General features: G+C 37.7%; 2 protein-coding genes and 3 pseudogenes across 2 annotated transcripts; all 5 read left to right on the plus strand.

Moving 5' to 3' along the window:
• Nucleotides 1-7456: 7456 nt before the first annotated feature.
• On the plus strand, nt 7457-66402 carry LOC133698627 (wall-associated receptor kinase 2-like). Its single transcript, XM_062121619.1, has 4 exons — nt 7457-7534; nt 62429-63315; nt 63630-63779; nt 65004-66402. Exons 2-4 carry the CDS (start codon nt 62439-62441, stop codon nt 66155-66157), a joined length of 2181 nt encoding a protein of 726 aa, XP_061977603.1. The 5' UTR covers nt 7457-7534; nt 62429-62438; the 3' UTR covers nt 66158-66402.
• Nucleotides 32099-39092, plus strand: LOC133699381 (uncharacterized). Its single transcript, XM_062122616.1, has 2 exons — nt 32099-35401; nt 35778-39092. Exons 1-2 carry the CDS (start codon nt 32099-32101, stop codon nt 39090-39092), a joined length of 6618 nt encoding a protein of 2205 aa, XP_061978600.1.
• Nucleotides 66403-67635: 1233 nt separating the features above from the next.
• On the plus strand, nt 67636-106097 carry LOC133699383 (structural maintenance of chromosomes protein 3-like; annotated as a pseudogene).
• On the plus strand, nt 92165-92275 carry LOC133700259 (small nucleolar RNA R71; annotated as a pseudogene).
• Nucleotides 106098-107368: 1271 nt separating the features above from the next.
• Nucleotides 107369-108423, plus strand: LOC133699384 (wall-associated receptor kinase-like 3; annotated as a pseudogene).
• Nucleotides 108424-144179: the final 35756 nt, after the last annotated feature.

Below are 144179 nucleotides of genomic sequence, written 5' to 3' on the forward strand. Positions count from 1 at the left end.
GGTTTTTTATCGGGTCAGAGGAGGTCGATTCATTTCTCTTTTTTTCTTCAGCCTGGACTGACATAGGGCTGGGATTAATTTTATTTGATATCAGGTTGTGAGATCGATTACCCTATTTGATGACTGATGTTGATGGGTTTAGTTCTTGTAACGAGTTAACTTTTCAACTTGGTAGCTGACATGCACTACATACTCACAACACAGATTAGATGGGCCTTGGAATTAATTACAGGTACGTATGTGACCTTGGAATTAATCTTATTATGATTTTCTCCGTTTTGAGGCGTTGCAGCCATTACTGGCATTGTCTATAATTCCAGAGTTGTAGCTTTATAAGCAATTATATACTAGACAGTAATATAAATTTATTTTTGAAAATTCTTTTAACAATTTGAGATTTTTAATTAAAATGGTTATATGATATAGTATATATCAAAGTTCTAACTAAACATTCACCAATTTCAATCTTCATTTATGGGTTATTCCTCAAATTCACTTTTTTCACTTTCAAAATAAAAATTAAAAAATAAAATAAAGATTGACAACATACAAAAAGCAAGGCGAGAAAGAATTCAAACATATAGAAAAATCAAAGTGCCATTTTGGATGAAATTTGAAGCTTAATTGTACCCCATTAAAAGGATTTAATTAGGTGCAAGGACTTAATTATACTTTAAAAGAATCAAATTAATTTTTTTAGGGGCTTAATTGGTGAAAAAATAAGTTTGGGAGACCAATTTAGACTTAATAGAGAAAATTAGAATTTTAAGAGACCAAATATGATTTTTACCAAGTCAATTGAATAAAATTAGAGGCAAAATCACAAAAAAAAAGAAAGAGAGTTTTGGATCAATTAGGGGTTAAATTAAAGAAATTTACAGCCAATGATCAATCTGCAAAAAACACCAAACTATAGGGACCCAATTGATGAAAATTAGGGGTAGAATTGAAGAAAATTAAAAGTTTAATGATCAATTCAGGGTCAAATTGCATAAATCTAAGACCAAGGACCAAACTTAAAAAAGCACTGAAATTAGGGGCTGATTTTGAAATTCAGTAGGAGCAAAATTGCATTAAATCAGAAGTTTGGAGTCAATTAGGAGTACAATTGACATAAATCAAAAGCCAAAGGATCAAATTGAACTTTAGCCAATTCAAGGTAAAAAACAATGTCGTCTTTTAATAGTAAGAAAAAAAAAAGAACCAGACAACGCGTCATCTGGTTGCTATTCATCATCCCCTACCTTTTTATCCAAAAAAGCTGCTCGAGTGGCTACATTTCAAGAGTATTTAATGCTTCATCTCTTAATCAAATCGGACAAACCATACACCACTATGATGGGGTGACAATTTACTACATCCTAGAGTAGGTCTCGTTAGCTATATGTCCCTAAAGCCTTCACGACGCCGCCCTAAAGTGGTTAACCCGACCAACCTTTCACAACCAACTTTTTCAGGCCAAGAGAACAACTTTGAACCAACATGATCCTTCCCGGCCAAACCAAGAGCCACGATTTGGCATCATTAAAGATAAAATATCTCTCTTCCACCCGCTATAAATGAGGGTGGATTTCATAGCCTTAGCATGAAGAAATCAGTGTGCAAATTTGGTAAAACAATCATTTTTTTTCCAAATTTTTTCCTTCTCCTCTGCCAGCCTCTCTTTCCCCCTCTTTTTCTCCACCTCTGGCAACACCATCACCTTCAGCATGATCTTCTCCTCTTTTTCTCCTCTGCATGATGTTCCCTGCACCACTAGGAACGCCTCCAACAACTGTCTCTAGACAAGCACGTTTGCTCTCCCTTTTCCGCCTCAAAACCCTCCCCCTTGATAGCCATTTATTTGCATGCAGAATTCCTTGTGCATGCAAATAGCGAAATGCCATTTTATTGGGCTTGGGTTGGACCAGTTATGGCTCAGCCCGTGATAGCTGGATCAAGTCCAACCCAAACCCAAAATTTTTTATAAAAGCCAGGTTTGTTGGGCCATTAGTGGTCCAGTTGGTTGGACCAGACCTAACCCTATATATAATAATAATATATTAATAAATAATATTATAATATTTAATATTTTACAACAAAAAATTTCAAAAATCCTTTCAAAAAAATTATTATTTACTTGCATGTTTTTTTATGAATTTTACATAATATTGAACTGTATATTTATACTATAAGATATATATCCGGTATTAAAATACCCAGTTTTTTCCAAAATATTTCAAAAAAAATAATTTTAAATTAATTTCCTCTTAAAAAAAATATTTTGTTTTTATGCACGTGGTCAAATCTTTCAAAGCTTATAAGAAAAGTTTTTAATATTTTTTTTTATTATTTTTTAAAATTTATTTTTGACATTAGAACAACAAAACTATATAAAAACATTTAAAAAAATTAATTTGAAGTAATGAAAAAAAAACTGTATAGTTTTTGAAAAACACTAAAATACAGAAATATACAAACTCTTAGATATAATTCATCGAATAAATTGACAAGTAAAATAACCAAATGAAGTCAATTAACAATTAACTAATTTAATTAATGAACAAAACCTAAAGTGAATGAATGTTTTAATTGATTACGGGATAAACTTATATAGCTAAAACATCTCTCTTCAGTTTCCAGTTGAGAAATTACGAAGGAAAGGTATACATCTGGGATGGAATTAACCAGGCAGATGCAGCCAAAGACTTTGCATGCCAACTAAGGTAGCAGATCTTCCAGGGGTCTTCTACATGTTTTTTTTTTTCTTGCTTTGAAAAATAAAAACTGAAAAGAAAGATCTAGGAAAGGACTTTTAGTGGTCTGTGTTTTTTTTTTTTTGATAATCATCGAGAGTATATTGAGAAGGCCATAAAGCGAATAGCCAAAGAAAAATACAAGGGATATAAAAAAGAAAAAAAGAAAAAAGAAAAAAAACTGATCAACTACAGCAAACAACAAGAAGATTACCTAAGATTTCTTATTACACCATAATTTGATGCCATCAGAAGATCTTAAGAGGTCATTTCCTGTATAATTGAAGTTTGAATCCTGAGTATACAACCAAATAGCAACCCGATGAAGGATGGTGGAGAAACAATCAAACAAGTTTATAGTTCCCTCCTCAAAAACAATTTTGTTCCTCAGCAACCATATACCCCAAATAGTACTACTTGAAATTAATCTCCAAGCTGATCTTTAGAATTTGCCATGTACCATTTTGGGCCACTGCAGAAGTAGCAAGTCAAGTGTTCTCGATAAACAATATTGGATACCCCACCAATCCAAAACTTTCATCCAAACACTCCTAGAAAAGTTACAATGTATAAAAAGATGCTCTGAGGTTTCCAAATTTGGGCTGCAAAAGACACATGAAGCTTATGTGGCAGACAAAACAGTCCGTTGATGGAGAAAAGCTCTTATACTAACTTTGTTCTGTATTGCCAACCAGAGAAACACCTGAACTTTCAGAGGGGCCCCTTTAATCCAAACATTGGCTTCGAAGACTCTATCAGTCGCAGAGGAGGTATTGTCAATTAGGGTGCAACACGATTTAACTGAGAAGCTTCCATCAGAATTGCATGGCCATATAAGTTTGTCATCTTTTCCTTGCCGAATTATCGTTGGCTCCAGCATTGAGAGCAAATGATGATATTGTTGATCTTCATAAGATAAGAGCTTCCTACGCCAAACCAAATTCCATCGCCATTGATCATTCACCCATTGACCCATCTCATTAACCAAACCATTCCGAAAAGTAGAAATTTGATAAAGCTTAGGGAAAATGCTACGTAAAGCATTTGATCCTATCCACACGTCAGACCAGAAAAGGATGGAGGATCCATCTCCAATCTTGAATTTAATGTTTTCACGCAATACTAAGCCGATGACACTGTTTGGATCCAAGATTGACAAAACATCTTTCCAAAATGGGAAAATATGACCATGCAATTTTGGGATTCCATTCTCAAAAGTTGGGGAGTAAAAATGGGTTGTTACCTGTTTCCATAAGGCATGGTCTGGTAAGCTTAGCCTCCATATCCATTTGAAAAGCATGGATATATTTTTTGACATTAAAGAACCCAACCCGAGGCCTCCTTCTTTTCTAGCTTTCACAACAATTCGCCATTGTACCTTGCAGATTTTCTTTTGCTTCGCCACTCCAGACCATAAGAATCTTCGTTGAATAGATGTTAGTATATTACAGACACCTTTCGGCATAAGAAAAGAAGACATATAATATACTGGCAATGAACTCAAGATACTTTTGATTAGGCAAATACGTCCTGCCATACTAAGCATACGACCTCTCCACATGCTCAACTTTCGTCTGAAATTCTCAATAATAGGTTTCCATGTAGACAATCTTTTAGGATTGGATCCTAAAGGCATGCCTAGATAAGAGCAAGGCAAGGAATCAAATCTGCAAAAGACTGAATATGCCATACTAGCACAAATATCTTCCCCAACATTTATGCCAATTAAAGAGCTTTTATGAAAGTTAATGTGCAAACCTGAACAAATAGCGAACCACAACAGGATCCTTTTAACTGTTTTGACCATATGAAGATTAGCAGGCATGAAGATCAAAGTGTCGTCTGCATATTGTAGGTGACTGAGGCAAAAGTTGTCTCCAAAAGGGATACCTTTGAAAAGATCATTTGAAGCTGCTCTTTGAAACAAAATAGATAATCCCTCTGCTGCTATTAGAAAAAGGAATGGAGAAAGGGGGTCACCTTGGCGAATCCCACGGCCCATCAAGAATTCCTTTGAAGGAGATCCATTAATCAACACTGATAATTTTGCAGTGGAGATGCAAGTGTTGATCCAATTAATCCATTTTTCACCAAAACTCATATGCCTCATAACCTGCTCTAAATAATCCCACTGCACACTATCGAAAGCTTTGTGAAAATCCACCTTAAAGATAAGGCTCGGCACTCTGTGTCTTTTCAAGGAATGAACTGCTTCATTGGCAACCAAAAACCCATCAATTATTTGCCTCCTTGCCAAGAAAGCTGTTTGATTCTCACTGATAAGGTCATGCATAACCGCTTTCAGACGGCTAGAAAGAACCTTAGCCATTATCTTGTAAATGCCATGAATCAAACTAAGAGGCCTGAAATCTTTGAAGCCAACTGGGGAAGCTATCTTCGGAATTAGATGAACATAAGCATCATTGACTCCTTTTGGAAGCCTACCTGTTTTGAAGAAATTCTTGGCCAGGTCTAACAGATCATCTGCAATGAAATTCCAAGTAAGCCTGTAGAATTTGAAATTGAAACCATCTGGACCCGGACTCTTGCTCCCATCACAATCCCAAACACTCTGCTTTAATTCTTCCAAAGTGATATCTCTCTCCAAGCTAGCTGAAGAAGAAGCCGAGAGTGTTTTAAAACCAACAGGCCCTAAACCAATTCGGAATCTATCAGGACATCTGAATAAGTTGGAGAAGAAGTTAACTGTCGCATCTTTTATGACCGGTAAACCTTCAACAACAGAACCATTATGAACCACTTTCAGGAGATGGTTTTTAGCCCTCCTAAAGTGCAACCCCTAGGATTAAAGGGCAATGATCAAAGAACCCTCTTGGAAGCCGTCAAAGAGACAAAAGGGGGAATTGCAAATGACAACAAGGACTAGAAAAAATACGGTCTAGTTTACTCATGGATCCCCCATGAAACCAGGTGTACAGACCCTCTGACATGTTGTACTCGATTAGGTTGCAATCATCAATAAAAAGTCTAAAAGCCGTCGAACCAACCTTGTTAATGAAGCCACTGCTTCTGTCACATCGCAACATAGTTTCATTGAAGTCACCTGCTAAAAACCAAGGACACTCAAAAGCAGCCTTCAGAATACGAAGGTCCTTCCAAAGAAGAAGTCTGTCAGCTTGATTGCAAGGGGCATAAACACCTACCACCGCCCCTGAGAAGCCTGTCAAGACATTCTGCCCAAATAACCCGATCCAACCATGACCATACTCCACTGATGATACTGCAAACTTAGAGTTATCCCACATAGCCAGAATGCCCCCTTTAGTACCTTCCGCCTCATTACCAAACCAAGAAACATTACTGACACTCCATAATTGAAAAACCAATCTGTCTAAGTAACTTTGTAACTTAGTTTCAAACAAAAAACAAACCTCTATATCAAAATCCCTAATTAACTTTGAAACTGTCCTCTTCTTTCTAGCTAACCCCAAACCATAAGAATTCCATGAAAGAATCTGCATAGGAAAAGAGATTTAAAATCCTTACAGAACAAAGAGGAACATCTGCTCATTGGGATGCTTCCCAATCAGCCTTCCCTTTACGCCTTTGCTGATTTATATAGGATGTGAAGTCATCTAAATTGTGAGGTTTTTCAATCTGCAAAGCCTCTCCTATTTCCAGCATTAAACAAACCTCATCACCCTCAGAAGGTTTATTGTTTTCGTCATGAGCTAGCAAGTTCCTCCTGTTACACCTCTGTATTGTTGAGTCCTCAGTATCCATCTCACTCATATTAACTGTTTCATTCAAACTTCCATCAGCTGTAATCATCTTTGTACATCGCAACTTTCTTCTTGTTTTTGCAGATAGAGCAATTGCACTCTCTTTTGTGTTTGCATCAGAGTGTAAAATAACTGGGTGATTCATGTGTTGCGGTTCCAGAATTACTATGGCTTGAGGATTGTATGTTGATTGAAGGGCTAAATCATTGTTTGATCCAAATGAAATAGAGAGAACGTCAGATGGGCTTTGAGATCCACTGCCATAAACTGGGCTTTCAATCTGGGCCAATACAAGGGAGTCAAGGTCCAAGGCAGCTGCAGGGTTTCTAGCATCTTCTCTCAAAATAAGAGTGTCCTGTCCCGTATATAGGGTAAGAGCATTGGGAATGAGACTGCTTTGTATATAGCTGCTGTCAGAACAAGAAAGATTGTATGCCATAATTTCTAGAAATCTCTCTAAAGATGAGGCAGCGTGTTGATCTTGCACCACATCCAGATGAAGAGCATTAAATATGATAAGAGAGCTATCGTCAGAAGTTGATAGCTTGTCTCCATCCTGTGCCAGATCTGAATTTTCCCACCTGCTGCTGCCGCCCCCAAGAGTCCTGGTGACTGATGGAGCCACACCTGCTCTGTCCTCATCTGTGTCTACGCCATCACCCACATCAACCGAGTCTTCCTCATCATCCTCATCCCCTTGCTCTAGGGATGTCTGAAAGTCATCCATGGTGTATGAAATAGAGCCTGCAATTGGGTAACTGGTCCATCTCCTCTATCTTAACCTGATATGTTTGATTTTTGAGTTGCAAAACAATCACCTTATTCACCTTATCCAGTTGTGTATCAATGAGGATCCGTAACTGTGATAGTTCAAAATGCTTGAGAGTAGTACCAATAAGGATCCGTAATTAGTGGTCTGTGTTAATTAGCTTATATATATGTAAGTCCTCTACAAGAAAAGAAGTTGCAGAAGTTAGTGGGGGCCGGGAGAGAGTTAGTTTGGAGCTTCTTTATACAAATCTTCTAGGGGTCAATTGCTACTTATTAAGTTGGGAGGTGCAGAGTAATGTGGGTGTTTTTGCTGATGATGTCGCTATTATTGTGTCCAGTTGCAGCATCAACAGCAAGGCCAGATGTAAAACCTGGCTGCCAAGTTAAGTGTGGGAATGTTAGTGTTCCTTACCCCTTTGGGATTTTGGAACGAAGCTGTGCCATGAACGACGACTTCTTCCTAAAATGCAGTTCAGGCGCTGATGAACTGTTGATTGGAAATGGCGCTGTTCACAATATATCTGTGCTGGAGGGCACAGTCACTGTAGGCATTGATGCAGCATTCGACTGCTATAACGAAACAGGGAGTGGAACAGGCAAATTCACTCAGCATATCGAATTACTTGGATCAGGCCCCTTCATGTTCTCAAGACACCCGAAATGTATTCACAGCTAGTGGTTGTGATACCTATGCTCAGGTGACCAACAAAGATCGTTATCATGGGTTTACTAATAGCTTGTTTGAATAAGTAGTAGCTTAAGCTACCAGTGATTGAGTCAAATTATTGTCCCCAAGATCCTGAAAGCTTAACATATTCGCGGATTTACCTTCTCTTTTTTTCCATATAGGTAAAAATTGTGGGTGTACATGATTAGAATTATAATTAACTGATCAAGTTCCGAAAGCTAATTGGCTACCTATTTAACCAAAGAGTTCTTCAAAGAATCTTAGTATTTGTGGTTTGGGACACAGAATCTAGAAGTGCTCTGAAAGGCTTAGATATTAACCATGTTCTGCTAAAACCTGAATTAACAAGTGTTCTTTGACATATACAGAACATTAACATAAAGAAGGTAACTTTTTGTAGAAGCTAGGAATCATGAGAATTTAATTCAAATATAATGAATATTGAACTCGATATGTAATGGATTGCATATAAATATTATCAAATTTAAATCAAAACCTAACCCAAAATATATACATTTGTATCATATAAATAATGTGTAAAACATTTATTTTTTTTTAATATATATAGCATGATAAGCGCACATATATAGCATTTTATACAACTCCATCTGCTTCCCATGCTGGTTTTACTTTGGAAGGTTTGTATTATTTGGTGAGAGGGTAACTCGTTTTAAAATTCTATGAGAAAGATTGTTTTCTGTAAATTGCACATCTGGCTGCCTCAGGGAGCACAACTGTGCATGAGATCATTGGTAGGCTATTGATATCTGAAAGCATGAACAGTTGATAAACACGATTAACATTAGTTCAATCGCACACTATTTTTCCCTGGTAGGTGAATTGATATTCTTGACTTGGCTAGCTGACTTTTACTGAAAAGGATTTTGCCTTTTCTTAACAGTGGCGTTACCCAGAGGCATTATCGATCGGCAACGCTGTGATAGTCTACTAGTCTGTAATAACCATTGCTCCTTTCCAGCAACCGAGGACGTTGATATTCTGTCATCATTGTGACATCAAGTATGGTTCATTTCTTTCCAGAGGTGCATTGCAAGCCAAAGAATGGATTCCAATTCCGAATGCATAAAAAGAGACATAAGCCAATTATTGGAGGGGATGGAAACCCTGCAACCGCGTTCATTCTGGTTTCTGGAATTCAGGATAGACAACAAACTACAGGCCCGAGTAAAAGAAAAGCCTATGAATGCCCGAGAAAGAAAAGAGGAATGGCATGCTGGAGACGAGATTAATTTCATCTACAGCAGAGTGAATCATCAACCCCTGCCCCTCTCCAATCATAGTGTCGAAGAAAGATTGTGGCGACGCTATACCCGAGGCAGTGGTGATATCATGCTGTCTCCTATAGTGCGTAACTATTGGTGATTTGATCAAGAACATAAAGGGTTTTATTTGTAGGTTTGCAAGTGATTGTTCTCAAGTAATATAAGCTAATAATCACGCCTTATTGAAACTTGGTCCCCCTTTTGTCCTGCTTCCTACTTTTGCAAGGGAGTGAGCATCATTTAGATAAACGAGGAACACGTTCATCGTAAGTGTTAGATTTTATATGAATATGGTTCACTTTAATCTCAAATGAGGCCATCTACCAAATTGCTCAAGAAAAATGACCAAGCTAGCTATTACAGCTCGAGAATAAATCAGATCAAGTATCTTGGGCCTGTCGGTCATCGAAGGCCCAAACACCTTGAAATATCCTAAATATTTAAACTACTCTTAAATCATTCTAAAAAAAAATTTTAATTATTTTTTTATAATTTTGTTTTTTATTTTAAAAAAACATTTAAACTACCATTTAAATATCCTAAACAGAAATTCTAATTAATGTTTTTTATAATTTATTTTTTATTATTTTATAAAAAAACATTTAGACTACCCTTGAAGTATCTTAAATAATTTTTTTATAATTGTTTTCTATTTTTTATATAAAAAATTAAATTATCCTTGAAGTTTTCTAAACAGAAATTCTAATTATTATTTTTATTTTTTATAAAAAAACATTTAAACTATCCTTGAAGTATCCTAAACAGAAATCTTAATTAATTTTTTCTATAATTTTTTTAGTTTTTTATAAAAAAAACATTTAAACTACACATTAAGTATCCTAAATAATTTTTTTATAAATGTTTTTCTATTTTTTTATATATAAAAAATAAATTATCCTTGAAGTTTCCTAAACAGAAATTCTAATTAATTTTTTTATAATTTTTTTTTATTTTTATAAAAAAAACATTTAAACTATCCTTGAAGTTTCTTAAAAAAAAATCCTACTTAATTTTTTTAATCCGCACCTGGGTCTGGTAACTATGTGAAACCCGCGCTTGGGTCTGGCATCACACATGGTTGCCAGACCCAAGGTTCTTAGGTCTGACAACTCATGTCAGACCCAAGCAAACAACAAACAAAAAGAGGACAATAGTGCATTTTAGTTGTTAAGAGAGCAAAAAGAAAGAAAAATTCAAATAATCGATCATCAGCGGCAATCCAACCATGATATGTCTACATGCGCCGCTCCATATGAAAGAGGGCACGACTGCGCATCTAGTGATATGATGGATCGACAGTTTGGAAATCAAAAAGTGTCTTACGTGCCTCCTTAATAGTGCGGGTGTCGCCCACTCGCTAGGGCATGTGGAACACGCTCCAGCAACGTTTTGATTAAAAAATTCAAAATACAACATGAAAATACTAAGACGACCACCATGGTCCTCTTAATTACACAAAATATCCATATAAAAATACCAAAATATCCTCAAAGGCAAAGCTTTTTTTTTGTCTTTTTAGGCTAAAATCATTATTTGGTTGTACTTGAAAATTGAAAAAACTTGATTGCCCTTGTGAAAAAAAGCCAAAGAAACTTTTATCTGTTCGCGAAAAGATGAGAAATTAAAAATGAAACTGCTATTAAATCCACAATGAAATATCTCTTCATTTACAGTGATTTTCCCACACTATTTAGCTTTTGTCATATTGTTCCACTTTGACAACAATAGTTTACAATTTTCTAGTATTTTTTTAATATATTAAAATAATATTTTTTAAAATTTTAAAATCAACATATTAAAACAATAAAAAAAACTTAAATTTTTAAAAACACGGTCAAACCACACCACAATGACAAAAATTCACTTTAACAAAGTCGATGCAATAAACCCTAAACTAATTAATTAGCTAGCTTCGTAGCTTTGTACCAAACGTTGTTTCCCAACTCCTCTTTATTTTGGTTGTGATGAATACTATGTGCCACGAACAAGGACGAATCACGGAGGAAACTGATTTATTAGCTAGATCAAATATGAAAATCAAGACGGATATCGGAAAACGTCTTATGGAAGAGGAGTCGATGCAAACAGTTTTATCGATAGAATATTATATCGGTATTTACTCTATTATTTTCTTGGTGTGTATTTTACTAATGGTTTCACGGATAAAAGACAATCATTAGAAAAAACCTTGTTGGTAATTTCTGGTATGTTGGAAAGTCCATCAATAAAAAAAAAACCCGATGGTTTTACAGACATACACTGCACGCCAAAAAATTACCCGCTAGAATATACCGACGAAATTATTCTATCAATGATTGCCAATGCAATTTGGAGTAATTTTCCAACTCTCTGTAAAGTACCGATATAATAGTTTCGTTGGTGATATAACAACTAAAGTGGCATTTGCAGTAATTTTTTTCAACTCTTTGGAATATACTGACAGACATATTACGTCGGTAACCCTGTTCGTAATAATTAAAAAATATACTTTTTTTAAAAATCTATTGAACATAAAAAGGAAAATAATTTTTAAAAAAATTGAATTTGTCTAAAGTTCAAGTATGAAAAAATAAATTATCTTAATATAAAAGCTCAATATTTATTACAAATTTATATGTTCAAATACAATGAAACTAGAACAAAGGCGGTGAAGGAGGAGGAGAGGGAGGAGGCTGGTCGTTCCTGAGACCATAGGGCTAATAAAAGGGCGTACATGTACTTCCCATCTGTGATATATTATCCATAACCATTTAGTGGAGTTCTTTATAGTCCGTAGAGAGTCGTTTGCATTTTTTATTTATGGGTCTTACGTTCTTGCACTCTTTGATCTAACAAGGTCACGAACTCTAGAGACTGAGTGCTTGATATCGATTGCGAGCTCTTAACGGTTTAAACACTACATGTTATTCACAAGTTCTCGATCATAGTAGAGAATCCATACACCCGATTTCTATCAGGTCCACCAGACGATCCTTGTAACACCTCGTAATTTAATACATTCTTAAAGGAACCTTGAGCCTAAACTTAAGAAATGAGTGTTTTTTTTTTTTTGCTGAACTTATCTAGGACTTGCTGAAATTTTGGTAGAGTTTTTCCTATACCGGGAGATCCCAAGTTATCGACAATTATCTTGTACACACCTTATACTCATCTCTCAATCATATCATAATCATGTTGAACCTCAAACACCACATCATTCATGGTACATAAATAACATTTCCCGTATTCATTTCTTTATTTTTTAATTTTTGGTTTGATTCTATTGGGTTAACCCTCTATAGTTTTTTTTTAATATCACCCCTCCCATTTTTCAATTTATAAATAATCTATCAAATTACATGTCGCACGTCATTAAATCCGCGCGGCGTCGGCTGGCGATTTTTCATTGTCGTTTGATTTGATTGGTTCGTTGGAGTCGCCACCTAGTAATTTATTCAAGGCTACTAGGAAACCGGATGTACTGGTCTTGTCAGAGATTCGCGGGTAAGGGACTGGTTGTGGTTAGGGAAGGTATTAGCACCCCTAACACACCCTACCTGAGGTAAGCTGCTTCGTGGCTTTGAGTGTTAAAGAAGTTTTAATAATTATCTTTTAATCAGATATTAAAAATACAACTTACATGTAAGTTAATAATTCTAGACCGTGATCCAATCAAAATATTAAATTCTTCTTTAATCTTTGTAATTTTATCATAATAATAAAAAGATCCATAAAAAAAACATACAAACACTCGCATACACTTTCACTATATTTTTTCTTTTTCTTCTATTCTTTTTTCTTTTTTGTTACATTCATACTACAAATAATACAAATTCAAAAACCTCTAAACAAAAATTACATTACACTTTGGAAATTACAAAAAAACAAACTCTAAACAAAATCCTAGAATGTGCTGGGAACGTGTCTGTGAAGCCATGGACGCCAGGAACAGTGGCGGCGCGTGGGCTCACGCGCCGCCGCGAGAATCGCTGGAAAATGGGTTAGCCTGGCTCTGTTTCTTCTCCCTTTCCCCTCCCTGCAAACGGTGAGGAGCTACATCATCTGTAACAACAACAAAAAACGCACAAACAGTCGATTTTAGATTTTATTTCCTTTGTTTTTGAAATCTGCTTCGGTTTTTTTCTTTTTAGATCTGCCCCGTTTCTCTGCCTTCTCCTTCTTCGGATCTGCTTCACTGCGGGTCAGTTTGTCATGGGTTTCGTCTTCTTCTCCTCTGCTTCAGGTGGCAGATCGGGCTGTGCTGCCGTGTGACGGTAAATCTATGGCCGGGTGTGGACGGCGCTGCTGGCTGACGGTGTGGACGGCGCTGTTCGGCCGAAGAAGGAGACCGTGGGTCTGAGGCGATGGAGAACGGCCCTGCCCGTTCTCTGGTCGGTGGAGATGAGGCTGTTCCGCTGTGTGGCTTGGTGGAGGCCGGCGTTGATGGAGACCGAAGGAGGAGGAAGATGCCCCAGAGGGGAAGCCTTCGGTGCTGCCAGGGGGGTTTCTTTCGGTTTGTGAAATGAGGGGATCGGGGACGATGAAGTGGCGGTGTGGGTTGTTGTTGCTTATGCAGGGGAGACGCTGGAGACCCGAAATGGTAGGGAGGGAGAAGAGGGGCTGTCTTGTGTGGGCAGAAACTGCCACTGCTGAGGTAGGTTGAAGGAGAAAAGGCCTGGTTGGCTCCTTTGGAAGGTCTGTGTGCAGAGGGTAACGGCTGTGGTTTGGAGATGAGAGGCTGTGAACAGGGAAGATGAAGGAGAGAGGTTTGTGGCGGAGTGGCTGCTCCGGTTAGAGGGGTCTGTGTGGGGGAGAAAGATTCCAGCCGGGGGGAGAGGAGGCTTGAGCGGCTGGTTTCTGGTTTGTGGGGAAGGAGGGTGAGCGGCTGAAGGGGAAGGAGCTGTGAGGAGAAGATCAAAAAACCAAAGGGGCTGTTTGGTTTGTTCTTGGCTGGGAGGAGGACCAACGAACGAGAGGGAGAAGGAAAATCAACGTTAGGGGGTAGGGGGGCTGGCGACTGCTCTTGAAAAAAATGGGTTTAGGGTTAGGTTTTTTTGGTATTTTTTTTCTGATGTTGTCAAAATTGCCCCCCTCCTTTGAAAATGCAGTGTAGCATGGTATTTATAGGAAAAGTTTTGCTAGGTCTTCAAATTAGTCCCTCAACTTTTCCTTTCCTTCTCTTTTCCTCTTTTTTTTGTAAATTTTGATTTTTCTTATTTTTTTTGTATTTTTGAAAGCGAGCAAATATCAACATCGACTCAATGTGGAAAATCAATGATTTTTAAAAATGATGCGTTAAAATTTGAACGGGTTCCAAATATCTTTGAAAATTTACATTCTTTTGAGACAATGCTAAAAATGATAAAAACGATGCAAATGTATTAAAAACGTATTTTTTTTTGGATTTTCAATGTTTTTCGCTATTTTTGAATTTTTCTGAAAATTTATCAAAACATGGGTCAAAAATTGGGTAGCAACAGATGCCCCCTCTTTACAATGCTTACGAAACAAAATTCCTCAATGTTTTGCATAGTAAGCTTTGTAAAGAATCTTTTTGTCTTCCTAACTTGCTGAATATTCACTCATCTAATGACCTTACTTCTTTTTTTTCTTTTTCTATTTCTCTCTGTTTTCCTTCTTTTTTTCTTTCTCTCTTTTCTCTCTCTCTTTTTTTTTCTTTTCCTTTTCTGTTAACTTGAGATCCCATCTGGCGATCCCCTTGAACCAAAAATCTGCGTGGTTGGGCTAACCTGAGATCCCATCTGGCGATCCCCTTTAACCAGAACCAAAATCTTGTGTGTGGTTGGGCTAACCTGAGATCCCGTCCGGCGATCCCCTTTAACCAGAACCAAAATCTTGTGTGTGGTTGGGCTAACCTGAGATCCCATCCGGCGATACCCTTTAACCAGAACCAATATCCTGTGTGTGGTTGGGCTAACCTGAGATTCCGTCCGGCGATCCCCTTTAACCAGAACCAATATCCTGTGTGGTTGGGCTAACCTGAGATCCCGTCCGGCGATCCCCTTTAACCAGAACCAATATCCTGTGTGTGGTTGGGCTAACCTGAGATCCCGTCCGGCGATCCCCTTTAACCAAAACCAACATGAGATCCCATCTGGCGACCTCATTAAACCAAAACTAAAAAAATATGTGTAGCTCGGTCAACCTGAAATCCCATCTGGCGATTCCCTTTAACCAAAGCTACATGAGATCCCATCTGGCGACCTCATTGAAGTGGAACTAAAAAACGTGTAGCTCGGTCAACCTGAAATCCCATCTGGCGATTCCCTTTAACCAAAGCTACATGAGATCCCATCTGGCGACCTCATTAAAGTGGAACTAAAAAATGTGTGTAGCTCGGTCAACCTGAAATCCCATCTGGCGATTCCCTTTAACCAAAGCTACATGAGATCCCATCTGGCGACCTCATTAAAGTGGAACTAACAAATGTGTGGTAGCTCGGTCAACCTGAAATCCCATCTGGCGATTCCCTTTAACCAAAGCTACATGAGATCCCATCTGGCGACCTCATTAAAGTGGAACTAAAAAATGTGTGTAGCTCGGTCAACCTGAAATCCCATCTGGCGATTCCCTTTAACCAAAGCTACATGAGATCCCATCTGGCGACCTCATTAAAGTGGAACTAACAAATGTGTGGTAGCTCGGTCAACCTGAAATCCCATCTGGCGATTCCCTTTAACCAAAGCTACATGAGATCCCATCTGGCGACCTCATTAAAGTGGAACTAAAAAAATGTGTGTAGCTCGGTCAACCTGAAATCCCATCTGGCGATTCCCTTTAACCAAAGCTACATGAGATCACATCTGGCGACCTCATTAAAGTGGAAAAAAAATGTGTGGTAGCTTGATTAACCTGAAATCCCATCTGACAATTTCCTTTAACCAAAGCTACATGAGATCCCATTTGGCGACCTCATTAAACCAAAATAAAGAATATGTGTAACAAAATGGTCTCATTGTAATGGGTGACCTACCCAGGTGGAAAGAATGTGGAAAACGGTCTCATTATGATGGGTGACCTACCCAAATGGAAAGAATGTGAGGTGCGGTCTCATTATAATGGGTAACCTACCCAGATGGAAGATAGAAAAAATATGAAGTGGTCTCATTGTTATGGGTGACCTACCCAGATGGAAAAAATGTGATGTGCGGTCTCATTATAATGGGTGACCTACCCAGATGGAAGATAGAAAAAATATGAAGTGGTCTCATTGTAATGGGTGACCTACCCAGATGGAGGATAGAAAAAATATGAAGTGGTCTCATTGTTATGGGTGACCTACCCAGGTGGAAGATGAGAAAAATGTGAAGTGGTCTCATTATTATGGGTGACCTACCCAGGTGGAGGATAGAAAAAATATGAAATGGTCTCATTGTTATGGGTGACCTTCCCAAATGAAAGATGTGATGTGACAAGTGTGAAAAATGGGACTTACCTGGCGAAGTCCTGAAGGGATGATAAAAGAAGGGCCAGAAAACTTGGTGCTTCTTGATAATTCTTGATCGCAGGGTTTGAAAACTCGATGCTTCCTGATTGCAAGGTTGATCTTTTCATTTCTTTGAGATTTTCCTAATAGTAAGGCTTATCTCATCTTCTTCCCGTTCCAAGGTCACAACCATGATTCTCTGTTATTATCAACTCAATGATTCTCCCTTTTTTTTTCTCTATTTTTTTTTGGTCCCCAATCTTGCTAAACTACATTGAGGATTTTTCCTGCAACAAAATAAAAAATATGTACAATGTTTTAACGTTAGCTGAGATGCATGCATCCTTACCTGATTCGAAATATAGGTCCCCCCTCTTCGATGTTCCATCATCACAGGGTGCCTTTGTTTGCATTCCAAAGCTTTATTTGTTATTTCGATGCATTGGCTCATTCATGTGCTGGCCATCCACTCAGTTGTAAGTGCAGTGCCCATCCTGGGCTGTCTTCGACGGTTACTGCTCTTGTTGTTTATCAAGCTTGACTCTGCCCCCAAGTGCGGTGTTGCTTGATTCATTATGAAGGATTTTCTCTCCTGGATTCTTCTGAAAATTATCTTTCGATTGGTTGTGTGCATCATGCTAACACCCATCAAGATTGTTAATCAGTCATGAACTTGCCCCCAGTTGAAACAATACTCTTCAAGTATATGTTATCATCAGTCTTCATTGAAACTATCCAATCATCCAGACATGCATCTCATAGCTTGCAGTACAAAGGCTCATTGTTGTATGCTCAGTGTTATTCTCAATAGATTCGCCTTAGCTCTTCTAATCAGATTGTGAAAAGAAATGCAGTGGCATCATCAATGATGTTCATTTTATCACCTATATTCATGCGATAAAGTGCGCCTTCGAGCTTCAAAGCAGATGGTCCCACAGTCAGTCTTGGTGGGTGCCTCTTTCCAACATTCATTCAAATGCAACTATGCGATAACATCATTCAAAAGTCATAGCCATGTTGGAGATGATAAACCAAGATAAAGATATGAAAATATCCTTCAAATGCAGTGTTGCTCATCAATTGCTGCTGAAATTCACTATATCACAGACTGTTTTTGAACAATATTGCCCTCAACAATGATTTGAATGCTCGTTCTCCTGTCTATAACCAAATGGCTTTTGTGATCGCCAGGAATGACTTTGATGGACTTCACCAACTCATCGTTCGATTCTTTCTTTGCCCCCAGCTGATCTGAATACTGCTTGTTTTCCTTCTCAGGATCCACTGTATTGCCCCCAGATGGTCAATTTTTCAAGGAGTCTCGATAAATGTTGATGTCATTTCTATCAGGGATTTTGCAAATTTGATCAATGTTCTTCCTGTTTGACAGTCTTGTTCTGGAGTCAACTCTCATATTTGAAAGATCATGTCTATTCAAAGTCCAGTTGTTGAAATGAAATTAGAGAGATGTCTGTTTTTGAAAGTATTTTTGGAAATCAAGCTTCTTTGGTCAAAGACCCAACACACACTATTCAATGTAATCTTTTGACTATATTGTATTTTGAAAACAGAAATGATCCGTTGTAAGATTAAAATGACTTTTTTCATGGTTCTTTGTATCAATTTTAATCTTTGATCTTGGGTATATCTTTTGATGGTCTGCGATGAGGTGACCTTCTGTGAATTTCAAGAAACAAAAGGCTCAAGTCAAAACTTGAGGATTCATCAAGAAAGATTGTTTTTTTTTTAACACCAATTTTATCAGCATGCATAATAACCAGTAGCTTAATCCATGAAGCTATGACTCTTATGGAAAACTCTTCAAGTTTTGAGATCGTCATTTATCAGTTTAGATTGCTTACTTGATTAAAAAGGGCTTTTTAAAGCACATAATGCAGGCTATGGTTCATGGCTTATGAAAGAAAGGAAAATTCAGGCTCAAAAGGTGTTTGAGGGTTTCAAAGACCTAGGATCAACATCAAACTATTCATTCACTCTTTTTCTATTGTTGTCTTTGTAGAGGAAATGACATATAACCTTATTAACCTTAAATATCAGAATTCTCTTAACATAGGTTATATGCAAATCCAACTTTTTCTTTGATGAATAACCAATCTCAATCATCTAATAACTTCAGGGGCTTTATCATGGATGCCAAAGGTCATGGCTTTCACATAGCATTTCTCATAGTTTTCTAACACGCCCCCAGTCCAGGTCTTCTTTCTTTTAACTCTCTCTCAAACGTTGGACTTTTGTTCTAAGCCTTCTCTTTCACTTTTGTCTTTTCTTATTTGCCCCTAGTGCGGGGTGTGATCCTAATCAGGGTTTTTTGAAAGAAAATATTTTATCATGCTCAAATGGGGACCACAAGGGATAATATTTCAAGAAATGTGAAAGGATAACAAAGATGGCCTTTTCTCATTTCAAGCAAGGTCGGTTAGAACCGATAAATTTTGACCTCGTCCAGTGTAATGATTCGGACTTGTAAGAATCATGATTCACGAGTCCATAACTATTGAATCCACTACATGTCATTATGCATACTGCTAAAACTAGCTATATGATGTGTGGTTTAGTTTCAGGAGGTATGAGTTCAAAATTGTTTGGTCACCTCATGTCATTTTCAAGCATCAAGTCATTTCTACAATCAAAACACTTTTAATGTTCATGATTAAACTTTGCATGTTGGAGCTTGATCAAAATATTTTGTAAAAATACCCTTTGAAAGAAGCATCTCTTGATTTCAAAACCACAGGAAGACAAAGGAAAGACATGTTTCGTTCAAGGATGAGATGTGACCCCAAAACAAAATGCAAGATGGCAAAATCCATAACAAAAATGATTGACAGTTCAACGCCTTCTTGGATCACCTACTCTGGCAATATCTGTGTTTCGCCGAGTCAATTTTGATCACTTGTTATTCTGAGGATGTTCTGGTGACAAAATGATCGATGACATCATCTTTCACAAACTGAGCTCGATTCTTGAAACTCTTGCATTTGTTCAACTGAAATGGCTGAGGACCCCACCATGACATCCCATCTCTTGTCTGGATTATACCACCTAGAAAATGATGGTTGCATGGGATTTGTCGGAGTCAGGCAAAAAGTCTGGAACCTGATAGGTGCTGGTAGGCCAACTTGAGCGGCAAAAGGATGTCAATCTTGGCAAAGACATTTGAGCAGTTGATGTTATGGCAAGACCTGACTAGGCAAGATGACTGAGGTTTCTCAATTGAGAGTCATCTTCTGATTCGACTCTCATCACTGTTATGGAATCCATGGTAGATCCTTCAATCTTTCCTCTCTTGATAGCTAGCTCAATTCTTTTGGCAATCCACACAACTTCATGTCAATATTCCAATGTTGTTGTGGTTGGTTGAGGGTTGTCGGAAACCTTTCAACAGCTTAGTAATCTTGGCAGTGCCCAGAAACATGTGGCATCGCCATTACCGACGTGTGGAATCACATATTGTCAAAACTGGAAGAGAACCTGATGAATCAAAACTCCTTTGTCTCCTCTTTGATTCGTCACTGACGGTGCATCAAATAGACACATAGAGAGGGAGTTCTGCTCTGTTGAAGTTTCAGTTTTTCTTCATGTATTTCAGTCTAGTCATGTCCCTTCTCTCTACTTGTGCATTTTCATGTTGACACTGGTAGGAGAAAATTGTAGATGATCCGAAACTACTGCATTCCTTCTTCGATTCTCCACTTGCAGAGCCACAAATAGATTTCTGCAGAGAGAGCTCTGCCATGGTGAAGTTCTATATTTGCTCCTGCTTTCTAGCTTAGGTCTGGCTTTTCTGCCTACTATAGTGTTTCGATGCTGAAATTGGTGGCGTAAATTTTCACATGGTCTGAAGCTACTACATCCCCTCTTGCATTCCCCACTTACAGAGCCATAAACGGGTTTTTGTGGAGTGAGCTCTGCCACGTCAAATTTTGATGACTGCTCATGTTTTCAGACTAGGTCTGACTCTTCGGCCTACTCCAGTGTTTCGGTGCTGAAACTAATGAGACAAAGTTTTGTAGCATATGAAAATACTGCATCCCCTCTTGCATTCCCCACTGGCAGATCCACAAACAAATCTCTATAGAGAGAGCTCTGCAATATAGAAGTTTAGTGTTTAATCATGGTTTTTTTTTCTTTGTTTGTTTGTTTTTTTTTTTTACTAACATCTTGTGCCGCTGAACTAGAATTGAGCTAACAGTTGGGGTAACGTCAAAGAAGGCTAACACACCATGCACAGAAGGCTAGCAGTTATTTGGTGCCATTGAAAGATGTGGAGGTGATGAACAATTAACAGGGCAGCTGACCAAGAACAAAACTTGTCATTAGTTAATGACTGAAGGCATTGCTGTGGTTATTCATGACTGAAAAGAAGAGGTGCAACTTCCATCGAACGTGGACAAACAGTGTTTCCACAAAAGACTGTGCAGACATTCTCTTTCCATTTGATGCTCTACACTTGTTCAGGCAGATCTGAGCCTAGCTACTTCCCCTTTGATGCTCTCAACTTTCTTTTGACTCTGTGCCTCTCTCTGACATCTTTCTTCATTTCCATCGTCTTTTTTTCAATCACGTGTAGCACAACTTGTGTGGGGGAACCTATCTTTTAACCCGGTACATGCATGATAAATGTATGAACATGTAAGCTATATGAAGAACTCGCCCTTCGAGGGGTGACAATATGGTCATAACTCTTGTATGATAAAACAAGAATCTTGATTCTTGCCCAAACTCTACAATGAAAATTTTCTGAGTGACGGTCATTGTGTCACCCACAAGTCTTGAGTTCAAGATGCTTCAAGAAGAGTGTCATAACCCAATTTTTGACCCTTTTATTTTAATTATTATTATTATTTTATTTACTGAAAAGGATAAAAAATTATGATAAAAAATAATAATTATGAAAAACAAGTGAAAATAAAATAAATGAAGAATGAATTAAAATTTGGGTTAAGGGCAACATGATTGGAAGTTTTGGGGTTTAATTAAACTTTGGAATTAATCTAATTAATCCAATTAGGGGTTTAATTGGAGAATTGATAAATTTTTAGACTTAATTAAGCTTGAAATTAATTTAATTCATCCAATTAAGGGTTTAATTGGAGAATTATTAAGTTTGGAGACTGAATTAAGCTTGAAAATTAATTTAATTAATCCAATTAGGGACTTAATCGAAGAAATATCAAAGTTTAGGGTTTAATTGGGGTCTAAATTGCAAAAATTAAAATCCAAGGACCAACTTGAAAATGGCGCAGAAATGTAAGGATCCAATTATATTTTAACCAGGGGTTTGATTGAAAAATTAAAAGAATTACAAGGACCAAATTTGACTGTTCACCATCTCTTTACTCTGCAACGGCTCTGCCATTAAAGGCAGAGACGTTTCGTCCGTTGGCAGCCAACACGGACGTTTTCTTCATTGATGGCGTCGGTTACGGAGCATTTAGGGTGGGGGGCAACCATTACCACCACCGAGGCTGTTGCTGGCTCTATAAAGGCTGAACAGAGGCGACCTCGCCAGGAAAAAAAAAGAAAAAAGGAAAAAAGGAAGAAGGCAAAACAGAGAGACGGAGAGACAGGGAACAAAAGAAAAACTAGGAGAGACAGAGGACAGAAACCCATAAAACAGAGACCAATACAAGCAGTAAACCCAGAAAACCAACACTAATATCATTGTCTTCAATCGCCCCCTCCTGCAAACCAAAAAAACGAAGGACCCAAGCAGCAAGCCGTGACCTTCATCATCACCGAAACAAAAGGAAAACAGAAAGGGGAAGGTCATACACAGACGATAGCAAAATCACTGTGCCGCAAGCCTCCTCGCAATCTCCACAAGCAGGTAGGCCATTCTCATCTTCTTTTCATTCTTGTTTGAAATTGTGCAATTGTGAAAATAAGTAGGTGTATAACTTACTGCCTTGAAATGCACAAACGATAAACAACTGTTAAGGCAGCACCTCTAATTGCACGCGTGAATTTGTTTCACGCGTGCACCTTAATTAACCCAGCCGGGTCACTGTCTTGGGCCAGTGACCGGGCCGGGCTGGCTGGGTCCAGCCCAGCCCCCAAAATAATAAAAAATAAAAAAATAGAAAAAAAAAATAAAAAAATAGGAGAAATAGAAAAATAAATGTATGCATGAATAAAAATAATATAAATTTACCGGTTTATTCACCAACGCCAGAGTCGGGAGTAAAATACTGGTTTAAGTTTATATTATTTTTATTCGCTATATTTTATTTTATTTAGCAAGAAAAAAATATATGTGCATGTATGAAAAATAAATTTATTTATTTATTCACTGACGCCAGAGTCAGGAATAAAAACATTGATTTAATTTTATTTTTTTTAACTACATAAGAAAAATAAAAAAATATGTGAATGCGTAATAAAATGAATTTAGTTTATTTGTTTATTCACTAGCGTTAGAGTTAGGAATATAAAAATATTAATCTAAATTTATTTTATAGCTACGTAATAATTACCAACGCCAGAGTTGGAATTATCCGTAGTCGAATATTCACGACAAAACCAACAATGCAGTCTGTGATCAATCTCTTAATCTCCCATCAATGTCCAAGAATATATGCATTATAAACAAGAATACAATCTAGAAAGATAAAGAGTATAAATTTTCATGAATTCATTTACATGCAAACTTCAAAACTCAATCAATCGTCGGGATTTAAATGAAATCTATGCCATGCCAAAGTAATAGGTCCTCTCATTGATATACACTCCAACAATCACGTGTTTAGGGTTTATGTGTTTAAATCTCTCAAATTCAATCAAAGAATATGTTCTACCATAAGCTTGCTCGTCAATCTTATCTTCATTACCACATATTACAAGCAATGCATGAATCAAAAGGTCTTATTTTCTGTATGTAATGGGACTAAGGTTAAGGTGAGGTAAAAGAGAGTAAAAGGAAAGGTTCAAACCAAAGAAAGTAGAGCATTCTGAAAAATGATATTTCAAACAAGATATTCCATTAAAGCACATAAATTTTCCATCTTTAATCATCGATGCTTCTCTTCTTTTGATTTCAAGCTCTTTCAACATAAAATCTTAAGAATATAAAGGAACACTTTTTTTTTCTTTGTTTTTTTTCTTTTTCTTTGTTTTTCACGTTTGGCAACTTTCCCCATCTTTTCATCAAGCATCACTTCTTCTTTCTTTTCACATAATTTCCAACCATAATTCCATGAGATATCACAAGTATATGCTCTACTAATCCTTGGCCAGAGGAAAAGGAAAACATATAAAAAGTTCAGGTTTATACATGGATAAAGCAAATTCCATGAGGCTTTAGGTTTATAAACAAGCTCAAAAGAGGCTCACTAAGGATAATATGCTTTAGGTTGGCTTTTTTGGTTCAAGTGGTTAAATTTTCTAATGCCTTTATCATCTTCATGTACACATGTAATGTGAATGTAATCTCAACATGATATGAAGCAAGTTCTAGAGATACATATCATTGAAAAAATGCACAATAAAAAAAATAATAATGTTGAAGGCTCAAAAGCTTGCATTGGTATAACACTATAAAGTCAACATGGCATATTCTCAAAGTCAATCCCTAAAACAATTAAATCTTAAAATTGGCATGCACACTCATTCATTTGATTTATATCTTCATCTATCTCAACTAATTCTCATATATAATACTCGTATTCTCAAAAATCAATGGGAGTTAAAAAGATCAAACACAAAATTTTTTTTTTTAGAACAACAAAGAAAACTAAAATTCTCCCAATACCCCCACACTTAAAACACAACATTGTCCTCAATGTTGAAATAAAAGCAAAGGAACATAAGAGAATGACAGAAAATAAATGAAAATGCGAAAAAATAAAAGATAAGGAAAAAGAAAGCAAATCTGATTTTTTTTTTTGTGTTGGGTTGCCTCCCAGTAAGCGCTTTTGTTTTATGTCATTGGCTTGACATGTGGCATGCTCATTCTTCATAGATTGGTTCAGCTAACTCCACAGAAGCGGTGAGTTCTGTCGTCCAATTGTCATAGAAAGGTTTCAAACGATGTCCATTGACCTTGAGTACTTTGTTGGTTTCTAAACTTGTAATTTCAACTGCACCATAAGGAAAAATATTAGAAACAACAAATGGTCCAATCCAACGAGAGCGTAACTTTCCAGGAAAAAGTTTCAAACGCGAATGATAAAGAAGGACTTTGTCTCCAACATTAAACTCTTTTCTTGTAATCATTCGATCATGAAGATATTTGGTCTTTTCTTTATAAATCCTTGCATTTGCATAAGCATCATTTCGAGTCTCTTCTAACGTGGTTCCAGTCTTTTTGGGTACCAAAAGGATAGACGCCACCCATTCATTTTCCGTGATAGGGGGAATGATTCCTACATCATGGAGGACAATTTGCAAAGCTTGCAAAGTCAATGCTGATTGGTGCACATTTTGAGGAACACATATGTGCCTCTCCTTCTCTTTTATCTCGGTAAAATCATAGCCATAGCTCAAAGCTATGTTTAATCCGTCCTCACAATCAAAATCAAAAACTTGCTGCACACACTTATCAACTTGGTCATAGCATGTGATAGAATAAACATTGCTATAAGGATATTTCATTGCATCATAAAAATTGAATTCAATTTTTTCATCTCCTACCTCCATAGACAAGGTATCCTTACCACAATCAATCTTTGCGTTGGCAGTTTTCAAGAATGGTCTCCCAAACAATATAGGAGTGTTGTTTGATGAATCACAAGAATCATGTTCCATATCAAGAATATAAAAATCACATGGAATAACCAAACTATCAATCTTGACTAGGACATCTTCTATCACACCAAGTGGATAAACAAAACTACGATCCGCAAGTTGTATGACAATACTAGTTTTATTCAAAGGTTCCAAACTAAGAGAATCATAAACATGTTTGGGCATAACACTAATGGATGCACCTAAATCGCACAAGGCCCTTTTGAAACTAGCATTACCAATAACACATGGGATAGTAAACGCACCTGAGTCTTTTTGCTTCAAAGGCATATTCTTTAGAACAACAGCAGAGACAACTTCACCCATACTTACCGTTTCGTGACCTTTCAGTGTGAAAGCTCTCTTGGTAGTACATAGCTCCTTCAAGAATTTGGCATACTTGGGAATTTGCTTGATAGCATCAAGCAAAGGAATATTGAGTTCCACTTTCTTGAAAACCTCTAAAATCTCTTTTTCTTTGTCTTCTTTCTTTGACCTAGAAGAACTCACAGGAAAGGGTGGAATTGTTTTAAAATTGGAATTCATTGATTGAGGAATTACCTTTGGAGTGTTGGTCTTTATTTCAGTTTGTGGAGGAGAAGGATGTTCCTTCTTTGTACTCAATTCAGTTTCTATCTCTTCTTCTTCCTCTATCTCAATTTGTTTTGACCTTTGTCTTTCAAGTTCTTTCCCACTTCGCAACATTATTGCACTAACATTCTCTTTTGGATTCAAAGCTTGGGAGGGCAATTTTCCATTCATTTGTGCTTCTAATTTCCCTACACTTGAAGCTACTTGCCCCATTTGCTTTTCCAAGTTGTGAATACTTGACCTTGTTTCCTGTTGAAAAGACATGACATTTTGTTGTAAGGTCACAGTGTTAGAAGCCAAAGTTTTCATCATCTCACGAAGATCATCATTGGATGACGACCCCATAACATTGGAGTTTGTGAATGGAGAAGGGGGTTGTCTTGCTTGATAATTCTGTTGGGATTGAAATCCATGGGGATGGAACTGTCGGCCTTGATTGCTTTGTTGAGGTGGGTTCCCATAGCGTAAGTTGGGATGATCTCTCCATCCGGGATTGTACGTGTTGGAAAAGGGATCATATTTACGCTGGGGTTGTCCATTGAATGCTCCATCAACTGCATTAGCCTGTTCAATATAATCTTCTTGCATTGTTGGGCACATATCTGAAGCATGTCCTTGTAAGGAGCATATGCTACAAAATTTCACCTGCTGCACATTTCCACAAGCCAAAGAACGCACAAGAGAAGTAAGATCATTAACTTTATTTTCAAGGTTAGAAACACTTACCTCATTTACTCGTTTGTTTGAGAAATCTCCACGAGTGCCAAACTGTTTCGAGTTGGCTGCCATGTTTGAGATCAATTGGCGTGCAGCCTCGGGTGTCTTATCTACCAATGCTCCTCCACTTGCAGCATCAATGATACTACGGTCAGTAGGCATCAATCCTTCATAGAAATATTGAATGAGCAGTTGATCAGGTATTTGATGATGAGGACATTGAATGCAGAGTTGCTCAAATCTTTCCCAATATTCGGAGAGTGTCTCTCCATGAGATTGCCGAATCCCACATATTTCTTTCCTTATGTTGGCAACTCGAGATGCTGGGAAATACTTCTCAAGGAAAATCTTCTTCATGGCATTCCAAGTTTCAATAGATCCTGGGAGAATAGAGAAAAGCCATGTCTTTCCTGCCCCTTTTAAAGAGAAAGGGAAAGCTTTCAACTTAACCTGTTCTTCATCAACTCCATTCGGTTTCATGCCAATGCAAACCATATGGAACTCCTTGAGATGAGTATGAGGATCTTCTCCTGCAAGACCATTGAATGTTGGTAACAAATGTATAAAACCAGATTTGAGCTCAAAGTTTATATTATTGTCAATGTTTATGCACAATGGTTGATTTTCCATGTTAGGAGCAGCAAGCTCCTTGAGTGTTTGTTGTCGTGCAACAGCCATGGTGTTGAGGCGAGCTTCCTTTCGTAACCTGCGTAATGTGTTTTCTATTTCAAGATCCAACTGCACTTGAATTTGATTAGTAGAACGAGTTACAGGCATAAATCTTCAAGAAAACTCAAAATAAACCAATCACACAAGAGATTGAAAATAATGCAAATTGTATAAATATTCTACGCTAGAAAACTAAAACTGCCTAAAAACACTAGCAAACAACGGAATTTGGCCTTAATAGGGTGGGGCTAGTGATAAATCACTAGTCCTGTTCAGAACGTCGTTTCCCTTCAGGAAACAAAAGGCCAATACCTAATTCCACCAAAAACTCTATTTTGAACAGTACCGCCGCCGCAAGTGAACAGTATCGTCGCAAGCAAAAATTCTGTTTCTCTTTTTTTTTTTTGAATCACAGCAAATAAAAATAACAGTACAAGCACAACAATCAACTAAAATTACGTCCCCGGCAACGGCGCCAAAATTTGGTGCGATGTCGCAGTCGCACAAATTAATTACCCTAGCTTAAAATAAACAAGATAGTATAGAGCAAGCAAGGGGTCGATCCCACGAGGAAGTTTCAAGTCAGATTTTTATGTTGTACGTTATGTAATTGAGGGGATTTGATTTGCAATGATCTAAACTATGGTAGAAATTACAATAGCAAATAAAATCAATTGAAATTGAAATATATCAAGAAAACAAAACTTGGTCGCAAGCACACATCAACCAACAGAAATCAGAACCGATCCTTGAAATGAAACTTCAGTTTATATTCTGAATTTTTTATCTTTTCTTAATGTTAGTTAATTAACGGATCCGCCGTATAACTAACCCTAACCAACAAACAATCATAGTGTCCGCACTAATGATTTAATCCAATGGCAGCCTTAAGATCTAGATAAATTCATTAATCTTAACAACCAAGTTGTTAGCTTGTGTTGCTTTGATTGAATGTTCTTCCTAAGTTTAATAACGTAGTTCCGCTACAATTATCAAGCTTAGTTGCTTCACAAGTTTATATACCACAACTCCGGTGTTGATATCAAACTTAGCAATAGATTGTTCACAATAATAACTTAGAGTCCGCTCTAGCAATTAAGATAAACAATCATAGAAACTATGCATTGGAAAACAAACATACGCATTCATAATACAAACTGAAAATAAATGGAAGAATAAATCTCACAGTTCTTGAAATCTGAAGGTGTTTGCGTCCTTGCAACCAAGAAAACGAGCTTAGCCTTGCATATCTATTGAACAACTACTCCTAAAGATGAAAGAATACATGATTTTTGGGTTGTAGAGGGGAGAGTTTGTGTTTCTTCTCTTATGGCTGCCACCCTTCTTTCTTTGATTCTACTGCACTCTCTCTCCCTCTCTCTTGGCTCTCTTCATAGCATAAACTTAGCTGCCTATTTATACACAAATTGTAAGTAAGAAAAATCAAAGTTCAAGTGTGAACATCAAGAGATGGTGGTAGTGTGAAGGCGGCTGGCGGCTGGTGGCTGGCAGCTGGTTTGTGGTTGGTGGTTTGAGGTTGGTGGCTTGAGGTTGGTGGCTGCCTTCCTTGACCTTCTGGATTGATGTTCTTGAGGAGCTAAATTGCTGAAATTAAAACTTGGATGTCGGTTTTGATGCTTCGGAATGTAATTTGGACTCGTTTCTTCATGAAACCTGTTTGCTGGCAGAATTCAGTTGTCATCTTTGGAAAATCATATCTCCCTCATATGAGATCGTTTTTGGTTGAAAGTTTGCGCGTGGATATGTCTTTGAATTAGCAATCCAAGAAAATTGAGTTTGCATCAATTGGACTTCTGTAGCTCCAGATATTAAATTTTGAATGGCCAAAGGTCAATACTGGCAGAATGCGAGATTTGACTTTGCAGGATGTGATTTCCATGATCTTTCTCCTTTTATTTTTCTTGCATTACATTTCCAGAAAGGTATGGATGTTAGCTTTTTAGTGCCACTGGAATCACTTCATTTCGATCTCTAGAACTCACGCTCTGCACAAAACATCGACTGAACATCAAATCTGCCAATTACCTCCAATTTACTCCTTTTTGCATCTTTCATCTAAAAATGCCTTCAAAACATAAAACAAAGAATATCAAGGCATTTTATATATAAAACATGGACAAAACATTAGGTAAATGTGGGTGAAACTATCGAATAATATGGTTACATCAGTCTGCCTCAGGCAGAACGTTTAAGGGGTGATAATATCTTCCCTTTTACGTAACTAGTTCCGTACCATAGAATCTTTGTTGACCAATTAGGGTTCCTAGTAACCATAATACTAGGTGGCGACTCCTCAAACAAGATCTTTTCCCCTTAAAGAACCAGATGCCAGAAATCTGTTCTTTTTCCATAATCTAGAATTTTATTTTGTGGGCCGCCGCGAAGTCGGGTGCGACAGGATAGCGACTCGACTGGGGACCTAGGACTAAGCTTTGTTTTTTTTGTTTTCTTATTGCTAAATATGTTTTTTTTTTTGTGTTGTTGGTGTTTATCAAGTTTTTTGTTTTATTTATTTGTTTATTATTTATTATTATTTATTATGTATTTTTTGTGTATTTTATTTTATTTTATTTTATTATTTTTGTTCTTTTTACTGTTTTAGCATGCATAATTATTCATATTTATCACACATATATGTTAATATGAACATCATTCAAGCTCGTTTCTTATATACACATGTGGTGCCAACTTTAAGATAAGTGGAGGAGTAACGACACCCCAATGGCTTGCCAAACTGTACTTCCGCCAGAGAATTGACGACACCATGGATGAGCTTGCCAAACTGCTAGGGATTCCTCAGCTAATACCATATAGAGAGAAAGATAACTCTGGGGTTCTTAGATGGAAACGACTAGAGGAGTTGCTGATTGCTAAAAAAGCTAACTCGGGTGCTAAATTAGAAAAACATAGAATATTGGCTTTGGGAATATTTAGTTTAGTTCTATTTCCCTCTACTATGGGAATTATCAGTTTAGAAGCTGCCAATTTGTTTGTGGAATATGAAAAGACAAAGATCAACCCGTGTGCTGCGATTTTGGCTGAAACCTTCCTATCTTTTAGTCATTGCAATAAAACGGGTAAAGGTTCCATGAGGTGTTGTGTCTCTTTACTATTCATATGGTTGGTAAGCCATATAGAAACGGAGACGCCAATATTTAATAATATCTGGTGGTTTGACCAAAAGCCACTCGAATTGTTTGTATCAAAAGAATGGGAGAGCTTTTCGGAGGATGATTGGAGAGTAAAATTGCAAAGGCTTCCATTAAGCATTTTTAATTGGAAAGCTCCTTGGATGAGGAATATGACAAGCTTGATGAGTTGTGGAGAAAAGCCTTGGGTACCATTAATTGGAGTAACGGGATACGTCAGTTACGCACCTGCTTTAGTGGCAAGGCAGCTTGGGGGCATACAAAGTGTTCCTAGGACAATTGACATAGCTCAATTTACCGGGGTCTATAAAGGGGCCGCCATGGAAATGTTAGAAAGCATTAAACAGGATTGGAACTCTTTGTTGCTGATAAAGAAAGAGAAAGGGTCAAGGAATCCCACAGTTAGTGAAAAATACCCCGAATGGCGTGACAGAAGAGTTTCCGACATGGTAGAAATTTCAGAATCTGTGGGCACCCGAAGGAAGAGGGTGAGTTGTGAAGAAGAACTGAGAGAGCAAGTAAAACGATTCCAAGCCGAGCTTAAAACGAAGGAATATGTGAGACTATCATTGGAGCATCAATTAGCCGAAGAAAAAGCTATGAGGAAATTGGCTGAGGAAGAAAGGGACTCGTTGGGCCGAGATCGGATGAAAGCAATGAACGACTTAGCATCCCTAAAAGTCATCAATGAGGAGAAGACGCTTCAGGTGGAGAAGGCCCATTATTGGGAGGAATTGGCCGTCAAAACTCAAGCTGTGTCAAGCAAGCGTTTAACAGATATAAAAGAACTCAAGAGCCAGTTAAAATATGTTGAATTAGAGTTGGTTAAAACCAAGAAGGTAGTCAAAGCCACCCAGAATGTGAGAGCTGAACTCAATAGTGTTAAAATTGAAGCAAAAGCATTGAGGACAAAGTTGGCAAAGGGAGAAGCAAAGACCGAACAATTGCTAGAAAGTCAGAAAATGATGGAGAGTCACATTCAAATATTAGATACTGCTAATAATTCTCTATCCAGAAACAACTTGATCCATACTAAAAGAATAAGGGAATTTCAAGAGCAAATTGACCGAGCTGCGGCCGAGGCTCATTGGCTAAGAGTGGAGGCTCGTCAAGTTGGAGGGGACATCGCGAAGTATCAAAGGAGCATGAATAACACCGATATGTTTCTAAAAGCTATAGCTAATAGAGGCAGTGCCTTTCCCCCTGTAATAGATTAAGATGAATCATTTGTTGTAATGAAAGTTTTTATGGGTCAAATAAAAAAGGCGGAGATCTTTATTTATTATTCAAAGTGTGTATACGAGGCTGAAAGCTCAGATGGTAAAAGGTTAAACAGATCTCCTCTTGGCATTGCAATAAGTATCAGATGTAGATCTGACCACGCATCCAAAGAATAACAGTTGTTATGTCACCCTCCCATGAAATAATCCATGCCCAAAATGTTGCATTCACATTCATGCATGTTTGAACATACACTTATGAATTGTCATAATGCTGCACGCCAGGTGAAATATAGGTCCCCCATTAAAACACACTCATAACACACGGTTACGAAAAAAAATGGAAAATGAGGAAAGAACTCAATTGGATGCTCAATATCAAAAAGAGTTGAACGGTTTGAAGGAAGATGTCTTTAGGCTTACTAGTCTGCTCGAGCAAGCTTTGAAATCCAAGTCTGGAGAAGGAACATCTTCTCAACCATCGTTCACAACTCAATTTCAGCCAATGCCTACAGCTCCCTTCATTCAGCCACCAGAACATCATGATGTTGCTCATTTCCTACCTGCTCAACCAGCATTCCCGATAAGGATTCCCCATATTGTTCCGAGAGAAGAGGAGCCCCAAAGGGATAGAACGGTGGACGAGGATGGTCAAGAGAAACTAGCTGCTTTAGAAGAAAGAATGAGGGTCATCGAAGGAAACAATTTGTATGACCCGGTAAAGGCTGCCGAAATGTGTTTAGTGCCTAATGTGGTTATTCCCAGAAAATTCAGAGTACCAGAGTTTGTCAAGTATACTGGAACTCAATGCCCAATAACCCATCTTAAAGCATATTGTAATAAGATGGCGGAGGTGGTTCATGATGAGAAGTTATTGATCCATTTCTTCCAGGACAGTCTGAGTGATGCTGCTCTTGCCTGGTATATGCGTTTAGATAACATCAAGATTAAAGGTTGGAAGGACTTGGTGGACGCTTTTATTAAGCAATATAAGTTTAATATGGATGTTGCCCCAGATAGATCAAGTCTACAAGCTATGGAAAAGGGAAGTAAAGAGTCTGTAAGAGAGTATGCCCAAAGATGGCGTGAGGTAGCTGCACAAGTTAACCCTCCATTGCTAGAGAGGGAAATGACGGGTTTATTTTCCAACACTTTCAAAACCCCGTATTTTGAATACTTGGTTGGTAGTGCCGCACAGAATTTTTCTGATCTGGTTTTCATAGCTGAAAGGATCGAACATGCTATTCGAGCAGGAAGAATTGTAGATCCAATGGAAAAAAGAGGTTTTGTTGGAAGGAAGAAAGAATCAGAAATTCATATTGTCGAGAGGGGAGGAAGAGGAAGGAAAGTCTACCAAGATAATTATAACTTCGAAACCATCACACCTACTCCTTCCATATCCAACATAAAATTTGCTTCACCTACCCACAACCAAAATAACCCTGCGAACAACCAAAGCAACAATACCTACCGCCCAAGAAGAAATTTCTCAGAGGAACAAGTACAACTTCCGCCATTGCCTCTAACTCTCACTGAAATGCATAAAAGGCTTCTGAGCATCGGCCAAATAGCACTTGTTCCTCTACCCCCTTTACAACCACCATTCCCTGCTTGGTGTAAGCCTGATCAAAAATGCGAATACCATGCCGGTGCCCCTGGTCATAACATTGATGGATGTATTGCATTCAAAAGGAAAATACTCCAACTTATCAAAGCGGGGTGGATTTCTTTTGATGATTCCCCGAATGTAAAATCCAACCCTTTACCAAACCACGCTTCAGGAAGTGGGGGAGTCAATAGCTTGGAGGTGGGAAAAGAGGGTAAGACAATGCTGAAAGTCACAAAGGATAGTTTGTATGAGATGTTGAAACAAGCTGGGTATCTCAAAATACCAGTCAATGTGCAAGCTGTAGGAGGCATGAGCGAATACTGCAAATATCATCAGCAGTTTGGACACGATATAGACTCTTGTGAGGAGTTTAATTGGGAGGTGGAAGGCATGATGGCACGAGGGGTTTTTAGATTAACAAAACATGAAGAAGATGATTTGGTAGGAACATTGACTAGTTATGGCAATAAGGAGGAAGTTTGTCGATATCAACCAACTGAAAGGGGTCCCCCTAAAATGATCCTAACCAAGCCTCCGAGTACTACTAGCGAAAATTATAATGCCTTGCCTTATAATTATGGTTATTCCTTTTGTAACCCAAGTCTTACCCCAGTCTTCAACGCCGAGGTAGGAGGACTCACTAGAAGTGGGAGATGCTTTACTCCCGAGGAGATAGAAAACCATAAAAAGGATAAAGGAAAGAATGTGGTAGAAACAGAGGAAGTTAATAAGCCAGTAAGTGATGAAGAAGCTAATGAGTTTTTGAAATTGATGAGGCATAATGAATATAGCATGGTGGAACAGCTTAAAAAGACGCCAACTAGAATTTCCTTGTTGTCATTGATATTAAGTTCAGAACTCCATCGGAATGCCCTTCAAAAGGTTCTCAACGAGGTATATGTTCCACAAGACATCACATATGATTCTATAGAGCATTTAGTGGGTAGAATTCAAGCCACCAACTATCTTTACTTCACCGATGATGAACTAGATCCTGAGGGGGTCGGCCATAATAAGCCGTTGTACATCACCGTAAAGTGCAAGGATTGTGTTATTGCGAAGGTGCTCATAGATAACGGCTCTGCTTTAAATGTGTTACCAAGACATGTGCTGGATAAAATGCCTATTGATGCCTCTCACATGAAGCCCAGTACCATGACCGCCAGAGCATATGACGGGTCACCTAGACCAATCGTCGGGAATATTGATGTTGAATTGGTTATTGGCCCTCAACCGTTCCAAGTAACGTTTCAAGTAATGGATATCCATCCATCATACAGTATTTTATTAGGGAGGCCTTGGATCCACGCAGCTCGAGCCGTCACATCCTCTTTACATCAGCGACTTAAATTCATCATCAATGGGAATTTGGTGACAGTGAAAGCTGAGGAAACTCTGTCAATGACAAGAAATATATCGGTCCCTTACATAGAAGCTGAAGAAAGTACAGATGGAAATCTGCATGCGTTTGAGGTAGTAAATGCTGAATGGGTACCAGAAAAAACTACACGAAGAAAGCCAGAAATTTCTGATGCAGTAAAAATGGCTGCTAAATACTTTCTAAAGCACGGGCTGCCGTTCCAGTATGACCCTGCAACAGGAATGCCGGAGAGGATCAATGCGATAAAGATGAAATGTGCTGATCAGAGGTTCGGTTTAGGTTTTAAGCCACGAAAGACGGATTTCAAGAGAGCAATCGAGTCAAAAAGGGAAAGGAGGTTGGCTCGAATCGAAAGAAGGGAGCCTAATGAGGGCCGAATCAAGATCCCTCCGATCCACATAACATTCCCACGACCTGCACAAGTGATCAATACTGGAGGTGGAATTGAGAGGATGAGCAAAGAATTTAGCGGTGCTACCATCCACTATCTAGAAGAGATCAACAAACAAGAACCCCAAGGAGGTTTGGAAGATGAAGAGAGCCCCTATGAAGAACTACCCCAACTGACTGTGAGTGCCCTAGAAGATGGTCTACCTGAGTTTGTGAGAAGATTAGTTGAAGGGAAAGAGTTGAACAATTGGGAAATTCAAGAAGTCCCGATTATCTTTAAAAAGTAAACATTTGTTGATTGCTCGCTTTTCATGTTTTTCTGCATTTTGTTTGAGTAAGTTTGCGTTGCCAATAATCGTGGCTCAAGATATTGGCAACAAGAATTTTGTTTTGAGCCCTTGTATCATTTCAAGTTTTAATGAGATCATGCTTTGTTTTTCCCTTCATCATGCCTTCTAGTTTCACCTTTTCCATTATGCACTCATAACAAAGGCACTTTCCGCTTTCAGGGAATCTGAAAGTGGGACAACAATAAACTTACAAACCCATTGCATTGAGAATAATTGGCCTAATTTTGATAAAACTATAACTTCAACGGATGGGGAAGAAGCTGGTGAAGATGACATTGAGGAGTTCTAGAAGCTTATAAAACAATCCGAACATGCATGGGAGCCTGCAAAAGAGGAATTAGAATTAATAAATGTAAGTACCGAGCATGACAAAAAGGAGTTGAAAATAGGGATGTTGATCACTACAGATATGAGGGGTAAGTTGGTCGCCCTTTTACGGGAGTATGTGGATGTTTTTGCCTGGTCATACGCTGACATGCCCGGTTTGGATACTGAAATAGTAGTGCATAGGTTACCTTTGATTGAGGGTTACCAATCAGTAAAACAGAAGCTAAGAAGGACAAGACCTGATGTATTGCTTAAGCTAAAGGAAGAGATAACAAGACAGTGGGACGCGGGTTACTTAGAAGTAGTAGAATATTCTGAATGGGTGTCTAACATTGTTGCGGTTCCCAAGAAAGATAACAAAATCAGGGTGTGCGTGGATTTCCGGGATTTGAATAAGGCAAGCCCGAAGGATGACTTCCCGTTACCTCATATAGACGTGTTGGTGGACAATGCTGCTAAGAGTTCCACTTACTCTTTCATGGATGGTTTCTCCGGCTATAATCACATTAAAATGGCTGAAGTAGATAAGAGAAAGACGACATTTATCACCCCATGGGGAACTTACTATTACAAAGTAATGCCATTCGGATTGAAGAATGCTGGAGCAACATACCAAAGGGCAATGGTAGCACTTTTTCATGATATGATGCACAAGGAAATTGAGGTCTACGCGGATGACATGATCGCAAAGTCCAAAGATGAAAGCCACATCCCAGCTCTGAGGAAATTGTTCGAGAGGTTGAGAAAATATCAGTTGAAATTGAATCCTGCAAAGTGTACATTCGGGGTGAAATCAGGCAAATTATTAGGATTTGTGGTGAGTAATAAAGGCATAGAAGTGGACCCCGACAAAGTAAAAGCCATACAAGACATGCCCGCTCCAAAGACCGAAAAAGAAGTTCGAGGCTTTTTGGGGCGCTTGAACTATATTGCCCGTTTTATCTCACAACTTACAGTTACATGTGAACCGATTTTTCAATTACTCCGAAAGAAGAATCCTGGAATATGGGATGAAAATTGCCAAAAAGCTTTTGATAAGATCAAGCAGTACTTACAAAAACCACCATTATTGGTACCGCCCGTGCACGGAAGGCCACTCATCCTATATTTAACCGTGACCGAATCAGCTATGGGTTGTGTGTTGGGGCAACAGAATGAGTCAGGACGAAAGGAGCAAGCCATCTACTATCTGAGTAAGAAGTTCACCGAGTGTGAATCCCGTTACAGTATGGTAGAGAAGTTATGTTGTAGCCTAGTGTGGAGTACGAAGAGGTTGCGACAATATATGTTATACTACACTACTTGGTTGATCTCAAGAATGGACCCACTGAAGTATATCTTTGAAAAGCCATACACGTCGAGTAGAATAGCTAGATGGCAAGTACTGCTGGCTGAGTATGACATCATCTACATGACAAGAAAATCAGTAAAAGGAAGCGCAATTGCTGATCATTTAGCCGATAATGCTATTGAGGATTATGAGCCATTGAACTTCGACTTTCCTGATGAAGATGTGTTAGTAATGGAGAAGGAAGAGAAGAGTGGTTGGTGGGCCATGTATTTTGACGGCGCAGTAAATGTATCAGGCAACGGGGCAGGTGCTGTGATAATTTCCCCAGAAGGAAAGCAATATCCTATCTCGGTAAAGCTGCACTTTAGTTGTACAAACAACACAGCTGAGTATGAAGCTTGCATCCACGGATTGGAAGCTGCATTAGAGATGAAGGTAGGAAAGTTAGAAGTATATGGAGACTCAATGCTAATAATCTGTCAGGTAAAAGGTGAATGGCAGACAAGGGATGAAAAATTGAGACCATACCAGGAATACCTCTCCAAATTGGCTGGAAGCTTTGATGAAATAGAATTTACTCACTTGGGGAGAGACAAAAATCAGTTTGCCGATGCGTTGGCTACCTTAGCTTCTATGGCTATAATTGCTTGTGGTGCCAAAATTCAACCTATAAGCATCGAGATCAGAAATTCTCCTTCTCATTGCTGTTTGATAGAAGAAGAAACGGACAATGAACCATGGTACACGGATATAAAAAGATTGATTCAGCATCAAGAGTACCCGTCGGGAGCCTCGAAGGTAGATAAAAGAACCTTAAGAAGAATGGCCATGGGGTACTACATAGATGGGGAGATTTTGTATAAAAGGTCATTTGATGGGACTTTGTTGAGGTGTCTGGGTGATCTGGAAGCCAATAAGGCCTTACAAGAAGTGCATGGAGGGATTTGTGCTACCCACGCAAATGGACACATGATGGCTAGGCAGATGCAAAGAGCAGGTTATTTTTGGCTGACCATGGAGAAGGATTGCATAAATTTTGTCCGAAGGTGCCACAAATGTCAAGTTTATAGCGACAAAGTCAATGCACCTCCTGCACCCTTATTTAACATGGTGTCTCCTTGGCCCTTTGCAATGTGGGGAATAGATGTGATTGGGCCTATTAATCCAAAAGCCAGTAACGGACATCGTTTCATCCTTGTAGCGATTGATTACTTTACCAAATGGGTAGAGGCCTGCTCATATGCCCATGTGACTCAGAAAGTGGTCAAACGGTTCATCGAGAAAGATCTAATCTGTAGATACGGTGTACCCGAGAGAGTGGTGACTGATAATGCTCAAAACTTCAATGGAAAGATGATAGCGGAGCTATGCACAAAGTGGAAGATCAAGCATTCCAACTCGTCCCCTTACAGACCTAAGATGAACGGCGTCGTAGAAGCTGCTAATAAAAATATAAAGAAGATTGTTCAGAAAATGGTGATTACTTACAAAGATTGGCATGATTGGCTTCCTTATGCTCTCCATGCATATCGAATAGCAGTGAGGACATCAACCGGGGCTACACCATACTCTTTAGTATATGGAATGGAGGCAGTGGTACCATTGGAAGTAGAAATTCCATCTTTAAGAGTCCTCATGGAATCTGGACTCGAGCAGACTGAGTGGGTCAAGATACGATACGAGCAGCTAAATATGATCAGCGAGAGAAGGTTAGCAGCAATTGGTCACCACCAGTTGTATCAAAGAAGGATGGCCAAGACATATGACCGAAAAGTTCGCCCAAGAGAGTTCAAAGAAGGAGATTTAGTATTGAGGAAAGTTCTATCACTACCAGGAGAAGATCGCAGTAAATGGGCGCCCAATTATGAAGGACCCTACATAGTGAAGAAGGCATTTTCAGGAGGGGCATTGTTGCTAACAAGAATGGATGGGGAAGACGTAGTTAGGCCTGTGAACTCTGATTCTGTAAAGAAATATTATCCATGATTTATAAGTCTTTATCAAATCAATAAATAAGATTGGGCCAATAATTTCTCCTTGCACACTTTCCATAAAAGGTGCTCGCAAATACCAAAGAACCCGCAAATATACCCTTGCAGCCTCGCATGATCTCATAGACCTAATCCATCTCTTTTTACCAAAATCCATTTCCCTATTAGAGTTTTGAAAAATTGATCTTGCATTTTGATTTCAAAAATAATTTGACGTTTATTCAAAACAAAAATTTTGACATTTTACTTGTGAAATGACAATCGAATCAAGCAACTACATCATTGAGGTGACTAAATTATAAATAAAAAAAAAAAAAGAGAAAAGAAATGAACAAACACCCTTACCCTATGACTCTTGAATCATGTGTTTTTAAATGGATGAATAATGATATGAAGTGAATTCATTGCTCATGATTCATGAAATGCATCTTTGCAAAGGCCAAACCATCATACTGGATGAGGGCAAAGTTTATTAATCTTAGTTGTTTGCATTTGAATTGAGGAAAGGTCATCTTTGTTATTCCTTTCACGTTCTGAAATAAATAAATCCCTCGCAATCCCCTTTTGAGCCTGAAACATTTTTTTCCTTTCATGAAAAACCCCGACTAGGATCACACCCCACACTAAGGGGCAAGTGAAAATTGCAATGAGAAAAGATGAAAAAGTCATGAGAAAGCCAAAAAGCATAAGAGCTCAAGAAACTCAAATGCTAGGGGGCATGCCCAAATCACTAGAAAAAGGTGACATCTAAGATAAAGTGAGTATGCCCTAGCAAAAAAAAAAAAAAAGGGCAAAAGAAAAGATGAACGACGCCAAAAGTCAAACTATTGATAGTGATCCTCAGTCTTTGAAACCCTGAAACACTCTTTGAGCCTTATGAATCATTTTCTTTCATAGCCAAGAACCACAGCCTACGTTACGTGCCTGTAGAAGTCCTTTCTAATCAAGCAAGCAAGCAACCTAGGACAATAAACAATGCTCTCAAAATGCAAAGAATACTTTTTCATAAGATTCATGACATCAAGAATAAACTACTTATTATTATTCATGTTGATAAAAATGAATGTTCAAAAAGAGACAATTTTTCTCATACAAAACCTCGAGCTTTTTCTCGAGCCCTTTATTTTGAAAAAAACAAAACAAAAGGTCACCTCATAATGTCTTTTCACCAAAAACCTCATTGCCAAACACGAGCAAATAATCTATTTTCCAAGAAAGAAAATAACCAAGGAGTTGCAAGATTTCAAAAGCAAATTGTTTTAGATTCACATCGAAATAATTTTTGTTTTCAAAATGCAAGATCAAGATTTCGAGATTCATTCTAGACCCATATTCCTTTACCAAACTTAAAAGGAGAGAAATGAGAGAATGGCCTCTTAAAACCATTATTTGTCTAAGTAGCTGACAGAGCACACTTGGGGGCAAGGACCAATACAAGGGGGCAACATTGTGTTTAGAAGGAAAAATTCTAGAAAATGAGATGGTAATTTCCTACAACCAGACAAGGGGGCATTTTGGTTTACGAAAGACAGTTTGATCCTTTCAGCACGTGACACTGAATGTTTTTAGCAGTGAGACGAGGAGTGATGAGTGTTCCTCTTAAATTATTTGACGAGTCAGAAAATCTTTAGCAAGCAAGTGGGTCACGATAGGCACCACAAAGGTTGAGCTGTGTAAACAAATCTGGGAATAAAGTTACATGGGCCAACTCGAGTGGGCTAGAAGCCAAATGACAAAGATGACCCAAATTAGAGGTAGCAAATCCTCAACAATCAAGCAACAAGAAGACAAAGAAGAAATGGGGGCCTATATTTCAAATCAGGTAAAGATGCATGCATATCATCTAAACTTTGAGACATTGGACAATGGGTTTTGAAATTTTGATAAGAGAAAATTCTGGTGGAATCCATCAAGTGGAAGGCCAACTTGAAATGGCCAAGATTGAAATTGCTTTTAAAAATTTTTCACTTTTGAGAATTTTTCAACCTGGGCAGGCCACCCATGAGAATTAGGCCACCTGAAAAATCTCTGTATTTTTCCACCTCATCTCATTTCCTTTCGAGCGCGCCTTCGTGCCCTCGACCATCAAAGGTAGTGCATTTCCTATCCTATCTCCTTTTGAGTGCGCCTTTGAGCCCTCATCTCATTTCCTTTCGAGCGCGCCTTCGAGCCCTCGACCATCAAAGGTAGTACATTTTCTATCCTACCTTCTTTTGAGTGCGCCTTCGAGCCCTCACCTCATTTCTTTTTGAGTGCGCCTTCGAGCCCTCGACCATCAAAGGTATTGCATTTTCTATCCTACCTCTTTTTGAAGTGCACCCTCGAGCCCTGATTTCCTTTCGAGCACGCCTCTGAGCCCTCATTTCCTTCGAGCTTCCATCTCTTGAATAGTGCGCCTTTGAGCCCTATCATGACCATTTTTAAAAAAATCCTCGTATTTTCCCCCCTGGGCAGGTAACCCATTGCAATTTGACCACTTTTGAAAAATTCTTGTATTTTTCTCATTGGGCCGGTAACCCATTACAATGTGACCACTTTTGAAAAATCCTCGTATTTTTCCATCTGGGCAGGTAACCCATTACAATGTGACCATCTGGGCCGGTAACCCATTACAATATACCAACTGGGCAGGTAACCCATTACAATGTGACCATCTGGGTAGGTAACCCATTACAATGTGACCATCTGGGTAGGTAACCCATTACAATATATCATCTGGGTCGGTAACCCATTACAATATACCAACTGGGCAGGTAACCCATTACAATGTGACCATCTGGGCAGGTAACCCATTACAATGTGACCATATGGGCCGGTAACCCATTACAATATACCATCCTATACTGGGCAGGTAGCCCATTACAATATACCATAAAAAAAAAAGGTCGTCTTCCAAATAACTTGATCTCTCTGTAAAGGTCATGTGTAAATCTATTATTTTCGAAGTTTTCAAGATAAAAAAAAGAAGAAGAAAGCAAAGGTTCTTTTTGTATCTGCTTTTCTTTATAAATTTACTATATAAAGCTAAAAGAAAATGAAATTTTCCAATATCTTTGCATAGTAAATATTATAAAGAGGGGGCAACTGTCATAACCCAATTTTTTACCTTTTTATTTTAATTATTATTATTATTTTATTTACTGAAAAGGATAAAAAATTATGATAAAAAAATAATAATTATGAAAAACAAGTGAAAATAAAATAAATGAAGAATGAATTAAAATTTGGGTTAAGGGCAACATGATTGGAAGTTTTGGGGTTTAATTAAACTTTGGAATTAATCTAATTAATCCAATTAGGGGTTTAATTGGAGAATTGATAAATTTTTAGACTTAATTAAGCTTGAAATTAATTTAATTCATCCAATTAAGGGTTTAATTGGAGAATTATTAAGTTTGGAGACTGAATTAAGCTTGAAAATTAATTTAATTAATCCAATTAGGGACTTAATCGAAGAAATATCAAAGTTTGGGGTTTAATTGGGGTCTAAATTGCAAAAATTAAAATCCAAGGACCAACTTGAAAATGGCGCAGAAATGTAAGGATCCAATTATATTTTAACCAGGGGTTTGATTGCAAAATTAAAAGAATTACAAGGACCAAATTTGACTGTTCACCGTCTCTTTACTCTGCAACGGCTCTGCCATTAAAGGCAGAGACGTTTCGTCCGTTGGCAGCCAACACGGACGTTTTCTTCATTGATGGCGTCGGTTACGGAGCATTTAGGGTGGGGGGCAACCGTTACCACCACCGAGGCTGTTGCTGGCTCTATAAAGGCTGAACAGAGGCGACCTCGCCAGGAAAAAGTAAAAGAAAAAAGGAAAAAAGGAAGAAGGCAAAACAGAGAGACGGAGAGACAGGGAACGAAAGAAAAACTGGGAGAGACAGAGGACAGAAACCCATAAAACAGAGACCAATACAAGCAGTAAACCCAGAAAACCAACACTAATATCATTGTCTTCAATCGCCCCCTCCTGCAAACCAAAAAAACGAAGGACCCAAGCAGCAAGCCGTGACCTTCATCATCACCGAAACAAAAGGAAAACAGAAAGGGGAAGGTCATACACAGACGATAGCAAAATCATTGTGCCGCAAGCCTCCTCGCAATCTCCAGAAGCAGGTAGGCCGTTCTCATCTTCTTTTCATTCTTGTTTGAAATTGTGCAATTGTGAAAATAAGTAGGTGTATAACTTACTGCCTTGAAATGCACAAACGATAAACAACTGTTAAGGCAGCACCTCTAATTGCACGCGTGAATTTGTTTCACGCGTGCACCTTAATTAACCCAGCCGGGTCACTGGCTTGGGCCAGTGACCGGGCCGGGCTGGCTGGGTCCAGCCCAACCCATATGGGCTGCGCTGGGCCCAGCCCCCAAAATAATAAAAAATAAAAAAATAAAAAATAAAAAATAGGAGAAATAGAAAAATATATGTATGCATGAATAAAAATAATATAAATTTACCGGTTTATTCACCAACGCCAGAGTCGGGAGTAAAATACTGGTTTAAGTTTATATTATTTTTATTCGCTATATTTTATTTTATTTAGCAAGAAAAAAATATATGTGCATGTATGAAAAATAAATTTATTTATTTATTCACTGACGCCAGAGTCAGGAATAAAAACATTGATTTAATTTTATTTTTTTTAACTACATAAGAAAAATAAAAAAATATGTGAATGCGTAATAAAATGAATTTAGTTTATTTGTTTATTCACTAGCGTTAGAGTTAGGAATATAAAAATATTAATCTAAATTTATTTTATAGCTACGTAATAATTACCAACGCCAGAGTTGGAATTATCCGTAGTCGAATATTCACTGACGCCAGAGTCAGGAATATCGTGAATAAATCATCAGAATGTAAACCAATAAATGTTTAGCAATTTAAGACAAAACCAACAATGCAGTCTGCCTCAGGCAGAACGTTTAAGGGGTGATAATATCTTCCCTTTTACGTAACCAGTCCCGTACCATAGAATCTCTGTTGACCAGTTAGGGTTCCTAGTAACCATAATACTAGGTGGCGATTCCTCAAACAAGATCTTTTCCAAAGAACCAGATGCCAGAAATCTATTCTTTTTCCATAATCTAGAATTTTATTTTGTGGGCCGCCGCGATGTCGGGTGCGACAAAGAGTTTGCCCTGATGCAAATAAAAATAGCACATACAACCTAAGGACAGGTTCTATTCATTATGTGATCATGGGTAGGTTTTTCTACGTGGTCTCAAAAGGGTCTCATATCAGCCCAGTGACGATCTTCGTAAAGACAGTATAGGAGCGTTGCAAGAAATGGTTAAGGTACATATACCCACCATTACCAAGCAGGCACTCAGATATGAGTTGGGTGTTTCACGCATCTGAACCCTGACCAATAGTCTTAGGGCAGATCGCTAGTTCCCCATCTAACCTAAAAGCTTGTGTGTGCTTTCAAAAATAAATACAAGTGATGCATGAAACAATTCTAAAAATGCATGGATAAAACAAAAATAAAAAGACAAAAATGCAAAATCTTAAACACATCAAATACACAAAGCTTAGTCCAATATTGTCAGAAAAAATACCTTCCCTAGTGGAGTCGCCATTCTGTCGCACGTCATTAAATCCATGCGGCATCGGCTGGCGATTTTTCATTGTCGTTTGATTTGATTGGTTCGTTGGAGTCGCCACATAGTAATTTATTCAAGGCTACTAGGAAACCAGATGTACTGGTCTTGTCAGAGATTCGCGGGTAAGAGACTGGTTGTGGTTAGGGAAGGTATTAGCACCCCTAACACACCCTACCTGAGATAAGCTGCTTCGTGGCTTTGACGTGTTAAAGAAATTTTAATAATTGTCTTTTCATCGGATATTAGAAATACAACTTACATGTAAGTTAATAATTCTAGACCGTGATCCAATCAAAATATTAAATTCTTCTTTAATCTTTGCGATTTTATCATAATAATAAAAACATCCATAAAAAAAAACATACAAACACACGCATACACTTTCACTATATTTTTTCTTTTTCTTCTGTTCTTTTTTTCTTTTTTGTTACATTCATACTACAAATAATACAAATTGAAAAACCTCTAAACAAAAATTACATTACACTTTGGAAATTACAAAAAAACAAACTCTAAACAAAATCCTAGAATGTGCTGGGAACGTGTCTGTGAAGCCATGGACGCCAGGAACAGTGGCGGCGCGTGGGCTCACGCGCCGCCGCGAGAATCGCCGGAAAATGGGTTAGCCTGGCTCTGTTTCTTCTCCCTTTCCCCTCCCTGCAAACGGTGAGGAGCTACATCATCTGTAACAACAACAAAAAACGCACAAACAGTCGATTTTAGATTTTATTTCCTTTGTTTTTGAAATCTGCTTCGGTTTTTTTCTTTTTAGATCTGCCCCGTTTCTCTGCCTTCTCCTTCTTCGGATCTGCTTCACTGCAGGTCAGTTTGTAATGGGTTTCGTCTTCTTCTCCTCTGCTTCAGGTGGCAGATCGGGTGGTGCTGCCGTGTGACGGTAAATCTATGGCCGGGTGTGGACGGCGCTGCTGGCTGACGGTGTGGACGACGCTGTTCGGCCGAAGAAGGAGACCGTGGGTCTGAGGCGATGGAGAACGGCCCTGCCCGTTCTCTGGTCGGTGGAGATGAGGCTGTTCCGCTGTGTGGCTTGGTGGAGGCCGGCGTTGATGGAGACCGAAGGAGGAGGAAGATGCCCCGGAGGGGAAGCCTTCGGTGCTGCCAGGGGGGTTTCTTTCGGTTTGTGAAATGAGGGGATCGGGGACGATGAAGTGGCGGTGTGGGTTGTTGTTGCTTATGCAGGGGAGACGCTGGAGACCCGAAATGGCAGGGAGAGAGAAGAGGGGCTGTCTTGTGTGGGCAGAAACTGCCACTGCTGAGGTAGGTTGAAGGAGAAAAGGCCTGGTTGGCTCCTTTGGAAGGTCTGTGTGCAGAGGGTAACGGCTGTGGTTTGGAGATGAGAGGCTGTGAACAGGGAAGATGAAGGAGAGAGGTTTGTGGCGGAGTGGCTGCTCCGGTTAGAGGGGTCTGTGTGGGGGAGAAAGATTCCAGCCAGGGGGAGAGGAGGCTTAAGCGGCTGGTTTTTGGTTTGTGGGGAAGGAGGGTGAGCGGCTGAAGGGGAAGGAGCTGTGAGGAGAAGATAAAAAAACCAAAGGGGCTGTTTGGTTTGTTCTTGGCTGGGAGGAGGACCGACGAACGGGAGGGAGAAGGAAAATCAACGCCAGGGGGTAGGGGGGCTGGCGGCTGCTCTTGAAAAAAAGGGGTTTAGGGTTAGGTTTTTTTTGTATTTTTTTTTCTGATGTTGTCAAAATTGCAGTGTAGCATGGTATTTATAGGAAAAGTTTTGCTAGGTCTTCAAATTAGTCCCTCAACTTTTCCTTTCCTTCTCTTTTCCTCTTTTTTTTATAAATTTTGATTTTTCTTATTTTTTTTGTATTTTTGAAAGCGAGCAAATATCAACATCGACTCAATGTGGAAAATCAATTATTTTTAAAAATGATGCGTTAAAAGTTGAACGGGTTCCAAATATTTTTGAAAATTTAAATTCTTTTGAGACGATGCTAAAAATGATAAAAACGATGCAAATGTATTAAAAACGTTTTTTTTTTTATTTTCGATGTTTTTCGCTATTTTTGAATTTTTCTAAAAATTTATCAAAACATGGATCAAAAATTGGGTAGCAACATTACAAATATGTTTTATTTTCACCCCCAATGATTTTTTAATCTTTTAAATTTGGTCCTTATTATTTTAATTGCTATTTATTTTGTATGGAATCATTTTTTTTCAAATTTTATCTTCCTTGGGTTTTGTTCTCTTAAATCTTATCCTCATTCATTATGTTGTTATTTTTTTTGTTTTAACAAGTTTTTTATTAATATTTTTCAACAATTCGTATAAAATTAAATTGATTAAGAGTTAAGGTTCTTTATTGAATTTGAGTCTAGAATTCAGTGAGTTGTGAGTTTTAGAAATTAGATTAGATTTAGAAAGTTCAACTGAGTTTGCTTGGTATTTTTTTTTAAAGCTTATGTTTTTTTCTTTGAGTTTTGGTTTGTTATTTTTTGTAATTTTTCTTTTATTAGATTATAATTAGATTGTTTGATAATCCGAACAAACTTAGATTTGTTCTATTTACCTTTTTATAATTAGGTTTTTTTACCCTAGTATTTATTTTACATTGAAAATTTATTTTCTTTGTGGATGTCTAAATAGCATGCATGGTAGTAAACCGACCAACCACGAAGGAAGTATGTGATAAGATTGCTAAGCTGAAAGCCCTTCATCAGAATTCACTTATGAGGCGAATCTTTCGGCAACAACGCAAGCCTTTCCCATGAGTACTCAATCCCAAACTGTGTTATCGTTTCAGATTAGAAACTAGGTACACTGATAGCATTTAGAATTGGACCTGTCATTTAATGAGATTAAGGAAATACAGATTAGAAACTACGTACACTGATAGCATATATTTACACTGGTATTTGCAAATTTTGCTAACCATATATGTTGCTTCTAATTTGGTAAATATATATGAATAGTAAATATATATGAATAGATAAAAATAAAGTGTTTATATACAAAGTCATGGTCCATTAAGAAAAAACTTTTGACACTTTTGAGTTAAAGATAGTGTTTTTTTAAACATGTAAGCCTTATACATGCAGCTGACATACCGATTTAATGTGAAATTTTATGATACCGCAGTAGTTTCTAATATTTTATTAGTAATTTTCCAGTATTTATTTTAAATAAAAAATAGATATAAGAAGCAGGTGAAGATATTTATTATTTTTAATTAATGAATCATGGAATTTATTTTTTTCTTTTATTTTTTTGTGTTTGTCTTATTTTTCAAAGTGAATCCAAAAGATAATCAATAAAATGTCATATCTAAATAACTTTAGGGTAGATGGTGTATTAATTTTTAAAGTTTATGTGGTTTTATGTTCACCTTTCATTTTCTCTATACAACATTATCCCTAGCTTCTTTTTTTTTTTTATAAGAAAATTAATTGTATATTGTTGCTGCCCAGGATCGAACTGGGGACCTTTAGTGTGAACATTATCCCTAGCTTGCACGCAGTGTATATTTTAAGATTGTCAAGTGCTCTGAATCTTTAGAATTTTCAATGAATAGTTTGATCTTTCAAGCCCTACACTTTCATATTAAACGTGTTAGTTGAGTTTAGTTCTAATCGAAGGACTTAAACCTTATGGTGATCCTTAATCAACCATTTTTTCGGAACCAGAACATGGCGGACTGCTGACTATTGACTTGGGGATTTGCAGGTACAAATTCCACAATGCGAATTGATTGGCAGAAAAGATTTACAATCTGCAGGGGAATAGCGAAGGGTTTGAAGTATCTTCATGAAAGGAATCCTCAAATAATACACAGAAACATAAAAGCCAATAATATTCTGCTTGATGCAAGTTGTAATCCGAAAATATCAGATTTTGGATTGGCAAAAAGCTTTACGAGGAGGACGATCCATATGTTACGGTTAGAGCAGGAGGAGGAGATCTGTAAGTAAAAATTGACTTTACCATTTTATTTGGAAAAAAATTGGTTCCAATTTAAATAATGATTTCGTTGTTGTAGCAGTCCATCCATGTCACCAGAGTATTTAACCCAAATTGGGTTAGTTTTTCATTATTTATTTATTTTCATATTTAGCTTATTTTTTCTTACCGAGTTTAGGCTTAAGACTAGAATTAATAGGGTTGTCTAGGTTGTATTTGTACAGCAACTTGGATGAATCAAATTAAATATTTTGTAATAAATCCAGCAATTTTTCTTTCCAAACTTTGTTATTATTTAATCGATCATTTCAATGCCTTTTCAGTCTATACATGTCACCAGAGTATGCAATCCGGAGAGCCATGACAGTGAAAGTCGATGTCTACAGTTTTGGGATCCTTCTCCTTGAAATCGTTAGTGGGAGAAATAATGCTGAGTACAGAGAACCAAGCAACTGTTTTTCTTCTAGATTCGGTGAGAGCTAGATTATTGTCTTACTTAATTAATTTTTTTTAGCTAAAACATGATCAATAGGGATTAATTAACAATTTTTCGTATTTTTTGTACATTAAAAGTGTATAGTTATGACATTCGTTTTGGGCATATTTCTTACAAGTTCAAACAATTTCAGGCCGATAATTTACACGCGCGGGAAAGGCCAGGAGACTTGGTTGACTCAAGGTTGGGCCATTATGACGGGAACCAAACGAACATTGTTCTGAAATTGGCACCGATCAATTACCTTCTCTCAGGCCTACAATGTCTCAAGTTGTGGCTGTCTGTACTCGAAGGCGAAAAAAACCTTGAGGATATTTTTGAAGAGATCGCTCCCTCGATATCTCCTACTTGAGTACCGGATGGTCAATATATATATGTGTATGTATATATATATATATATATTTTGTTTCATGTTTTCAATTATAATTACCACCTTACTTATGTTTTCCTTTAATCTTAGCAGAAACAGTCTTCTTGCACTTGTGTATCCGAAAGGATTACTTAAAAATCAGTAGCTCTTAGTTTCCAGCTTACATCAATCAAGTCTCGAAACTTAACTTAAATCTTGAGAGACACTAGTAATTACATGAAGTAATCTGCACGTGTTTCACTTTTTTTTTTAATATTTCGATAAATAAATTATTAATATAAAAGATTATTTGATAATATATCAAGTTTTTTTAAAACATATATAAAAAAAATTTGGTAGATATCAAAATTAACTCGTTTGGTTAGCTGACATACCTTTTCTGTTGTATTAATTTCTATCATTTACCCATTAGTCCAATTCTCAAAATAATAGATCAAAGGGAGATTAACTCGTTTGGTTATCAAGATTATTTGATAATATATTATATTGTTCTACTTTCAAAAATTTCATAGCCAAGACTTTTCATGTGAGAATAGCATAAATAATGTTTCTGATTGGACCCAAGAAATGAAGGGTAAGCTATCAGCTTTTGGCCTTCATACTGATGCTTTAGCTTTTATTAATCTTTCTCTGCTCGACAATGCAAAAGATCGACATAATGGAAGCAAAAGATGCTGAACATAAAAAAAGACTTGACCATAAATTTTAAAGATGCATTATTACTTCTCAGTGTTTACTTTCCGATTGGACCCTAGAAATGTAGGGTAAGCTATCAGCTTTTGGCCTTCATACTGCAGATGCTTAAGCTTTTATTATTCTTTCTCTGCTCGACAATGCAAAAGATCGACATAATGGAAACAAAAGATGCTGAACATAAACAAAGACTTGACCATAAATTTTAAAGATGCATTATTACTTCTCAGAGTTCACTTTCCGATTGGACCCAAGAAATGTAGGGTAAGCTATCAGCTTTTGGCCTTCATCCTGATGCTTTAGCTTTTATTGATCTTTCTCTGCTCGACAATGCAAAAGATCGACATAATGGAAACAAAAGATGCTTTAGCTTTTATTAAATGCAAAAGATTAACAAAAGATGCTGAACTACATCAACAAAGACTTGACCATAAATTTTAAAGATTCCATGGGTTCAATCATACACATTATTATTTAAATATAAAAAGCTTATATATAGATTAAGTTAAAAATACTATTTTACTCTTAATATATAAAATAAAATAAATATATTATTTAACATTCCTAACTCGAGATTGATGTCTGTGATTTGGCTTCATTGGGGTTTCCATAGTTTGTCTACATATGTATTAGTAATTGTAGAGTTTGATTTGGTCACTGTTATGTGACTTCTTCCTAGCTAGGTACCTCTATTTTGTAACAGCTCCTTCATTTCAATTATTTCTTGATTTTTAACTCTATCTTCATATATCTACGATCAGAAGTTAAATAAGTTCTTGAAATTAAAAAAGCTCCAATACGAAGAGCATGAAAACATTGAAAGATTTAGATATAATTTTTTTAGAATAAGTTGATATATTGAAAGGGCTAACCAGAAGATAGCCAAAAACAAGATACACGAAAGAAAAACAAAAAAGAAAAGAAAAGAGAGTCACAAAAATAAAAAACAAATACAAAAGGAAAGGAAAAAAAGAGTCAACAAATACATAACCGAAAAAGAACATCAAGATTGGAGAAGGTGATACACCATGCTTAAAGCCTTGATTTGGTGTTTGACCAATCTATAATACCTTCAGGTCCCATAATTAAAGTAGTGCCAGTAGCCATGAAGAACTTATCAATAGACTTGAGCCAATTTGAGAGGCGATAAAGAATTAAGGAGAAACTGTCTTCGAAGGTTGCAGCTCCATCATTGAAGATTACTTTGTTCCTCATAAGCCATATACTTCAGCTAACACAACAAGAGAGCATAGACCAAGCCTTACGCTGGAATTTTCCAAATACTAGGTTGGGCCACTGATGTAAAAGATCATCCACACAGCAGGGAAGGCAACCACTAATACCCCACCAATCCAAGAATTTCATCCATAATTTCCACACTGGTCTACAATGAAGGAGAAGATGATTTGAAGTTTCAATCTCATTTTCACAAAAGATACAAAAGGCTTGATTAACTGGGATTATATTGCGGCAAAGTAAGAAATCCTTAGTGCATAATCTATTTTGAACAACTAGCCAAAGAAAAGATTGAACCTTAGGAGGGACCCCTTTTTGCTATATCGAAGCCTTAAAAGTTCTAAGCCCTGGATTCACACACTACAAGATTTCACAGTTTTATCGACGGAAAAATTCCGTCGATGTGTGATTAGAAGTTCATCGATGATTCCCCATTCCGTCGCTATATCGGTCGGAAAAACAAAAAAACCATTTGCCGATGGTTTTACAGACGGAATTTGCGCGCAAAAAAAAAAGATTCCCGCTTGAAATATATCGACGGATTTTTAGTCCGTCGGGATATTGTGATTGACCGACGGAAAATAACCGTCGGTAAATCTGTCGGTGAGTGTATGAAATACCGACAGAATATGTCCGTCTGTAAATTCATCGGTAATTGTGGAAGCTACTGTTAAATGCCGACAAATTAATTCCGTCGGTAAGTCTGTCGGTAAGTGTTTAAAATACCGACCGAATTCATCCGTCGGTAAAATCCTTGGTAATAGTTTTTTTCTTAATTTGTTTTTAAAAAATTATTTAGGATATATAATATAAAACTATATAAATTAATTGTCATACAAACCAATTATGCAAATAAAATTTATATTAAACATAAAAAAAAACAAAGTTAAATAATATTCATTACAAACTGAATATGTTTCAAGAAAAATATTAAATGAAGTTTTAAAGGTAAATAATGTTGATTACAAATTAATATAAAGATGATGGAGCTGGAGGAGGAGGAGGAGATCCTGGCGGAGGCTGGTGGTTATACGGCCAAAAAAGATTAGGCGCACAAGTTCCGCTATTTGACAATTTCATAATCATTTCGTGAAGCTGTTCATGAGTCGCTTTTTGCTGTTCATGAGCCGCTTCATACTCCGCTTTTTGTTGTGCTTGAGACGCTTTGAGTTGCTCAGACTCCGCTCTTTATTCTGCTCTTTGTTGTGCATGAGACGCTTTGAGTTGTGCGTACTCCGCTTTTAAGTTATCGTATTTCTTGGTGAGTTGTTGCAAAGCCACGAACTCCTTAGATTGGGAGCTTGATATTGATTGGGAGCTCCCAACGGTTGAAACACTATGAGTCGACCGCAAGTTGTCGGCCGTAGTGTTGGAGAGCCCGTAAACCCGATTTTTATCGGGTCCACCTGACGAGCCAACCTCCATCCACAAATCCGGATCGAATTCCGGATGGGTCAAAGTATCGTCCCCGTATCTCTCCCTCAATCGATTATTATAGATCTCCTGAAAATAAATAAAAAATAATCATCATATTCAATATAATAAACATAATAACTTACATAATAACTTACAAAATAAAATGGTTGAACAAACATACCACAAAATGCTGAGCACGGTTATCAACGAACTGTTGCGCCCCTTTCTGGCGGTCTTGACTCCGCACGTGCGTCTCCATAAACAACTCCATCGGGCTCGGCTCACGTCCAAGAGACGCAGCCTATAATGAAAAAAGATATATTAACAACAACTGAATTTAACGATATATTTCATTTAAATTAATCTTACCATCAGTTTCGCATGTGCAGCAAACGGAACGGAGCCGCCAGTGTGCGTTGTCACCCCGCCATGAATTGGCCGATTCTGGTTGCCAGCACCGGATTGTGAGCGTCGTGTGAACCGCTCAGACGTCACATGCTCAAGATAATGCGGCCATATATCTTCCGGGATGTATATCGGTTTGAAATCCCTCCAAACCGCAACATCGTTCCAGCCTTGGAAACCCCTATCCCTCGCGGGTTTTTTTGCCTTTTTCTGTGCTTCATACCAAAAATCACGCAACCAAAAATTACATTTCGAAACATAAATTTTTGTCCAAAAAAAAATCCTATATTGTTTTTTATCTTACCTAGTTGCCGCGTGATTTTCCCACACCCTCCTCACAACAGTGTTATTCTCACTGTCCCAACAGAATTTGTGTTGTGTATAAATAAACAAGTTTAAATAGAAACAATAATTTATTTAAAATTATATTAATAAGCTGAAAATTATAAATTAATACCAACCTCAAACCTGTTAAACCATGCATTGATTTGAGGCACCCATTCAGGATGCTTGGATATCTGACTCCATTGAAACAATGGAATCTCCATCGACGATTTAAACGCCGATGATATTACTCGAGCGGCTTCAATGTTTGTGAACCTGAAAATAAATGAAATAGATTCAATAGTGATTACTTCATAAATTATGTTGTAATTTTAAAAAAAACTAAAACCTTAACAAACTTACATTGAAAGGTCGTCCTTCCACTGTGCCTCGTACTTGCGGGGTAATTGATTCCGCTACGAAGACACGCCGTCTCTGCACTGTGAAGTACCGCTGGAAGAGGCAGCATCGGTTGACGGCGCAGGTGGTGTAGGTGCCTCTTCTTGAGAGGCACCTAAGGAAATATCATCCTCGCTGCTAGACGAACTAGCTGCGACCGCACTTGAGCGACCAACTCTGGTTTTCGTTCTACGCATCTACACAATTTGATATAAATAATTATATAATTAAATTCAAATGTAAAAAAAAAATTCGACAGCACCTCCCCTATACCGAATACTACCCAAATCCACAAACCTGCACATATTAACAATAGCCACAACCAATTTACCCAATCTATACTAATTATTCCAACATATTCAATTACTAATCCTAAGGTAAATTCAACATTAAGAATTACAATACAAGTAATTATTCAATAATTATGCCAATACAACAAAACAATAAATAAAAAAAACTCTAGAATAACAATCAAAATAAATGGAAAAAATTAAACACAAAGCATGCAATAATAGAGTAAAACTAATAATTATTCCAACATATTCAATTACTAATTCTACGGTAAATTCAACATTAACAATTACAATTCAAGTAATTATTCAATAATTATGCCAATACAACAAAACAATAAATTAAAAAAAAAACTCTAGAATAACAATCAAAATAAATGGAAAAAATTAAACACAAATCATGCAATAATAAAGTAAAATTAATAATTATTCCAACATATTCAATTACTAATTCTATGGTAAATTCAACATTAACAATAAATATTCAACAAATTAACTAATAATAATTATGCCAATACAATAATAAAAAATATTCAATAAATTAAAAAAAAAAACTATAGACTTTAGCAATGAATTATGCAAAAAAAACTATAGACTTTATCTACATTATAAAAAATACACCAAAACAAAAAAAATACCCAAAAAAATAGAAAAAAAAACTATTAAAGTAAAATGAAATAGAGGAAACACTAACCTTTTAAACTGATGAAGATGATGAAGAAAACTTGCTAGAGATTGGAGGTGAAAGCTTTGAAGAATGGAGAGGAAAAAAATCAAAAGCTTAAGGTGAGAAACGAAGGAGAAGAAAAAATGAACTGAACGGGCGGTCACTTGAACTTATATGGCAGTTTTACCGATGGATTCATCGACGGATATAAAATTAATTATTATTTTAATTTATTCCGTCTGTGATGTGTTAAAAATCCGTCGGTAAATTTTGAATTTCGCACCAAAATTTTTAATGACCCTCCATATTTTTTGTGGTCCGTCGGTAATTCCGTCGGCAAGATGCAGCGGTCAGAGGCGCATTTAATGCACAACCCTTTGAAATTCGCGCAGTCCGTCGGTAATTTTGTCGGTAAAATTGACCCGCAGACAACTTACCGACGGATTTAAATTCGTCGGTGTGGCCGTCGGTGATCGGGTGGCATTTCAAGTAATTATTTTCAAACTCTCTGTGAAATGCCGACGGACTTAAGGCCGTCGGTGATTAGGTGGCATTTCAAGTAATTATTTTCAAACTCTCTGTGAAATGCCGACAGACTTAAATTCGTCGGTGTGGCCGTCGGTGATCGGGTGGCATTTCAAGTAATTATTGTCAAACTCTCAGTGAAATGCCGACGGACTTAAGGCCGTCGATGTGGCCGTCGGTGATGTGGTGGCATTTCAAGTAATTATTTTCGAACTCTCTGTGAAATGCCGACGGACTAAGTCCGTCGGTGTGGCCGTCGGTGATGTGGTGGCATTTTAAGTAATTATTTCATGTCACAAAATATATCATCCATGATCAATAATTATTTCAAGTAATTATCTCATAATTGTGGCATTTCAACTAATTATTTCAAGTAATAAATATTTTGTGTTTCAAAATATATATATCATTCATAATCTAAATTACATGAAAAAAAGGGTTTTACATAGGGCTTCATTTTGGTAGTTAGTCAGAATTTTCTTCTTCTTCGTCATCAATTGAATTGTCATCACCTTCATCGCAATCTTCAATATGAATATCATCTTCTTCATCGATATTTGCTTGCCCGCTAGAGCTCAAAACAAAATTTAACTCCTCTGCGTCAACATCAACAAGACTATCATAAAAAACATGAAAATTTGAATTTTCTTCCAATTCAATCGAAGGAGCAACTCGATATGGTTCAACCACCTCACTAACTTGAAAGACTTCATCTCGCACACTTGTGTCTTCATTCTCATCCTGAACAACCTCGACAGGACCCCGGGGTTTCGTTTTTAAAACGGACAACCAATCCGCTCTTGATCGATCCTTTCTAAATGAAGGGGTGCATGTGTAATAAAGTTGTTGACATTGCTTTGCGAAAACAAAGACATCGTTTATGTTGCAGAGTCTAGCTTTTGAGTTGATTTCGACTAGACCATAGTGCGGATCAACTCTGATTCCTCTGTCAGTCGTGTCATACCAATAGCATTTGAATAAAAACACTATATTCTACTCGTTATGATATTGCAGTTTGACGACCTCTTCTAATCTACCATAGTAGTCAACTTCTAACTCACTACTAGTGGATCCCTTAACACAAACACCGCTATTGTATATCTTTCTTCCTTGCCCGTATTCTTCAGTATGGAAAACATATCCATTGAAAAAATACCCGTTGTAGCACTTACATTTTTTTTCAGGCCCCAAGCTTAGTGAAGACAATGACTTAGGTGCACTCCTTCCCATTTGATAAACCTTGTATGTAATGTACATCAATAAACAGTAAATGAACGAGAATCTCGTAATGACATGCATACGTACAGTAATTTTGCAAGTTAGAATGAGTTTGTGATAGTGCTTACATGTGTTCTGAACCACGTGGCAAACTGCTCATCTTGTAATTGAAAGATCTGGGATTTGGTCAGCTGTGAGTTATTGGAGAGCAAATATTAACGATGTTGCCTGCAAGTGATAATGAGTGTATGATATTACAATATATAATTAATAGTATATTACTAACAAAGTTTAATTAGTATAAACTTACTGAATAAAAGGTCTCAGCTCATCACAGTTAAATAGAACATAGTTGTGTGCTTGTTTGAACTCTATTTCCGACAAATATCTTCCTCTTACGACATTTTTAGGTGTGGGTCGTCCAGTATTGGAGAATATTGACAAGTTCTCACTGGAAGGCACTTCACCGCCATCATCATGCCGTGGAACGCGATTGATTCTCGTTCTCAAATGAGGTTTGAAATAGTATGAGATAAATGTTGAGATCTCCTCAACAATATAGGCCTCACATATCGAAGCCTCAACATGCACCTTGTTCTTAACCTTTTTCTTGAGATTAAACAAGTACCTGCATTGAAATATTAATCAAGTATTTTCAATTAAGAAAAACATATAAAATACTTTTATATATGAATTACATTGCAACTATAATATCTAACCGTTCGAATGGGTACATCCATCTATATTGGACCGGTCCTCCAGCTTTTGCCTCGAACGGTAGATGTATAGGGAGATGCTCCATTGAGTCAAAAAATGATGGAGGGAATATCATCTCAAGTTTGCATAGTGTCTCGACGATATTCGTTTGAAGCCTCTCAATGTGATCAACATTCAACTTGCTGGAGCATATATCTCTGAAGAAATAACTGATCTTCGTGAATGCATCCCATATTCCCTTTGGCAACAAATCATGAAAAGCTAATGGGATGAGTGTTTGCATAAACATGTGGCAGTCATGACTCTTCATTCCATACAATCTGCAGTCCTCTATATTAACTAGCCTTGATATGTTCGATGCATGTCCATCCGGAAAACGCAGACTCTTAAGCCATTTGTAGACTAGCAGTTGTGTGTTTTTCTCTAACACGAAGCTTGCTCTTGGTTTTGCGACCCGTGAATCATCATAAACCAATTTCATATTTTTACGGTTACAGTATAAAGCTATATCCAATCTAGCCTTGATGTTGTCCTTTGTCTTCCCCTTCACATCCATGACGGTGTTGAAAATATTCTCAAACATGTTCTTTTCGATGTGCATGACGCCAAGGTTATGACGGAGCAGATTGGTCTTCCAATAAGGAAGCTCAAAAAAGATACTGCGCTTTACCCAATTATGGGTCAAACCAAAACCAGGAAACTTTTGCTTACCTAATTGAAGGCCAAACACAATGTCACCGTACTCTGAGACAACATCATGCAATTCTTCACCAGAAAGACGCGGGGATGCAACATCTTTTTCAACTCTGCCAACAAAGAAATCTTTTATGTTCTTTCTATACCTGTGATGAAGTGGCAAGAAGCGACGGTGACAGTAAAAAAAAAGAAGCTTTACCTCCATTTGCTAGCGTGAATGCCTTGTTGTTTTCCATGCAGTATGGACATGCGAGTTTCCCATGCGTGCTCCAACCAGAAAGCATTCCATAAGCTGGAAAATCATTGATAGTCCACATCAATGCCGCCCTCATAAGGAAATTTTGTTTCCTCGATATATCATAAGTCAGAGCTCCGGAGGACCACAACTGCGCCAACTCATCAATCAACGGTTGAAGACAAACATCTATATTCCGCCCTGGGCTTCTTGGACCGGGTATGACAGTAGATAAAAACATGGACTCCGGCCTCATACACATTCCTGGTGGCAAGTTATAAACTGTGAGTATGACCGGCCAACAAGAATAAGGAGCAGCAAATGACCCAAATGGGTTGAATCCGTCTATACACAACCCAAGACGCACATTCCTTGATTCAGCTGGAAAGTGAGGATGAACACTGTTAAAGCGTTTCCATGCTTCGCCGTCAGAAGGATGAACCATCACTCCATCAACCGCATGGTGTGCTTGGTGCCATGTCATGTGCTCAGCAGTCCTTGGTGACATGAATAACCTCTGCAGTCTAGGTGTGATCGGGAAGTATCTAAGTTTTTTATATGCCACTAGAGTCTTTCCCCTGCCAGTTCTAGGTTTGTAACGGGAATGCCCGCATGTCATGCACTCGGTCATCTCAGCATTTTCAAGGTAGTATAACATGCAGAAGTTAGGGCACATGTCAATTTTTTGGTATCCTAAACCGAGGGGTTTCATCATGGACTTCGCAGCATAGAAGTTTTCTTTCAGCCTGTTCCCTTTAGGAAAAATACTTCTTGCCCATTCAATAATCTTGTCATACCTGGCCTTACTCAACCCGTGATCTGACTTGATGGTGAACACCTGTGCTACGGCCGATAATTTACTGTGGTTCGTGCAGCCATCCCATAATGGTTCGTCAGAATCTTTCAACAAATCAAAAAACCTAGCTGCATCTACATTAGGTTCTTCTTCTACGATTGGACATTGACTGCCATTACCTTGATTCATTCTCATTGCATCTATAACCATATTTCTGTAAGGATTAGTGTTGTCATTTGCCGTTTCATGCACGTTGCTAGCACTAGAAGTAGACCCAACCACCGTTTCTTCCATTCTCCTCTCACTCTCGCTAACAAATACTTCTCCATGTGCATACCAACACTGGTAATTCTCCATAAACCCTTTGTGTAGAAGATGCATCATTACAACATCTGGATGCATATACTTTTTATTTTCACACTTCCTGTATGGACACCTAATACCGCCTCCAGTAAAATTTCTAGGAATAGATGTTGCGAAATTAATAAAACCATGAACCCCATTACAATAATCCATCCTCCGCAATCCTTGGGGTGAATCTCGATACATCCATGAACGATCATCCATGACTTATATCGAACCTCTATAAAATTATGATGACATCATGTATTAATTAACTAAGTTAGGTAAATAAACTTGCAAAAATATTACTTTACCTCGAGATTATCCAACAAACCAATCACAACTTCTCATAAATATTAAATATTCATTATCATTTATCAACGTCCATACGAATTAAAATATATAAATTTACAGAAATTACCACTCCGTAATACAATTGATAAAACTTTAAACGCGCCCATTAAGCAAGCTATTAATTATTTCAAAATAGCACATGTAATTCGGTAATTCCATAAAGAAATAACAATTTACAAACAAATACAATCTTACAAAATCTAAAACAAACCATAACATGTACAAAATTATACATTCATATACTACAAGTTTGTTTGAGAAATAACAATAAAACATGTACATCTACTAACAAAATACATATACTAAAAAAACAATAAAATTGACATTTAATTAAATGTTAAAATTTAAAAAGATAGAATTACTTACAAAAATTGATAAAATCCATCAGTAAATCAGAACACGGATGCTGTGACCACAAAACTTCAAGAAATATAACTTGTTGTGCTGATATGAGGAAGATTTTTTTTGGGGGGGCTGGTTGTTTGCAGATGGGGAGAGTTGGGATGAGGAGGAAGAAGAAGAAATAGGGGAGGAGAGGGTCGGCAGAGCTGTCATATATTAACTTTTTCCGACGGTTTCACCGACGGAAACTCCGTCGGTTATTACGTCGGTGATTCTGACAGAAATATAGACACGTCACCGTACGGATCTGCCATTTCAAATCCCTCGGTGAGTCCGTCGGCAATTTAAACGGCGAACCGGTCACATCACTGTACAGGCTGTCGTTTTGAATCCATCAGTGATTCCATCGGAAAAAAATAACCCGCCAAAACCTCCACGTCAGCGACCCGCTTTTTTAAAAAATTCAGAAACTTTTCCGTCCGTAATTCAGTCGGTAACTACCAACAGAAATTTTTCGTCGGTAGTTACCGACTGAAGTACGGACGGAAAAGTTTTTGTCGGTAATTACAGACTGAATTACAGACGGAAAGTGGTTGTCGGTAATTTCGACCTTAAAATACCGACAGAAATATTCCGTCGGTAAATCCGTTGGTATTTAGCGAATTTCTGGTAGTGACAATTCTGTCAATAAGTAACGAACAACTTTTAACTGTATAACCCCCATATGTTGAAAACGACCAAACTTTCTTATCTGAAGTTGTTGCCTTTAGCCGAAAGTTGTCTAGAGATGAGAGAAGGTAGACAACCTGCTCAGTTTCAAAGAGAAATAATTGTCTCCTCCAAGATAACTCCCACTTCCATTCCCCTTGCTCCCAATTTCCCATATCAGCAATTGTGGCATTCGGTTTAGTGGAAAGAATATAGAGTCGTGGGTAAATGACTTTCAATGGAGAGCTGTTAAACCAAACATCAGACCAGAACCGAGTTAGATAGCCATTTCCCACTACAAATCTGCAATTATTGGCTAAAGCTGAAGAGACAGAGTCTGTTGAAGTCATAAGGGATGAGATGTCCCTCCAGATACAAGACAATCTTCTATTAAAAATAGGGAAACCATTTTCAAATACCGACTTGAATTTGGTGAATACCATCTTCTTCCATAGCTCATTACCAAGAAGAGATAGCCTCCAAATCCACTTGAAAAGCATTGCTTTATTATTGGCTATCAATGACCCAATCCCAAGGCCACCCCTATCCTTATCTCTAACAACCACACTCCATTGGACTTTGCAGATTTTTCTCATTTTGACAGTTCCCGACCATAAGAATTTGCGTTGGATGGAAGTAAGTAAGCGACACACACCTTTTGGCATAAGGAAGATGGACATGAAGTACAAAGGAAGGGAGTTCAACACACTTTTGATAAGGCAAATGCGACCGGCCATGCTCAACATTCTCCCTTTCCACGAGGTGAGTTTCTTTCGAAACTTATCAATGATGGGTTTCCATGTTGAAATTCTTCTTGGATTAGACCCCAAAGGCAAACCCAGGTAGTTACATGGAAGAAAATCATGCCTGCAGAAAACTGATTTTGCAAACTCATCCAAACAAGAGTCATCAACATTGATTCCTATAAGAGAACTCTTAAAAAAATTAATGTGCAAACCTGAGCATAGAACAAACCACCTTAAGACTCTTTTAACTGATTAAGGGCATGCAAACTAGCTGGCACAAAGACAAGATTTAGATATAATTGATCATCAAATAAATGGACAAGTAAAATAACCAAATGAAGTCAATTAACAATTAATTAATGAACAAAATATATCTAAAGTGAATGAAAGTTTTAATTGATTATGGGCTAAAACATCTCTCTTCAGTTTCCACATGAGAAATTACGAAGGAAAAGTATACATTTGGCAGATGCAGCCAAAGACTTTGCATGCCAACTGCGATAGCTTTCACATTCATGATTGACCTTACGTTGCAATTATAGTGAGCCACTCAAGTTCAACTACTTTACATCAAGATATTTTGGAGAAAGATTTATAGTACTAGCTAGGAGTCTTCTACATGTATATTTTTCTTGCTTTGAAAAATAAAAACTGAAAAGAAAGATCTAGGAAAGGACTCTCAAGACTCTATCGAACCTGTAGTCTTGGACTTGGTCGTGTTAACAATTGTTTTAGTGGTCTGTGGTAATTAGCTTATATATATATGTCCTCTACAAGAAAAGAAGTTGCAGAAGTTAGTGTGGGGGGAGAGAGTTAGTTGGGAGGTGCATAGTCATGTGGGTGTTTTTGCTGATGATGTCGCTTTTATTGTGTCCAGTTGCAGCATCAACAGCAAGGCCAGATGTAAAACCAGCTAGCTGCCAAAATAAGTGTGGGAATGTTAGTGTTCCTTACCCCTTTGGGATTTTGGAACGAAGCTGTGCCATGAATACGCACTTCTTTCTAAACTGCACTTCAGACGCTGATGGTCATCCTAAGCTATGGTTCGGAATTAACATGCCTGCTCGAGATATATCATTGCTGGAGGGCACAGTCACTGTAGGCATTGACGCAGCATTCGACTGCTATAACAAAGCTGGGAGCAGCACAGACTCTTTCGCACAGTCTGTCGCCCTTGGATCAGGCCCCTTCATGTTCTCAGACACCCGAAATGTATTCACAGTAATTGGTTGCGATACATATGCCTGGATGACCAACAAAGAGTTCACATACGGAGCTGCCTGTCTCTCCTTTTGCACCAAAGATGTGAACATGTCTGATGGAAATCCTTGCTCAGGTTCTGGATGCTGCCAAACCTCAATCCCCAAGGGCCTCAAATCACTTAACTATTCATTGTCAACTTCAAACGACTACACGAACGTTTCGGACTTCAATCTCTGTGGATTCGCATTTTTAGTGGACAAGAACTCCTTCAAGATTTCAGATTGGCCGCTCTCTCGCAAGCCAAAACGTGGAAAAGATGCACATAAAGCAGATATTGTGATTGAATGGGTAGTTAAAAACGAGACGTGCGAACAGGCTAAAGCTAATGCAAGTGCATATGCTTGTGGCGCTAATGCAAATTGCACCTACCCTGAGATTGGTCAAGGATATCGTTGCTTATGTAACGAAGGGTTCGAAGGAAATCCTTATCTCCAAGAAGGATGCCAAGGTAAACTGGTTATTGCTTTTTGATAATGATTATATTTTTTGTTGGAAGTATTCTTAGATTCAAATCCGGGAAAAGATAGACTACAGATTCAAGAATGGGAAAGGACTACACCATTTTGTGTAGCTTAAGTCCTTTTCAGCCATCTCCATCGTGAAGAATAATAGTAATAAAAAAAGTAAAAGAAATCTGTTTTCGAAGTTAGAAATTTGCAAATCATTATCTATTTATTCGGCACTATTTGTTTTTTATAGTTTTTTTTTTTTGAATTCGTATATTCAGGTTTTTTCCACTAATATTTTTAACATTTACAACAGATATAGATGAATGCAAGGTTTTAAAAAACCCTTGTAAAGAAGGTACTTGCGAGAATGTGATTGGAGATTACAAGTGTCGATGTCCACGTGGCAAGTATGGTGATGGTAAAACAGGTTGTCAAGGAGGTGGTATCGACAAAATTATTGCAGGTAATTGGCTTTCTTTGCATTTTCTTGTAAGCATAGAAATTCAGCTAACTCCGGTTGATTAGTTTTTTATGTTATTTTATTTTTATATATTTAATGGGATGTTGATTCATCTATTATTAATTTTTTTATCGAATTAAATTAAAATTAGCTTATTTATTTTAGTTGGATCTATAATTCAAGTCATATATATATATATATATATTTTAAAATACACTTGCAAATTAATCCCTTGATTCTAATGTGAATAGCCTGTTTTTTTATTGCACTTAGACTAACAATTTTCGTGCATGAACATATTTTGAAGATATTTTCCGTAAAAAAAAAGAAAAGAGATATGGATACTCTCATGTTTTTTGAAAAACTCAAAGGCCATCAATTAGTAATTAAAAAGGTCTGAAGTTTTTGATTTTATAAACTACAATTAAACCATTATAAATTAATATCTTTTCAAACCATAAAAATTAATTAATTAATTAAGATATATTGTTTAAACTTCAAATTTAAGTTGGGATTAAACAAAAAATATTATTTAATAAGAGTTATTTATTTATGAAGGTTATATATATATATATAAAGCATACAGGGCATATATAAAGTGTACAGGGTTTTCATGATCATAAGGTTCCCTTTAAAAATTACTTAAATGAGACACGTGGAATCACATGATTTGCAAACAAAAAAACTGAAAAAGGGGTTAAACTTAATTCTTTTTATAAATTAATGGTTTGATTTAAAAAGAAAAGCCTCTCTCTCTCGTGTTCTTCAATCAATTGTTTTAGCTTTGCTTCGTTTCTTCTCCTTCTGGCTGCTATTGGTGTTGAGGAGACCACGACATTTGAGGTAGCTTTTGATCGGAAGGCTAACGAAGGCTTGATTTTAACTTGACTTGATAGTTGGAGGGATTAAAATAAATTAAAAAATAAAACATAGGAATTTAGTTGGATTAACATATTAAATAATATTTATATAATTTTATTTATTAAGAATAAAATAATACTTTCTTTAAACTATATATACTTTATTTATATTTAAATTAAAACTAAACTCTCATAATAAATAGATTATAGAAAATTTTATCCTACCTTTGTGTTTATTCTTAGTTATTTTAACATAACAAAGCTCATGGAGGCTTTCGATCAATTACAATAGTAAAAAGTTAGTAAATAAATATTTTCCCTTGATTTGATTTTGAAAGTAACGTCCTTCTTTGACATTTGCTTGCAGCTGTTGGCGCAAGCATTTTCCTTGTGGTTATTTGTCTGCTACTCTACATGATCTGCAGGAAAAGAATAAAGGAGAAGAACTTCAAAGAGAACGGGGGAAAATTTTTAAAGAATCAACGAGTAAGGATTTTCAGTGAGGCAGAGCTGGTAAAGGCAACCAACAATTATGCTGATGATCGGAAACTCGGGGAGGGTGGTTTTGGTTTTGTTTACAAGGGAGTTTTAACAGATAATACAATGGTTGCTGTCAAGAAGTCCAAAGGGGTGGACAAAGCTCAGATGAATGAGGAATTTCAAAAGGAAATGAGCATTGTTTCACAGGTCAATCACAAGAATGTGGTAAAGCTCTTGGGCCTGTGTTTAGAGACCAAAGTTCCACTACTGGTCTATGAGTTCATCTCAAATGGAACTCTTTCCAAGCACATCCACGACAAAGGTTCCCGGATATTGGCTTCCTGGACCAATCGTTTGAGGGTAGCATCGGAGGCTGCTCTTGCGCTTGATTATTTGCACTCTCTGGCAGACCCTCCAGTTATTCATGGAGATGTCAAGTCAGTAAACATACTTCTAGACAATAATTACACAGCAAAAGTAGCAGATTTTGGAGCTTCGGTGCTGATGTCTCCTGGCCAAACCAATATCTTAGCTACAAAAATACAAGGGACTCTAGGCTACCTGGATCCTGAGTATCTTATGACAGGTATTTTAACCGTTCAAAGTGATGTCTATAGCTTTGGGGTAGTTCTTGTGGAGCTTCTCACAGGAGAGATGCCAAACTCCATTTCCAAGTCTGGAGAGAAACGGAACGTTATTCAACACTTCATCTCAGCACTGGAAAATAATCATCTCTTCAAAATTTTGGATTTCCAGACAGCTGATGAAGGTGATATGGATGAGATAGAAGCTGTAGCTAAGCTTGCAAAAGGATGTCTACATAGCATGGGAGTAAACCGGCCAACCATGAAGGAAGTGTCCGATGAGCTTGCTAAGCTGAAAGCTCTTCATCAGAAATCATTGGCTCATGAAAATAGCGAGGAAACAGACCACTTGTTAGGCGAATCATCACAATCTTTCTGCAAGAATGCAAGTCCTCCCATGGATCAATCCCAGACTGTGATATCATTGCAGATTGAGAACTACACTAACAGCAATTAAAGCCAGACCACAATCAGTTTCCAACATTCAATAAGTGAGATAGCTCCATTAATAAATTGTAGATTATGGCTATGGATGTTCTTGAGTTATTGTCTCTAGTAATTTTCCAGGAACTTGGAAGCTTGACATATTTCAAGAATCCAGATTTTCCTTTTCTTTTGTCACCTATGTTCAAATAAAAATTGTGTGTTTACAGGACTAATTAATATACTCTCTCAAAAAGAAATTGATAAGTACCTTTGATTTCCTAATCAAACCAGATTCAATGATGTTTACCTCCATTCACAGATAGAGAAAGCTCCACAGCTAGCTCAAATTTCCATAGCATACGAATTCTTACCAAAACAAAGATTCCCATCATTTTCTAGCCATTGCAAGAGCAGCTATAACCATAGTTTTTAAATTCAACATGTTGATCTCAGGTTTTGGGTCAAGTGAATTGATCTCTGGCAAGTTTAAAGTTTTGAATAACGTGAATTGATTCGAGTAAGAAATCTCAACCTTGTTGAGAAGCAACCGTAGAGTATCCTTGACAGTATATGTATTGTTTCACATGAATGTGCAATTTTCATCACATAGACTGAAACGAGAAAAGCAGAGCTAGAGACTAATCTCACAACTAATCTGAAAAGACATAATATCCTTTGCGGAGTCTAAAATGTTACATGGTGAAACTAAATTGAAGGGGCAGGAACTGAACGATGTTAACTCATTGGCTGAAGTCACAACAAAAGATCTCAAAAGTGAGCTTTGAGTTTTTTCTAGAAACTTGATTTTAATATTTCACTATAAAAAGAATTTTTGATTGGTCATTCTTCCAGGAGTTTCTAGCAGGATAGATAGATTAAAGGAGGAACCAAAGGAGAAAAAAGATTAAATGACATATTTAAAGGTAAATGTAATCTTTTAGAGACTGTTGATCTTTAGGATTTGTTGCTGCAGCTAAGATGACAACTTGTGCTTCCAGGTTTTGGAAGATAAATATGAAAAAACACTTCAAGATGAGGTCAAAGAATTGGAACAACTATTGAGCAAAAGAAGTATTTTTCTTGCGAAATAGGAGGAATACTCTAAGAAAATTAGGAAATCGGGACCACTGTCATCAGATTCTTTTGAAACTTATGTCTTCTCTCTAAATTGTGAATCTGCTTCATTGTTTCTTTATGTGATAAATGGCTAGTCTGAGCTTCAGTTTTTCGTTATGGATTTTAATGTATTTTTAAACTATTATGTCTTGTAATCAACTTTAAACCCCTGAGGTTTTTAATCTATTTATACTGCCTGTTTTGTTGGCTGATGTCTATGTTGAAGCCCTATAAGATCGTGTTTTTGGTCTTGCCTCGACATGTACTCGGTACTTACTGAGATAGGTCATGCTTGCACGCTTCCACTTAAGCATTCTTCTTTTGAGAAGTGACATGCTCTTTTTTATTGGAACATGAAGGTATAAATGGAGGAGTGTGAAAGAGTTGCATAAAATGCTTCATAGGTGCAATAAGCAATTTCAGCAGTTCAGTCATGTAAACAAGAAGGCATTAGATCAATAAGTAAATTTCATAGAGCAACGAGAGGAACTCCAAAAAAGGCAAGCTGAACTTGAGGCAGGTGACGAGGTACTATATATGGTATTGAATTTTATGCTTAAACGTCTTCTGTTGTACTTACTGTTTTTAATATGAGATTATAATTTATGTATATTTACTTCAATGAGATTATGTTTTTACTTTAATGCTTTTGTGCATAGAATCAGAGAACTTATTGTCAATAGAAAGCCATAAATTATGCCTTGTTAATAGCTATTAATTTAGGTTGTAGATACTCTCATAAATAAAAAAATAGATTTAGCTTACCATGTATAACTTTTTATCACTCTGGATAATTAACATGTATAAATTTAAGTTTCCTTGTATAACTGACAGTCTGCTCTATATAATGAAGACCTTCTGAAAAGAAAGGCATTCTGAGATTCTAACCATTATATTATGGTATCAAAGCTTTTTCTCTGAGAACTCTCAGCCCTAGTTTTCTCAATCATAGCCTCAGTACTTATAGAGAAGTCAAATAATGTTTGTATCAGATTCATTAGCAAAAATTATGCTGCATGGGAGTTTCAATTAGATATCTTTCTCGAAGGTAAAGAGTTGTGGGGACATATAGATGGAAGCATCAAAGATGGATCTACCGCAGAAAGTTCTGTGGCCGACAAGGCTGCTTGGGAGGCCAAACATAATCAAATCATGTCTTGGATTCTTGGTTCTATAGAGCCACATCTTATTCTTCCTCTACGTCCTCGTAGGTGTGCAAAGGCTAAATGGAATTATCTAAAGCAAGTCTATTAGAAAGAGAACAATGCCAGGCGCTTCCAACTTGAGTTAGCCATTTCTAACTATACTTAAGGGGATCTATCAGTTCAAAACTACTACTCTGGTTTTCTGATTTTGTGGAATGATTATTTTGACCTTGCTATAGCCACGATCTCTATAGTAGGATTGGAGGCATGATTGACAACAGTACAACACGTACACAAAACCATCCAAAGAGATCAATTTCTAATGAAATTGAGGTCTGACTTTGAATCTATTCGTGCCTCTCTAGTAAATAGAGATCTTCTTCCGACTTTGGAAACCTACTTCGGAGAACTCTTACGTGAGGAACAATGCCTCAATACTCAAAATATTATGGAGTAGTCACGTATTGTTTCTAATACTGTCTTAGTTGCCTAAGCTGCTCATGCCAAGGGGAAAGGTCGTGACATGAGCACTACATGGTGCTATAGTTGCAAGAAATATGGTCATATTTCCCCTAATTGTCCTAAAAAATTCTGTAATTACTGCAAGCAGCAAGGGCACATTATTAAGAACTGTACTATTCGTCCTTCACGCTCCAACAAGGTCTATCATGTTGTTGTTACTAGTGACTTACAACCAGCTATGCATGCTGCAACGTACTTCTACTGGTTCACAGCCTGCAGCACCTTTTATAACTTGAGAAATGGTGCAAGAAATGATTGTGAGTGCATTTTCAGCATTGGGTTTTCAAGTTACTGGTTCTTCATCTTGGATTTTAGACTCAGGTGCACCTAATCATATGACCAATTCTCTCCATGGTCTAAGTAATGTCAGAGAATATTGTGGCTTTTCACATATTCAAACAACCAATGATAGTGTTCTACCCATTGTTGCATTTGGTGATATATCTTTTTCCTTTAAAGATGTTCTTAATTATGTCATCTAAACTATCTATGAATTTAGCTTCGGTTGGCCAGCTTGTTGACAAAAATTATGATGTACACACTTTACTCATGGTAGTTGTGTTGTGCAAGATCAAATGTCAAGACAGTTGATAGTGAAGGGCCTAAGCATGAATGTCTCTTTTACCTACAACGACCTATTCGACGAAGCTTACCTTCCTTCCCTGCTATGTCTTTACTTTGTCATAAGTCTAGGGTGTCAAATGAAGTCTGGCATAAACGCCTTGGTCATCCTCATTCTAAGGTTCTATCTTATTTGTTGAAATATGGTTTATTGAATAATAAAGAGCATTCTCCTTATACTATGTTTTCTGATTGTGCAACTTGCACTATGCCATCAAACTGTTTTACTGATGGATTAATTTCGTCGGTGTGAGGAACGAAAATCATCGGTAATGTTTTTACCAACGGCCTCGCCGACGGAATGAGTCCATCGGAGGCATGATCGTCGGTAATTTCTCATTCCGTCGCCAATGCCGTCAGTAATTAAAAAAACCAAAGACCGATGGAACACCGACGGTATTACAGACGACTAAGCGCGCCAAAAAAAATTCCCGTCACCAATTTACCGACGGAATAATTCCGTCTGTATTTTCAATGGTAATGAACGACGGAATATCCATCGGTGATTGTGGCATGGGCGGTGAATATTTCAGTCTTTGTCAATTACCGAAGGAATACGTCCATCGGTAAAAGTCATGGTAAATACCGATAGAATTTATCCGTCAGTGATTGTGGCACGGCAGTAAATTTTTTTAAACTCTCGATAAAATACCGACGGCCTGATTCCCTCTGTAAAGCCGTCGGTATTTATTTAAAATATTTTTTAAAAAATTATTTAATAACAGTAAAAAAACTTAATAACCAAATAAATTTGCATTAAACATTAAAAATGTAAAAATAATGTTAAATAATATTCATCGAAATATTCATTACAAATTTAATGTTTAAAAAAACAAAATTAAACTAATTAAAATAGTGGCGGAGCTGGAGGTGGAGGAGGAGGCTGGTTGTTGCCGGGACTGTACGGTAAAAAAGGAGCAGCACATGGATCATCACCCATCTTTGATCTAATCTCCATGACCATTTGATGGAGCTGAGCATAATCTGTCGAGAGGCATTCATATTGTTGTTTCAAGGCTAAGAACTCCTCTAACTGGGTGCTCGATACTGATGGAGAGCTCCCAACGGTTGAGACACTACGGGCCGACCGCAATTTTTCGGCCGTAGTGTTGGAGAGCCCGTAGACCCGATTTTTATCGGGTCCACCAAATGATTCGACCTCCATCCACAAATCCGGATCAAAATATGAATGGTTCAAAGGATCGTCCGCATATCTCTCTCTGAACCGGCTATTTATAGGTCTCCTGAATTTTTTTTAAAAAAATCATCATATTCAATTCAAGAAAATAATAACTTTCGAAATAAAATGATTGATCGAACATACCATAAAATGTTGAGCACGGTTGTCCACGTACTGCTGCACCCCCTTTTGGCGGTCTTGACTCCGCACGTGCGTCTCTTCAAATAGCTCCATTGGACTCGACTCACGTCCAAGAGATGTAGCCTATAAGGAAAAAAAAATTGCAAGTTAAATATATTTATAAGCAACAACAAATTAATTAACGATATATTTCATTTAAATTAATCTTACCATCCGCTTCGCATGTGAGCTGAACGGGACGGAGCCGCCGGTGTGCGTGGTCACCAAACCATGAATTTGCCGGTTCCGGTTGACGACTCCGGATTATAAGCGCTGTGAGAACCGCTCAGACGTCACATGCTCAATATATGCCACCCATATATCTCCCGGGATGAATGGTGGTTTGAATTCCTACCCAACCGTCACCTCATTCCATCCTTCAAGACTGTTGTCCCTCGCATATCTTTTCGCTTTTTTTTGGGTGTCATACCAAAAATCATGCAACCTACTTCCATAGTAACTAATTAGAATTTAGAACATAAAATTATAAATCAAAAATAAATATTATTTTTGATATTACCTAGTTGCCGCGTGATTCTCCCATACTCTCCTAACAACAATGTTGTCCGCGCTATCCCACTCAAATTTATTTTGTATATATAAATAATTCATTGAAAATAAAAATAGTACAAGATATAAAATTACAAAAATTATTTATTAAAAATAAACTGAAAATTAAAAATTAACACTTACCTGAAATCGCTGAAACCAGGCATCAATATTAGGTCTCCACTCAGGATGTCTGGAGACCTGACTCCATTGAAACAATGAAATCTCCATCGAAACAATGAAATCTCCATCGATGATTTAAACGCCAATGTAATTGTCCTGGCAGCCTCAATGTTTGTGAACCTAAAATTAAATAATAAAAAAATAATTAGTTGTTCATAAATTATGTTATAAGTATAAAAAAAAACTAAAACCTAAACAAACTTACATTGAGAGGTCATCCTTCCATTGTGTCTGGTACTTGCGGGTGAATTGACCCCGCTGTGAAGGCACACCACCTCTACGTTGTGAAACCACACTAGAAGAGGCAGCATCACAAGGTGGCGTAGATGCATCTCCGTGATCAGCACCTAAGGAGATGTCATCCTCGCTGCTAGAAGAACTAGCTGCAACTATCTGCTGACGACGTGCTGTAGATTTTATTCGACGCATCTACACAAATATATACAAATTATTACATAATTAACTTTGATTATTTAAAAAAAATTCGGCAGCACCTCCCCTGTACTGGAGACTACCCACAGTTTTCAAACCTACAATCTTTACAATAACCACAATCCATATAATCTCCAGCAACATCATATATACAACCTAATATCTATACCAATTCAATCACTAAAAAAAATTCGACAGCACCTCCCCTATATTAGAGACTACTCACAGTTTTCATACCTATAAATATTGCAAAATCAACTCTATACAACTTAACATCTATAGAAATTCAACGTCTATATATTTTCAACTACCATCAATACAAATTCATAAATAACAATTAAAAGTAATCAAAATAAGAAACAACATAACAAACAATAATATCCTAAAATTAATATAAACTAATTAAATTTAATTCTATATTTCAATTCACATTTAAAACATAAATTCAACAATAACAATTATTGCAATACAAACAATAATATCCTAAAATTAATATAAACTAATTAAATTGAATTCTATATTTCAATTCACATTTAAAACATAAATTCAACAATAACAATTATTGCAATACAAATAATAATATCCTAAAATTAATATAAACTAATTAAATTTAATTCTATATTTCAATTCACATTTAAAACATAAATTCAACAATAACAATTATTGCAATAAAAACAATAATATCCTAAAATTAATAAATAAAATGAAAAAACTAAATAACACTACACAAAACATCCTAAATACAAAACAAAAAATACACAAAACTAAAAAAACACTACATTAATTCAAAATAAATTTAGGAATAAAAAATACTTACCTTAATAGTGTGTTGATTTTTAGATTTTATCTACAAACAATTCACAAAACAAAGAACACAAAAAAAATAATGATAAAAAAAAACAAAGATAAAGAAAAAAGATTACATACCTTTTAATATGTTTAAAACTACCACCAAAACAATAAAATCTCTTTCAAAATCTAAACTCAAACGGAGAGGAGAAGAAATAGAGATGAGAGCCGAGAGAAAAAATGAACCAAATGGGGGGAGGGGGGGTTTTATATACCAATTTTTCCGACGGTATTACCGACGGAACATTAATTGTTGTCGGTGGCATTAAATTCCGTCGGTAATTTCTGTCGGTAATAAATTGAAATTTGCACCAAAAATTTCGAAAATATCGCTTGACTTTTTTGATCCGTCAGAAATAGTGTTGCCGACAATTCCGTCGGTAACCGTGCCGACCGACCACGCCTCTGACAGGCTTGCGCTTCGGGATGTGCGATTTCTGTTGGTGCATCCGTCGAAAATTATGGCACAAGTTCGTAATTTTTTTCCAACTCTCTGTAAAATACCGACAGTACCAATCCGTCAGTGTACCTGTCGGTAATGTTACCAGTCCGTCGGTGAACCCGTCGAAAATTATGGCACAAGTCCGTAATTTTTTTCCAACTCTCTGTAAAATATCGACGGGTACTAAGCCGTCGGTGTACCCGTCAGTAATGTTAGCAGTCTGTCGGTGAATCCGTCGGAAATTGTGGCACAAGTCCATAATTGTTTTCCAACTCTCTGTAAAATACCGACGGGTACCAATCCGTCGGTGAAACAGTCAATATTTCCGCAGCTTCTCCCTGCATTTTTGTCTATCCTCCTGCACAAAATCTTGAATTGCAAACTTACAGCACACACAGCACAATAACAGGAGCTGACAATTAAAGAAGAATAAATATTTCATGTTCCAAAATATTACATTATAAAAATAAGGCTTTACAACATGTTTAGTCATAATTTTCATCTTCGTCCTCAATTGAATTGTTATCATCAGCTTCATCACACTCTTCAATGTGGTTATCATCTTCTTCATCAACATTCTTTAGTCCATTAGTAGAGCTCAAAACGACATTCAACTCCTCTGCGTCAGCATCAACAAGTCGTCGAAAACATGAAAATTTGATTTTTCTTCTAAGTCAATCGAAAGAGCAACTTGGTATGGCTCAACCAACTCACTAGCTTGAAAGACTTCATCTATCACACTTGTGTCTTTGTTCTCATCCTGAACAACCTCAACACGACCCCTGGGTTTTGTTTTTAAAACGGATAACCAATCAACTCTTGATCGGTCCTTTCTAAAGGAAGGGGTGTATGTGTAATAAACTTGTTGGCATTGCTTTGCGAAAACAAAGACATCGTTTACATTGCGGTGTCTAGCTTTTGAGTTGATTTCAACGAGACTAGAGTGAGGATCTACTCTAATTCCTCTATCAGTTGTGTCATACCAATAGCATTTGAATAAAAACACTATATTCTGCTCGCTATGATATTGCAATTCGATGACCTCTTCCAATCTACCGTAGTAGTCAACTTCAAACTCACTAGAAGTCGATCCCTTAATACAAACACCGTTGTTGTATGTCTTTCTTCCATGCCCGTATTCTTCAGTATGAAAGACATATCCATTGACAAAATACCCGTTATAGCACTTGACTTTTCTTTCAGGGCCCAGGCTTAGTAAAGACAGTGAAATAGCAGCACTACCTCCCATTTGATAAACTTTGTATATTAAATACAACATTAATCAATAAACAGATATTATGTAATATTTACGTACAGTTAATTACATTGCAAGAGATAATAAGTTTGTGATTGGACTTACATGTGTTCTAAACCATGTGGCAAATTGTTCATCTTGTAATTGAAAGATCTGAGATTCGGTCAGCTGTGAGTTATTAGATAGTAAGTATCGTCGATGTTGCCTGCAAGGTTGTTCCAAATTATATGAGTTTATGGTATCACAAAACATAAATAGTACACTATTGACAAAGTTTATGTCGAACATCTACTTACTTAATAAAAAGTCTTAGCTCATCACAATTAAATAGGACATAATTGTGTGCTTGTCTGAATTCTATTTCAGACAAATATCTTCCTATCATGGCATTTTTAGGTGTGGGTCGTTCAGGATTGGAGAATATTGACAAGTTCCCACTTGAAGGCTCTTCACCACCATCATCATGCTGTGGAACACGGTTGATCCTCGTTCTCAAATGAGGTTCGAAATAGTATGAGATAAATGTTGAGATCTCCTCAACAATATAGGCCTCACATATTGATACCTCAATATGCGCCTTGTTCTTAATCTTTTTTTTTAAGATTGAACAAGTACCTCCATATATATATATATAGAATTAATAAAAAATTATCAATAAAAAAACATTTAATTATGAATTACATAGCAACTGTAATATCTAACCTCTCGAATGGATATATCCATCTATACTGGACCGGTCCTTCAACTTTTACCTCAAACGGTAAATGTACAGGTAGATGCTCCATTGAGTCAAAAAATGATAGAGGGAATATCATCTCAAGTTTGCATATTGTCTCCACGATATTCGTTTCAAGCCTCTCAATGTGATCAACATTCAACTTGCTGGAGCATATATCTCTGAAGAAATGACTGATCTCCGTTAGTGCATCCCAAGCCCCTTTGGCAACAAATCACGAAAAGCTAATAGGATGAGTGTTTGCATAAACACATGGCAGTCATGACTCTTCATTCCATATAATCTGCATTCCTCCGTATTAACCAACCTTGATATGTTCGAGGCATGTCCATCGGGGAAATGCAGACTCTTAAGCCATTTGTAGACTAGTAGTTGTGCGTTTTTCTCTAACACGAAGCTTGCTCTTGGTTTTGCGACCTGTGACCCATCACAAACCAACTCTATATTGTTACGGTTATAGAATAGCGCTACATCCAATCTAGCCTTGATGTTGTCCTTTGTCTTTCCCTTCACATCCATGACGGTGTTGAAAATGTTCTCAAACATGTTCTTTTTAATGTGCATGATGTCAAGGTTATGGCGGAGAATATTGGTCTTCCAATAAAGAAGCTCCCAAAATATACTTCGCTTCACCCAGTTATGGGTCAAACCAAAACCATGAAACTTCTTCTTACCTGATTGGAGACCAAACACAATGTCACCGTACTCTGACACAACATCAAGCAATTCTTCACCGGAAAGACGCGGGGGTGCAACATCCTTTTCAACTCTGCTAACAAAGAAATCCTTTCTGTTCTTTCTGTACCTGTGATTCGGCGGCAAGAAGCGACGGTGACAATAAAAAAAAAGCTTTACCCTTGTTTGTTAGCGTGAATGCCTTATTGTTCTCCATACAGTATGGACATGCTAGCTTTCCATGCGTGCTCCAACCAGAAACCATTTCATAAGCTGGGAAATCATTGATAGTCCACATCAAAGCCGCTCTCATAACAAAATTTTGTTTCCTCGAGATGTCATAAGTCAAAGCTTCAGAGGACCACAACTGCGTCAACTCATCAATCAACGAACAAAGACAAACATCTATATTCCGACCCGGACTGCTCGGACCTGGTATGACCATAGATAAAAACATGAACTCCGGCCTCATACACATCCCCGGTGGCAAGTTATAAATCGTCAGTATGACCGACCAACAAGAATAAGAAGCAGCAAATGACCCAAATGGGTTGAATCCGTCTGTACACAACCCAAGACGCACGTTCCTTGATTCAGCTGAAAAGTGAGGATGCACACTGTTAAAGTGTTTCCAGGCTTCACCATCAGAAGGATGCACCATCACTCCATCAACTGCATGATGTGATTGGTGTCATGTCATGTGCTCAGCAGTCCTTGGTGACATGAAGAACCTCTGCAGTCTAGGTGTGATTAGGAAGTATCTAAGTTTTTTATATGCCACGAGAGTCTTTCCTCTACCAGTTTTGGGTTTGTAACGGGAATGCCCACATGGCATGCACTCGGTCAGCTCAGCATTTTCAAGGTAGTATAACATGCAGAAGTTAGGGCATATCTCAATTTTCTGGTATCCTAAACCGAGGGGTTTCATCATGGACTTGGCAGCATAGAAGTTCTCTTTCAGCCTGTTCCTTTCAGGTAAAATGCTTCTCGCCCATTCGATAATCTTGTCATAATCGGCCTCACTCAACCCGTGATCTGACTTGATGGTGAACACCTGTGTTACGGCCGATAATTTACTGTGGTTCGTGCAGCCATCTCATAATGGTTCGTCAGAATCTTTCAACAGATCAAAAAACCTTGTTGCATTTGCATTAGGTTCTTCTTTTACAATTGGATATTCATTGACATTACCTCCACTCATTCTCATTGCATCCATAACCATATTCCTGTAAGGATCACTGTTCTCATTTCCAACTTCATGCATGTTGCTAGCACTAGAAGTTGACCCGACCACCCTTTCAACCATGCTCTTATTAGGAACAAATAGTTCTCCGTGTGCATACCAACACAGGTAATCCTCCATGAACCCTTTGGTTAGAAGATGCATCGTTACAACATCTTGATGCAGAAACTTTAAATTTTTACACTTCCTGCATGGACACCTAATACCGCTATCAGTAAAATTCCTCGGGATAGATGTTGTGAAATTAATAAAACCCTGAACACCGTTACAATAATCCATCCTCCGCAATCCTTAGGGTGAGTCCCGATACATCCATGAATGATCATCCATGACTTCTATTGAATCTCTATAAAACGTAAAAAAAAATATTGGTTTCTTATGTTAAATATTTATTATCAATTATCCAACAAACTAAAAAAGCACTTATGTTAAATATTCATTATCAATTAACAATTATTAACATTCATACATACAAATTTATACATATATAAATTTACAAAAATCACAACTTCACAATACAATTGATAACAATTAAAACAGACCCGTTAAACAAGCTATTATTTATTTCATCATAACACATCTAATTCGGTGTAATTCAAACAAAATTTCAACAATTTACAAACAAATATAATTTGACAAAATCTAAAACAAACTATAACAACTACAAAATTATACATTCATACTACAAGTTTCTTTGACAAATAACAATCAAACCAGTACATGCGTTAACAAAATACATATACTAAAAAAACAATAAAATTCACATTTAAATGTTGTGACCACGTACAAAAGTATAAGAAACTTGAGTGCTTATGTTGAGAAGATGGGAGAGTTGAGATGGGTGGTTGGCTGCAATTTGGGAGGGGAGAGGTGGGATGGGGAAGAAGAAGGGGAAGAAGAAGGAGAAACAAAGGAAGAGAATGTCGGCAGAGTCAGTATACACTAGCTTTTACCGATGGAATCACCGACGAACACTTTTTATCGGCATACCCGTCGGTGATTCCACAGGTGGAAGTGCCACGTCGTTGTACGACTATCCGGGTTTGAATCCCTCGGTATTTCCATCGGTAAAATCGTCTGAAAAAATCCACGTCATCACGTCGTTGCAACTTTCAAAAAAAGGTGTCTCGGCCGTCGGCGAGACGATTGGCATATACCGACGGACTTAATCCGTCGATATATACTGACCGTGTCCCCGATGGAATATATCGGTCGGTAAATACCGACAGATTTTGAGACGGAATTAGTTCCGTCGTTAAAAATTTCCGACGAAAATATTCCGTCGGTAATTCCATTGGTGTTCTCTGATTTTCTGGTAGTGTTGTAAACTTGAAAAAAGTAAGACTTTACCCTTTCCTTCTGAAGGAAGTAAGCCACCCATAGTTTTAAGATCATTCATAATGATGTCTAGGGTATCAATCTTGTTATTTCTCATGTACAAGCAATTCAAATATTTCGTAACATTTATTGATGACTACAACAGGTATACATGGGTGTATTTCTTACAAAACAAATCAAAAAAATTTCATCTGTTCAAACTGTTCTTAGCTCTTGTTGACACTCAATTTTCAGCTATTGTTAAAAAATTTCAGTCCAACTCGGGTAGAGAATATATGTCTCATGAGTTCCAATCTTTCATGCAATCTAAATGTATTATCTCTCAATATTCTTGTTGCTATCTAATTTTTGACCCATGTTTTGGTAAATTTTCAGAAAAATCCAAAATTAGCAAAAAACATTGAAAATCCAAAAAAATATGTTTTTTTTAATATATTTGCATCGTTTTTAGCATTTTCAGCGTCGTCTAAAAAGAATTTAAATTTTTAAAGGTCTTTCGAATGCGTTCGACTTTTCACGCATCATTTTTAAAATCATTGATTTTCCTCATCGAGTCGACGTTAATATTGCTCATTTTCAAAAAATAAAAAAAAATAAAGAAAAATCAAATTTACAAAAAAAATAAATTTGAGGGACCAAGTTTGAAAATATAGCAATATTTTTACCTATAAATACTGGTCTTCTCAACACATTCAGAGAAGGGGGGCAATTTTAAAAGAAAAATACAAAAAAAAGGGAGAAAACCTAACCCTAAAATCTATCTCTACCAAGCCGGTCGCCCCCCTTCCTAGGGCTTGAATTTTTTTTCTCCCACAGCCCCTGCCATTTTCGGCTCTCCAGCATCTCCCCTGCATAAGCAGCAACAAACCACACCACCTCTCCATCTTCCCCGATCTCCCCACTTCACAACCCGAAAGAAACCCCCTGTCAGCACCGAAGGCTTCCCCTCAGCGGCGTCTTCTTTCCCCTTCGGTCTCCATCGACACCGAAGCCCCCCCAGGCTTTTGATTTAGTCTTCCCCACAACAGCTGACCGAAACCACCAGCCGGTTCCAGCGTCTCCCCTTCCCTTTGCCAGAAGTAAAACAGAGCCAAACGCAGCCCCGAACACCTCCCTTTTGATTTTCTTCTTCCTCAGCCGCCGGACACAAGCCTCACCCTTCAGCCTCCCTGCACACAGACCTTCACCTTCCCCGCTCACAGTTTCTCTCCCTTCTCTCTCCAAGCCACAGCCGCCACATTTTCGTCTCCTCCGGTCGTATCAACAGCAACCGGCCAACGAACAGAGCTCATCACAGCAGCAGCCGAGCTCCTCCCTCACAGACCGAACCATCTGGCCTCCCTTCCATTCAGCCATCAGCAACAGCCCCTCAGATTCACCGCCGCCCTCGGAACACTGCAGCGCCGCCCAACTGCCGGCCACCTGAAGTGAAGGAGAAGAAGATGTAAACAAACAAAAGATCTGCAGTGATGCAGATCTGAAAAGGAGAAGACCGAAACAGATCCGAAAAAGAAAGAAAAATTAAAATCAACTGCCTGTGGTGTTTTCGGTTGCTTTGCAGGTCACCGCCGGCGTAGGGAGACTGAGAAGAAGAAGTCGATCCAGATCCCCCCTGTTTCTGGAGTTTCTTACGGCGGCGCGTGAACCCACGCGCTGCCAGTAACCGTGGCTCGTAGAACAACGCGCCGCCAGTGACGGTGGCGCGTGGAACAACGCGCCGCCACTGTTCCTGCTGTCCTTTGGCTTCACAGAACTGGTCCCAGCACTCTTATGGATTTTTGAATGGCTGTTTTGGAATTTTAGAATTGTTTAATGTAATATTTGTTTAGTTTTGAGTTTTTGTAATTTGTATTTTGTAAAAATGGAAGAAAAAAAGATAAGGAAAAGAAAAGAAAAGAAAAAATATAGTGAAAGTGTATGTGTGTGTTTGTATGTTTTTTTTTTATGGATGTTTTTTATTTATGATAAAATTGCAAAGATTAAAGAAGAATTTAATATTTTGATTGGATCATGGTCAAGAATTATTAATTTATATGTAAGTTGTATTTCTAATATTCAATGAAAAAATAAAATTTTAAAACTTTAACACGTTAAAATCACGAAGTAGTTTACCTCAGGTAGGGTGCGTTAGGGGTGTTAATACATTTTCTAACCACAATCAGTCCTTTACTCGTGAATCTCTGACAAGACCAGTATATCTGGTTTTCTAGTAGCTTTCAATAAATTATTAGGTGGCGACTTCAACGAACCAATTCAAGCAAATGCATAATGAGAAAAATCACCAGCCGACGCCGCGCGGATTTTTGACGTGCGACAGTTCTTTTCCATTAATAATAGCTATTAATCTAGGTTGTATATACTTTTATAAATAAAAAAGTAAATTTAGCTTACCATGTATAGCTTTTTAAAATCATTCTAGGTAATTAGCATGTGCAGATTTAAGTTTCCTTTTATAACTGGCAGTCTGCCTTATATAGTGAAGACCTTCTAAAAAGAAAGGTATTTTGAGATTCTAACCATTCTATTACTTATATCTATTTTAGATAAGTAGAAGGATGAAACGATAAAACACTTTCAAAGGGGTTGCTCAGCAATTCCGCCAAGTATTCTCTGAACTTGTGCAAGGTGGTCATGGCCATTTGGTTATGATGAAGAAAAAGGTTCGTTAAAATAGCCTTTTAAGTCTTAGTTTCATTTGTTCTTTCTATCTCCTCCTATTGTTCATTTTTCCTTTGCTACTCTTATGCAATGCCTAGGCATTCTTCCTTTGTGTTTTTATTGTTTTCCAAGTTTAGTCAGTATTTTTTTTTTAGTCTTTTATGTTGAAATTTTGAGATAACAATATGAGTGCATTTTAAAGTTTCATGTCTTACATTTGTGGTCAATCTAGATAGCTGTTGAAATAGTTCTATAAATTTTATGGTATCTTGGCAGGATGTTTATAACATAGATAATAATTACGACCATGATGGACCTCATGAAGCAGATCTAGAGGGAAGGGTTGTGAAATATGTTGGTGTGAATAAAGGTATGTATTTGTTGTCGCTCAGTTATGTGTTTTTTTTTTGCAGAAACAAGGAGATAGAAATAAAAAAAGGACAGATTAGATGTCCCTAATTGGATAATAAATAGCTTTTTACTTCACTTTCTGTTTATTGACATGGAAAAAGTTGTAAGATTAGGATTTCAGCTGGTTTTAAAAAATATTTTTCTCCATGAAATGCATGCAAATCTAGTTTTTATTTGTCATGTTGCCTTTCAGTAAACATGGTGAGCAAAAGTATATTGCCCCCAGCATCTTCTATACTTGAGAATATGGGCATGCTTATTTACAGGGCAAGGGGAAACACAATCAGTGAAATAGTGATATGTGCAATAGACCCTTCACTAGGCAACCACAACATGCTCGCAGACCACCTTCGCCATGCAACCACGACATGCACCACGTTCGTGGATCATGTGCTGACATGTCACAGTTAGTTAGTGTTAAGTGATGCAAATAATTAGTGGGGTTAGTGCCCTGCTTTTCGTTATATGCAGAATGTGTGTGGGAATCATGCACTCATTATTTTTGCCATTATTTCCATTTCATTGTATCAGTTGTTTTTACTCATTCATTAGTTGGCTATAAAAAAGTCATCTGAAGTGTAAGGAAAAATATGAATTAATTATGCAAAACTCTTTTCTCTGTTTCTCATTCTACCAATTCTTCTTCTTTTCTTAAATTACACTTATCAATTGGCATCAGAGCCTCTCATTTCCATGGAGACTAGAAACAAAAGCAATACTGAGTTTCGCAACGAGGTCACTGAAGCCTTGGCTCAGCATGCATCTCAATTTGATCTTCTTAAAACCCAACATGAATCTCGTTTCGATCTCCTGAACACCAATATGACTCAAGTTACCTCATCCCTCCAAAACCTCCAAAATGCCATCAGTGAATTACAAACTTTGTCATTACGTCACAGTTCCAATCAACAAACCATTATCCAAGATGTCAATTCTTTCACCAAGGGAGAAACTTCCCAAAAGGGTCGACAACCAGCATCTGCTTGTTCCTTTACAAGTACTGGTTTTGACAGGAGTCATCAACAGCTCAAACTGTCATTTCCAAAATTCAGTGGTGATGATCCAACAGGTTGGGTTTATAAGGCAGAGCAATTCTTCGAGTTCAGAACATTGCGAATGATCAAAGAGTGCAACTCGCTTCCTTCCACCTGGAGGGATTAGCTTTGCAGTGGCACCGTTGGCTGACTAAGTACAAGGGCACACTCACCTGGCTTGAATTTACAGCAGCACTCCTCCAACATTTTGGTCCGACTGAGTATGAGGATCCCTCTGAAGCTTTAACTCGTTGCAGACAAGTCACAACAGTAGCAGCGTACCAAGAAGCTTTCGAAGGGCTATCACATCATGTGGATGGGTTACCAGAACCATTCTTGGTTGGATGTTTCATTGCAGGACTTCGGGATGATATCCGTCTGGATGTCAAAATTAAACAGCCGAAGACTCTAGGAGACACAATTGGAGTTGCTCGCCTGGTGGAGGAACGTAATCTCCTGCAACGAAAAGGTAACTCTTTTGTGCGATCACCTGCCATTTCTCGTCCTCTGCCAACCACCAACAGTGGTGTATTGGGACCACCACCAGCATCCAAACCAGTCAGCACCACCGCTCCATCCTCATCTAGAAGGATAACAAACCAAGAAGCTCATGAAAGACGTGAGAAGGGCCTTTGTTTCTATTGTGATGAAAAATTCATACCAGGGCATCATTGTCAAAGGCCACAACTATTTATGATTGAAGATTCCACACCAGAAGAAATCGATACCAGTGATGATTGCACCGTTGACATTGCAACTGTGGAATCTTTTCCAGAAATATCATTTCATGCCATCGCTAGAACTGAGCATCCATAGACCATTTGCATACTGGGAAAACTGAAGAACAAGGATGTCACAGTGTTGATCGATGGAGGAAGTACACATAATTTCATCGACCAATCCATTGTCTCTCAATTCGGGCTACAAGAAATTCGAGATAAGACGTTTCAAGTGATGGTGGCTAATCGTGAGAAGATTGTTTGTGGAGGATGGTGTCTTGCTCTTTCCATACTCATCCAAGGTCATGTGGTCATTGCTGATTTTTATGTCTTACCTGTTGCTGCTTGCCATGTGGTTTTAGGGGTTCAATGGCTTGCAACTCTTGGTCCAATTGAAACAGATTACCGAAATCTCACGATGACTTTCACAGATGGGGGCACCAAACGCATGTTTCAGGGCATTGGTCGTGCTGGTTTGGAGGCCTTATCTAATAAGGACCTTTTTAACTTGCAACAAACTGGGTTGTTTCTCCAGATTACTATGACTGAGCATGTGGACTCCACTACCACCTATTCCAGTGATCTCGTAGCAGTCCTTGACAACTTTGCACATGTTTTTGACACACTGACAGCTTTGCCACCAAATCATTCACATGACCACCGGATTCTACTTCAACCCAACAACGAACCTGTTAGTGTTCGTCCATACAGGTACCCGTACTATCAAAAAACTGAGATTGAAAAGATGGTTAAAGAACTTCTTGAATCCGGTTTAGTTCGTCCAAGCAACAGTCCATTTTCATCTCCTGTTTTGTTGGTGAAAAAGGCAGATGGAACGTGGCGATTCTGTGTCGACTTTAGGGCACTTAATCACATAACAGTGAAGGACAAATACCCTATTTCGATTGTTGACAAGCTCTTGGATGAACTGCATGGTGCCAGGTTTTTTACAAAACTGGATTTACGTTCGGGGTACCACCAAATTCGGGTTCAGGAGTCAGACATCCAGAAAACAGCTTTCCGCACACATGAAGGACACTATGAATTTGTAGTAATGCCTTTCGGTCTTACGAACTGACACGACCAAAAGATTGATGTCTTCTCCCAAGTGCAGGAGTGTCGAAGTAATAAATAACCCGGCAAGACCGGGGTCGAACCATAGAGAGGTTAATTGTATAAATTATAAATAACAATGCAACAACAACAACAACAACAATAATAATAAATTATCTTCACGGTTTATAGATACCATTCCTAAAGAATGACATTTTGCATTACAAGTCCATCTGGCACATCGGTGACAGACTTTCAGTCGTTTTGCATGACGTTTCTTTGCAAAAGTGCTTTTACCTGTTCCAGGCATGTATGAAATAAAAGTATTGGAAGACTCACCTGATAATCGGACCTTTGCTTCAATCAGCCAGCGAATATCTTCAGGAATTCCATGGTTCATTAACAACCTCAATCTTTCACACCTAGCATGGTAAATTTTTGTAATCGCATTCTGATGCAGGGCGGGAAAATACTTTTTCAATTTTTCAAGAGTGGTGTCCATTTTTCGAAAGAGAAGTGGAGGAGAGATGCAAAGAAAAGAGAAGGAATAAGAAATTGAACAAATATATACACAAATATCAGTTATCATGGGAAACTGAAAGAACCGACTTAAGAGTCACGGAGTACCGTTATCCGCCATTTGACCGGGGTTGGAGAAAGACTAGCAAAACAAGAGTCACACCAAAAAGAAACACAAAAACAATGTGAGAAAAACAATATAATCAACCTTTATATACAACATCATTCAAACCAATGGATTCAATTTCACTAGGAAAATTATCAAAGTAAGCTTTCAAACGATGTCCATTTACCTTAAAAATATTGTCATTCTTTGGATTCTCAATATCAAAGGCCCCATAAGGATACACATGTTTCACAATAAATGGACCGCTCCATCTGGATCTTAGCTTTCCATGAAATAAATGGAGTCGAGAATTATAAAGCAAAACTTTTTGACCAACATCAAAGTTTTTCTCAAGATTCTCTTATCATGAAACTCTTTGATTCTTGCTTTATGAATTTTTGAATTTTCATATGCATCATTTCTTATTTCCTCAAGCTCATTTATTTGCAACTTACGCAGATGGCTAGCATCATCCAGGTTTGAATTGAAAGCTTTAATAGTCCAATAAGCTTTGTGTTCAAGTTCCACAGGCAAATGACAAGGTTTTCCATAAACCAACCTATAAGGTGACATACCTAATGATGTTTTAAAAGCAGTGCGATAAGCCCAAAGTGCATCATTAAGTCTTAAAGACCAGTCCTTCCGATTAGGGTTCACTATTTTTTCCAAGATTTGTTTGATCTCCCTATTAGCAAGTTCTACTTGTCCATTTGTCTGAGGGTGATAAGGGGTGGCAACTTTATGTGTGATTCCATATTTCTTCATTAAAGACTCAAATGGCTTGTTACAGAAATGTGTTCCACCATCACTTATCATGACCCGAGGGATTCCAAATCGACTCAAAATATTTTCGTTCAAAAACTTGATCACTGTTTTATTATCATTGTTACGACTTGGAATTGCCTCTATCCATTTTGAAACATAGTCTACTGCGACTAATATGTACACAAAACCAAATGATGGAGGAAATGGACCCATAAAATATATACCCCAACAATCAAAGATTTCAATAACAAGAATAGTATTTAAAGGCATCATGTGACGTCTTGAAATAGATCCTAGCTTTTGATAATTTTCACAAGTTTTGCAAAATGCATGCGTGTCTTTGAACATGGTGGGCCAATAAAATCCACATTGTAAGATTTTTGCAGTTGTCTTTCTTGATGAGAAATGACCCCCACATGCCTCAGAATGACAAAATTTAATGACACAACTTACCTCATTGTCGGGAATGCATCTTCGAAATATTTGATCAGGACAATATTTGAACAAGTAAGGGTCATCCCAATAAAAGTTCTTTACTTCGTTCAAGAACTTTCTTTTGTCTTGGGTTCTCCAATGAGCTGGCAAATGTCCTGAAACAAGAAAATTAACTATATTAGCAAACCAAGGTGTTGCTACCCAATTTTTGACCCATGTTTTAATAAATTTTCAGAAAAAAAATCCAAAAATAGCGAAAAGCATTGAAAACCCAAAAAATACATTTTAAATACATTCTTAATACATTTGCATCATTTTTAGCATTTTCAGCGTCGTCTAAAAAGAATTTAAATTTTCAAAGGTCTTTCGAACGCGTTCAACTTTTAACGCGTTAATTTTAAAATCATTGATTTTCCTCATTGAGTCGACGTTGATTTGCTCGTTTTCAAAAATACAAAAAAATTAAGAAAAATCAAATTTACAAAAAAAGAAAGTTGAAGAATCAATTTTGAGGCTCAAACAATATTTTGCCTATGCATAGGGAATTTTGAATATTAAAGGGGGGGCAATTTTACAATTAAAGGGGGGCAAAACTTAATATCTTTTCTTCTCCCCTGCACCCACTGCGCCGAAGAGCCGCTCCCCCCGGGTCCAAGACCATTTTTGATCCCTCTCTTTCGGCTGAAAATCAGGGGAGGAGCCTAGACAGCAGCCCCACCTTGTTTTCACTTTCCAGCCGACAGGAGGCTCCTCCCTTTTGGCTTTTCTTCTTCCCCACAGCAGCTGGCAACAGGTCCCTGGTCCCTGGTCCCTCTTCCTTCCCCGCTGCTCCCTTTTCCTTCATATAGGCAGACCTAACGTATGAAAAGGGGAGAGAGGAAGAGAGTTAATTCTCTGCTGCATCTTCGCTAGGCCGCCAGCCCTCCCTTGGCTGGAATTTTTTGCCTTCTTCTCCCTCGCCCAGCTGAGACTCACAGGGGTTGATTCCCCATCCCCCACAAACCAGGCACCCGAAGACCAGCCCCTTCGTCTCCCTTCCCAGCTTGAAATTTTTTTTCTCCTTCACAGCTGCCATCCACTTCCCTCTGCTCCGCCAGCCTTAGCCCCTCTATTTTTCCCTTCAATCGACAGACCCACATAGCCCTCACCTCACCTCACCAAGCTCCCCTCTTCCAGCCAACAGAAAAGCTGCCGTCCCCCGGGGTCCTTGTTTGTTGTTTTCAGAACAGAGCCAAGGACCCCCTGCCATTTTAGCTCTTCACCGTCGCCATCTACCCACGGCACCGATCTTCCCCTCAGCCACAGCCTCTCCTCTCATAGCCGAACACCATAACAGCCGCCTCCAGCATTTCCTTCCATCAGCAACAGCACCAGCATCGACACCCACTAGATCTGCCAAGAGGAGTTGAAGATCGGACAGCCATCCCCTCTCCATCGCAGCTTCACCCGGCTGACCATATAGAACCCGCCGGCCGAACAGCCTCCAGCGGCAGCAACAACCGAGCAGCGCCCACAGACCGGCAATCCTTGGTCATGCAACCGGCCACCTGAAACAGAAGAAGAGGAAACAAAAAGAAAAAACTTGCAGAGATGCAGCAGATATGAAAAGGAGAAGGGGGAGAAGCAAATCCGAAAACAGTGAAAGAAAAATCAACTGTTGTTACGTTTGCGGTTGTTCTTGCAGGTTGCCACCGTCAAGGAAAGTGAAGAGGGGAGGAAGCTATAATAGAGCCCCCGTCGGATGATTTTGCGGCCGCGCGTGGGGAGACGCGCCGCCACTGTTCCTGCGTCCAGAAACCTTCCTTAACACTGTTCCGGCCTGCAGGAGGGCTTCCCTGTAATTTCATATTGTTTTGGGGCTATTATTGTAATTTTTGTTTAGTTGTTTTGAATTTGTATTTTGTATTGTGTATGTAAAAAAAAACAAAGAAAAGAAAAAGAAAAGAAAAGGAAAAAAGGAAAAATATAGTAAAAGATGTGTGTGTTTGTACTTTTTTTTATGTATGTTATTGCATCAAAAGAAAAAATAAATTTAATATTTTAATTTATATGCACAAATATCTAAAGGACAGATAAAATCATGTTGTATTTTCCATGAAAATGTAGAACATGTATCTACATATATTTTGGGAACTAATAACTGATTTATCAAAGCCTTAGAATTGTGTTAAAATTTTATTTTTAAAAACACATCAAGTCCACGAAGCAGCTTACCTCAGGTAGGGTGTGTTAGGGGTGCTAATACCTTCCCTAACCACAACCAGTTCCTTTCCCATGAATCTCTAACAAGACCAGTACATCAGGTTTCCTAGTAGCCTTCAGTTAAATACTAGGTGGCGACTCCAACGAACCAAGCAAATCAAATCAAGCAAAACAACAAAAGAAAAATCGCCAGCCGACGCCGCGTGCAGATTTTTTTTGACACGCGACACAAGGCATCGTAGAGACAGAAAGTAAAGATTCATCAGGAAAGTAGTCATTAATTAGTGTGATGTCAGATCTCGAATCAGTTGTTAATCTTGACAAATGATCCGCGACAACATTTTCGGTGCCTTTCTTATCCTTGATTGTGATATCGAATTCTTGAAGTAACAAAATCCACCGCATCAATCTAGCCTTAAAATCCTTCTTAGAAAGAAGATATTTCAACGCTGCATGATCGCTAAAAACAATAACAGGTGAGCCAACAAGATAAGATCTGAATTTTTCACATGCAAATACTACTGCAAGTAATTCCTTTTTAGTGGTGGTGTAATTCATTTGAGCACTATTTAAAGTTTTACTTGCATAGTAAATCACATAGGGTTTCTTATCTTTTCTTTGTCCTAAAACAGCACCCACGGCATAATCACTAGCATCACACATTATTTCAAAAGGTAATGACCAATCAGGAGGTTGAATGACAAGAGCAGAAGTAAGCAAGTTTTTAAGTTTAACAAAGGCTTCTTCACAATGTTCAGTCCATTCAAAAACATTATCCTTTGTTAGAAGGTTACACAATGGCTTAGATATTACACTAAAATCTTTGATGAACCTTCTATAAAAACCAGCATGTCCTAAGAATGATCTAACGTTTTTAACAGATTTTGGTGTTGGCAAGTTAGCAATTAACTCGATTTTAGATTTATCAACCTCAATTCCTATTGATGAAACAATGTGACCAAGTACAATGCCGTTTGTTACCATAAAATGACATTTTTCCCAATTTAGCACAAGATTCTTCTCTTCACACCTATTCAAAACCTTTTCCAAGTTAGTTAAACAATCATCAAATGAATCACCAAAAACAGAAAAATCATCCATAAAAATCTCAAGAAAACGTTCAACCATATCACTGAATATGCTAAGCATGCATCTTTGAAACGTGGCTGGTGCATTACATAATCCAAAAGGCATCCTTCGGTATGCAAACGTACCAAATGGACATGTGAAAGTAGTTTTCTCTTGATCTTCAAATGCAATTTCAATTTGGTTGTAACCCGAATAGCCATCTAGAAAACAATAAAATTCATGACCTGCAACTCTTTCTAGAATTTGATCCATGAAAGGTAAAGGAAAATGATCTTTTCTAGTCATTGAATTAAGTTTCCTATAGTCAATGCACATGCGCCAACCAGTAATAGTCTTAGTTGGAATTAACTCATTCTTCTCATTTGTTATCATAGTAACTCCAGACTTTTTAGGTACAACTTGGGTAGGACTTACCCATTTGCTATCAGAACTAGGATAAATGATTCCATTATCTAAAAGCTTAATGACTTCATTCCTCACTACTTCTTTCATATTAGGATTAAGCCTTCGTTGCATTTCTCTAGAGGGTTTAGCATTTTCCTCCAAATAAATCTTGTGTGTGCAAATCAAAGGACTAATTCCTTTTATGTCAGCTATGGTCCATCCTAATGCATTTTTGTGCATTTTCAGAGTTTGTAATAACTTACCTTCTTGATGAACATTAAGTTTGGAAGAAATTATTACCGGAAAAGTTTCATTTTCTCCTAAAAATGAGTATTTGAGATTAAATGGTAATGGCTTCAAATCGGGTTTTGGTGGTTGAACACTTGAAGGTATGGACTCAATTGATCGTGGTGGCAATTCCTCAATTTTTGGTCTCCAACTATTTGCCTTTGATTCTTCCTGAAAATAAACCATTTGCAAATCATCAGATTCATTAAACTCAGTTTCACTGGAAGTGTTTTCAAATTGATCACAAATTAATTTTTCAATAAAATCTACTTCCTGTAAATCATTATCATCTCCAGGTTGCTTGCAAATGTTAAAAACATTCATCTCCAATGTCATGTTTCTAAAAGATAACTTCATCACTCCATTCCTACAATTAATCAATTCATTAGAAGTTACAAGAAATGGACGTCCTAAAATAACAGGAATTGAATTGCATGCTTCAACAGGTTGTGTATCCAAGACAATAAATTCCACAGGAAAGATGAATTTATCAACTTGTACTAACACATCTTCAACTATTCCTCTAGGCACTTTTACAGATCTATCAGCAAGTAAAAGAGTTACAGAAGTAGGTTTTAACTCATCTAGATTCGAATATGGAAGTAAATTCACACTAGCTCCAAGATTAAGTAAAGCTCTATCAATTTTATGTTCTCCAATAAAGCAAGAAATTGTAGGACAACCAGGGTCTTTATATTTCAAAGCATTATCATTCTAAAGAATGGCACTTACTTGTTCAGCTAAAAAGGCTTTCTTTTTCACATTCAGTTTTCTCTTCACAGTGCACAGATCTTTAAAAAATTTAGCATAAGACGATACCTGTTTAATAGCATCTAACAAAGGTATATTGATCCTTACCTTTTTGAAAGTTTCAAAGATTTCAGAATTGTGATTGACTTTCCTTTGTTTGGTCATGGCATGAGGAAATGGAAGTGCTGGTGGGGAATCAGTCTTCTCCTTGCAGTGTTCAGGTTCAACCCTTTCCTTACCCTCAGAGACTAACTCATCTTCTTTCTCACAAGGTTCAAGAACGGGTTTTTCAATAACCTTACCACTGCGGAGAGTTGTGACTGATTTGACTTGATCCATATGTTGGCTTCCGGAACCACTTGCACGTGAATTGTATTGCCCTTTGGGATTTTGCTGGGGTTGAGATGGAAACTTACCTTTCTCCTAAAAACTAAGAGCAGGTGTGAACTTTGCAAGAGTATTTTTTAGATCTGCCATGGTTTGAGCATTTTGAGTGTTGATTGTCTCTTGCTTTTCAATGAATGCATGCAGTGTTTCCTCAAGATTTCTTCTAGGAGGGGGAATATAAGGAGGTGTATATCCATGAGAATTTTGAAAATTATATTGTGCTTGAAATGGTGGCTATGAAGTTTGTGCATTATTGTTACCACTCTTCCAACTGAAATTTGGGTGATTTCTCCAACCAGGGTTGTACGTTTGCGAGTATGGGTTATGACTTGGCCTTTGGAAACTATTTAAAGCATTGGCTTGTTCATGGAGACATTCCTTAAAAGAAGGCAAAGTTGGACAATCATTGGTTGAGTGTTCATTAGTTTCACAAATTTGACACACAATTTCTTGAACAGATTTTATTTGACCACTCTTTTTTAATTCTAGTGCCTCAACTTTTCTAGCTAAAGATGCAAATTTGGCTTAGAGGTCATGATCTTCCCTAAGGTTGTACATGCCTCCATTAGATGTATGAGGTTGAGTTTTACCTGGTGCCTCACACGTACCTGTGGTGTCCCAATTTTGAGCATTTTCAGCTAGCAAGTCTAGGTACTCCATTGCTTCATCAGGGTCTTTATCTTTAAAAGTTTCATTGCACATCAATTCCACCATTTGCCTATCTTTAGGTGTTAACCCTTCATAAAATTGTGAGACCAATCTCCATGTTTCAAAACCATGATGAGGACATGTATTAAGCAAGTCTTTATATCTATCCCAACACTTGTAAAATGTTTCTCCTGGTTTTTGAGTGAAAGTGGTGATTTGTCTTTTGAAAGAGTTTGTTCTGTGAGACGGAAAAAACTTCTTTAAAAATTGTTGTTGCATTTCATCCCAAGCACGAATGGATCCTGACCTAATATTTTGTAGCCATGTTTTAGCTTTATCTTTTAATAAAAAAGGAAAAAGCTTTAATCTGATGGTGTTCATGCTACAATTTAAGTCATTATAGGTGTTACAAACTTCTTCAAATTCTCTTAAATGCAAATATGGATTTTCTAATTCTAAGCCATGAAAAGTGGGTAAAAGTTGAATAATACCTGGCTTAAAATTAAAATGAGAAGCATCAGGAGGAAAAACTATACATGATGGTGCACTTGTTCTTGTTGGATTCATGTGATCTCTAAGTGTTCTCACATGATTATTCTCATTATGAATTGACTGGTTATCTTCTTCGGCCATGTTTTCTAAAGAAATTGAGGATTTCCTAGAAAGTCTACCACTTAATGTACGTGTCCAAACTCTCATGCAAGTGCAAAAGAAAAGAAAAGAAAAAGAAAAAGAACAAAATTAGAAAAACAAATAAAAGTAAAGACAAAAGAAAATGAAAGAAATATAAAATTTATACAATACTTACCTCCCCGGCAACGGCGCCAAAAACTTGACACGACTAAAAGATTGATGTCTTCTCCCAAGTGCAGGAGTGTCGAAGTAATAAATAACCCGGCAAGACCGGGGTCGAACCACAGAGAGGTTAATTGTATAAATTATAAATAACAATGCAACAACAACAACAACAATAATAATAATAATAATAATAATAATACTCAGTACATGGCGTTGTTATACCTGAGAACGATCTAAAAGATCGGGTCACAGGTTTCCAGCCTATATACTGATTTTATGAAAAGATCAAAGAGATATATTATATAATATAAACAGATTTCTGATACGAATAAACAAGGCAAGACCAACAATATCAGGATCCTTGATCAAACACAGAGCATACTTAACGTACATAACATATAACAAGAATGTAAATAATAATAATAATAGTAATAATAGTAATAATAGTAATAATAATAGTAGTAGTAATAATAGTAATAATATTAATAGTAGTAGTAGTAGTAGTAGTAATAGTAGTAATAATAATAATAAAAAGAAGAAGAGGAAGAAATTAATGAGAACTTTGAGATGGAAGATTAATGTAAGGATTAAACAATGATAAAAACAAATGTCAAGGTTAGACGATTCACTAATGGTATTTCAAATAAATATAATATAAACTCTTTTTATTACTCAACTAGAAACCACACACAAAGGAGGTTCTAATCGGATGATTTATCATTAATGGCTCATTATAAAGTATTAACATGATCATATTAATTATCTTGTCTAAGTAACACCATACTTATAAATATCATCAGGCATTCATGTTGCTAGCTTATGTTAACAACAAATCAAGTTCCTATCATAACAACGATGTCGGCTGAAAACTATGAAGGATCAAGCATTCGATGTACCAAGTGTTAGACAACATAAATCTAGATTAACCATTTAACAAGCAAGGTATTAAGAATTAGTAAGATAAAAAGATAAGATATGCTAATAACAATTTATCTTGGATATAAACATTAAAGTCCATGTTGAGTTTATATTATACCTATTCTAACACCATTAGTAAAACCTTTTCACCTTGACATAATTAAATTAGCTAAACATAATTAAGAAGAAAAACATAAATAAACAAGATAAGAACATGATTATGATATAAGTTAACTAAGTATATGAAAGGAAATGAAAAAGCATAAACAAGAGATAAATATAACATGAAAGAAAACTTGAACATTACAAAGATATAAAGAGAGAAAGCAAGAACATGATTTTGATCTGAAAAATAATATATCTAAATACATGGCAAATACCTCCTTTTATAGGCTAAGATTCAGAACTATTGAATGGTGGACTAAGGAAATAGTTGGTGGCCAACCATTGATTTGGTGGCTGGTTTTTGACAGTGTTGGCTGTTGGTTCTTGAAATTGTTGGCAGATTTTTTATATTGTTGGCTGGCCAAAACGTCATTGATAAAATCAGAATTTGAGGACTTTGTTTCATGAAAGCTGTGGGCAATTGTCTCAGCTTTCCAACAAAAAAAAAAACCAGAGCTCATTTGGACTTCTAGAACTCAAGATATGAGCTGAAAACTGTTGCGATGTCGCGATCGCACAAATTAATTACCCTAGCTTAAAACACACAAGATAGTATAGAGCAAGCAAGGGATCGATCCCACGAGGAAGTTTCAAGTCATATTTTTATGTTATACGTTATGTAATTGGGGGGGGATTTGGTTTGTGATTATCTAAACTATGGCAGCAATTAAACTAGCAAACAAAATCAATTAAAATTAAAATATATCAAGAAAACAAACCTTGGTCGCAAGCACACATCCACCAACAGAAATCAGAACCGCTCCTTGAAATGAAACTCCAGTTTATATTCTGAATTTTTATCTTTCTTAACGTTGGTTAATTAACAGATCCGCTGTATAACTAACCCTAACCAACAAACAATCACAGTGTCCGCACTAATGATTTATTCCAGTGGCAGCCTTAAGATCTAGATAAATTCATTAATCTTAACAACCAAGTTGTCAGCTTGTGTTGTATTTGATCGAATGTTCTCCCTAAGTTTAATAACGTAGTTCCGCTACAATTATCAAGCTTAGTTGCTTCACAAGTTTATATACCACAACTCCGGTTTTGATATCAAACTTAGCAATAGATTGTTCACAATAATAACTTAGAGTCCGCTCTAGCAATTAAGATAAACAATCATAGGAAATATGCATAGGAAAACAAACATACTCATTCATGATACAAACTGAAAATAAATGGAAGAATAAATCTCACAGTTCTTGAAATCTGAAAGTGTTTGCATCCTTGCAACCAAGAAAACGAGCTTAGCCTTGCATATCTATTGAACAACTACTCCTAAAGATGAAAGAATACATGTTTTTGGGTTGTAGAGGGGAGAGTTTGTGCTTTTTCTCTTATGGCTGCCACCCTTCTTTCTTTGATTCTACTGCACTCTCTCTCCCTCTCTCTTGGCTCTTTTAATATCATGAACTTAGCTGCCTATTTATACACAAATTGTAAGTAAGAAAAATCAAAGTTCAAGTGTGAACATCAAGAGATGGTGGTAGTGTGAAGGCGACTGGTGGCTGGCAGCTAGTTTGTGGTTGGTGGCTAGGTTGGTGGCTGCCTTCCTTGACCTTCTGGATTGATGTTCTTGAGGAGCTAAATTGCTGAAATTAAAACTTGGATGTTGGTTTTGATGCTTCAGGATGTAATTTGGATTCGTTACTTCACGAAACCTGTTTGCTGGCAGAATTCAGTTGTCATCTTTGAAAACTCATATCTCCCTCATATGACATCAATGTTGGCTGAAATTTGGAGCGTTTATAGAATTTTGAGTCAGGAATCCAAAACAATTGAGTTTGCATTAATTGGATATCTACAGCTCCAGATATTGAATTTTGAATGGACAAAGGTCAACACTGGCAGAATGCGAGTTTTGACTTTGAAGGATGTGATTTCCATGCTCTTTGTATTTTTATTTTTCTTGACTTAGATTTCCAGAACAGTATGGATGTTAGCTTACTAATGCCACTGGAATCACTTCTTTTCGACTTTTAGAGCTCACGCTCTGCACAAAACATCGACTGAGGGTCAAATCTGTCAATTACCTCCAATTTACTCCTTTTTGCATCTTTCATCTAAAGGTGCCTTCAAAACATAAAACAAAGAATATCAAGGCATTTTATACATAAAACATAGGCAAAACACTAGTTAAATGTGGGTGAAACTATCGAATAATATGGTTACATCAAATACCCCCACACTTAGCTCTTGCTCGTCCTCGAGAAGGATAGATAAAATCAAATTGAAAATAACTATGATCAATCTCTTAATCTTCCATCAATGTCCAAGAATATATGCATTATAAACAAGAATACAATCAAGAATGATAAATAGTATAATTCTCATGAATTCATTTACATGCAAACTTCAAAACTCAATTAATCATTGGGATTTAAATGAAATCTATGCCATGCCAAAGTGATAGGTCCTCTCATTGATATACACTACAACACTCACGTGTTTAGGGCTTATGTGTTTAAATCTCTCAAATTCAATCAAAGAATATGTTCTACCATAAACTTGCTTTTCAATCTCATCTCCATTACTAACATGTTACAAGCTATGCATGAATCAAAAGGTCTTATTTTCCGGTTGTAATGGGGCTAAGGTTAAGGTGAGGTAAAAGAGAATAAAAGAAATGGTTCAAACCAAAGAAAGTAGAGCATTCTGAAAAATGATATTTCCAACAAGATATTCCATTAAAGCACATAAATTTTCCATCTTTAATCATCAATGCTTCTCTTTCAACATAAAACCTTAAGAACATAAAATAATACTTTTTTTTTTGTTTTTTTTTTGTTTTTCACTTTTGGCAACTTTGCCCATCTTTTCATCAAGCATCACTTATTCTTTCTTTTCATATAATTTCCAACCATAATTCCATGAGATATCACAAGTATATGCTCTACTAATCCTTGGCCAGGGGAAAAGGAAAACAAATAAAAAGTTCAGGTTTATACATGGATAAAGCAAAGAAAAGATAAACAAGCTCAAAAGAGGCTCACTAAGGATAATATGCTTTAGGTTGGCTTTTTGGTTCAAGTGGTTAAAATTTCTAATGCCTTTATCATCTTCATGTACACATGTAATGCGAATGTAATCTTAACAAGATATGAAGCAAGTTCTAGAGATACATATCATTGAAAGAATGCACAATCAAAGAATATAATGTTGAAGGCTCAAAAGCTTGCGTTGGTATAACACTATAAAGTCAACATGGCATATTCTCAAAGTCAATCCCTAAAACAATTAAATCTTAAAATTGGCATGCACACTCATTCATTTGATTTATATCTTCATCTATCTCAACTAATTCTCATACATAATACTCATATTCTAAAAAAAAATGGGAGTTCTAAAGATCAAACATAATTTTTTTTTTTTGAAAAATAACAAAGAAAATGAAAATAAGAAAACAAAAATTCTCCAAATACCCCCATACTTAAAACACAACGTTGTCCTCAATGTTGAAATAAAAGAAAAGGAATATAGGAGAATGACCAAAATAAAGTAAAATGCGAAAAATAAAAGATAAGGGAAAAAAAGAAAGCAAATCTGTTTTTTTTTTCTTTATGCTGGGTTGCCTCCCAGTAAGCGCTTTTGTTTTTATGTCATTGGCTTGACATGTTGTATGTTCATTCTTCATAGATTGGTTTAGCTAACTCCACAGAAGCGGTGAGTTCTGCCGTCCAATTGTCATAGAAAGGTTTCAAGCGATGCCTATTGACCTTGAGTACTTTATTGGTTTCTAAACTTGTAATTTCAAATTAAACTCTTCTCTTGTAATCATTCGGTCATGGAGACTCTTAGTCTTTTCTTTGTAAATCCTTGCATTCTCGTAAGCATCATTTTGTATCTCTTCTAACATGGTTCCAGTCTTTTTGGGTACCAAAAGGATAGACGCCACCCATTCACTGTCCGTGATAGGGGGAATGATTCGTACATCATGGAGGATAGTTTGCAAAGCTTGCAAAGTTAATGCTGATTGGTGCATATTTTGGGGAACACATATGTTCCTTTCCTTCTCTTTTATCTCGGTAAAATCATAGCCATAGCTCAAAACCACGCTTAATCCATAAACTTGCTGCACACATTTATCAACTTGGTCATAGCATGTGATAGAATAAACATTGCTATAAGGATATGTCATTGCATCATCAAAATTAAATTCAATTTTTTCATCTCCTACTTCCATAGACAAGGTATCCTTACCACAATCAATCTTTGTGTTAGCGGTTTTCAAGAATGGTCTCCCAAACAATATAGGAGTGCTGGTTGATGAATCACAAGAATCATGTTCCATATCAAGAATATAAAAATCACATGGAATAACCAAACTATCAATCTTGACTAGGACATCTTCTATCACACCAAGTGGGTAAACAAAACTACGATCCGCAAGTTGTATTACAATGCTAGTTTTATTCAAAGGCTCAAGACTAAGAGAATCATAAACATGTTTGGGCATAACAGTAATGGATGCACCTAAATCTCATAAAGCTCTTTTAAAACTAGCATTACCAATAACACATGGGATAGTAAACGCACCTGGGTCTTTTTGTTTCAAAGGCATATTCTTTAGAACAACAACAGATACAACTTCACCCATACTTACCGTTTCGTGACCTTTCAGTTTGAAAGCTCTCTTGGTAGTACACAACTCCTTCAAAAATTTGACATACTTGGGAATTTGCTTGATAGCATCAAGCAAAGGAATGTTGAGTTCCACTTTCTTGAAAACCTCTAAAATCTCTTTTTCTGTCTTGTTTCTTTGACCTAGAAGAACTCATAGGAAAGGGTGGAATTGTTTTAAAACTGGAATTCATTGAGTGAGGAGTTACCTTTGGAGTGTTGGTCGTTATTTCAGTTTGTGGAGGAGAAGGATGTTTCTTCTTTGTACTCAACTCGGTTTCTATCTCCTCTTCTTCCTCTATCTCAATTTGTTTTGACCTTTGTCTTTCAAGTTCTCTCCCACTTCGCAACATGATCGCACTAACATTCTCTATTGGATTCAATGCTTGGGAGGGTAACTTTCCATTCATTTGTGCTTCCAATTTCCCCACACTTGAAGCTACTTGCCCCATTTGCTTTTCCAAGTTGTGAATACTTGACCTTGTTTCCTGTTGAAAAGACATGACATTTTGTTGTAAGGTCACAGTGTTAGAAGCCAAAGTTTTCATCATCTCACGAAGATCATCATTGGATGATGACCCCATAACATTGGAGTTTGTGAATGGAGAAGGGGGTTGTCTTGCTTGATAATTCTGTTGGGATTGAAATCCATGAGGATGGAACTGTCGTCCTTGATTGCTTTGTTGAGGTGGGTTCCCATAACGTAAGTTGGGATGATCTCTCCATCCAGGATTGTAAGTGTTGAAAAAGGGATCATTTTTACGTAGGGGTTGTCCATTGAATGCTCCATCAACTGCATTAGCATGTTCAATGTAATCTTCTTGCATTGTTGGGCATATATCCGAAGCATGTTCTTGTAAGGAGCATATGCTACAAACTTTTACCTGCTGTATATTTCCACAAGCCAAAGAACGCACAAGAGAAGTAAGATCATTAACTTTATTTTCAAGGTTAGAAACACTTACCTCATTTACTCGTTTGTTTGAGAAATCTCCACGAGTGCCAAACTGTTTCGAGTTGGCTGCCATGTTTGAGATCAATTGGCATGTAGCCTCGGGTGTCTTATCTACCAATGCCCCTCTACTTGCAGCATCAATGATACTACGGTCAGTAGGCATCAATCCTTCATAGAAATATTGAATGAGCAGCTAATCAGGTATTTGATGATGAGGACATTGAATGCAGAGTTGCTCAAATCTTTCCCAATATTCGAAGAGTGTCTCTCCATGAGATTGCCGAATCCCACATATTTCTTTCCTTATGTTGGCAACTCGAGATGCTGGGAAATAGTTTTCAAGGAAGATCTTCTTCATGTCATTCCAAGTTCCAATAGATCCTGGGAGAATAGAGAAAAGCCATGTCTTTGCTGCCCCTTTTAAAGAGAAAGGGAAAGCTTTCAACTTAACCTGTTCTTCATCAACTCCATTCGGTTTCATGCCAACACAAACCATATGGAACTCCTTGAGATGAGTATGAGGATCTTCTCCTGCAAGACCATTAAATGTTGGTAACAAATGTATAAAACCAGATTTGAGCTCAAAGTTTACATTATTGTCAATGTTTATGCACAATGGTTGATTTTCCACGTTAGGAGCAGCAAGTTCCTTGAGTGTTTGTTGTCGTGCAATCGCCATGGTGTTGAGGCGAGCTTCCTTTCGTAACTTGCGTAAAGTGTTTTCTATTTCGAGGTCCAACTGCACTTGACTTTGATTAGTAGAACGGGTTACAAGCATAAATCTTCAAGAAAACTCAAAAGAAACCAATCACACAAGAGATTGAAAACAATGCAAATTGTACGAAAATCCTACGGTAGAAAACCAAACCTGCCTAAAAGCACTAGAAAACAGCGGAATTTGGCCTCAATAGGGTTGGGCTAGTGATTATCACTAGTCCTGTTCAAAACGTCGTTTCCTTTCAGGAAACAAAAGGCTGAAACCTAATTCCACCAAAAAATATGTTTTGAACAGTACTGCTGCTGCAAGTGAACAGTACCGTCGCAAGCAAAAATTCTGTTTCTCTCTTCTTCTTTTTTTGAATCACAGCAAATAAAAATAACAGTACAAGCACAAGAATCAACTAAAATTACCTCCCCGGCAACGGCGCCAAAATTTGTTGCGATGTCGCGGTCGCACAAATTAATTACCCTAACTTAAAACACACAAGATAGTATAGAGCAAGCAAGGGATCGATCCCACGAGGAAGTTTCAAGTCAGATTTTTATGTTGTACGTTATGTAATTGGGGGGGGGGATTTGGTTTGTGATTATCTAAACTATGGCAGCAATTAAACTAGCAAACAAAATCAATTAAAACTAAAATATATCAAGAAAACAAACCTTGGTCGCAAGCACACATCCACCAACAGAAATCAGAACCGCTCCTTGAAATGAAACTCCAGTTTATATTCTGAATTTTTATCTTTCTTAACGTTGGTTAATTAACAGATCCGCTGTATAACTAACCCTAACCAACAAACAATCACAGTGTCCGCACTAATGATTTATTCCAGTGGCAGCCTTAAGATCTAGATAAATTCATTAATCTTAACAACCAAGTTGTCAGCTTGTGTTGTATTTGATCGAATGTTCTCCCTAAGTTTAATAACGTAGTTCCGCTACAATTATCAAGCTTAGTTGCTTCACAAGTTTATATACCACAACTCCGGTTTTGATATCAAACTTAGCAATAGATTGTTCACAATAATAACTTAGAGTCCGCTCTAGCAATTAAGATAAACAATCATAGGAAATATGCATAGGAAAACAAACATACTCATTCATGATACAAACTGAAAATAAATGGAAGAATAAATCTCACAGTTCTTGAAATCTGAAAGTGTTTGCATCCTTGCAACCAAGAAAACGAGCTTAGCCTTGCATATCTATTGAACAACTACTCCTAAAGATGAAAGAATACATGTTTTTGGGTTGTAGAGGGGAGAGTTTGTGCTTTTTCTCTTATGGCTGCCACCCTTCTTTCTTTGATTCTACTGCACTCTCTCTCCCTCTCTCTTGGCTCTTTTAATATCATGAACTTAGCTGCCTATTTATACACAAATTGTAAGTAAGAAAAATCAAAGTTCAAGTGTGAACATCAAGAGATGGTGGTAGTGTGAAGGCGGCTGGTGGCTGGCAGCTAGTTTGTGGTTGGTGGTTTGAGGTTGGTGGCTGCCTTCCTTGACCTTCTGGATTGATGTTCTTGAGGAGCTAAATTGCTGAAATTAAAACTTGGATGTCGGTTTTGATGCTTCAGGATGTAATTTGGATTCGTTACTTCATGAAACCTGTTTGCTAGCAGAATTCAATTGTCATCTTTGAAAACTCATATCTCCCTCATATGACATCGATTTTGGCTGAAATTTGGAGCGTTTATAGAATTTTGAGTCAGTAATCCAAACCAACTGAGTTTGCATCTATTGGATATCTACAGCTCCAGATATTGAATTTTGAATGGACAAAGGTCAACACTGGCAGAATGCGAGTTTTGACTTTGAAGGATGTGATTTCCATGCTCTTTGTATTTTTATTTTTCTTGACTTAGATTTCCAGAACAGTATGGATGTTAGCTTTCTAATTCCACTGGAATCACTTCTTTTTTACTTTTAGAGCTCACGCTTTGCACAAAACATCGACTGAGGGTCAAATCTGTCAATTACCTCCAGTTTACTCCTTTTTGCATCTTTCATCTAAAGGTGCCTTCAAAACATAAAACAAAGAATATCAAGGCATTTTATACATAAAACATACGCAAACACTAGTTAAATGTGGGTGAAACTATCAAATAATATGGTTACATCAAAAACCGAACAGTGTTTGAGCTGCAGGACAGGTTCCGACTTCTCTATTGTTGCTAAGATTTGAACTTGAAAACAGCAGAATTGAGTCTTGGACCCTCATGAAAGTTTTAGGTCTATGTCTTATCTTTCCATCCATATAAAGTGGACCTAAATCCGAGTTCTACAACTCCAGTTATGATCAAATAACTGAATGGTGTTCCAGTTTGGAATTGAACCAGCATCTCTTCTCTTAGCCTAGTCCTCTTTTTGTCTCTTCACTTTCAATTGTTAATCACATCAATCAATCCTTTGAATTGTGAGATATACCTGCATTCAAAACAAGCATTTACCATAAATTAAAGATATATTATATTATTAGACTTGTTATTATAAAACATGCTTTAGTTAGGAAATTTAACGATACTTTAGTGCAATACGATGATATAAAGCCTTAATGAGAATATACTTTTAAGTACTAACCACGAACGCCCCAGCTACTTTCCAGAGTCTCATGAATGATCTGTTCAGACCATATCTTCGCAAGTATATTATTGTGTTCTTCGACGATATTTTGATCTACTCTAAAAATTGGGATGAACATATTTCACATATAATTAGTGTTCTAACCATTTTATCCAGTAATAGTTTGTATGTCAAGAAGTCAAAATGTCAATTTGGAGTATCGCAGGTGAATTATTTAGGCCATGTCATACTAGAGAAAGGAGTCCAGGTTGATCCTTCCAAGATACAGGCAGTGGTTGATTGGCCAGAACCGACAACAATCAAGGGTGTGCGTGGGTTCTTGGGGTTGGCAGGTTATTATAGAAAATTCATCAGTGGCTTTGGCAATATTACAGCACCATTGACTCATTGTTTAGGCAAGGAAGGATTTCGTTGGGGAATAACTGAGTCCACAACCTTCAACAAACTTAAACAGGCCTTGACTTCACCTCCTGTTCTGCGGTTACCTGATTTTTCTCAACGTTTCTTCATTGAATGTGATGCTTGTGGCACTGGAATAGGCGCTATTCTCATACAACAAGGTCAGCCGATTGCATTCTTCAGTGAGGCATTAAAGGGTTCATCTTTGGCACTCTCCACTTATGAAAAAGAGATGTTGGCCATTGTTAAAGCCATCCGGAAGTGGCGACCATATCTTCTGGGTAGACCCTTCACTGTCAGGACTGACCACAAGAGTCTCAAGTTTCTGTTAGAACAACGCATCACAACTCCAGCACAGACTCGTTGGCTTCCGAAACTCCTTGGTTATGACTATGTGGTGGAATACAAAAAGGGCCCTGACAACAAAGGTGCTGATGCACTGTCCAGAAAAGTCGAGTTCAACTTTATGGCAGTTTCCTTGCCTCAGCCCGATTAGTGGATACGTCTGCAACAAGAAGTTCAACAAGACTCTTTTTACACTGATTTATTCAAGCTGAATTCAGGTCATCAATGACAGTTGTATACTTGTAAAGATGGTGTGTGGTTCAAAGCTGGAAAGGTATATTTAAATCCCTCTTCTCCATTAATTCCTTCAATTTTGGCAGATCATCACTCTTCTCCTATTGGGGGCCACTTTGGTTACCACAAAACTCTAGCGAAGATCCGCGGTACCTTCTTTTGGCCAAAACTGCGACAACATGTGAAAGATTTTCTCCGGCGTTGTGATACCTGTCAACGTTTTAAGGCAGATTGTTTGAGTCCTGCAGGGCTGCTGCAGCCCTTGTCTATTCCAACTAAAATATGAACTGAGGTGTCTATGGATTTTATGGAAGGTTTGCCTCCTTCATTGGGCAACACAATGATCATGGTTGTGGTGGATCGCTTGAGTAAATATGCTCATTTTGTAGCTCTGAAACATCCATTCACGGCCATTATTGTGGCCAAATCTTTCATCGTTAATGTTGTAAAGCTTCATGGAATTCCTGTGTCTATTGTCAGCGACCAAGACAAGGTATTTTTGAGCTCCTTTTGGAAAACTCTGTTTCAACTGCAGGGTACTCAGCTCAATATGAGCTTCAGTTATCATCCTCAATCGGACGGCCAAACTGAGGTGGTCAATCGGACACTGGTGCAGTATTTAAGATGTTTTACAGGTGATCAACCATATAAGTGGGTGGATTGGTTGCCTTGGGCAGAATTTAGTTATAATACTGCCATTCATTCTTCCACAAAGATTTCACCATTTGAAGCAGTTTATGGCATTTCACCACCAAACGTGCTTTCATATGTGCCAGGAACTACTCGTGTCCAAGCCGTGGATGAATATTTACGTGATCGGGATTCAGTTCTTCAGGATTTACGTCATCAACTAGTCCTTGCGAGAGATCGGATGAAAACTCAAGCTAACAAACATCGCCGTGAAGTTCATTTTACTGTGGGAGATTTTGTTTATTTGAAGTTGCAACCATATCAGAAAACATCAGTTGCTTTTTGCAGGTCAATCAAACTGGCGCCACGTTACTTTGGCCCTTATCAAGTATTAGCTAAGGTGGGGGAAGTTGCCTATAAGCTTGCCTCACCTGCTGGGTCTCAAATTCATGATGTTTTTCATGTGAGCCGCCTACGCAAGTGTTTGGGTTCTGTGGTTCCAGTCTCTCAGGAGCTACCTCCAGTATCAGTGACTTCTACCATTTTGCCACAGCCTGAGTTGGTTTTGGATCATCGTGTCATATGTAAGGGACAGTATCGGCCTAAGAAGGAGGTTTTAATCAAATGGAAAGGTGTTGTTGTTGAAGATGCTACATGGGAAAATTTATGGCGTTTTATGAAGACATATCCTGATTTTATCCTTGGGGACAAGGATACTCCGAGGGAAGGGGAATGATATGTGCAACAGACCCTTCACCAGGCAACCACAACATGCTCGCAGACCACCTTCGCCATGCAACCACGACATGCACCACATTCGTGGATCATGTGCTGACATGTCACAGTTAGTTAGTTTTAAGTGATGCAAATAATTAGTGGGGTTAGTGCCCTGCTTTTCGTTGTATGCAGAATGTGTGTGGGAATCATCCACTGATTATTTCTGCCATTATTTCCATTTCATTGTATCAGTTGTTTTTACTCATTTATTAGTTGGCTATAAAAAAGTCATCTGAAGTGTAAGGAAAGATATGAATTAATTATGCAAAACTCTCTTCTCTGTTTCTCATTCTACCAATTCTTCTTCTTTTCTTAAATTACACTTATCAAATAGCTGTCAGGGGGTCAGAAAACTGTTGTAGCCCTGACATTGATATTTTCCATGCAACGATGTGATCCTGCTCCCTTTTATCTTTCTGACGAGATAGAAGCAGCATTGGATCCACAGTACAGGACTGCTGTTGGAAGTATCCTATTTCCATGTATTTTATTTTGCTGTCTCGCTCAAGCTTTTAATGGTTTCTTTTTGTTGTCTTCTTCTGGCTATCAGTATGGAGTCGGATGTAAATTTTGCTTTCCTGCCATGCTCTTCTGTTGCTGCTACTCATCGAGGGGAGTTGGTCTTCAGTCTCCTGGAGTGGAAGTAGGTATTTATATCTAATGGGAAACTTGTGCATAATTAAATACATGCTGTTATATATGCAGATATGTGCATAGTATTAGTTTTTTGTTGCATGCTCTATTCCAGTGTAATATTTTCCATCTTAGTTCATATGAAATTTATCTGTGTCTAGATGTGATGAGGGTTATTCTTCAATAGGGGCAAGTGGCCATTTAATCTGCTACTGGATCTGAATAATTTGATTGACAGCAAGATTCTGAGAGACTACTACTCATTTGATACTGTTTAACCACCGTGACTTAAATTAACTCATTCATCCCTGTCGGTCGGTGCGGCCAAACTCTGATGAACGATGACAAATTGATCTATATGACACTGCTGCAATATATTTGTAACCTGTTACCATGAACTATATCTTTTTTGCTGGAATCTCAAGATTGTAAATAGATGCTAAACACCTAGGCATGTATGGAAATTATGCTTTTCAATATATTCTCTCCTGTTATTTACTTATTGGAAAAAAAAATTTCTTGGTATTGTTGATGAATGCTACTGATTGGATTTCTGTAGGCCTCCATGTCGCCTCTAGATGCATTCTTTGAATTGAAATTCATGCTCAAGTTTTCCTTTGGTTAAGAAATCAATATTCCTCGATCATCTTTTTCCCCTTGAAAGAACCTTATTCAGCTGAAATAATAATAATAATAATAAAAGGTATTTAGGTCGTGTTTGGGAACGCGGTTGAAATTATGTTCTTTTAAAATTTAAAATTTTTTTTATTAATTTTTTTTATGTTTTTAGATCGTTTTAATGTATTGATCTCAAAAATAATTTTTAAAAAATAAAAAAATATATTATTTTAATATATTTTTAAATAAAAAGTATTTTCAACAACAATCACTACCACAATTCTAACTCACGAGAATTTCTTCTCTCCTTTCGTTATATCGGTTGCTAGTGAAATCGGTTGCTAGTGATAAACCATGACTTAAATTAACTCATTCATCTTTGTCGGTCGCCCAGCCAAACTCTGATGAGCGATGACAAATTGTAAATATTGATTTTTTTATTAACACTTGTGGTTTTTACTTGATGTAAAAAAAAACTTTAATAATATTTGTGCATTAATTTTTTTGCATCAAAAAATAAATTATTCTTCTTATTGTAAGGTGAGTTAAATAAACACATTAATATTTTTATTTATTTATTAACATAAATTATTTTAAATTTATTTAATTAAATTTATACATAGAGTTATTTTTATTTATAATTAAGATTTTTTTTGTAAAAAAATACATTTAAAAAACTTATATATTTATTTTTTTGATAAAAAAATTATCTAACCCATGACTATGCACGGGTAAAATATCTAGCTGTATACACAACGAAGGCGGGTAAATTTGCCATCAAATGAAACGAACTCTTTTTACATGGTTTTTTTAATTATGAGCCGATGGAGCCTTGCTTCCAGTTGCTCTGCAATCAATTTAATAGACCTATGGACCTAAAGGCCTTCTTTGAGTCCATAGGTCTACTATCAAATTGAGCCCATTATTGGTGATGGGCTTGTAAGTAACATTAACGGCCTATTACTTCCATGGAAACTCGTATCTGTAAAACAATAGAATATAAAAGAATTGGATTTGAATCTTCTCAGGTTCCTGAGGAGATCCAAATGCTCATCATTTAGTAAAAAGTTAGTAAATGTATCCTTTCCATTGGTTCGTTTTGTAAGTTACACACATCTTTTCGTTTACATTTTTTTGCAGCTATTGGAGCAACAATTTTCCTTGTGATTATTTGTCTACAATTCTACATGATGTGGAGGAAAGGAAAAAAAGTGAGGAGAAAAACTTCAGAGAGAACGAGGGAATGGCTTAAAGCATCAGCGAGCAAGGATTTTCGGTGAGGCAAAAGCAACCAACAATTATTTTGATGATCAGAAAGTTGGGAAGGTGATTTTGGTTCTGTTTACAAGGGAGTTTTAGCAGATAAGATCTTGGTTGCAGTCAAGAAGTTTAAAGGGGCAGACAAGGCTTAGATGAACGAGGAATTTCAAAAGGAAATTAGCCTAGTTTTGCTGGTCAATCACAAGAATGTGGTCAAGCTCTTTGGCCTGTGTTCGGAGACTAAAATGCCATTACTAGTTTATGAGTTCATTTCAAATGGAAATCTTTTCAAGAAAATCCATGACAAAAAGTTGCATTTACTAGCTTCCTGGGGCAATCATCCAAGGATAGCATCGGAGATTACCCTTGCGCTTGATTATCTGCTTTCTCTAGCAGACCATCCAATTGTTCATGGAGATGTCAAGTCGGTGAGCATGCTTTCAGACAACAATTATACGGCAAAGATTGCAGATTTTGGAGCTTCAGCACTAATTTCTTCAGGCCAAACCATTATAGTAAAAAAAAATATAAGCCACTTTTAGCTAGCTGGATCCTTAGTATCCGATGACGGGCAATTTAACCGTACAAAGCGATGTCTATAGCTTTGGAGCTGTCCTTGTGGAGCTTCTCACAGGAGAGCTGCCAAACTGAAATCTCAAGTCAGGAGGGAAACTGAACATTACTCGGTACTTTATCTCTGCACTGGAAAATAATCATCTTTCCTGAATTTTGGATTTTCAGGAAGCTGATGAACGTTAAACGGATTGGATAGAAGCTGTAGCTGAGTTTTTTTTTCTATCAAATTTTGTCTCCAATATTGTTTTTGTTGTTTTTCCTTTTAAGTTTTTTATTAATATTTTTTCCATGATTTCATCATTTAAAATTAAATTTGTTTAGAGTTAAGCTTTCTAATTGAACCCAAGATCAGGATTTCACAAGTTGCAAGTTTTAGAGATTATACTAGATTTAGGAGATTTGCCCGAGTTTGCTTAGTTTTTTTTTTAAGATGATATTTTAATATTTTTTATCCTCTTTTTTGTTTTGTTTTTTATTTTTTTAATTTTGGTTTGATTTTATTGGGTTAACCCTCTATAGTTTTTTCTTTTTTATATCACCCCTTTCATTTTTTTAATCTATAAATAATCTATCAAATTACAAATATTTTTCAATTTCACGTCCTATGAGTTTTTAATCTTTCAAATTTGATCCTTATTATTTTAATTGCTATTTATTTTGTATGGAATCATTTGTTTTTCAAATTTTATCTTTCTTGGGTTTTGTTTTTCAAATCTTATCCTCATTCGTTATGTTGTTATTTTTTTTTGGTTTAACCAGTTTTTTATTAATATTTTTTAACGATTTTATCATACAAAATTAAATTGATTAATAAATAAGATTCTTTATTGAATTTGGGTCTAGAATTCATCAAGTTGTGAATTTCAGATATTAGATTAAATTTAGAAAGTTTACCCGAATTTGCTTGGTATTTTTTTAAAAGCTTATGTTTTTTTCTTTGAGTTTTGCTTTGTTATTTTTTGTAATTTTTATTCTATTAGATTATAATTATATTGGTTGATAATCCAAACAAACTAGATTTGTTCTACTTACCTTTTTATAATTAGGTTTTTTTACCCTAATATTTTTTTACTTTGAAAATTTCTTTTCTTGTGGATGTCTAAATAGCATGCATGGCACTAGTAAACAGACCAACCACGAAGGAAGTATGTGATAAGCTTGCTAAGCTGAAAGCCCTTCATCAGAAATCACTTATTAGGCGAATCATCACAATCTTTCGGCAACAACGGAAGCATTTAGAATTGGACCAGTCATTTAATGAGATCAAGGAAATATATATGCAGCTCTTCTGTAGAAATCAAGCTGAATTGGCTAATATGAAGAGAATGAAAACATTGACTGATTTACATATAATTCATCAAATAAATGCATTTGCAAAATAAACAAATGAATTCGATCAACAAATAATTAATGTAATTAATGAAAAAATATGAAGTGAAAGTTTTAATTGATTATGGAATTAACATACATAGCATAAACATATCTCTTCACTTTCCACTTGAGAAATTACAAAGGAAAATTATATATTTGTATTGAAATTACGAGCCTATTTGGTTACATGGTTGAGCTATGTTTTTGTTAAAATTTAATTTTTTTAATTTATTTTTTTTATATTTTTTGATCATTTTGTTGTGCATCAAAATTAATTTTTAAAAAATATTATTTTAATATATTTTTAAATAAAAAACACTTTAAACCAACCATAAAAAATCACAATCATAGACTTTTCATACTATAGCTTTCACCTATTAACCACCCTCCCTTGCAATTATAATGAAAGACATGGTTGGAGAGCTTAAATCCAACCAAATGACATTAAGATATTGGATTGTTTCAGTACTATGAATTTTCTGCAAATATTTTGTTTGCCTTCCTAAAAAAAAACTAAAAAGAAAGATGTAGGAAGGACTCTTACGGCTTTATTAACCCGGTCATATTGAAACTAGTCATAAATTGAATTAAGATAGGCGAAATGAAAAAAAATAAAATGATAGGTTGGTATATAAATTCTATATCAAAAAAGGAACTAGAATAATTTATATAAAAAAATTCATCTTGAGAATCTTAATAGGGATTTCTAGCATTTGGGTCATGGTGCCATCCCCTTGTTGTGCTTTTAGCACGCTTACAGTTGGCCTAAAAAACACTCCAAATAATTCCCATGTCTACGTCTTGGTCATGTTTTAATATTTTTAATTAATTACATTTTGGGGATGCATTTATTGGCTTTGGAAAATGTAAGAGGGAGTATTTATTTGGTGTTAATTCTATTAAATATTAATTTTAAAATATGAATTAAAAAAGAACAAACAAATCCCCTTAATCATTAATTACTCTGCGTACCCCAAACGTCTTCCTAGCCAGGTAAAAAACTTTGATTTGGTTGGTGGCTTTGATTTGGCTTCATTAGTAATTGTAGACTTTGATTTGGTCAATGTTATGGGACTTCTTCCTAGCCAGGTATAGACCTCTATTTTGTATTGGCTCCTTCATTTCAATGATTTCTTGATTTTTAACTATCTCATCATATCTTCGATCAGCAGCTAAAAAATTTCTTGAAGAGCGTGAAAACATTGAAAGATTTAGATTTTGTTTCAATGTAGCGGTTAATTTTTAAAATATTTTTTTTATTTAAAAATATATTAAAATAATATTTTTTTTTATTTTTTAAATTAATTTTTGACATTGATACATTAAAATTATCTAAAAACACATAAAAAAATAATTTTTTAAAAAAACTTATAATTAAAAAAAATACTTTTAAAACACAAAAACAAACATATTCTTATATATAATTCACAAATCAATTGACAAGCAAAATAACCAAATGAAGTCAATTAACAATTAACTAATTTAATTAATGAACAAAACCTAAAGTGTAAAAACTTATTACACGTTATTGATCGAACTGTTTGGTTTTTTTTGTTTTTTTTATTTTCATTGAAATTCTTTCTGTATATACTGATGATTTTTTTTTTTGATGTTTGTCGCGGGATGCGCGGCGTCGCGGCGAATATTCCACTTTAAAATCTAGGAAATGTGCATGGTATCTATCTGGCAAATATGGGGCGACAAGAAAATATTGTCTTTTTTTTGTAGAAAATGGAATGGGAGTCGCCACCTAGTATTTTGATCACTAGGAACCCTAACTGGTCTCAGAGATTGGGTACGGGGACTGGTTGCGTAAAGGGAAGGTATTAGCACCCCAAATGCGCCCTACCTAAGGTAAGCTGCATTGTTTATTTGTCTGATAAAATTCAAGGTCTCGTTGTGTTTCCTAGTTGTTGGTCCGTCTATGGTTCAAGAAAAGTCCTCCTCAATAAGGAGATCTTTATCTTATTGGGTGAAACCTAACTATTCTAACGTCTATATAAAAAACAAAACCATATTTTTAATATCAGGAATACGTTTTACATATAAATTCGTAATCCCAAATACTAAAAGAAGACCAAAAAGATTTTTTTGAATTTTTGAAATATTGACCTAGTTCTCATGGCTTGAATAAACTGGTTATTAAAGCCAAAATGCATGCTAATACATATATTGTTTTGAAATTTTCTTTATTGTATGAAAAATATGATGTTATAATATTTATATATATATATTGGAGAGACTAGGCCGTATGCATGAAAACAAAACATTTTTTTTTATGTCTTGACGAAAACCAGGTATTTTAATACCGGATTTGTATCTTTACAGTATAAAAATACAAACCGATATTGATCAAAATACAGTAATAAACTTACAGAAAATCACATATTTTTTGAAATAATTTTTGAAGAAATTAATTAATTTTTCTATATATATATATCTAGATATAAATAATACAAAACACAATATAATATACATAATATATAATATATAATTGGGCTGGGCTGGGCCGGCCCAACGAACTGGGCCGGACTCAGCCCCAAAATGTGTTGGGCCGATCTCGGCCCACCAAAAAAAATCTGGTAGTTCTCTTCTGGGCCAAACCCGACCCGGAAGGCAGGGCTGGGCCAGGATTAGCCTGGCCCATCAACAAAACCCGCTGGGCCAGAACAAGTCTGGCCCAGCACGAGAAAACAACGGGGGGGAAGGGAATTATTTTCCCCCCCATCCTTCTCCATGCAGAAGGAATGTTCTGCATGCAGAAGGAAACGCAGTTGACACAAATAAAATGAGGGGGAAGGAAAGTTTACCTGGCGCGGAGGAGTCGGTGTCTTGCTGCGTCGCTGGCGGTGCTGCGGTGGAGGCCGGTGGCGGTGTTGTGGCTCACGGGCGGCGGCTCCAAATAGTAATGTTACTGCTTCAGGCGGTGGAAAAAAAAGGCTTTTGTTCTTCCCTTCTCCTCCGTTCTCCTCCTCTTCTTCTGCTGCGTTTCCTTTCCCTTTTCTCTAAACCTCACAGTCCCTCTCCCGTTTGTGTCTTCCCCGGTTCTTTCCTTTTTGGTCCGTTTTCCTCCCTCTCAGTTTGGGTTTACTGGTGGTTCCTTTCGGTTCCGGTTCTCCTTTCTTCTATTCACTTCCCCTGTACTTTTTTTTTCTCTCTATTCCGTTACTCTCCTTTCGGTCACTTTCTCTCCTCTCTTCGGTTCGTTCCTTTCTCTTTCGGGTTTTTTCGTTCTTCTCCCCCTTTCTTTCCCTTTCTTTCGGTTCTCTCTTCTTCCTCTTCCCTTACTCTCTCCTCTCTCCGTTCTCTCTCTTTCGGGTCTTTCTTTTCCCTCCCTTCTCCCTTCTTCTTCCTTACCTACTGTTCATTGGCCGAAGGGGTTGTGGCTGCTGTGATGAGGTGGTTCAGCCGGTGGTTGCAGCGGTGGAGTTGGAGGAAGACGGTGTCGGTTTCCTATGGCAGAGGAAGAAAGAAGAAGAAGAAAAATCTGCAGAAATTGGGTGAAAATGCTGGTTTTTGGCTGACTTTGGACCCGAATTTTCCCCCCCTCGGATCATCAAATCTGACTCTATTTATAGGAAGTGGAAGAGGGCAATCTTGTCTACGTTGTGGAAAAATTACAGCCCTTGATTCAGTTGGGAAGCATCTCAACCGTTGGCTCAAAGTGTGCACCTCGAGCTACCAAATTTGGCAGCTCCAGGCTGTGAACTGCCCGAGGTGGCCACTTCGGGCCAATGAACGGACCTGTTTCTAACTTTTTCGACCCGACCGGACCATTCTCCGGGATAAAGGGGTTTCATGTGGACATGTTGGTGCATGCTTTGTCGGATTTAGGGGCCAAACGAGGCAGAAAACACGCCTGGAAGTCGGCCACTCGGGCAGCTCGGTGAGGAAGAAAATGAACAGTTCCTGCCCAAAAAAAATGCAAAACGGCGCCGTTTTGCTAAAAATAGGGATCTCTTTGCCAATTTTCAATCTAGTCCTCCGACTTTCAGTTTCGTTCAAAATTATTCCCTAATTGACCCTAAAACTTCTGATTTGATGCAATTTAGTCCCGGCGTAACTTCATCTTCGACCCCAGAGTTACGCGCCTTTTCCAATTTGGTCCTTGGTTTCGGATTTCTTCAATTAAGTCCCTAATTGGCCCTTAAACTTCAATATGTATGCAATTAGGCCCTTGATTTAACCAAATCAACTCTCAAAAATTATAATTTGACCCCAGAACTTTTATTTCTTCCAATTAAAGCCTAAATTGACTTAAAACTCAATTTTCTTTGCAATCAAAACCTCTATAAAATTCAAATAAACCTTCAATAAAATCCAATTGAGTCCATAAACATCCAATTTTGGCCCTTTTCTCTTCAAATTAAATTTTCTCTTCCAACAGGGCTCTCCTCAGTCAAATATATACTGTAAAATCTCACTCCTTGCATTTCTGAACCTCCTTAATCAATTTTTTCTGATTCTTTCTGAGCGCTCCCACCTCTTATTATTTTTCTAATTTCTTGCGGCTATACATTTTTATTTTTTTAGGGGGGACCCAAAAATGGGTTACAACAGATGCCCCCTCTTTATAATGCTTACGGAGCAGGGTTTTGCGTAGTAAGTTTTATAAAGATAAACAAAACTGAACTTCTCAAACTGATCTTTCCGAGGCTTGATTGATCTGAAACTTGTCTTTTACAGCAATCCTCCTTAGCCCCAAAAAAAACTATGATCAAAATTTAGTCATCTTGAGATCCCTTCTGGCGATCTCTTTAAACCAAAATCTATGATTGTTGCTTACTCAACTTGGAAACCCATCTGGCGATTCCCTTTCAACAAAAATAAAATATGAGGTCCCTTCTAGCGACCTCCTTTGACCAATATCGAAATACGAGATCCCTTCTGGCGATCTCCTTTAATCAACTTAGAATCCCATCTGGCGATTCCCTTTTTTTTTCTAACCAACATGAAATACGAGGTCCCATCTGGCGACCTCCAAATAGCGAAACACGGGATCCCTTCTGGCAATCTCCTTCAACTTGGAATCCTATCTGACGATTCCTTTTATTCAAAAGAAATATGAGGTCCCATCTGGCGACCTCCAAATAGCGAAATACGAGATCCCTTCTGGCGATCTCCTTCAACTTGGAATCCCATCTGGCGATTCCTTTTAACAAACATGAAATATGAGGTCCCATCTAGCGACCTCCAAATAGCGAAATACGAGATCCCTTCTGGCGATCTCTATCAACTTGGAATCCCATCTGGCGATTCCTTTTAACAAACATGAAATATGAGGTCCCATCTGGCGACCTCCAAATAGCGAAATACGAGATCCCTTCTAGCGATCTCCATCAACTTGGAATCCCATCTGGCGATTCCTTTTATTCAAAGCTGAAATACGAGGTCCCTTCTAGCGACCTTCTTTGACCAATATCGAAATACGAGATCCCTTCTGGCGATCTCAAACAACTTGGAATCTCATCTGGCGATTCTTTATTACCAAAGTTGATATCGATGTCGTTCTTCCTGATGGCAGGGTTCAAAACTTTTCATTTTCTCTCTTTTTCTTGTTCTTCTCGTTGTTCCAGAATCCACTATGGTTCAAAACCGTGATTCTTTGCTATCATCCACTGTGATTCTTTCTTCGTCTCTGTCGCGGGGTGCGCGACGTCGCGGCAATCGTCCACCCTCAGGGTGTGTGTAGGGGGGTATATATATCTGATATATATATATATAGGGAGACAAGGAATTCGTTGTCTCTTATCAATGAAAAAATAGTGTGGGAGTCGCCACCTAATATTTTGGTCACTAGGAACCCTAACTGGTCTCAGAGCTCGGGCACGGGGACTGGTTGCGTAAAGGGAAGGTATTAGCACCCCAAATACGCCCTACCTAAGGTAAGCTGCATTGTTTATTTTGTCTGATAAAAATTCAAGGTCTCGTTGTGTTTTCTAGTTGTTGGCCCTTCTATGGTTCAAGAAAAGTCCTCCTCAATAAGGAGGTCCTTATCTTATCGGGTAAAACTTAACCGTTCTAATGTCTATGACAAAAAACCATATGATTAGTACTTAAAAGTGCATTTTTATCAAGGTTTTATATCATCATTTTGCACTTGAAGTATCAATAATTCCTTAACTAAAGCGTGTTTTATAATAACATATCTAATTATATAAGATACCTTTAATTTATGGTAAATGTTCATCTTAAATGCAGGCCTATCACATAAATGAAAGAATTGATTGATGAGTTGAAGTATTGAAATTGAAAGGACAAAAAGATGGCCAAAGAGATGCTGGTGCAATCCAAACTGGAACACAGTTCGGTAATTGGGTCATATCTGGAGCTGTAGATCTTGGATTTAGGTCCATTTTATATGGATGGAAAGATAAGACATAGGCCTACAACTTTCATTTGGAGCCCAAGATTTAACAAGGCCGTTTTCAAGTCCAAATTGTAGCAACAAAGAAGAAGTCCGAATCTGTCCTGCAGCCCAGACACTGTTCAGTGTTCAGCCCATATCTCGAGTTCTAGAAGTCCAAATGATCTCAAATTTTTACTCTGGAAAGATGAGACAATTTCCTAGAACTTTCATGATTCAAGTTTGTTCAAATTATGACGTCATCAATGACGTTTTTGGCAAACAAGAAGATAAGAATTGTCACCAAGTCAAGATGTGGCCACCCACTCATCAATTAGTCAACAAATCAATAGTTCCGAATTTTGGCCTATAAAAGGAGGCATTTGCCATGTATTTAGGCATCTTGGTGTTGAGATCAAGATCATGCTCTTGCTTTCTCTCTTTATATTTTGTAATGCTTAAGTTTTGCTTATATTAATCTCTTGCTTATGCTTTTCATTTCCTTTCCTTGTTTATTTATGTTTCTTTCTTTCATTATGTCTAGCTAAGTTAATTATGTCAAGGTGAAAAGGGTACACTAATGGTGTAAGAATAAGTATAATATAAACTTAACATGGACCTTAATGTTGGATACTAACATGCTTTATATTTGTTATCTTGTTCACTTTTAATACTTTGCTTGTTAAATGGTTAATCTAGATTTATGTTGTATAACACTTGGTACAACAAATACTTGGCACTTTCATAGCCCATACTGTATGGTATAACCGACACCTGAGCTATGAAAGGAACTTGATTTGTTGTTAACATAAGTTATAATCATGAATGCCTGACAACATTTACAAGTATTAGCATTATTCGAATAAGATAACTAATGTAATCATGTTAACAATTTATAATCCGATTGGAACCTCCTTTGTGTGTGGTTTCCAGTTGAATAATAAGAGTTTATACTATACTTGTTTGATGTACCATTAGTGGATCCTCTAACCTTGACATTTGTTGTTATCATTGTTTAATTCTTACGTTAATCTTTCATCTCAAAGTTCTCATCAACTTCTTCCTCTTCTTCTTCACTATTATTATTATCACTATTATTATTATTATTGTTGTTGTTGTTGTTACTATTGTTGTAGTATTATTGTGGCTTATAATTTATACAAGTAACCTCCCTGTGGTTCGACCCCGGTCTTGCCGGGTTATTTATTACTTCGACACTCCTGCACTTGGGAGAAGACATCAATCTTTTGGTCGTGTCAAGTTTTTGGCGCCGTTGCCGGGGAGGTAAATCATTGTACAAATTATAGTATTTATTTTATTTTCTCTTTTCTCTTTTCTCTTTTCTCTTTTCTTGTATCTAACTTTGTTTCTTTTGTTTTGTTTCTCTTTCTTTTGTTTTCTTCTTTCTTTTATTTTCTTCTTACACGTGCATGAGAGTGTGGTCACGTACATTAAGTGGTAGACTTTGTAGGGTATCCTCATCATTTTCAGAAAATATGGCTGAAGAAGATAACCAATCACTTCATAATGAGAATAATGAGAATATTCGGGTTAGAACTCTTAGAGACCACATGAATCCCACAAGAACAAGTGCACCCTCATGCATAGTTTTTCCTCCTGATGCATCTCATTTTAATTTTAAGACAGGCATTATTCAACTTTTACCATCTTTTCATGGCTTAGATTTAGAAAATCCATACTTGCATTTAAGGGAATTTGAGGAGGTTTGCAACACATATAATGACTCAAATTGTAGCATGGACACCATTAGATTGAAGCTTTTTCCTTTTTCATTAAAAGATAAAGCTAAAACATGGCTACAAAATTTGAGACCTGGATCCATTCGTGCTTGGGATGATATGCAACAACAATTTTTAAAGAAGTTTTTTCCCTCCCACAGAACAAACTCTTTCAAAAGACAAATCATTACTTTCTCTCAAAAACCAGGAGAAACATTTTATCAATGTTGGGATAGGTATCGAGACTTACTTAATACTTGCCCCCATCATGGTTTTGAAACATGGAGATTAGTTTCACATTTTTATGAAGGGTTAACTCCTAGAGATAGGCAAATGGTTGAATTGATGTGCAATGGAACTTTTGAGGATAAAGACCCTAATGAAGCAATGGAGTACTTAGATTTGCTAGCTGAAAATGCACAAAATTAGGACACCACAGGAACTTATGAGGCACCAAGTAAAACCCAACCTCATACATCTAGTGGGGGCATGTACAACCTTAGGGAAGATCATGACCTCCAAGCCAAGTTTGCATCTTTAGCTAAAAAAGTCGAAGCACTAGAATTGAAAAGGAGTGGTCAATTAAAATCTGTTCAAGACATTGCATGTCAAATCTGTGAAACCAACGAGCATTCAACCAATGACTGTCCAACCTTGCCTTCTTTTAAAGAATGTCTCCATGAACAAGCCCATGCATTAAACAGTTTTCAAAGGTCCAACCATAACCCATATTCGCAAACATATAACCCTGGTTGGAGAAATCATCCAAATTTCAGTTGGAAGAGTGAGAACAATAATGCTCAAACTTCACAGCCACCGTTTCAAGCACATCATAATTTCCAAAATTCTCATGGATATGCACCTCCTTATGCTCCACCTCCTAGAAGAAATCTTGAGGAAACATTGCATGCATTTATGGAAAAGCAAGAGGCAATTAACACTCAACTTGCTCAAAGCATGATAGATTTTAAAGATACTCTTGCAAAATTGACATCTGTTCTCAGTTTCCAAGAGAAAGGTAAGTTTCCTTCTCAACCACAACAAAATCCAAAGGGGCAATACAATTTGAATGCAGGTAGTTCGGGAAGCCAACACATGGATCACGTCAAATCAGTCATCACTCTTCGCAGTGGTAAGGTTATTGAAAAACCCACTCTTGAACCTTGTGAGAATGATGATGAGTCAATCTCTGAGGGTAAGGAAGGGGTTGAATCTGATCATTGCAAAGAAAAGACTGATTCTCCGCCTGCACTTCCATTTCCTCATGCCATGACTAAACAAAGGAAAGTCAATCACAACTCTGAAATCTTTGAAACTTTCAAACAGGTAAGGATCAATATACCTTTGCTGGATGCTATTAAACAGGTTCCTTCTTATGCTAAATTTTTGAAAGATCTGTGCACTGTGAAGAGAAAACTGAATGTGAAAAAGAAAGCCTTTTTAGCCGAACAAGTAAGTGCCATTCTTCAGAACAATAATGCTTTGAAATATAAAGACCCTGGTTGTCCTACAATTTCTTGCTTTATTGGAGAACATAAAATTGAAAGAGCCTTACTTGATCTTGGAGCTAGTGTGAATTTACTTCCATATTCAGTTTTTCAAAGTCTCAATCTAGGTGAGTTAAAACCAACTTCTGTAACTCTTTTACTTGCCGATAGATCTGTAAAAGTGCCTAGAGGAATAGTTGAAGATGTGTTAGTACAAGTCGATAAGTTCATTTATCCTGTGGATTTTATTGTCTTGGACACACAACCTGTTGAAACATGCAATTCATTTCCTGTTATTTTAGGACGTCCATTTCTTGCAACTTCTAATGCATTGATTAATTGTAGGAATGGACTGATGAAGCTATCATTTGGGAACATGACATTGGAGATGAATATTTTCAACATTTGCAAGCAACCTCGAGATGATAATGATTTCCAAGAAGTAGATTTTATTGAAGAATTGGTTTATGATCAATTTGAATCTACTTTGAGTAATACTGAGTTTGATGAATTTGAAGATTTGCAAATGACTTATTCTCAGGAAGAAATCACGGATGAAAAAGGCATTGAAAATGTTGATGCGAATCTTTTGTCAAGAGTGACAACAGATTCGATATCTAACATCACACCAACCGATGATTACTTTCCTGACAAATCCTTACTTTCTCTTAGTTCAATGCCTTGGGTTGCTAAAAATATCAATTTCCTTGCCTCAGGAGATTTGCCAACTCATTGGAGTACCGAAGACAAAGGTGAGTTTCTGAACGAAGTGAAGAAATTTTATTGGGATGACCCTTACTTATTCGAATATTGTCCTGATCAAATATTTCGAAGATGCATTCCTGACAATGAGGTAAGTAATGTCATTAAATTTTGTCATTCTGAAGCATGTGGGAGTCATTTCTCGTCAAAAAAGACCATTGCGAAAATCTTTCAAAATGGATTTTATTGGCCTACCATGTTCAAGGACACGCATGCATTCTGCAAAGCTTGTGAAAATTGTCAAAAGTCAGGATTTATTTCAAAACATAAGGAATCTTTAGATAATCTTCTATTGACTTTGAAGACATATCCTGGTGGAGATGTGCATTGTGCATTTCACGACTTATGGCCCCATTTTCATAAAGAACATGATAGACTTAGTCTTGGGAATCTGACTAAAAAAGACCCTGTTTGCCAGTTTTTAAGAAAACTGGATGGGAAGCCTATCCCCGACCCATAGAGGGCGTTTAAGCCGTTCTTGGATGTAAAACCAAGGGAAGATGTGAGCCACAATCACAACTACCTGTACATACACATGCTTTTTCAAAATAAATAAATAAATAAAGAGAGAGAAAGAGTGTGAGACTCCAGCTGGCCTACATATAGGTGGTATGATTGCATCTTTAATTTCTCATCTATAAAATCTTCTCTTCCTTCCCCTCATTTCTACTTATCCCTTACATTAGACAGATATAGAAGTGTGTAGAAATGGCAGGTCCCTCAAGTTATCACATCAAAAATATTTGTGTTTTCGGTGGATCCAGTCCTGGGAAGGAAATAGCTTTTTTAGAAGCAGCAAATCATCTTGGTCAGGTACTAGCTGAGAAAAAGATTCATTTAGTGTATGGGGGAGGCAGCCTTGGGTTAATGGGGGGTGTGGCGATAGCTGCATTTTTAGGAGGTAGTCAAGTTTTGGGGGTCGTCCCCGAAGCTTTAACAAAAGGGGACATCATTGGAAGAACAATTGGAGAGGAACTACAGGTCTCCACAATGTTTGATCGAATGAATACAATGTTTAACCATGCTGATGCCTTCATTGCCTTACCAGGTGGTCTGGGCACATTGGAAGAGATCTTTCATATTTCCTCTTGGGCCCAACTTCACATTCACCATAAACCTATAGGTTTGCTCAATGTTAATGGTTTTTATGATACTTTGTTGTCTTTTCTTGATCAAGCTGTGGAACAGGAATTTCTAACATCTTCGGCACGACAAATCATAATCTCTGCTGCTACGGCTGAACAATTGATCGACAAACTACAATCTTTCACCCCTGTAATTGATCCTTCCATGAGTCGCATCAATTGGTCAACTACAGAAAGCCGTAAAAAGCTTAGATTGGATTTGAGCCTTCGTTTGTGAATCCTTGTGTCTTTTGGTTTTATTTCTAACATAGTATTTTGTTCTGTTATTTTTTATATTTGTTTAAGTGTGTTTCAGGTTTGTCAGTGTTCGTTGTTTCAGGTGATGTCTTCTATACTCTATCTTTCTACCTTAGAACATTGAGGACAATGTCTCGTTTTGGTTGGGGGGAGAGGGTAGTAGTAATTAAAAAAAAAAAAAAAAAAAAAACTAACCAACTAACTGTTTTTGTTTAAAAACCATTGGGCAAAACTGTTATTACTAGGATGGTAGAGTAAGGGGGAATGACTCTTGAGACGCATCTTAGTAAACATTTTCTAATGGTTATTTGCAATATTCATAACAAGGCCTATTAGAATACTTCTTGAAATATTCAGGTTTACAAACTCTCGCATTGCTATCACTTAATTCTGCTCATATACTCATTTAACAAGTATTCGTAAACCTTCATTTTCACACACACACTTTAACATATGATTGTGGGTTGCACATTGGATTATTACATTATTTATGTTCTTTTGTTAAAGGTAACAACTAAGGGATAGGGATAGTCTATAATTTGCAAAAAAAAAAAAAAAAAAAAAAGAAGAAGAAAAAAAGAAGAAAAAAAAAGAAAAAAAAAAGAAAATGATGATAATAAAAACGTAGATAAGTTTGATTTCGTAGCCTCCCTAACCTAAGCAATTAAGCCCGAAGAGGTGTTTTAACACCTAATACCCTAAAGTCAACTGACTTGGGAGCTATTGGCCCAAAGCTTGTTACATGGGTTAAGGAGAAAAGCTTAAGGGAATCAAACATTGCACTATCTACGTATCAGTATCTGCAACCCGAGTTACTAAGCTCGTAGGGGTGTCTCAACACCTAATGCCCTAAGATCAACTGGTCTGGGAGTCATTAGCCGAAAGCTCGTTACATGGGTTAAAGATGCATTGTGTTTTATGTTATATGTATAGATATTAAAAAAAAAAAAAAGAAGAGTAAAATAAAATAAAATAATCCCAACCTAAGGAAGTTAACCTTAAACATTAGAACAAAATATTGTTTTCTTCCAACAAAAGCCCCATCATCTATGTTTCATACATTGATCACATAACAAGGAAGGTTTATTAATATTTTGTTTAAGAGGTATTGAGCAGATATATAAAATTTAATGAGAGTTTGTTTATCTGGATAGATTAATGGAAGTTGAATGATGAATGCCTTGCTTTGTGGATTTTGCAAATTGTTTTTCTATTTTAACGCTTTAATTACTAGGGACTAGTAATAAGCTGGTTGGGGGGTGTGATTAGTACTTAAAAGTGCATTTTTATCAAGGTTTTATATCATCATTTTGCACTTGAAGTATCAATAACTCCTTAACTAAAGCGTGTTTTATAATAACATATCTAATTATATAAGATACCTTTAATTTATGGTAAATGTTCATCTTAAATGCAGGCCTATCACATAAATGAAAGAATTGATTGATGAGTTGAAGTATTGAAATTGAAAGGACAAAAAGATGGCCAAAGAGATGCTGGTGCAGTCCAAACTGGAACACAGTTCGGTAATTGGGTCATATCTGGAGCTGTAGATCTTGGATTTAGGTCCATTTTATATGGATGGAAAGATAAGACATAGGCCTACAACTTTCATTTGGAGCCCAAGATTTAACAAGGCCGTTTTCAAGTCCAAATTGTAGCAACAAAGAAGAAGTCCGAATCTGTCCTGCAGCCCAGACACTGTTCAGTGTTCAGCCCATATCTCGAGTTCTAGAAGTCCAAATGATCTCAAATTTTTACTCTGGAAAGATGAGACAATTTCCTAGAACTTTCATGATTCAAGTTTGTTCAAATTATGACGTCATAAATGACGTTTTTGGCAAACAAGAAGATAAGAATTGTCACCAAGTCAAGATGTGGCCACCCACTCATCAATTAGTCAACAAATCAATAGTTCCGAATTTTGGCCTATAAAAGGAGGCATTTGCCATGTATTTAGGCATCTTGGTGTTGAGATCAAGATCATGCTCTTGCTTTCTCTCTTTATATTTTGTAATGCTTAAGTTTTGCTTATATTAATCTCTTGCTTATGCTTTTCATTTCCTTTCCTTGTTTATTTATGTTTCTTTCTTTCATTATGTCTAGCTAAGTTAATTATGTCAAGGTGAAAAGGGTACACTAATGGTGTAAGAATAAGTATAATATAAACTTAACATGGACCTTAATGTTGGATACTAACATGCTTTATATTTGTTATCTTGTTCACTTTTAATACTTTGCTTGTTAAATGGTTAATCTAGATTTATGTTGTATAACACTTGGTACAACAAATACTTGGCACTTTCATAGCCCATACTGTATGGTATAACCGACACCTGAGCTATGAAAGGAACTTGATTTGTTGTTAACATAAGTTATAATCATGAATGCCTGACAACATTTACAAGTATTAGCATTATTCGAATAAGATAACTAATGTAATCATGTTAACAATTTATAATCCGATTGGAACCTCCTTTGTGTGTGGTTTCCAGTTGAATAATAAGAGTTTATACTATACTTGTTTGATGTACCATTAGTGGATCCTCTAACCTTGACATTTGTTGTTATCATTGTTTAATTCTTACGTTAATCTTTCATCTCAAAGTTCTCATCAACTTCTTCCTCTTCTTCTTCACTATTATTATTATCACTATTATTATTATTATTGTTGTTGTTGTTGTTACTATTGTTGTAGTATTATTGTGGCTTATAATTTATACAAGTAACCTCCCTGTGGTTCGACCCCGGTCTTGCCGGGTTATTTATTACTTCGACACTCCTGCACTTGGGAGAAGACATCAATCTTTTGGTCGTGTCACCATACTTTTAATATCAGAAAAAAAAAATTTATATATAAATTCATAGTCCCAAATCTGAAAATAAAACAAAAAGATTTTTTAGAATTTTTGAAATATTGGCCTAGTTCTCATGGCTTGAATAAACCGGTTATTAAAGCCAAAATGCATGCATAATACATATATTGTTTTTGAAATTTTCTTTTGTTTGTATGAAAATATGATGTTATAATATTTATATATATATATTGGAGAGACTAGGCCGTATTTTAAAACAAAATATTTTTTAATTATGTATATATTTTTTTTTTGATGTTTTGACGCAAATCGGGTATTTTAATACTGAGTTGATATTCTTACGGTATAAAAAATACAACCAAATATTAATTCATTTTGATAAAAATATGCAAAAAAATCAACAATATTTTTAAAGATATTTAGGAAATTTTTGGAAAGTAAAAGACATTTTTTTGTTGAAAATCTTTGACGCTTTGACGAAAACCAGGTATTTTAATACCGGATTTGTATCTTTACAGTATAAAAATACAAACCAATGTTGGTCAAAATACAATAATAAAATTACAGAAAAAGAAACATATTTTTTTAATAATTTTTGCAGAATTTTCTCAAATTTTTCATATATATATATATATATATATAATATAATATATAATATATATAATAATAAATATTAAATCGGGCTGGGCCGGCCCAACCAACTGGGCTGGGACGGTCTCAGTCCCAAGTGTTGGGCCGATTTCGGCCCAAAATTTATTGGGCCGATCTCGGCCCAAAAAACTATTACTCTCTTCTGGGCCAAACCCGGCCCAGAAGATTGGGCTGGGCCAGGACCAGCCTGGCCCAGCAACAATGGGGGCGGGGGGAATTATTTTCCCCCCACCCTCCTGCATGCAGAACGTATAACGTTCTGCATGCAGGAAACAAACTAAATGCAGCAACGGAGGGGAAGAAGAATTACCTAGCGCGGAGGAGGCTGTGTGTCGCCGGTCTGTCGGCCTCGCTGGTGGTGCTGCGGTGGCTCCAGGCGGCGCTGCGGCTGCTCCGAACGTCCGGCGGTTCTACTGTTCCTTTTCTAGTTTTCTACCCGTTTCCAGCTTTCCCCTTCCTTTTCCTATGGTTCGGTCTTCTTCTTTTTTTTTTCTTTTCTTCCCTTCCCTCTCTTCTCTCGGTCTGTTTCTTTCCTCTGTTTCTTTCCTCAGTATTTTTTATGTTTTTCTCTCCTCTCGGTTTCTCTCTCCTTTCGGTTCTTCCTCCTTTTCTATCTCTGTTTTTTTTGTTTTCTCCCCGTTTTCCCCCCCTCTTTCTTCTCCTCTTCTTTCCTCAGCGTCCTTGGATCCCATTTATAGAGCCAAGGACACTGCTTTTTTTACAGCTCATATGGGGTCACGGGGAGCAGCCGGCTGGTCGGCCATCGGGCGCGGCTGCCGAGGTTCGGCGGGTGGTGCGCGGTGGGTGGTCGGCCATTGTGCCCGGTCGGTGGGCTCCAGGCGAGAGAGTGGCCGGCAAAATTCAAACAAAAGGCATCCTTTTTTCCTTTTCTTCTACACTGCCTGTTTCGGGGGGAAGAAGAAAGATGAACAGTGTCGTTCAAAACGACACCGTTCTGCCCTCTTCTCTTCTTTTTTTTTTTTGAATGGATGAAACGGCGTCGTTTTGGAGAAAACGCGCCGTTTCATTTAAATGTGGCGCCAGAACGCGCCAAAGTCCAAATCAGCCCTCAATCATCTTTTGTCCCTTCAATTGCATCCCTGCCGAATTCGAACCCCGTCCCTATATTTGGCCGCGTTTTTCACTTTGGTCCTTGGCCTCTGAATTATGCAATTGAGCCCTTAATTGATCAAATAACTTCCAATTTCTTCAATTAGGCCCCTGAATCAATTAATTCCAACCCCCCTACTTGCGCGCCTTCTCCACTTTGGTCCCTGGTTTCGGATTTCTTCAATTAAGTCCCTAATTGGCCCTTAAACTTCAATATTTATGCAATTAAACCCCTGATTTGACCTAATAAATTCCTAAAAAAATATTTTGGCCCCAGAACTTAAATTTCTTCCAATTAAAGCCCAAATTGACTTAAAAATCAATTTTTCTTGCAATCAAAATCCCCTATAAAATCATTTAAAAATCCAATTAAATCCATAAACATCCAAATTTGGGCTTTTCTCCTCAAATTTCAAATTTTCCTTTTCAACAGGGCTCTCCTCCTTCAAGAATATACTGTCAAAAATCCAATCTTTGTATATTTAACCTCATTGACCAATTTTCCGACAATTTTCTGAGCGCTTCTGCCTCCTGTTATTTTTCTTAACCTCCTTTGGCGATATATATATTTTTATATACATATTTTGTGGGGGACCCAAAAATGGGTTACAACAGATGCCCCCTCTTTATAATGCTTACGGAGCAGGGATTTTGCGCAGTAAGTTTTATAAAGATAAACCCCAAAACAGAACTCCCGGAACTGATCTGGTTGAAGCTTGATTGATCTGATACTTTTCTTTTATAGCAATCTCAACTTGGAATCCCATCTGGCGATTCCATTTAACCAACATGAAATATGAGGTCTCATCTGGCAACCTCCTTTAACCAATATCAAAATACGAGATCCCTTCTGGCGATCTTCTTTAACAAAAAAAATCTTAGAATCCCATCTGGCGATTCCTTGTAACCAATGTTGAAAAATGAGGTCCCTTCTGGCGACCTCCTTGAATGAATATCGAAATACGAGATCCCTTCTGGTGATTTCCTTTAATCAACTTGGGATCCCATCTGGCGATTCCCTTTTTTCTCGTTTTGTTTTTCTTTTTTTTTTACCAATACGAGGTCCCATCTGGCGACCTCCAAATAGCGAAACACGAGATCCCTTCTGGCGATCTCCTTCAACTTGGAATCCCATCTAGCGATTCCTTTTATTCAAACGAAAAATGGGGTCTCATCTGGCGACCTCCAAATAGCAAAATGTGAGATCCCTTCTGGCGATCTCCTTTATTCAACTTGGAATCCCATCTGGCGATTCCTTTTAACCAACATGTGATACGAGGTCCCATCTGGCGACCTCAAATAGCGAAACACGAGATCCCTTCTGGCGATCTCCTTTAACTTGGAATCCCATCTGGCGATTCCTTTTATTCAACATGTAAAACGGGGTCCCATCTGGCGACCTCCGAATAGCGAAACATGAGATCCCTTCTGGCGATCTCTTTTAACCAACTTGGAATCCCATCTGGCGATTCCTTTTTATAACCAACATGAAAAAAACGAGGTCCCATCTGGCGACCTCCAAACAGCGAAACACGAGATCCCTTCTGGCGATCTCCTTTAACTTGGAATCCCATCTGGCGACAACTTTTATTAACCAATATGAAATATGAGGTCCCATCTGGTGACCTCCCAATAGCGAAATACGAGATCCCTTCTGGCGATCTCCTTCAATCTGGGAATCCCATCTGGCGATTCCTTTTATTCAAAGCTGAAATACGATGTCGTTCTTCCTGATGGCAGGGTTCAAAACTTTTCATTTTCTCTCTTTGTCTTGTTCTTCTTGTTGTCCCAGAATCCACTATGGTTCGAAACCGTGATTCTTTGCTATCGCCCACTATGATTCTTTCTTCGTCTTCAATCTTGTTGGAATGTATTAAGAACTCCTCCTGTAATGATCCAAAAAAAACATATATGCAATGATTTATGATTAGATGCCATGCATGCATTCGTACCTGGTTTTGAAACATAGGCCCCATCCTCTTCTTCTAGTTCATGAGACTCCCTCTTAACATGAGCTTGCTTTTGAAGTCGTATGCTGGATTCATCTCTCGTGTTGTCTCTGACTTTCTTCAAGTAGTCCTTTTCCCAAAATGTATGACTTGTTATTGCCTCTTTATCATGCTTTTGTTAAATGCTTTAGCTTGGTTTTTAAATCTATAAGCCTTTGTATATTTTACCACCGTAAAACTTTTCACGAAAACATCTCTTATTGCCCCCAGTGTAGGGGTGTGATTCTAGTCTAGGCTTTTGTATGGAGAAGAAATTCGTTCGGCCCATGCTAAACTTTTTAGGTGTGATGACAACAAAACATGCACTGTTGGGATTAATGCAAAAATGATTGTCGTGAGATCAATGGAAGAGAGAAAGAAGTCAATGGCCAAACTTTGTTTTATTGATTTAGGAGCCTACATCAAGCATAATATCTTTTTACAGAGTCAGAATTCACAGGGCGAGCTAGGTCTTCTCCATCCATTCTAGCCAACTTCAGTGCTCCTCCTGAGAATGCCTTCTTTACTACGTAAGGACCCTCATAATTCGGTGCCCATTTGCTTTGATCATCTCCAGGTAGTGACAATATTTTCTTCAATACTAGATCCCCTTCTTGGAACAACCGCGGTCTAACCTTTTTATCATATGCCTTGGCCATTCGTTTTTGGTAAAGTTGGTGATGACATATTGCAGCTATCCTCTTTTCGCTGATCAAGTTCAGTTGCTCATATCTCACTTTGGCCCACTCAGCCTCCTCCAATTCGGAATCTATCACTACTCTTAACGATGGGATTTCCACTTCCAAAGGCATCACTGCCTCCATACCGTACACCAGAGAATATGGGGTAGTCCCTGTCGAGGTCCTGACCGTAGTGCGGTATGCATTGAAGAGCAAATGACAGCATCTCATGCCAATCTCTATATGTGACTACCATTTTCTGAATAATCTTCTTGATGTTCTTGTTGGCGGCTTCTACTGCACCATTCATCTTTGGTCGGTATGGTGAAGAATTCGAATGCTTGATTTTCCATTTAGTACACAACTCTGCTATCATTTTGCCATTAAAATTCTGCGCATTATCTGTCACTATCTTTTCTGGAGGACCATATCGACAAATCACGTCCTTCTCTATAAACCGCTTCACTACGTTCTGTGTCACGTGGGCATATGAACTGGCTTCCACCCACTTTGTGAAGTAGTCAATAGCTACGAGGATGAATCTATGACCATTGCTAGCTTTTGGGTTAACAGGACCGATTACGTCGATTCCCCACATTGCAAACGGCCAAGGAGATATCAGATTAAATAGCGGAGCTGGCGGCATGTTGACCTTGTCACTGTAAACTTGACATTTATGACATTTCCTGACATAGTCGATACAGTCTTTCTCTAGTGTCATCCAAAAATAGCCAGCCCTTTGGATTTTCCTCGCTATCATATGCCCGCTAGCATGGGTTGAGCAAATCCCCTCATGGACCTCCCGTAATGCCTTTCTAGCATCTGCCTCATTTAAACACCTTAGCAGGGTTCCATCAAATGATCTTTTGTACAAAATCTCTCCATCTAAATAGAAGTCTATAGCCAACCTTCTCAAGGTTTTCTTATCCGTTTTGGAAGCTCCCACCGGATATTCATGATTTTGCACAAGGTTCTTGATATCATAATACCAAGGTTGTCCGTCCATCTCTCCTTCAACTAAGCAACAGTGAGCTGGGTCATTTCTAATGTCAATATGTATCGGTTGTACCTTGCACTTGAGATCAATGGTAGTCATAGCAGCTAACGTGGCCAAAGCATCCGCAAAATGGTTCCCTTCCCTTCCCAGATGGGTGAATCTAATTTCTTCAAATTCTTTTGCTAACGTGGATAGGTATTCCTGGTATGGCCTCAACTTTTCCTCCTTGGTTTGCCATTCCCCTTTAACTTGACAAATAATCAACATTGAATCTCCATACACATCTATCTTCTTTAACTTCAACTCTAATGCTGCTTCTAAACCGAGGATACAAGCTTCATACTCAGCTGTATTGTTGGTGCACTCGAAATGCAGTTTAACCGAAACTGGATATTGTTTCTTATCGGGAGAGATTATTACCGCACCGGCCCCATTACCATATACATTCACTGCACCGTCAAAAAACATCGTCCACCAATCTGTCTTCTCTTCTTCTTTCTCTATTGACAATATATCTTCATCAGGGAAGTCAAAATCCAAAGGTTCGTAGTCTTCAACAGCATTATCGACCAGATGGTCCGCGATTGCACTTCCTTTCATGGCTTTCCTTGTCATATATACTATGTCATATTCTGCCAATAAAACTTGCCACCTTGCAATTCGACTTGAGAGAAAGGGCTGGTTACAAATATACCTCAGAGGATCCACTTTTGAAATTAACCAAGTGGTATAGTATAACATATAATGTCGCAACCTCTTTGCCGCCCACACCAATGCACAACAAAGCCTTTCTATCTCCGTGTATCTAGACTCACATTCAGTGAATTTCTTGCTTAAATAATAAATGGCTCTTTCCTTCCTTCCGGTTTCATCATGCTGTCCTAATACACATCCCATGGCTGCTTCAGTTACTGTGAGATATAATACTAAAGGCTTTCTTGCTACCGGAGGAACCAGTAAGGGTGGATTTTGTAAATAATGCTTGATTTTATTGAATGCCTCCTCACACTCCTCATTCCAGGTTCCGGGATTCTTTTTCCTTAGTAGTCGGAATATAGGTTCACACGTTGTTGTTAGCTGAGCTATGAACCGAGCAATGTAGTTTAACCTTCCCAAGAATCCTCTTACTTCTTTCTCCGTCTTGGGGGATGACATGGCTTGGATGGCCCTTACTTTATCTGGATCCACCTCTATACCTCTATCACTTACCACAAATCCTAACAGCTTGCCCGATTTAACTCCGAATGAACATTTTGCAGGATTAAGCCTTAGTTCATATTTCCTCAACCTCTCAAACAACTTCTTCAGAACTTCAACATGATCCTCTCCCCTTTTAGACTTGGCAATCATGTCGTCTACATATACCTCAATTTCCTTGTGCATCATGTCGTGGAACAAAGTCACCATTGCTCTTTGATAGGTTGCTCCTGCATTCTTCAATCCAAATGGCATGACCTTATAGCAGAATGTACCCCAAGGTGTGACAAAAGTTGTTTTTGCCTTATCATCTGGAGCCATTTTTATCTGGTTGTATCCTGAAAAACCATCCATAAAGGAATATGTCTAACTCCGGGCAGCGTTGTCCACTAAAACATCTATGTGTGGGAGAGGAAAATCATCCTTGGGGCTAGCTTTATTCAAATTCCGAAAGTCCACGCACACTTTAATCTTCCCCTCTTTCTTAGGCACCACAACAATGTTAAATACCCATTGTGGATACCTAACTACTTCAAGAAAACCAGCATCCCATTGCTTTTCGAGTTCTGTCTTGACCTTCATCCAAACATCCGAGTGGGCCCTCCTCAGCTTCTGCTTAACTGGCTTACAACCTTCCTCCAACGGTATCTTGTGTACTACAATATTTGTATCCAGACCAGGCATATCTTCATAGGACCAAGCAAAAACATCTGAATATTCTTGTAATAGGGCGATCATTTTTATCATTTGATCAGAAGTAATTAGGGTACCTATTTTCAACTCCTTCTTGAACTGATCACTGCCTACATTGATGGTTTCGAGTTCCTCTGCAGCAGGTTTCCAAGTCTGTTCCTGTTGTTCTACTAGCCTGGTGAATTCACTGATATTGCTTTCATCCCACTCTTCTTCTTCCATAGTTATCACATGTTCATTCAAGTTTGGCCATTTATTCTTGATGCTGAATGTATGTAATGTTGTAGGAGATCCGCTTTCAGGATTCTTGAAAGCGGGAAGTGTTTGGTGTAAATGCATAACAAAGAAAGCAATTTGTGAAAAGTGCATGATCTCACAATTTATTTAAAGAAACGGTGGGCTCCATGACAAACACGAAATCTAGCTGACAATTGAGCCTTGATTGTCGACTAGAGAGAAAATAAAAACCAAACAAAGCAATGACAAAAGCATGTTAAGACAACCAAAGTGGGTTTACATTTTAAAAATTACTGGAGCTTCTTGGATAACCCAGTTCTGAAACTTCTCGTCCGGAGCCAACTTGCGCACAAAGGTCTTGGCGGAGACTTCTTCTATGGTGTAGACCGTCAGTTGTGGGAGTGCTTCATCTCCCTTTCTTGCTACCGTCTTCATGTCATCTTCTTCCACCTTGTTTTCTCCCAAGGTATTTATGCTCATGTTTGATAGCTCTTGATCAAGGCTTTCGGCTTCTTTATCATGTTGCATTATGTATGCAGCTTTTGGGAATGACACGCTAAGGGGAGGGATTTTTAGCTTTTCTTCTTCAAGCTCTCTTCCTTTAATTCTAGCCATCCTTCTTGCCCTTCTTCGACCAGCAGCCCACCGATAATCCTCCTGGTTGGGTTGATACCCTAACCCAAATCTTTGAGCAGCATTTTTCATCATTGTCGGACTAACCCCTTCTGGTATCCCGATAATAAGGTTATACTGAAATGGGATCCCGCGGTTCAAGAAGCATAGACTCGCCATCCTTGCTGCTTCTGAGATCTTTGGTCTTCTTAACACTGTGTTCTCCGGCACCCAGTCAGTGTTCACGATCTCAAATGCATGGATATTGTTATCCTTGCAACCACCTGCTTCGATAAAAGGCACAACCACATTCTTTATCTTGGATACTGTCTCCTCGGCCTTGACAGTTACCAACATCCCGTTCATGATATACTTCAGGCATTGGTGCAATGACGAAGCTACTGCCCCCGCTGCATGAATCCAAGGTCTTCCTAACAACATACTATAGGAAGGGTGGATATCCATAACCTGAAGTGTTACTAGGAACAATTGTGGTCCCACATACAACTCCACTTCTAAAGTCCCGATTATTGGCCTAGGTGAGCCATCATACGCTCTGGCCATCATAGTACTCGGCTTTATATGGGATTCATCGATCGGCATTTCTTCCAGAATGTGTTTTGGCAACACGTTAAGGGCCGAGCCATTATCAATGAGTACTTTTCCTATGAGGCAGTCCTTGCATCTAACCGTAATGTATAAGGGCTTGTTATGTCCGGTACCTTCAGCATCAAGTTCATCAGCCGTGAAGTATAGGTAATTAGTTGCATGGATCCTCCCCACTAGATGCTCCATGGTTTTGTGTTCAATGTCTTGGGGTACGTATGCCTCATTCAGTACCTTCTGCAAGGCGTTTCGATGCGGCTCAGAGCTGAGTATCAAGGACATCAGGGAAATCCTAGCTGGAGTTTTCTTTAGTTGATCTACTATGCAATATTCACTATGCTTGATCAACTTTAAGAATTCATTCGACTCCTCTTCCGTTACCGGCTTATTAACTTCTAGTGCTTTGTCCAGATCTACCACTTCTTTGCCTTTCGCCTTCCTTAACTCCTCGGGCGTAAAGCAACGACCACTCCTGGTCAAACCACTTATCTCAGTCTGGAACAAAGGAGGAGGAGCTCGAACGTTGGAGGTATAACCATAATTGTAAGGCATGGCATTGTGATCCCCTTTGGTGTAGGATGGTTTGACCAAGATTAACCTTGGGGGCCCATTAGCTGTTTGTTGGATCCTGCATACTCCTGTCACCTCATCTTGACCTTCCATCATGCTCACCTCACCCCTGCTCTCCATGGGTTCAATTCTCAATTGCCCCATTTTTAACATTCTTGCAATCTTTTCACGAAACTCGATGCAATCTTCAATATGGTGTCCATTTCTTCCATGGAACTCACAATAATCACCTCCCGCCAGATGGCTTCCTACATTCGCCTCTAGAAATCCTGATCGTATTAACATGTCGTACATCTTTTCCCTAGACACCTTCAACATCTTGCATTGATTTCCCACCTCTATCATGCCTATTCCACTACTGCTTGAGGCATGTTTAGGCAACGGGTTTGAATTAATGTTGGGCTTGTCTTCAAAGGATACCCATCCTATCTTAATAAGCTCCAACAATCTTTTCTTGAAAGCGTAACAGGTTTCAATCCCATGCCCGGGATTTCCCGCATGATACTCACAAGTCAACTCGGGCTTGTACCAAATTGGGAATGGTGGTTGTAATGGTAGTGTAGGGATAGGAGCGATGTGCCCAATGCTCAATAGTTTGGCGTACATGTCCTTCAAAGGCATGGGTAGTGGCGGTAGTTGTTCTGAAGGGTATCTCATATAGGGTCTTTGGTAGTGATTTTGGTGGTTTGACTGGTTATTTGTTCGATTAGGGGGAAAAGGTTGGTTCAAGTTCATGTGTGAAAATTGAGAGGTAGGTACTTGTGGATTGTGGTAATCTACTTTCTTGCCCCTATACCCGCCTTCCAAGTGGTTAATGTCACCTTCCCTCTTTCTTCCAATAAAACCCTTCTTTTCTACTGGCATTGCTATTCGCCCAGCTTTAATCCCTTGTTCTATCCTCTCAGCTATGCGTACCGCATCATAGAAATGTTGAGAGGAGCTACCCATTAGGTGCTCATAATAAGGTGCCTTGAAGGTATTGGCAAACAAGCTCACCATTTCTGTTTCTATCAAAGGGGGTTGGACATGCATGGCCTCATCCCTCCATCTTTGCGCATAAGCCCTTACCGACTCCTGGCTCCTTTTCTCCATTGCCATTAGACTTGTTCGATCAGGAGCGATTTCCATGTTGAACTTGTACTGTTTGAGGAAAGCCTCCACCAAGTCTCTCCAGCTTCTGATCTTGACACTATCTAACCTCATGTACCAACTCAAAGCGGACCCTGAGAGGCTATCCTGAAAGAAATAGATTAGCAGCTTATCATCGCGGATCACTTCTACCATTTTATTGCAGTAGGAACGAAGGTGAGTGTTTGGGCATTCCAAACCAGTGTACTTAATGAACTCTGGTATCCTGAAATCTTTTGGTACCACGATGTTTGGTACCAGACACACTTCAGCTGCTCGCATAGGGTCAAACCAATCATTACCCTCAACTGCCCTTAATCTTTCTTCCAAAGCAAACAACTTGTTCTGGTCCATCAGACTGGGAGACCTATTATTCGGGGTTCCTTCTGCTGTCAAGTCAACAGTGACTGGAGCATGAGTTGGTAGAATAGGAGTAATAGGCACAAACTGCTGCCCATTGGCCGAGTTTGCCCCCTGGTTTTGAGATGTTTGAGGAATGTGAACTGCTGGTGCTCCTTCAAGTTGTTGTGCTGATGTTCCCTCCCCATTCTTGGCTCTTAGAAGCTGCTCCAGTAAGTCGGTTAGCCGAGAAACTTCATTCTTTACGGACTCCAACTCGGTCTGATAATGTGATTCTAAGTGAGCTCTCTCTTCGTTCTCCATTCTTGCTCGAGACCGGGTGTTGTGGATTTTGGATGTGGGACCTATGTTTCACGGTCTGGCATGCATGGAGAAATGTAAATGAATGTATGATAAAGAAACAATGTATGAATGCATATGTAAATATGAGTTTTTTTTCTTTTAAAAAAACGATCGATGGCCAACATTCCTCGTGTAATGGGCATGGACTCTTTTTGTCGCGTTCCTTATCAGGAGTAGTTTCTGCTTAAGCTGCTGCTTTGGTAGGCTTATATATATATATATTTTTTACAAAAGATGGGTCAAAGCCCCTTTTCATTAATATTGGCTAATACATCTCTTGAAAAGATGGTACAAAATAATAAAAAGAAAAATACATCAATCTTCCTCTTCATTCATATCTCTAGCCACTGGTAGGAAAGCGAGACCTCGATTCTCAATTTTCTCTAAGAAGGCGTCCGTTTCAGCCAAGCTTTGTCGATAACGAAAGATGTCCCTTCCCACCCTTCGAGCATTGGCTCTAATAATCCGTGCGTGAATGGCAGCTTCATCCATTTGCTCATCTACTTTGGCCATCTTCTCTATAAGTAACATGTTGTTACGATTCAAGGTATGGTTGTTGGTGTCGATCTGTTCTTTATGTTTTTCTGAAACTTCCAACTTTTTGGTCAACTGTTTCACCTTTTCTCGTTCTTTGTCAAACTTCACCTTCAACGTTCTAATTTCAATTTTCTTAGCTGCCAAATCTGCCTTCTAAACCTCCTCTTCATTCCCCTTTCTTCCGAACTCTTGTAATTCAGCTAGGTGACTCTCTCTCATCACGTATTTCTTGTTTAACTCATCATACTTCTCAATTCGGTCCAACAACTCCGCTTGAACATGCAAGAATTTGTCCTCAACATTCTCTTGATATCCGTTGAAGTCGGCTTTCAATGCCTCCAATTCAGAGCTGCTTTGCATCCAATCTAAAATCAGTTTTCCTTTTTCTTTCTCAGATTCTTCTATTACAGCCTTTCTTTTGCTCAATTGCAACTCTAACACCCCTATTTTCGCATCTCTGGTTTCGAGCTGTTCGTTTAGAAACACTCTGCTTTTATCTCCTTCCATCATCATCCTTTCTAATGCTGCTTTATCTCCCTTGCTCTTTCCCAATTCTATTTGGAGCCTTTCTAATTGCTCCATAAGGTCTTCCTCATTACTGACCTTTTTCTTTTCAATGACCCTTCTTCAATTCGTGAAGGCCCATCTTCTGGACATGGCTTTTTCGGAGCGGCAATCGGGGTCAAATTCCTCTACCTTTCATATCCTTCACTTGAGCTCGGGTCTCTCAAGCTTTCTGACTCCTTTTGAATCATAGTCAAATGGCACCAATCTTGTTTGATGGTTTCAAGAACTTCTCTCGCGGATTGATCCTTGAAAAACCCGAAAAATTCAGCAAGTCCCTCAGTTCTTGGGATGTGTTGTATGCCACCTAACTGTCTTATCACCAGAGCCGGAGCATAGCTGACATAACCTGTGATCCCAATTTAAGGTACCCAGCATTTTTGTCCACAACTTACTATGACATCAACTGATTTAACCCAGGGGGCCTTCCAACTAAAGCTGCTACTAGGTAACTTTTGCAGTTTTTCCATCCAACCTTGATCACCCAGGATTCCCCATTCTTCTTCCTCCACTATCTTCAAGGGTTTTTGGTTAAACCACCAAAAATTATTAAAGATCGGCTTCTTGGTTTCAACATGGCTCACCATCCAGATGTATAATAACTGAGTACAACATCTTACTGCGCCTTTCCCCGTCTTTCTAAAATGGTTGAGGGTCAGCAAAGTCTCAGCTAATATGGCAGTTGTAGGGTTGACATGAGTATTTTCATATTCCACGAATGCAGCAGCAGCTTCTAGACTTATAACCCCTTTTAAGCTTGGAAACAACACAAGACCATAGATCCCCAGAGCGATTAACCTGTCTCTTTCCAGCACTGAGTCGTATTGCTCTTTTTTCCTTTCTAATTCAACTTCCAAAAATTTCCACTTTAAACCGCTGCCATTCTTCTCTAAAAATCTGCTCAGATGTGGAATCTTCAATAATTTCGACAACTCAGGAATCACCTTGTCATTTCTCAAAGGAAAATAAACCCGGTGTAGGTGTTTGGGAAACTCCATCAACATTCCATACTCTTCTATAGTGGGACACAAATCCACATTTCCAAAGGAAAAGCATCTGTAATCGGGATCCCAAAAATTAATCAAGGCTTTGATTGCTGGGTTCAATACTTCTATCCTTGCAATTTCTAACAATCGCCCATACTTCCCAAAAAATGTTGCCTCATCAATGTTCTGACTATGGCCCAATATTTTCTTCATCTCATATGCTATGCAATTCAGATCTTTGACTACTGGAAGCTTCCTTGCATCATATCTAGAGCAGTTTCCTTCTGATAGTTGTGACAATTCAGAATTATGCCCATATTCCACAGTAGAAAATTTGGTAATGATGGCCATCTTATCGTTTCAAAATACCTGAAAACCAAATGCTTTATGGTTTAGATTGTTTTATGCAAAATGTTTTTTGTGGAGCATACACCCTATAGCCAGTTCTAAGTCTTTATGCTTGACGAGGGTAGGTTAGCTATTCAGTCTCTAAAAGGGTCTCTTGCTGTCCCAGTGATTGCCCTCGTGGAGGCAATATGGGGGCTTGTAGGCAATGAGATGGCACATGTACCAACTATTGCCAGTCTAAGCACTCAGCGAAGAGTTGGGGTTTACACAAACTTAAACCTTGACTAAAAGTCGTAAGGTAAGCTGCTAGTCCCCCACTTAACTTAAAAGTTTGTGTGCTCTCAAAAACAAAGTATGTGATGCATGTGACAGTTCTATACAAATGCATGAAACAGTTCTATACAAATGCATGAACAATATTGCGTAAAAAAAATTTAAAGCATATAAGCAAATAACCAAAGGAAAGGTAAATTAACAATAACGCATGAAAACACAAATAAATCAGACAAAAACAAAGCTTAGTCCACAAGGTCCCCAGTGGAGTCGCCATTCTGTCGCAGGGTGCGCGACGTCGCGACGATCGTCCACCCTCAGGGTGTGTGTAGGGGGGTATATATATCTGATATATATATATATATATAGGGAGACAAGGAATTCGTTGTCTCTTATCAATGAAAAAATAGTGTGGGAGTCGCCACCTAGTATTTTGGTCACTAGGAACCCTAACTGGTCTCAGAGCTCGGGCACGGGGACTGGTTGCGTAAAGGGAAGGTATTAGCACCCCAAATACGCCCTACCTAAGGTAAGCTGCATTGTTTATTTTGTCTGATAAAAATTCAAGGTCTCGTTGTGTTTTCTAGTTGTTGGCCCTTCTATGGTTCAAGAAAAGTCCTCCTCAATAAGGAGGTCCTTATCTTATCGGGTAAAACTTAACCGTTCTAATGTCTATGACAAAAAACCATACTTTTAATATCAGAAAAAAAAAATTTATATATAAATTCATAGTCCCAAATCTGAAAATAAAACAAAAAGATTTTTTAGAATTTTTGAAATATTGGCCTAGTTCTCATGGCTTGAATAAACCGGTTATTAAAGCCAAAATGCATGCATAATACATATATTGTTTTTGAAATTTTCTTTTGTTTGTATGAAAATATGATGTTATAATATTTATATATATATATTGGAGAGACTAGGCCGTATTTTAAAACAAAATATTTTTTAATTATGTATATATTTTTTTTTTTGATGTTTTGACGCAAATCGGGTATTTTAATACTGAGTTGATATTCTTACGGTATAAAAAATACAACCAAATATTAATTCATTTTGATAAAAATATGCAGAAAAATCAACAATATTTTTAAAGATATTTAGGAAATTTTTGGAAAGTAAAAGACATTTTTTTGTTGAAAATCTTTGACGCTTTGACGAAAACCAGGTATTTTAATACCGGATTTGTATTTTTACAGTATAAAAATACAAACCAATGTTGGTCAAAATACAATAATAAAATTACAGAAAAAGAAACATATTTTTTTAATAATTTTTGCAGAATTTTCTCAAATTTTTCATATATATATATATATATATATATATATATATATATATATATATATATAATAATAAATATTAAATCGGGCTGGGCCGGCCCAACCAACTGGGCTGGGCCGGTCTCAGTCCCAAGTGTTGGGCCGATTTCGGCCCAAAATTTATTGGGCCGATCTCGGCCCAAAAAACTATTACTCTCTTCTGGGCCAAACCCGGCCCAGAAGATTGGGCTGGGCCAGGACCAGCCTGGCCCAGCAACAATGCGGGCGGGGGGAATTATTTTCCCCCCACCCTCCTGCATGCAGAACGTATAACGTTCTGCATGCAGGAAACAAACTAAATGCAGCAACGGAGGGGAAGAAGAATTACCTAGCGCGGAGGAGGCTGTGTGTCGCCGGTCTGTCGGCCTCGCTGGTGGTGCTGCGGTGGCTCCAGGCGGCGCTGCGGCTGCTCCGAACGTCCGGCGGTGCTACTGTTCCTTTTCTAGTTTCTACCCGTTTCCAGCTTTCCCCTTCCTTTTCCTATGGTTCGGTCTTCTTCTTTTTTTTTCTTTTCTTCCCTTCCCTCTCTTCTCTCGGTCTGTTTCTTTCCTCTGTTTCTTTCCTCAGTATTTTTTATGTTTTTCTCTCCTTTTGGTTTCTCTCTCCTTTCGGTTCTTCCTCCTTTTCTATCTCTGTTTTTTTTGTTTTCTCCCCGTTTCCCCCCCCTCTTTCTTCTCCTCTTCTTTCCTCAGCGTCCTTGGATCCCATTTATAGAGCCAAGGACACTGCTTTTTTTACAGCTCACATGGGGTCACGGGGAGCAGCTGGCTGGTCGGCCATCGGGCGCGGCTGCCGAGGTTCGGCATGTGGTGCGCGGTGGGTGGTCGGCCATTGTGCCCGGTCGGTGGGCTCCAGGCGAGAGAGTGGCCGGCAAAATTCAAACAAAAGGCATCCCTTTTTCCTTTTCTTCCCCGCTGCCTGTTTCGGGGGGAAGAAGAAAGATGAACAGTGTCGTTCAAAACGACACCGTTCTGCCCTCTTCTCTTTTTTTTTTTTTTGAATGGATGAAACGGCGTCGTTTTGGAGAAAACGCGCCGTTTCATTTAAATGTGGCGCCAGAACGCGCCAAAGTCCAAATCAGCCCTCAATCATCTTTTGTCCCTTCAATTGCATCCCTGCCGAATTCGAACCCCGTCCCTATATTTGGCCGCGTTTTTCACTTTGGTCCTTGGCCTCTGAATTATGCAATTGAGCCCTTAATTGATCAAATAACTTCCAATTTCTTCAATTAGGCCCCTGAATCAATTAATTCCAACCCCCCTACTTGCGCGCCTTCTCCACTTTGGTCCCTGGTTTCGGATTTCTTCAATTAAGTCCCTAATTGGCCCTTAAACTTCAATATTTATGCAATTAAACCCCTGATTTGACCTAATAAATTCCTAAAAAAATATTTTGGCCCCAGAACTTAAATTTCTTCCAATTAAAGCCCAAATTGACTTAAAAATCAATTTTTCTTGCAATCAAAATCCCCTATAAAATCATTTAAAAATCCAATTAAATCCATAAACATCCAAATTTGGGCTTTTCTCCTCAAATTTCAAATTTTCCTTTTCAACAGGGCTCTCCTCCTTCAAGAATATACTGTCAAAAATCCAATCTTTGTATTTTTAACCTCATTGACCAATTTTCCGACAATTTTCTGAGCGCTTCTGCCTCCTGTTATTTTTCTTAACCTCCTTTGGCGATATATATATTTTTATATACATATTTTGTGGGGGACCCAAAAATGGGTTACAACAGTCTCCAATCTTGTTGGCATGCATTAAGAACTCCTCCTGTAATGATCCAAAAAACATATATGCAATGATTTATGATTAGATGCCATGCATGCATTCGTACCTAGTTTTGAAACATAAGCCCCATCCTCTTCTTCTAGTTCATGAGACTCCCTCTTAACATGAGCTTGCTTTTGAAGTCGTATGCTGGATTCATCTCTCGTGTTGCCTCCTATCATATTCTTGGAGAAGAAGTCTCTGACTTTCTTCAAGTAGTCCTTTTCCTAAAATGTATGACTTGTCATTGCCTCTTTGTCATGCTTTTGTCAAATGCTTTAGCTTGGTTTTCAAATCTATAGGCTTCCGTACATTTTAAACACGTAAAACTTTTCATGAAAACATCTCTTTTTGCCCCCAGTGTAGGGGTGTGATTCTAGCCTAGGCTTTTGTATAGAGAAGAAATTCCTTCAGCCAGTGATAAACTTTTTAGTGAGTGATGCGATAATAAACAGAAATGCATTGTTGGGATAAATGCATAAAAAAGAAGGCAGTGCATGATCTCACAATTTATTTAAAGAAAAGGTGGGCTCCATGACAAACATAAAATCTAGCTGACATCATGAGCCTTGATTATCAACTAGAGGAAATAAAAGCAAATATAAGCAATGACAAAAGCATGTTAAGGCAAACAAAATTGGTTTACATTTTGAAAACCATTGGAGCTTCTTGGGTCACCCAATTCTGAAACTTCTCGTCTTGAGCCAACTTGCGCACAAAGGTCTTGGCGGAGACTTCTTCTATGGTGTAGACCGTCAGTTGTGGGAGTGCTTCATCTCCCTTTCTTGCTACTGTCTTCATGTCATCTCCTTCCACCTTGTTTTCCCCCAAGGTATTTATGCTCATGTTTGACAGCTCTTGATCAAGGCTTTTGGCTTCTTTATCATGTTGCATTATGTATGCAGCTTTTGGGGATGACACGCTAAGGGGAGGGATTTCTAGCTTTTCTTCTTCAGGCTCCCTTCCTTCAATTCTAGCTATTCTTCTTTCCCTTCTCCGACCAGCAGCCCACCGATGATCCTCCTTGTTAGGTTTACATCCTAGCCCAAATCTTTGATCAACACATGTTATCTTTGCCGAATTAACACCTTCTGGTATCCTGGTGATAGGGTTATACTGAAATGGGATCCCGCGTTCCAAGAAGCATTGAGTTGCCATCCTTGCTGCTTCTGAGATCCTTGGCCTTCTCAATACCGTGTTCTCTGGCACCCAGTCAGTGTTCACAATCTCAAAAGCATGGATATTGTTATCTTTGCAATCACCTGCCTCTATAAAAGGTACCGCCACATTCTTTATCATGGATATTGTCTCTTCAGCTTTGACAGTTACCAACAGCCCATTCATGATATACTTCAGGCATTGGTGCAATGATGAAGCTACGGCCCCCGCTGCATGAATCCAAGGTCTTCCTAACAACATACTATAGGAAGGATGGATATCCATAACTTGAAGTGTTACTAGGAACATTTATGGTCCCACATATAGCTCCACTTTTAAAGTCCCAATTATTGGCCTAGGTGAGCCATCATACGCTCTGGCCATCATAGTACTCGGCTTTATATGGGATTCATCGATCGGCATTTCTTCCAGAATATGCTTTGGCAACACGTTAAGGGCCGAGCCATTATCAATGAGTACTTTTCCTATGAGGCAGTCCTTGCACCTAACCGTAATGTATAAGGGCTTGTTATGTCCGGTACCTTCAGCATCAAGTTCATCAGCCGTGAAGTACAGGTAATTTGTTGCATGGATCCTTCCCACTAGATGCTCTATGGTTTTATGTTCAATGTCTTGGGGTACATATGCCTCATTCAATACCTTTTGCAAGGCGTTTCGATGCGGCTCAGAGCTGAGTATCAAGGACATAAGGGAGATCCTAGCTGGAGTCTTCTTTAGTTGATCTACTATGCAATATTCGCTATGCTTGATCAACTTCAGGAATTCATTCGACTCCTCTTCCGTTACCGGCTTATTAACTTCTAATGCTTTGTCCAGATCTACCACTTCTTTGCCCTTTGCCTTCCTCAACTCCCCGGGCGTAAAGCAACGACCACTCCAAGTCAAACCACTAATCTCAGTTTGGAACAAGGGAAGTGGAGTTTGAACGTTGGAGGCATAACCGTAATTGTAATGCATGGCATTGTGGTTTCCTTTTGTGCAGGAAGGTTTGACCAAGATTAGCCTTGGTGGCCCCTTAGCTGTTTGTTGGATCCTACATACTCCTGTTATCTCATCTTGACCTTCCATCATACTCACCTCACCGCTGCTCTTCATAGGTTCAATCCTCAACTCCCCTATTTTTAGCATTTTTGCAATCTTTTTGCAAAACTCGATGCAACCCTCAATATGATGTCCATCTCTTCCATGGAATTCACAGTAATCATATCCCTCCAAATGGCTCTCCACCTTTGTCTTTAGAAATCCTGATTGTACCAACATGTCGTACAACTTCTTCATGGACACCTTCAACACCTTGCATTGATTTCCCACTTCGATCATGCCTATTCCACTACTACTTGGGGCATGCTTAGGCAATGGGTTTGAATTAACATTGGGCTTATCTTCAAAAGATACTCATCCCATCTTAATAAGCTCCAATAACCTCTTCTTGAAAGCGTAACAGGTTTCAATCCCGTGCCCGGGATTACCCCCATGGTACTCGCAAGCCAACTCGGGCTTGTACCAAATTGGGAATGGTGGTTGTAGTGGTAGTGTAGGGATAGGAGCTATTTGTCCAATGCTCAACAGTTTGGCGTACATGTCCTTCAAAGGCATGGGTAACGGTGGCAGTTGTTCTGAAGTGTATCTTGTATGGGGTCTTTGGTAGTGATTTTGGTAGTTTGACTGGTTATTTGTTCGATTAGGGGAAAAAGGTTGGTTAAAGTTTATGCGTGAGAATTGAGAGGTAGGTACTTAAGGATTATGGAAATCTACTCTCTTGCCCTTATACCCACCTTCCAGATTGTTAACATCGTCTTCTCTCTTTCTTCCAATAAAACTCTTCTTTTCCACTGGCATCGCTATTCGCCAAGC

Source organism: Populus nigra, chromosome 7 (assembly GCF_951802175.1).
Source record: "Populus nigra chromosome 7, ddPopNigr1.1, whole genome shotgun sequence".
Lineage (NCBI taxonomy): Eukaryota > Viridiplantae > Streptophyta > Magnoliopsida > Malpighiales > Salicaceae > Populus > Populus nigra.

Excerpts from the sequence above, each read along its gene's own strand:
- LOC133699381 (XM_062122616.1), top strand. The coding sequence starts at position 32,099 with ATGGAAAATGAGGAAAGAACTCAATTGGATGCTCAATATCAAAAAGAG. Across the intron at positions 35,402-35,777 it reads ACAATTGGGAAATTCAAGAA|AAGCTTATAAAACAATCCGA; the intron begins GTCCCGATTATC and ends GAGGAGTTCTAG.
- LOC133698627 (XM_062121619.1), top strand. The coding sequence starts at position 62,439 with ATGTGGGTGTTTTTGCTGATGATGTCGCTTTTATTGTGTCCAGTTGCA. Across the intron at positions 63,316-63,629 it reads TCTCCAAGAAGGATGCCAAG|ATATAGATGAATGCAAGGTT; the intron begins GTAAACTGGTTA and ends CATTTACAACAG. Across the intron at positions 63,780-65,003 it reads TATCGACAAAATTATTGCAG|CTGTTGGCGCAAGCATTTTC; the intron begins GTAATTGGCTTT and ends ATTTGCTTGCAG.